The following is a 144,179-nucleotide window of genomic DNA, read 5'->3' as shown; positions in this document are numbered from 1 at the left end:
CTTTATTTTTTTGACCAGTGTATATATGGGTGTTCTTCATTTTGGAAAATTAGATGTGGAGCAAATCACAAAAAGTCTAACTAATCAACATTGAGATTGCAACACCAAGGAAAAAAGGCAATGGAATTATGAAAAAGTCTGGATCAGTAAATATGTTAATGATATGCAAATAATGAAAACATTGAAAAAAAAAATCAAAACATCTCAATTTATTGAGGATTGAATATATATATAAACTAGACTGTGGCCCGATTCTAACGCATCGGGTATTCTAGAATATGCATGTCCCCGTAGTATATGGACAATGATGATTCCAGAATTCGCGGCAGACTGTGCCCGTCGCTGATTGGTCGAGGCAACCTTTATGACATCATCGTCGCCATGGCAACCATTATGACATCTACGTCGATACTGTGCCCATCGCTGACGTGGGATTTCCATTATGACATCATCGTCGCCATGCTGTGCCCGTCTCTGATTGGTCGAGGCCTGGCGGCCTCGACCAATCAGAGAGGCGGGATTTCCAGGCCAGACAGACAGACAGACAGACAGACAGAAAGACAGACAGACAGACAGAAAGACAGACGGAAAAACCCTTAGACAATTATATATATAGATTCTGAAACATATGCACTTACATGACTTAGCTTCTATCAATGTGGTAAACTGGATCCTCTAAATCTTAGGTTCAGGTTGGCACGTGGACCCTGTGCATTGATGCAGAAAGCATGAACAAACATGGGCAGTGAGGATTTGGAACACACAGGAAAGTTATGAGCAGCAGGGTGGATGACGTGGAACCCAGCAGGGATGAATGCAAGCACAAATACAAATACAAAAAGCACAGATGGTAGAGCATGTCAAACATAGGACTAGAGTTTTAATCCAAAGACACAGGTGTGTGTCTTAAGTTTCAAAATCGTACATGGAGCTCAGCATAAGGCAACGGACTCAGAAAAGGAAACAGAACTCAAGATACCCATGGCAGGGGTGTACAGGGCCGGCCTGAACGTATAGGCGAACTAGGCAGCCGCCTAGGCCGCCGACCCTAAGGGGGCGCCAGAGAAGAAATAGAAAAAATGATAAAAAATCTTTTCAAAAGGCAAAAGGTGTATGGAGCGGAGCTGAATGTGTATGAGGCGTATGGAGCGGAGCTGTGTGTGTATGAGGTGTACGGAGCGGAGTCGTGTGTCTATGAGGTGTATGCAGCGGAGCTAAATGTGTACGAGGTATATGGAGCGGAGCGCGTGTGTACGGAGCGCAGCCGCGTGTGTAGGAGTAGTGTGGCCATTATACGGTACAAAGTATCATGTGCGGCCAATATACAGTATGGAGCATCATGTGTGGTCATTATACAGTATGGAGCATCATGTGTGGCCATTATACAGTATGGAGCATCATACTGTATGTGGCCATTATACAGTATGGAGCATCATGTGTGGCCATTATACAGTATGGAGCACTGTGTGGCCATATTTTTTTGTTTATAATTATTCTTTATGAAACGGTGTGATCAGCAGTGCTAAATGGGTGTGGTTGGGACGTGGATATGGGTGTGGCTAGTTATGAATGGGCGTGGTCAGAGGCATAGCCTAAAATTTGCCATGGCGCGCAAAGCACGCTGCAAACTTTGTCCCTCTTTCCCATCTTCAAAAGTTGGGAGGTATGTTAAAAGTAGTAGGGGCGCAACAAAATAGTTTTGCCTAGGGCGCCGTAATCTCTCAGGCCAGCCCTGGGTGTGTAATAGGAACGTTTTCCCCTTCCTTTGTTGTTGATATGCACATGACGTGACGGAGCTGTCAGTCTGACATACTTAAACAGCTAAGCCATCATCTTTCCATAAGAAAAGATAGGAGGCTGACTTAGCTAATAAATTGACACAATGAGGCACTTTCAGTCAATGTCTTTTTTTCTGACAATCTCCTGATGGACCAAGGTCCTGATTCATATTAATTAATCCACTTTAAGTCAGATATTTACATTTGGCAAAATTATTAATAGGGTTCCATAATGCATGAAGAATAAAAAGGCAAACAAATAATGTTTAAGTTGCAGAAACCTACATCTCACGGTAATGCCAATTAGATAATATATGATTAAGAAAGAATTCTATTTAGAAGAGGACAGACATTTAAGCCTAAGTAAATGTGTATGCATTACATAATTATATTTCAGAAGGTTTAAAAATATATACAGTAATTAAAGTGAAGTGTGTGCAGGAGAAAGATATATCTTAAATAAAATAGAGAGTGCTGACTGCTGAGGGTTTCTTTCTGTCATGAGTTTAATGTACAGGATAAATGAGGGGGATTTAGAGCTACGGGCATTTTACATTAATCTGTAATATTAAATTAGTTGGCAAAGTGTTGCTGCCTTAGCAAAAATTCTGAGTACTGCTGGATGGTTGTATGTAGGGATCATAACTTGTGAAGAAGTACTGCTGTGACTTGCCATATGGGAAATAGCCATTAGCAGATATAGTACTGTGCTTGCAAGAGGAAATATAAATGCCAGGTAATTTCCAAATGTCTCAGCACGGCTTGGACTCAACTTCAAAAAATGAAAACACCATTGTATTACTTCTTAGATACATTTAATTTCATTTTTGCACAATAATAATGCCTGCCATTATATGTTTACTATACAAAATATTAGCTAGAAAACAAATATTATATGTATGAAAAATTAGGAGTACAGTGAGCACAAAAATATTGACATTGCTTGATTAATATTTTAAAACGCTGATCACGATCTTGGGTGGGTTTATCGATGAAGTCTATCTGCCCCTTCTTTAAGAATATTTTAAATTGAGTCAATGTTGCCAAGAATTGTAGCTCAGATTCACTTTTATCCTATTTTCATTAGGAATAAGGGCAATCTCACAACTGAGAAGGGCAATGGTAGGCTCGCTAGCATTGTACTTGCAGACCTTTAGCAAAATACAGCCTAATGCAGCCTGTGTATTGCCATCGTTGCACTAGACTAAGGGCAAAGTGAATGGGTCTATGTACCTGAAACAAGAAAAACACATTTTCACCATTCCTGATACCTAAAGTGTTTTGGAATTTCAGCACAGTAAGAACATTTTTTAAAACATGAAGGGTGAAAGAATTAACCCTTAATACTATAGATGAGAAGATCTTTTGAAATTTTAATTCGTCGAATTCGCCAAATTTTTTCACAAAACTTGCTTTAATTTTGCACAGATTTCAGTACAGGATAGCTTGTAATTGCTCAGATAATAAATGTGGGAGAGATGAGTGACAGAAACCTTTACTGAGCATAAGGGCTTACAAACATAGTAACATAGTAACATAGTTAGTAAGGCCGAAAAAAGACATTTGTCCATCCAGTTCAGCCTATATTCCATCATAATAAATCCCCAGATCTACGTCCTTCTACAGAACCTAATAATTGTATGATACAATATTGTTCTGCTCCAGGAAGACATCCAGGCCTCTCTTGAACCCCTCGACTGAGTTCGCCATCACCACCTCCTCAGGCAAGCAATTCCAGATTCTCACTGCCCTAACAGTAAAGAATCCTCTTCTATGTTGGTGGAAAAACCTTCTCTCCTCCAGACGCAAAGAATGCCCCCTTGTGCCCGTCACCTTCCTTGGTATAAACAGATCCTCAGCGAGATATTTGTATTGTCCCCTTATATACTTATACATGGTTATTAGATTGCCCCTCAGTCGTCTTTTTTCTAGACTAAATAATCCTAATTTCGCTAATCTATCTGGGTATTGTAGTTCTCCCATCCCCTTTATTAATTTTGTTGCCCTCCTTTGTACTCTCTCTAGTTCCATTATATCCTTCCTGAGCACCGGTGCCCAAAACTGGACACAGTACTCCATGTGCGGTCTAACTAGGGATTTGTACAAAGGCAGTATAATGCTCTCATCATGTGTATCCAGACCTCTTTTAATGCACCCCATGATCCTGTTTGCCTTGGCAGCTGCTGCCTGGCACTGGCTGCTCCAGGTAAGTTTATCATTAACTAGGATCCCCAAGTCCTTCTCCCTGTCAGATTTACCCAGTGGTTTCCCGTTCAGTGTGTAATGGTGATATTGATTCCTTCTTCCCATGTGTATAACCTTACATTTATCATTGTTAAACCTCATCTGCCACCTTTCAGCCCAAGTTTCCAACTTATCCAGATCCATCTGTAGCAGAATACTATCTTCTCTTGTATTGACTGCTTTACATAGTTTTGTATCATCTGCAAATATCAATATTTTACTGTGTAAACCTTCTACCAGATCATTAATGAATATGTTGAAGAGAACAGGTCCCAATACCGACCCCTGCGGTACCCCACTGGTTACAGCGACCCAGTTAGAGACTATACCATTTATAACCACCCTCTGCTTTCTATCACTAAGCCAGTTACTAACCCATTTACACACATTTTCCCCCAGACCAAGCATTCTCATTTTGTGTACCAACCTCTTGTGCGGCACGGTATCAAACGCTTTGGAAAAATCGAGATATACCACGTCCAATGACTCACCGTGGTCCAGCCTATAGCTTACCTCTTCATAAAAACTGATTAGATTGGTTTGACAGGAGCGATTTCTCATAAACCCATGCTGATATGGAGTTAAACAGTTATTCTCATTGAGATAATCCAGAATAACATCCTTCAGAAACCCTTCAAATATTTTACCAACAGTAGAGGTTAGACTTACTGGCCTATAATTTCCAGGTTCACTTTTAGAGCCCTTTTTGAATATTGGCACCACATTTGCTATGCGCCAGTCCTGCGGAACAGACCCCGTCGCTATAGAGTCCCTAAAAATAAGAAATAATGGTTTATCTATTACATTACTTAGTTCTCTTAGTACTCGTGGGTGTATGCCATCCGGACCCGGAGATTTATCTATTTTAATCTTATTTAGCCGGTTTCGCACCTCTTCTTGTGTTAGATTGGTGACCCTTAATATAGGGTTTTCATTGTTTCTTGGGATTTCACCTAGCATTTCATTTTCCACCATGAATACCGTGGAGAAGAAGGTGTTTAATATGTTAGCCTTTTCCTGGTCATCTACAACCATTCTTTCCTCACTATTTTTTAAGGGGCCTACATTTTCAGTTTTTATTCTTTTACTATTGATATAGTTGAAGAACAGTTTGGGATTAGTTTTACTCTCCTTAGCAATGTGCTTCTCTGTTTCCTTTTTGGCAGCTTTAATTAGTTTTTTGGATAAAGTATTTTTCTCCCTATAGTTTTTTAGAGCTTCAATGGTGCCATCCTGCTTTAGTAGTGCAAATGCTTTCTATGCTTTCTATGCTTTCTATGCTTGCATTCATATGCAACAGAGAGAAAAGACCATAAGAGCTTACACTCTACAGGAGAGAGAAAGATCACGCTGACCATAAGAGCTCAGACTCTACAGGAGAGAGAAGACCCCACTGATCATAATAGTCTACACTCTACAAAAGCGAGAAATATAGAGAAAGAGAGATTTCTGCTGACCACATGAACTTACACTCTACTGAAGAGACTTACCCAGTGATTCTGGAGATGGAAAACGACTTTGTTGTACAAACTGTGCTCTGATGTGAACCACTGATATGTGATGGCCCAGGTACTGACTACCACTATACAAGGTATCATAATTAGTGTTGAGCATTCCGATACCGCAAGTATCGGGTATCGGCCGATATTTGCTGTATCGGAATTCCGATACCGAGATCCGATACTTTTGTGGTATCGGGTATCGGTATCGAAACAACATTAATGTGTAAAATAAAGAATTAAAATAAAAAATATTGCTATACTCACCTCTCCGACGCAGCCTGCACCTTACCGAGGGAACCGGCAGCGTTGTTTGCTTAAAATTCGCGCTTTAACTTCCTTACGCGAAGTCCCGGCTTGTGATTGGTCGCGCGCCGCCCATGTGGCCGGGACGCAACCAATCACAGCAAGCCGTGACGTAATTTCAGGTCCTTCAGGATTTTAAAATTACGTTCCGGCGCATTTTAAAATGCGCGCGTCTCCTGCCTCCCGTGACGTCACGGCTTGTGATTGGTCGCGCCCATGTGACCGCGACGCAACCAATCACAACGCCGGAACGTAATTTTAAAATCCTGAAGGACCTGAAATTACGTCACGGCTTGCTATGATTGGTTGCGTCCTGGCCACATGGGCGGCGCGCGACCAATCACAAGCCGGGACTTCGCGTAAGGAAGTTAAAGCGCGAATTTTAAGCAAACAACGCTGCCGGTTCCCTCGGTAAGGTGCAGGCTGCGTCGGAGAGGTGAGTATAGCAATATTTTTTATTTTAATTCTTTATTTTACACATTAATATGGTTCCTAGGGCCTGAAGGAGAGTTTCCTCTCCTTCAGACCCTGGGAACCATCAGGAATACCGTCCGATACATGAGTCCCATTGACTTGTATTGGTATCGGGTATCGGTATCGGATTAGATCCGATACTTTGCCGGTATCGGCCGATACTTTCCAATACCGATACTTTCAAGTATCGGACGGTATCGCTCAACACTAATCATAATCCATAATATATCACAGCTGCAGGCCTATGCGGCAAAGCAAAATTACACTGTCTGCTCTCTGATGCTTCAGCAATTTGTGAAATAGTTCCTGGCAAGTACTTTTTTTTGCAAAGTGCAAATTAAATCTCAAAATATTCAAATTATAGGTAAACAGTGAATTTCATGAAATTTGACTTAAACTCCATCCTACGCAAATTGATCTGCTCATCTCTGCTTAACAATATTCTATTCAAATTGCCTCTTCAGTGAAAAAGAGGACTTGAACTCTATAGCGCCACCTGTTGGAAGTAGCGATCCTACAAGTCACAATCAACCCTTTAACGAGTCATGCAATATGACTTAGGACAAAAGCCAAATCAGTATCTCAATTTGCAGACACGGTGTTCCGGGCTGTTGGCCCTCGTCAGTGTGAAGCATGAGAACTAATTTGGCTAGGTGTGAGGCTCTGGACTGGGGTCTTAGGGGTAATGTTTCTCCTTGTGGAGAGTGAAATACCAGCTCTGGCTTGTCAAGGTAAGGAGGCTTATTCGCCGTGCAATGCTCCTCTGGGAAATATAATATGCAAATTGCCTCTTCAGAGCATTGCAAAGCGAATAAGCCTCCTTACCTTGACAAGCCAGAGCTGGTATGTCACTCTGCACAAGGAGAAACGTTACCCCTTAGACCCCAGTCCAGAGCCTCTCACCTAGCCAAATCAGTTCTCATGCTTCGCACTGACGAGAGCCAACAGCCTGAAACACCTTGTCTGCGAATTGAGATACTGATTTGGCTTTTATCCTAAGTCATATTGCATGACTCGTTAAAGGGTTGATTGTCACTTGTAGGATCTCTACTTCCAACAGGTGGCGCTATAGAGTTCAAGTCCTCTTTTTCTCTGAAGAGGCAATTTGCATATTATATTTCCCAGAGGAGCATTGCACAGCGAATAAGCCTCCTTACCTTGAAAAGCCAGAGCTGGTATGTCACTCTCCATAATAACAATATTCTACTAATTCTTCTAATTTTTCACAATCAAATTTGAACTGCCTTTCTCTGTATTGAAATTGAGAATGTGGGTGTCATTTTTCTTAAAGGGAATCTGTCACCCCAAAAATCGTATATGAGCTAAGGCCACCGGCATCAGGGGCTTATCTACAGCATTCTGTAATGCTATAGATAAGCCCCAAATGTATCCTGAAAGGTAAGAAAAACAAGTTACTGTATATTATACGCACCCAGGGGCGGTCCCGATTCGTATTGGGTCTTATGGGTGTCGCGGTCTGGGTCCGGCACCTCCTATCTTCATACAATGATGTCCTCTTCTTGTCTTCCTGCCGTGGCTCCAGCGTACTTTGTCTGCCCTGTTGAGGGCAGTGCTCAGGCGCCGGGCCTCTCTGACCTTTCTCGGTGCCTGCGCACTGCAGTACTTTGCTCTGCCCTCAACAGGGCAGACAAAGTACACCTGCGCCGGAGCCGCAGCATGAAGACAAGAAGAGGACGTCATCGTAAGAAGATTGGAGGCCCCGGACTGTGACACCCATCAGACCCGAAACTATCAGGGACCGCCCCTGGGTGAGTATAATCTATCCTGTTTTTCTTACCTTTCAGGGTACATTGGGGGCTTATCTGCAGCATTAAAGAATGCTGTAGGTAAGCCCTGATGCCGGTGGCCTTAGCTCATATACGATTTTTGGGGTGACAGATTCCCTTTAAATTCAATAGGTCACCAAGTCCTTGCTATCTAATCAGAAAGTATTATTTTAGAAGGGTAGATACCTTGATTCCAGTGATAAATAACTTACTGGGCTGCCTGCTGTAGTTTTTATAAAATTATTACTTTATCAGGCAGCATGAAATAATTACTAGAGAACTAGTTACTCTCCTGCCAAGTAGTCCAACCACTCCCCCACCACTGATTGGCAGCTTTCTGCCTATGAAAAGTGTACTAGGGAAGATGCCAATCAGTGGATTTGGAGGGGTTATACATTCAGAGGACTGCTAGATCTGCAGCAGATAAAAAAGTTTTTGACCAAAACTGCAGAAAGCAACCTAGTAAGTTACACACTGCTGGACTCATGGTCTCTTCTCCTACACCATGCTGCAATCAGATTTGGAAGCAATAACCTAGAGGCAGGTTCTCTTAGAGAAATTTGATAACCACTAGGCCTTTTACAGTACATCATGGGTGGCAAACTGCTGGCACTATACATGGATAACTTTTATGCACTGTTTATTGAAAGACCACTTTTCTGGTACTGTTAATATAGTCATACCTTAAAGGGAAACTCAGTAGGATCGCCCCTCCTAAGCTGTCTATATGGGCATATGGGTCAAACTAAGCTGAATAAATTGATACCTTGATATCTGTAATCTGATGTCTTATTCCAGAGAAATCCATGTTTTCCTCAATATGTAAATGAGTTATTAAGGGCAATGGGCCGAACACAGATCTGCATGAGAATTTGCCCCTAACACTTCCTGTAAATAAACTACCGTAGAAAAACATGCGATCAAAAAACTCCCAACGAAGTATGATGAAAGATAATATAAATACTTTATTATAATCACATATAAAACACGGTATTACAGACCAGGGAGGGAAGTATGAAAAAACACACAGAACACAATGTGCACTGGGAAACGGTCAGGGGTACAAACATGTGGACCTAAGGAATGAGATTATAGAAATCTATGGACCCTAGGGACTACTATATCAACATCATGGCAGGAAGCATTACCCAAATATATAATTTTAGCCACAAAATCAGCTAGAGGGTTAATGCTATAAGCAAAATACCATAATTACCTGCACAGGAGAAAGCACACTCCAGGTCCACAGTGTGTACCCACCCCAACGCACGTTTCGGCGAAGTACGCCTTTTTCAAGGGGTACCCCTTGAAAAAGGCGTACTTCGCCGAAACGTGCGTTGGGGTGGGTACACACTGTGGACCTGGAGTGTGCTTTCTCCTGTGCAGGTAATTATGGTATTTTGCTTATAGCATTAACCCTCTAGCTGATTTTGTGGCTAAAATTATATATTTGGGTAATGCTTCCTGCCATGATGTTGATATAGTAGTCCCTAGGGTCCATAGATTTCTATAATCTCATTCCTTAGGTCCACATGTTTGTACCCCTGACCGTTTCCCAGTGCACATTGTGTTCTGTGTGTTTTTTCATACTTCCCTCCCTGGTCTGTAATACCGTGTTTTATATGTGATTATAATAAAGTATTTATATTATCTTTCATCATACTTCGTTGGGAGTTTTTTGATCGCATGTTTTTCTACGGTAGTTTAATAGTTTTCTAGCGATTATCCCACAGACATGTCTGGTTTGGCCCATTTGATATAACTTACCATTTATTCTATATGATTAAATATTGGGCATTTTTCTCATGAAGCTGTGGTTATCACACTTCCTGTAAATAGTACGGTGAGATTCCACTATGATGTATTATGGCTGTTCTGTGTGACTATAAAGGTGAAATCTGAAGGTTATTATCAGCTTCAGCTTCCATCTCAGAGGCAGCCAGTGGTGCAAGACAGCAGAGTTGTGAGAGCTGCAGCAGATGTGTTTGTAACAAAGCTGAGTTCTACCAATCTGTGTTACATAAATGCTTCACACTGGTAACTTGTTATTTTAATAAAAATAAGCAAATTCTTGTGCAGATCTCTGTCCCGCCCATGGCCTGGAACAGCTCATTTACATATAAGAAGAGCATAAATATTTCTGGAATAAGACATCGGATCACAGATATCAAGGTGTCATTTTATTCAGCGTCCAATGACCTACTTAGGCTTAGGAGAGTTGATCCTACTGACAGATTACTTTAAACAGGATTTAATAAAATGATACCTTCAAACCGCTGTCTTATTTCTGAGAAATCCATGTTTTTCTATATGAGCTGTTAAGATCTATGGGCTGGATAAAGATCTCCCTAATAATCCTAATAATAGACCTTATGTTAAATTAAAAGAGGCAGTATGAGACATGTAGATTCTGATAGCAGACTTTCAGTCGTTACATGTCTCACACTGGTGAGCAGACTTTCAGTCGTTACATGTCTCACACTGGTAATGCTCCCTTTTATTTAAAATAAGCTGTAGAGGCAGATTCTCAGGTAGATCTGGGTCCGGCTCATAGATTTTAACAGCTCATTTAAATATCAAGGAAAATACGGATTTCTCTGGAATAAGATATCTGATCGCAAATATGAAAGAATGATTTTGTTCAACCATCTTTGACTTGCATGCTCATACAGACAGCGTAGGAGCGTTGATCTTACTGCTTGGATTGTATGTATAAAATTACTTATTTCAGATAAGTTTCATACAATCAGCAATGCCTTCAGAAAACATGGATACAAAATAGCTAAATACATGAACATTCTAATTCCTAGTGGACCTAATTACAGTATTAATTTTTTGCTTTTGTATTAATTAAAAATAAAGAAGTTACAAACTAATCCAGTTATTAGCCTGGAAAGTCAGGGTAGAAAGATTTTTACTGCGGTCACACCTATTTGAATTCTGTCATGTATTCTGACCCTATAATTTATGAGGCAATTACCCAGCCATGGTCAGAACCTGTACGGTAGCACATAGAGTTACTATCGCTCCATTTTATAGACCTGTGGGCACTTCACGTCCTGAGATATGGCACTATTTTCTTTGTATGGATTTTGACTGTGCAAGAAACCCTCCATGTGAAATCAGAACCACGTGTAAGCAAAGTAAAGGGCCATAGATTCCTATGAGAGCATTTTATAAATTAGCAAAATATGGCTCTATAAAATGGTTAAGTGCATAATGTCTTATAACATAGTTCAAAGTTGTTCAAAAATTATTCAACATTAACATGTAACATTAACATCCCCTGTCTATGCAAGTTATAAGCGTAGTGACAGATGTGGAGCAAAGGAAGTGGCTAGAAAAAATATTTTTCTTAATATTTTTTATATTCTTTCTATTCTGAACATTCTAAATCTGAATTAGTTTCCAATGCTTATTTATTACTTTGTGTCCTTTATTTCACTTTGGAGATGATAGTTTTTCTTTGACATTAATGATATTAATAATTTTATAGAAAATTAAATTGCATAAATTACCAGTAAATATATCATTTTTTTCTTATAAAAATGGTAAATTGTGGAGTATCATAATTGTCTTCACTTTTCTGTTCTCTAATTGCCGAGTCATATTTGACACTCACTTTCTTTAAAAGTCCTAATGGGGTAGTTTTAGCATAGAGACATACACATAAAGACCATCTCTCTAAACTACATCGTTTCCTGTTAGGCATCTCAGGTAATTTGTTAAGCTTTTCAAATGCAATCACTAAGCTGTCTCTATAGGTTTGCAATCTATCTTTTCAATAAAGAAAAATTAGTTAAAATCAGACAGATCAGTTAACAAGCCTTGAGGAGCCATCTTAAACAGGAGTCCTTTAAAGCCGGCTTATTTTCTTACCACTATTTTTTATCCTCCCTTCTGTTGGACAGATGGTCGATTTATCAGAAAACGGATCTACTCTTTGTTTCTTTCACTTAGTTGGAGATTCAACAGGATAGTGAGTTTGTGGCTGAATTAATGAAACAAGAATAATTGTTCTGTTTTGCAATTATATAGAGTACTGTACACACAGTATAAGGTATACTTAATCAGGTGCAAATGAAGAATATGATATCATGACTTGGTTAATCCATGACCATTTAAAGATTTCTTTAAATGTTTTATAATTACTGATTTCAGCTTTTGATTTGTTATGTTGTCAACATCCTGAAATCTGGTTTTAAAAAAAGAAAGCATTTTATGTAAGAATCTAAAGAGCAAAATACTTGCTTTTGTAGTATACTATATTAACAAAAGCAACAAATGTCTTGTAGTGTATCACTTACCATACAGCTAGTCTCTTACTGACTAAATACTGAATGTGACTAAATACTGACTAAATACTGAATGTGTGAACATGGCCTTAGGATAGGTGATTAGTTATTTTCGGCCTCCTTCTTACCAAACTCTCCCCGCTCCAATCTGTCCTGAATGCTGCTGCCAGGATCATATTCCTCACCAACCGTTACACCGATGCCTCTACCTTGTGCCAGTCATTACACTGGCTACCCATCCACTCCAGAATCCAGTACAAAACTACTACCCTCATCCACAAAGCACTCCATGGCTCAGCACCACCCTACATCTCCTCTCTGGTCTCAGTCTACCACCCTACCCGTGCCCTCCGCTCCACTAATAACCTCAGGTTAGCATCCTCAATAATCAGAACCTCCCACTCCCGTCTCCAAGACTTTACACGTGCTGCGCCGATTCTTTGGAATGCACTACCTAGGTTAATACGATTAATCCCCAATCCCCACAGTTTTAAGCGTGCCCTAAAAACGCATTTGTTCAGACTGGCCTACCGACTCAACGCATTAAACTAACTATCCCTGTGTGGCCTATTAAAAATAGAAAAAAAAAACAAAACACATAATTAGGTTCCTTGCATCGTGTTCTCATACACTTTATGCAGTTAATAGCCCTCTGTGTCTGTACTGCTACATACTTAGGCTGTTAACTGGTTCATGCAGCTTTACATGAACACCCGAGCCTTACACTATGGCTGGTCCAAATAACTAAAGCAATTGTCACCATCCACCTCTCGTGTCTCCCCTTTTCCTCATAGTTTGTAAGCTTGCGAGCAGGGCCCTCATTCCTACTGGTATCTGTTTTGAACTGTGATTTCTGTTATGCTGTAATGTCTATTGTCTGTACAAGTCCCCTCTATAAGTTGTAAAACGCTGCGGAATATGTTGGAGCTATATAAATAAAAATTATTATTATTATTATTTCACCGTAGAACCCCTGTATAGTGCATATTTGCTACTATGCAATAGTCACCGGACAGGGAGGGGTTAGACATCCAAGAATTTAATCTTCATTGAAAATCAAGATTCATCCCCTTATTGATATCAGAGAAAACAAGTGACCTCCATACACAACACAATCCACTATAAGACTAGTAATACCAAATACAAGGAGCAAATACTGCCACACCATGACCAGACTACATATGATCACCACACAGTGACCAAATAATATTATAAACAAAGGATAAATGTCATCACACCATGATCAGATCACATGTTACCATCACATAGTAACGGAAAAATACCACATACAGGGGTAAATACAGTCACATCATAACCAGACCACATATTACCACCTCACAGTGACCGAATAATACCATAAACAAGAAAGAAATACCCCCACACCAAGCCCAGATCACTAATTAACACCACATAGTGACTGGATATTCATCATTAATAAAAACCACAATACTAACAACACTGAGTCAGATATAAAACACATTGGAAGTACCACGGGGCATTTCTTTACTTGATCCCTGGGAGAATACTGTAGAGAAATCTTTGACTTTTCTATGATGATGCCCCCTATTTGTATCCTGCATATAGAATCTGACCTTGATCTTTCCAGTACAAGGAATCCTACCTGGATCAACTCGGTTAGGACACCACCTGAAGATATAGTGAGATTGTTCCTTATCAATCTCATATACAGTTCTGCTTTTAATTACCAGGATAGGTACCTCATTGCTTATAAAGATGCTTTTGGCTTAACCCATTCCAGACAAATGATAGTCATAAATGAGGTTATATGTGTGTCTATATGTCATATATGTCTATTAGCTTGTCAGCTATTTTAATTTTTCTAAATTAAAAGTTATACTTGAATTGTACATTCTACCTTGCTGATATTGTACTGCTAGTCTGATTGGTAGTCCACTACCTGATTAATTTTTCCTGGTAAAAAAATACAACATTGAGATCTTTAAAAGTCTGCACAGAATCTTTGCAGGGATCAAGGATGCATAGCCAGGGGGGTAACACAGATCCAGTCCACTATTATCACTTTTTCACTGATGACAGCTAAGAGATCACACAGATCCCACCACTGGGAACGCAACTCCGCTGCCTCGAATCGTCAAGACAATTGCGCAATTGGCTGAAAAGTGATGGATGAGACCGCGGTTGTTTCTACTACTTTTCTGGTTATTGGAGAACTAACTGTGAACATATGGTATATACACATCCGATTCCAATGCATGGATTATATATACACTGGTGCAGTCACTGCTAGCTCAGCAGTAAGAAAATAACTACAAGCTGCCACCACCAATCGTTTATACAGGATGATTGGACAGTCTTTATAGGTATCATATCGCTTCAGAGGGGCGGTTTAAAGAGCAAGAGGAAGAGAGCTATTAAATTTATATATTTAATCCAGAAAAATAGGAAGTGTTTATAAAAAATATACAAGATGGTACAAAATGGGAGCAAACAATACGATATAAACAATATGACAGTGGAGGTAGAAATGGAGGGGCCAGAGAGGTAATTATAAGTTTTTTTTTAACATATTGCTGAATCCGTGTGGAAGAGAATTACAATGAGTCTGCATTTCGTAAACCACACAGATTACAGTTACTCTTTAATTTATTTGCTCACCTTTAGTCAGCAATTTAGAACAGAAGTGAAATCTGTCCGAAACATAGTTTTAAAGTTTTGGTAGCGATGGTGTGTGACCATCTCGCGTGCATAAGCAATTTATTGCAGAATGCAGGCTCTACAAGCACAAAATAAACTGTGCATATACCAGCAATAAAATCAACTAGGAACTACATTTCTCCATAAGCACATGAATCTGCATCAACCGCTAATTGCCAGAAATTTGAACAAACTTCCAGCTGTCTTTCACTCTTTTTCCTGTTGTTGCACTGGATTGCTCCCAATTAACTACACTACACTTTGACAACATAGTAAGTGACAATTCAACAATTCAACAAACACAATTCAGAATTTAGAAAGTGATACATGCTTCCTGTATTGTGCTTGCCTTCAATTAAGTTATGCAAAATTTTAGACAAACCCATTTTAAGCAAGATGATGATGATGCTCATGGCTAGTGGAGTATATGGACATTTCAAACTTTCTTAAATGGCAAAGAACAGCATCCAGGATTTTTAGTAACAGAGCAGTATGACTGAGCACCACCTGCTTTGCGTTATTGCAGTGCAATGAAAATTAATACTCCATATGTTGGCGCATTTGTAAGACCAATCTAAGGCAATGATTGATTGTAACATGCAGCTGAGAAACTGGAGCTTGTGTTATTTTGAGATCCACCGCTGGCAGGTAAATAAGCATGTGTATAGCTTTCTGAGGTTCTACAAAGATGTTAGAAACATTTTTCGTAGGTCCTGTCCATCTTCCAATGGGCAATGTCTGCATTGATCCTCTGTGCAAGCGTGGTGAGTCATTGTGCAGTTGCAGGGACTCACCAGCTCATAAGATCAATACAGATACTGCCCATTGGAAGGAGGTCAGGGTTTTCGTAACCGCAATCGTGAACAGTGAATGGATGGGATTATAGCGCCGAACAGGTCAGTGTGACACTGGTGGGAGGGGATAACATTATAAGGAAGTCAGGATGCAGTGATTTCTTTCAGGCACCACACACCCTGGAACATGGAAGAAATCAATAGCATATAGCATTATAAATTAATTTCTCAAGATCTACACCACATCTATGAGGCATATAGGTAAGACTGGTTTAACCATTAACTGTATGTCCATAGTAATAGATCAAAATCATCCAAGGGGTGACAGATTCCCTTTAAATCTAACTTAAGTAACAATTATAAGAAATCTGAACCCTGATGGTCTTAAATTCTCAATTCGGTATTTGGGGAGGGCAAAACAGTTGTTTCCCCCTTTTCCAACTAGTTTAAATACAAGTGCATCTGACTAAATTAGAATATAATCAAAAAGTTCATTTATTTCAGTTCTTCAATACAAAAAGTGAAACTCATATATTATATAGAGTCATTATAAATAGAGTGATCTATTTCAAGTTTTTATTTCTGTTAATGTTGATGATTATGTCTTACAGCCAATGAAAACCCAAAAGTCATTATCTCAGTAAATTAGAATGCTTTATAACACCAGCTTGAAAAATTATTTTAAAATCGGAAACGTTAGTCTACTGAAATGTATGTTCAGTAAATGCACTCAATACTTGGTCGGGGCTCCTTTTGCATAATCTACTGAACAATGTGGCGTAGCATGGAGGCGATCAACCTGTGGCACTGCTCAGAGCTTATGGAAGCCCAGGTTACTTTGATAGCAGCCTTCAGGTCATCTGCATTGTTGGGTCTGGTGTCTCTCATCTTCCTCATGACAATACCCCATAGATTCTCTATGGAGCTAAGGTAAGGCGAGTTTGCTGACCAATCAAGCACAGTGATACTGTTGTTTTTAAACCAGGTATCGTTACTTTGGGCAATGTGGACAAGTGCAAAGTCCTGCTGGAGAATGAAATTTCCATCTCCAAAAGGCTTGTCGGCAGAGCAAAGCATGAAGTGCTCTAAAATTTCTTGGTAGACCGCTGCGCTTACTTTGGTCAAGATAAAACACAGTGGACCTACACCAGCAGATGATATGGCTCCCCAAACCATCACTGATTGTGGAAACTTAACACTAGACTTAAAGCAGCTTGGATTGTGTGCCTCTCCACTCTTCCTCCAGACTCTGGGACCCTGATTTCCAAATGAAATGCAAAATTTACTTTAATCCAAAAACAACACATTGGACCACTGAGCAACAGTCCAGTTCTGTTTTCTCCTTGGCACAGGTAAGATGCTTCCTGGTGTTGTCTATTGGTAATGAGTTTGACACAAGGAATGCGATGCTTGCAGTCCATGTCCTGGATACGTCTGTGTGTGGTGGCTCTTGAAGCAATGACTCCAACAACAGTCCATTCCTTGTGACTCTCCCCCAAATTTTGAATGGCCTTTTTTAACAATCTTTTCCAGTCTGCAGTTATCCCTGTTGCTTCTGCACGTTTACTACCACACTTTTTCCTTCCACTCAACTTTCCATTAATATGCTTGGATACAGCACTCTGTGAACAGCCAGCATCTTTAGAAATGACCTTTTGTGGCTTACTTTCCTTGTGGAGTGTGTCAATGACTGCCTTCAGGACATCTGTCAAGTCAGCAGTCTTCCCCATGATTGTGGAGCCTACTGAAACAGACTAAGGAACCTTTTTAAACACTCAGGAATCCTTTGCAGGTGTTTTTTGTTATTTATTCTAATTTACTGAGGTTATGACTTTTGGGTTTTCATTGGCTGTAAGTAGTGTTGAGCATTCCGATACCGCAAGTATCGGGTATCGGCCGATACTTGCGGGTATCGGAATTCCGATACCGAGATCCGATACTTTTGTGGTATCGGGTATCGGTATCGAAACAACATTAATGTGTAAAATAAAGAATTAAAATAAAAAATATTGCTATACTCACCTCTCCGACGCAGCCTGGACCTCACCGAGGGAACCGGCAGCGTTGTTTGCTTAAAATGTGCGCTTTTACTTCCTTCCGTGACGTCACGGCTTGTGATTGGTCGCGTGCCGCCCATGTGGCCGCGACGCGACCAATCACAGCAAGCCGTGACGTAATTTTCAGGTCCTCAATGCCTAATTCTAGGCATTCATGATTTTAAAATTACGTTCCGGCTTGTGATTGGTCGCGTCGCGGTCACATGGGCGACGCGACCAATCACAAGCCGTGACGTCACGGGAGGCAGGAGACGCGCGCATTTTTTAAATTACGTCACGGCTTGTGATTGGTTGCGTGCCGCCCATGTGACCGCGACGCGACCAATCACAGCAAGCCGTGACGTAATTTCAGGTCCTGATGCCTATTTCTGCATTCAGGACCTGAAATTACGTCACGGCTTGCTGTGATTGGTCACGTCGCGGTCACATGGGCGGCACGCAACCAATCACAAGCCGTGACGTAATTTAAAAAATGCGCGCGTCTCCTGCCTCCCGTGACGTCACGGCTTGTGATTGGTCGCGTCGCCCATGTGACCGCGACGCGACCAATCACAAGCCGGAACGTAATTTTAAAATCATGAATGCCTAGAATTAGGCATTGAGGACCTGAAAATTACGTCACGGCTTGCTGTGATTGGTCGCGTCGCGGCCACATGGGCGGCACGCGACCAATCACAAGCCGTGACGTCACGGAAGGAAGTAAAAGCGCGCATTTTAAGCAAACAACGCCGCCGGTTCCCTCGGTGAGGTCCAGGCTGCGTCGGAGAGGTGAGTATAGCAATATTTTTTATTTTAATTCTTTATTTTACACATTAATATGGATCCCAGGGCCTGAAGGAGGGTTTCCTCTCCTTCAGACCCTGGGAACCATCAGGAATACCGTCCGATACTTGAGTCCCATTGACTTGTATTGGTATCGGGTATCGGTATCGGATTAGATCCGATACTTTGCCGGTATCGGCCGATACTTTCCGATACCGATACTTTCAAGTATCGGACGGTATTGCTCAACACTAGCTGTAAGCCATGATCATCAACATTAGTAGAAATAAACACTTGATATAGATCACTGTGTTTGTAACGACTAATATATGAGTTTCACTTTTTGTATTGAAGAATGGAAATAAATTAACGTTTTGATGATAATCTAATTTAGTGAGAAGCACTTCATAACTTTCTTCAACTGACTCGATTTCTTCAAACGTTTTCCAGTGCTCTTACTTTAAAATGAGCATTCAAATGCATATTAATATCACATATTAGATTCCCTAAAGATTTCAACACTAAATCACGCTTTCACTGCACTATTTCTACAGGCCAACTTTCACTTAATCCTCTACTATAAAATCTCTTTTATTCTTCAAAGCTAGCTAAAATAACAGAATCAGTTGTTTCCTCACAAAAATGTGTCTGCTGGGAAAACAATTTAGGGACGGCCTTGTTCTGCTCTAGCATGACTGTGTTCCAATGTACAAAGCAAAATCCATAAAATCAGGCTTGAGTGTGGAAAAACGTGAGTGAATAAAACAGAGATTTGACCTCTACCCCATAGTTGGGATGAATTAGAGTGCTTATTGCAAGCCACGCCCTGTTGTCCAACATCAGTTTTTTACTTTAAAAAAGCTTATCAGGATAAGTGAACAAAAATACTCACAAAGACAATCAAACATCTTGTAGAACGCTTTCCCAACATGTTGTAAAACTGTCTGTCTGCAGTCTCTAACATCATGTCTGCTCTCTATCTGAAACTCAACCTCTCCAAAACTGAACTTCTTCTGCTCCCGCCTTCTACTAGCCTCCCTAAATCTGACATTTCCCTCTCCGTGGGTGGCACCATAATAACGCCTAGGCAGCAGGCACGCTGTCTGGGTGTTATGTTTGACTCCGATCTCTCCTTCACCTCCCACATACAATCTCTTGCCCGCTCGTGCCGCTTACACCTAAAGAGCATCTCTAGAATACGCCCTTTTCTCACCATGGAGACAACAAAAACTCTCACTGTCACCCTAATCCACTCCCGTCTGGACTACTGCAACTCTCTATTAATTGGCCTCCCCCTCACGCGACTTTCCCCTCTCCAGTCTATCCTTAATGCAGCAGCCAGGGTTGTCCATCTGGCTAATCATTACTCGGACGCGTCCGCTCTTCGCCAGTCATTACACTGGCTGCCCATTCATTACAGGATACAATTCAAAGTACTTGTTCTCACCCACAAAGCTCTCTACAGTGCGGCACCCCCTCACATCTCCTCCCTCATTTCTGTCTATCGGCCTAGCCGACCGCTGCGCTCTGCAAACGACTTTCGACTAACCTCTGCACTAATCCGTACCTCCCACTCCCGACTCCAAGACTTCTCCCGTGCTGCGCCAATCCTCTGGAATGCTCTACCCCAAGATATTAGGACCATCCACAACTTGCATAGTTTTAGGCGCTCGCTCAAAACTCATTTGTTCAGAGCGGCCTATCACGTTCCCTAATCAGTCATTTTATGTTTGTGTGTGTGTGTAGCCCATTCACTATCTCCATCTACCCCCCACCCCCTGAAGATGGCTGGACCATCATTGTAAATACATCATTGTAAATACACACCTGTACTTTGTATCTCCTCCCCTCATTGTAGATTGTAAGCTCTCACGAGCAGGGTCATCTTATTTTGTCTTATTTTGCTTTATTACTGTATTGTTAACATTGTTACCTATGACTGTTGTGTTTGAAACTGTTAAACTGTAAAGCGCTGCGGAATATGTTGGTGCTATATAAATAAAGATTATTATTATTATTATTTCCCAAAAGAGTGCAAGTTTTTTAGCTGCAAAGGGGACATCAACTCCATATTTATGTCTTTAGATTTAGAATGGGATGTTATACAATTTTTTAGATGCAATGCATTGGTGTCTTGAGTATATAAATATAAATAAATAAATACTAATATTCTATATCATAAATGCAATCATAAGAAACAACATTTCTGTATTTACTTTCCATCAAATAAGTTGCATGAGAGCGATTTATCCTTTCTCATTATTTTTACTTCAAAAGTAGATCAATTATTAAAAATATAAAATAATAAAATATCAGTGCATAATGCTACACCTATTCTGTAACAATTCATTAAACATTGATTTTTAATGCTGCAAAATACTCTATAAAAAATTAATTAAGATCACATACTTCAATTAAATTACAGAACAAGTTATATCTGAGATAATATTAAAAGCCAAAAATTGTTGTATCGAGGGAAATTTTATTAACTTTCCAAAACTTCAATTTCCTTCTAGTTTAATAAAGATTTTTTTTTTTCTACTGAAGATTTCTCTACCTTGTAAAAGTTAAAATACAAATTAGTAAAAAAGACAATTGATTTTGATTGAAAAAAAATGTCATGTCATTTTCATAGTTTTAGAGTTTTTAAGGTTGAAGGAAGTACATCAAGTTGCTTAACATGTTGATTCAACGGAAGGCAAAAAACAAATGGGGCAGACACTAATGTCTTCATATTAGGCTATTGGCACACACACTATCAACATTTGGTCAGTATTTTACTACTGTATTTGTAAGTCAAAACCAGGAGCCGGTGAAAAATGCAGAAGTGGTGATGTATTTCTATTATTCTCTTTTCTGATTGTTCCTCACCTGGTTTTGACTTACAAAAATACTGATGTAAAATACTGACCAAATACTGAACATGTGACCATAGCCTAAGGGTATGTTTCCACGACCAGTATTGCATCAGGATTTGATCAGGATTTGACGCAGGTAAAATCTGCACCAAATCTGCACCTGAGGTCACTGGCAGCTCACCTGCGCTTTTTGACACATTTTTCATGTGTTTTTTTCATGCGGATTTGTGTGTGTTTTTGTAAGCACAATAAAGATATACAAAAAAAAGGGTGATGTCATTTTTTGTCCAACCTCTTCATTTACATACTCCATTGAAGAATAATGTTTAGACACATAGACAGATAGATGATAGATAACAGATAGATCGATAGATTATAGATATGGGATAGATAATAGATAGATAAAAGTTAGATCTATCGTATCTATCGTTTCTATCTATCGTATCTATCGTATCTATTATCTATCTATAAATATATCTATCGATATATATATATCTATCGATAGATATATCGATAGATACATAATAGATAAATAGATAGATGATAGATAGATAATAGATAGATGCGATAGATAGGTAATACCAAGCCCGATGTTTAGTATATCTATGTATCTATCGATATATCTATCTATAAATATATCTATAGATAGATTATCCATCTATCTATATAATTATCTAAGGGGTACTTCCGTCTGTATGTCTGTCTTTCTGTCTGTAATGGAAATCGAGCCACGAGCAATCAGCGACAGGCTTAGTCCAGCCGTGAATTGGCCCCTCCCTACTCTCCTCCAGTCAGTGCCCCCCTCCCTACTCCCCTCCAGTCAGTTTGAGTGTGTCGCCCCATCCCGGACCAACTTTTTACTATTGATGCTGGCAATGCACCATGCATTGCAAAATTGCCCAGATGACTTAGCGGTCTCGCGAGAACGCTAAGTCATCTGGGTAATTTCGCAATGCATCTCTGGGAACGAAAGCTGCCGGACACTTCGCGAGGAGCGGGACAGCTTCAGTGGACGACAGAAGGTGAGTATATAACTTTTTTTTTAAAAAAAAAATTTTCACAGGGATATGGTGCCAACGCTGCTGTATACTACGTGGGCTGTGTTATATACTACGTGGCTGCTATATACTACGTGGCTGCTATATACTACGTGGCTGTGCTATCTACTGCATGGGCTGTGTTATATACTAAGTGGGCAATGTTATATACTACATCGTTGTGCTATATACTACGTGGCTGCTATATACTACGTGGGCTGAGCTATATACTACGTGGCTGTGTTATATACTATGTGGGCTGTGCTATATACTACGTGGCTGTGCTATATACTATGTGACTGGGCTATCTACTGAGTGGGTTCTGCTATATACTAGGCGGCTGTGTTATATACTACGTGGGCTGTGCTATATACTACATCGCTGTGCTATATTCTACGTGGCTGTGCTGTATACTGCTTGGGCTGTACCATATACTACGTGGCTGTGTTATATACTGCATGGGCTGTGTTATATACTACATCATTGTGCTATATACTACGTGGCTGTGCTATATACTGTGTGGGTTGTGTTATATACTACATAGCTGTGCTATATACTATGTGACTGTGCTATATACTATGCGGCTGGCAGCGAACCAATTAGTGTTATTGGCTTGGAATTTAACCCCCACTCACAGCGTGACATACATACATACATACATACATATTCTAGAATACTCAATGCGTTAGAATCGAGCCACCATCTAGTATATATAATCGTCTAAGGGTCTGTTTGTCTGTAACGGAAATCCCACGTCGCTGATTGGTCACGGGCAGGTGGCGCAACCAATCAGCGACAGGTGCAGTCCTGCCGTGAATTGGCGCAGGATTTAAACCACGCTTCGCTGATTGCTCGCACCCGGCCGGCCACGACAAATCAGCGATATTGCAGCAGGATTTAAGCACCACTTCGTAAATAAGCTACATACATATTCTAAAATACCCGATGCATTAGAATCGGGCCTCCATCTAGTAGATATGTAATGGCAAGGCCGATGTTTATTTATGAATATTTAATTTAAAAAAGAAACGGGAAAAAAATGGCGTGGGCTCCCGTGCAATTTCCTGCACCAGAGGGGGAAAGCCGATGACCGGGGGCCAATATTTGTAGCCTGAGAAGGGGGTAATACCCATGGCCCCTCTCTAGGCTATGAATATCAGCCCGTAGCTGTCTGTGTAGCCTTTACTGGCTATTAAATTAAGGGGACCCCTCAAAAAAATGATGTGGGGTCCCCTTATATGTTGTAGATAGAAAGGCTATGCAGACAGCTGCAGGCTTATATTCATAGCCTAGAGAGGAGCCATGGTTATTGGCCCCCCCAGCTACAAATACCAGCCCCAGCCGCCCCAGAAATGGTGCATCTGTAAGATGCACCAATTCCAGCACTTAGCCCCTGTCTTCCCACTCCCCTGTAGCGGTGGGATATGGGGTAATAAGGGGTTAATGTCACCTTGCTATTGTAAGGTGACATTAAGCCTGGTTAATAATGGAGAGGCATCAATAAGACGCCTATCCATTATTAATCCTAGAGTAGTGAAAGGGTTAAAAAAATAAAGACACAGCCAGAAAAAAGTATTTTAATATTCTTAATTTAACCATACTTACCATACTCGATCGCCTGCAAAAAAAAATAAAATAATAAACCAACCGTAAACTACCTGTTTGCCATAGTCCAATTAATAACGAATGTCCCACGACAATCTCCCCTATAGAACAGTGACATCGAGTGATGTCACTGCTCTATAGGCCCTCCAGTGACAGACTGACAGAAGACAGTGGCTCCTGCTGTGCATCACTAAGGTTACATTAGTTCCGGGTCTCACTTTATGGCAAAAGCTCAATGGGAATTTTCCCACACAGAAGTGCCACAAGTGAGACTAGGGACTGTTTCTCACAGGGGCGTAGGAATACATTGCTGAAGGATACCTTCTGTCATTGTAGTCCTGGAGCCCCTGGAGAGCGGTCACATTGGCTGATGTGGCTGCTCTCCATGGGAGATCGTCATGGGACACTCGTTTTAATTGGATATCTGTGGACTCAGGGAGTATAGTGTTTGTTTATTATTTTAATATTTTTACAGGTGACAATGGCTTCGGGGATCAAGGTGACAAGGTAATGATGAGTATGTATGTTTAATGTACTGTATGTCTATATGTATGTAGTGTATGTATGTGTTGTATGGTGTATGTTGCATGTTGTATGGTGCATGGTGCATGTCACATGGTGCATGTTACATGTTGCATGTCGTATGTCGCATAGTGCATGTCATATGTTGCATGATGCATGTTGTATGTTACATGTTGCATTGTCGCATGGTGCATGTTGTATGTTGCACATTGTATGTCACATGGCGCAAGTCACATGTTGTATGTCGCATGTTGCATGTCGCATGGTGCATGTTGTATTTCAAATGTTGCATGGCGTATGTTGCATGTCGTATGTTGCATTGTACATGTTGTATTTCACATGGTGCATGTTATATGTCGCATGGTGCATGTTGTATGTCGCATGTTGCATGTCGCATGGTGCATGTCGCACGGTACATGTTGCATGTCGCATGGTGCATGTGGTATGGCGCATGGTGCATGTGGTATGGTGCATGTCATATGTCACATGCTGCATGTCACATGGTGCATGTTGTATATCGCATGTTGTATGTTGCATGGTGCATGTTGTATGTCGCATAGTGCATGTAGCATGGTGCATGTTGTATGTCACATGTTGCATGGTGCATGGTACATGTTGTATGTAGCATGTTGCATGTCACATGGTGCATGTTGTATGTCACATGGTACATGTATGTTGCATGTCACATGTGGTATGGTGCATGTCATATGTCACATGCTGCATGTCACATGGTGCATGTTGTATATCGCATGTTGTATGTTGCATGGTGCATGTTGTATGTCGCATAGTGCATGTAGCATGGTGCATGTTGTATGTCACATGTTGCATGGTGCATGGTACATGTTGAATGTAGCATGTTGCATGTCACATGGTGCATGTTGTATGTCGCATGGTGCATGTCATATGTTGTATGGTGCATGTCGCATGTTGCATGTCGCATGGCGCATGTTGCTTGTTGTATGGTGTATGGTGCATGTTGTATGTTGTATGTTGTATGTGCACACAGTCTAGATGAGTCCAGCTCTGCCACATCTGGATGCCTGACATCCAGATGTAGCAGAGCCTGTACATGATCGCCGGAGATAACTCTTCAGCAATCACCTACACTGCAGCTTTCTCACAATCAGCTGATCAGCTGTTTGTGAGAACTAGACTAGTAACCGGAGATAACTTCCGGTCACGTGCACGGCAGTTCTCGCGATAAGATAAGTTTTTGCGAGAACTGCAGTGGACGAGGGACTTTCGGCGGCGGGACAGGTAAGCCGGCAGACATGAGCAGTAAGATGCATTTATGCAGTTACTACGCATGTGACTAATCATTAGATGTGGTTTTACTGTATCTAATGATAGTCTATGGTAAATCTACGGCACGGCGATGGAACGTCACCGCATTGTAAACAGACATGCTGCCTTCTGAAAAGACGCGCCGCATGTCCATTTACGTGGGTCTGCCGCCTGCGTATTTTACCGTATAGTGGAGATGGGATTTCATGAAATCCCCTCCACTATGCTGTAACATCTGGATGCTGCGTGCTTGTCGCTGCGGCTCTAAGCAGCGTCAAATACACAGTGTTTCATGAAACTGGAAACATACCCTTAGGGGAAAAATTCCTTCCTGACACCATACAGCAATCAGACTAGTTCCATGGATCAACGTCCCAGCACAGAATCTAGTACCCATAGCCTGGTGAATCAACTATTACAACATAATGTGACAGAGGGTTCCATGGTCTCAAGAACTGCCCTCTGTGATTATGATTAAACCTTCTTTTCTCTAGAAGTAGAGGATGCCTCCATGACCCTTTTGCAGGCCTGAGTTTTAAAAGATCATTAAAAAGATCTCTGTACTATCCCATCATATATTTGCACATTGTAATGAGATCGCTGCTAAGCATTTATTTTTCCAAACTGAATAACCCCACGTGTCTTCATATTTTAGTCCACCCATTCCCTTAATAATCTTAGCTTCTCTTCTATGCACCCACTGCAGCTGGAGTCCCAAACTTTACACAGAATTCTAAGTATGGTCATAATACTCACTTTTAGAGATGCAAAACTGTGTTCTCGTCATGAACATCTATGTCTCTTTTAATGCGTCCCATTAATGTATTTACCTTGACAGCAGCTCACTGACACAGATCGCTAAAGTTGAGTTTGCTATCCATTCATACATCTGGAGCGCCCGCCTGGGCTGTGGGGATACTCGGTACAGGGTCAGTTCTTAAAGGGGATGTGTCAAGGCAGCTGTGACCCGGTCCATGGCCCTGGGCGTCCAATGAAAGGGGAGTAAAGTTTATGGGATTAAATGTTTGTGACGCCACCTGTGGTATTCGGCAAATGTGAGATGTTAGCCGACGCTGCTTGAAGAGACCGCTGGGGCTGATAGTGATGCAGGAGAGTTGGTACAGCTCTTCACAGGTAGAGCTTTAGTCCCAGGGTTAGTGATCAGCGATACCTTCCGATATCGGAAAGTATCGGTATTGGATTGCATTGGCTGATATTCCAAAAATATCGGATATCGCCGATACCAATACCCGATACCAATGCAAGTCAATGGGATGAAAATATCGGAATTAAAATAAACCCTTTCTTTCTTTGTAGGTTAATTCTACATGAAGGAAAACAACTAACAATAATGTAGGATGTATTGGGGGAGGTGGCAGAGACATTAAAGGCATAGAGGTTTAGCCCAATCACATAGAATAGCAGGATTTTTTTTTTTTTAAGACGTTCGGATTTACCAAGATATTGACTATGTTAAGATTTTTTTTATTTTGTCAGATATTGATGTTTCACTACTTCCACGCCCTTCACCTTCTTTTTTACTTCTCCCACACTTTCTTCTTCATCATCCTCAGCAGCAGCATCTTTGACATCAACTTCTTCTTCACCTTATTCTAGGGTTGAGCGAAACAGATCGGCCAATTTCAAAAGTCGCCGACTTTTGGGAAAGTCGGGTTTCGTGAAACCCGACCCGATCTCACTGTGGGATCAAGTCGGCCGTCGGCGATCTTCGCTCCAAAGTCGGGTTTTGTTTTTTATATATATATATATATATATATATATATATATATATATATGTCATTGAGACACATATATATATATATTTATATTTACTTCAGCGCGATATATGTGAAAAGCCGGTAATTCAATTGCCGGCTTTTCATTTGCCTAAACCCAACATACAGTAAACCATGTCATAGCCCCCTTTTTTTGCATATTCCACACTACTAATGTTAGTAGTGTGTATGTGCAAAATTTTGGCGCTGTAGTTATTAAATTTAAGGGTTAAATTGCAGAAAAAATTGGCTTGGGCTCCCGCGCAATTTTCTCCGCCAGAGTGGTAAAGCCAGTTACTGAGGGCAGATATTAATAGCCTAGAGAGGGTCCATGGTTATTGGCCCCCCTGGCTACAAACATCTGCCCCAGCCACCCCAGAAAAGGCACATCTGGAAGATGTGCCTATTCTGGCACTTGGCCACTCTCTTCCCACTCCCGTGTAGCGGTGGGATATGGGGTAATGAAGGGTTAATGCCACCTTGCTATTGTAAGGTGACATTAAGCCAGATTAATAATGGAGAGGCATCAATTATGACACCTATCCATTATTAATCCAATTGTATGAAATGGTTAAAAAAAACACACACACAATATTGCAAAGTATTTTAATGAAATAAACACACAGGTTGTTGTAATATTTTATTGTTCTCTCAATCCACCTGAAGACCCTCGCTCTGTAACAAAGGAAACATAATAAACCAACAATATACATACCCTCCGATGATCTGTAACGTCCCACGATGTAAATCCATCTGAAAGGGTTAAAATATTTTACAGGCAGGAGCTCTGCTAATGCAGCTGTGCTCGTGCCTGTAAACCCCGGGGAATGAAGGAAATGTAGGTCAATGACCTATAGTTACCTTCAGTCGCGGTGATGCGCCCTCTGCTGGATGTCCTCATGAACTGCAGCCTGGGAACTTTTTCCCACGCTCGACGTCATATGAGGACATCCAGCAGAGGGCGCATCACCGCGACTGAAGGTAACTATAGGTCATTGACCTACATTTCCTTCATTCCCCGGGGTTTACAGGCACGAGCACAGCTGCACGTGGGACGTTACAGATCATCGGAGGGTATGTATATTGTTGGTATATTATGTTTCCTTTGTTACAGAGCGAGGGTCTTCAGGTGGATTGAGAGAACAATAAAATATTACAACAACCTGTGTGTTTATTTCATTAAAATACTTTGCAATATTGTGTGTGTGTGTTTTTTTAACCATTTCATACAATTGGATTAATAATGGATAGGTGTCACAATTGACGCCTCTCCATTATTAATCTGGCTTAATGTCACCTTACAATAGCAAGGTGGCCTTAACCTTTCATTACCCCATATCCCACCGCTACATGGGAGTGGGAAGAAAGTGGCCAGGTGCCAGAATAGGCGCATCATCCAGATGTGCCTTTTCTGGGGTGGCTGGGGGCAGATGTTTGTAGCCAGGGGGGCCAATAACCATGGACCCTCTCTAGGCTATTAATATCTGCCCTCAGTCACTGGCTTTACCACTCTGGTGGAGAAAATTGCGAGGGAGCCCACGCCAATTTTTTCCGCGATTTAACCCTTAAATTTAATAGCTACAGCGCCGAAATTTTGCACATACACACTACTAACATTAGTAGTGTGGAATATGCAAAAAAAAAGGAGAATATGACATGGTTTACTGTATGTAAATCATGTCTCATATCATGTCGGGTTTAGGCAGGAGAAATGAAAAGCCGGCAATTGAATTACCGGCTTTTCACATATATCGCGCTGAAGTAAATATAAAAATATATAGATTTTCCATTACCTTGCATTGGGTTTCATGTTTTGGCCAATCCCGGCCCCCGACTTTTCATGAAGATCGGCCAATTTCACTCGACTCGACTTTTGAGAAAGTCGGGTTTCATGAAACCCGACTCGACCTCAAAAAAGGAAAAGTCGCTCAACCCTACCTTATTAATCTTCTTCTTCATCTTCTACCTATTATTTTTTTGTTACATTCTTCATATTCTTTTTATTCAACTATTATTCTTCTTCATATTCTACTTCTTCATCATATTCTTATTTGTGACAAGCATTCCTGTAGTTGTTATCTATAACCGTTTGAAGATTACACCTTCCGTTCTGCCTGTCACAAAAGAGTTACAACAGGATTTGTCCGCGTTCAGTTTGGCCTGCAGCAGCAGGCTTTATCCATGGGCTAGTGTTGAGCATTCCGATACCGCAAGTATCGGGTATCGGCCGATACTTGCGGTATCGGAATTCCGATACCGAGATCCGATACTTACCGCATATCGGATACCGGAATCGGAAGTTCCCATAATTCAAACAGCACAAATTCAGCCAATGAGGAATGATTACAAGTGTGGGTACATCCTGTTCAGCATTTGTGCATGTAACTACTGGCAAGGCTGTAATTGGCTGCTGAAATTATGTCATGATGCCCTATAAAAAACGCGCCACCCTTTCTGGCTCACTCTGCTGTGAATTCAGTTAGGCATAGGATGCTGTGTTCTGACTGAGGGCCAGTTGAGATAGCGATTTGCTTCTTTGTGTTTTCCCAGGCTAATTTAGCAACCGCTGTGTGTTCACCTTGCTTTTGCCTTGCAGCACTGTTTTCACAGCGATCTGCAATGTCTCTATGTGTGTGTGTGAGTGCAGCCCACTCTCTAGTCTGTGTGCAGCCATAGCCGGTAGTATTCAGCTCAGGGTGGTTCACTGTCTCATACTGTTCTATCCATTCCATTGTCCTTTTTTGCAAATAGTGCAGCCCGCTGCACATTTTTTCAAATCATTCCTATTAGTGGCTTTCCACCTGTATCCAGCTAAATTGTGGAAAAACACTACATAGGATAACGTAGAGGAGGTTTTTTGGGCCTTGCAGCGCCGTTTACGGCTGTCTGCACGGTCTGCGTGTGAGTGCAGCTCGCCCTGTAGTCTGTGTGCAGCCACAGCCGGTTGTATCCAGCTCAGGGTGCGTCACTGCCTCATAGCGTAAAATACATTGTCCTTTTTTGCAAATAGTGCAGCCCGCTGCACATTTTTTGAAGTAATTCCTATTAGTGGCTTTCCACCTGTATCCAGCTAAATTGTGGAAAAACACTACATAGGATAACGTAGAGGAGGTTTTTTGGGCCTTGCAGCGCCGTTTACGGCTGTCTGCACGGTCTCCGTGTGAGTGCAGTTCGCCCTGTAGTCAGTTCAGCCCCCAAAAAATAAATAACTAATAAAGTTCACCAAACACCACTTTACAGTTGTGTAGGCCACATTAGCCAATATTAAAGTCTAGTCCACACTTTAGAAAATTAGTGTTTCTTATACCTGTTAGGAGCTGTTCAGGAATAAGCACACTAAGCCGTTAGTACTTTTCTGCTTATCTTTATCAGTCAACCAAGATGGAGAAGGCAGGGAGTAAGGCACGTGGGCGTGAGCGCAGAGCAGGGAGAGGACGTGGGGATTCTGTGCCTGCTGCGGGCACCGGTGACTCATCATCACCCAGTTTCAGCAGGGAACAGTCCTTCATGCGCAGCTTTGTCAGAGAGCGCCGTACACCGCTGCTGCGTGAAGACCAAATTGAAGCCGTTGTCGGATGGATGGCAGCTAACGCATCGACTTCAATTAGTGCCACATCCTCTCAGACACAGAGCACTGGAGAGCTCCCATCTGTCTCTTCACCACCTGCCAAATTGCCCAGGCAGTCAGAGAGCCCAGGACAGGAGCCGTCTCTACTTCTGTTCTCTGAATCTCTTGGCTTGGAAACAGGGGGCCAGCCAAGCAGCATTGGAGAAATGGAAGAAGAGGCAGTGTGCAGTGATGCCCAACAGCTTTTTCTCTCTGAGTCTGAAGAGGCGGGTGGGCCAGTGCCTCTGGACACCACACCGCAGTACGCATCTGCTGATGATGACACTCAGGTGCCACTTTCTGGGGCGTGCTGTGCTGCTGAGACTACCCAAGAGGAGCAGTTGGTGGCAGAGGGTAGTGTAGATGATGAGGTCCTTGACCCATCGTGGTGTGAGGGACAGGAAGGTGGTGGGAGCAGCTCTGAGGAAGAGATTCCCCGAACGGGCCAAAGAGGGAGAGGGAGGGGGAAGACTGCGGATCCTGTAGCCTCCACTTCGGCACCCGTTAGGAGCATGCCTCTTCCAACAGCCAAAAAGGGCACTCCCAAGACTTGCAGTGCCTGGGCCTTTTTTGACACAGTTGCAGATGACATTTGCTTTGTCAAATGCAAGGTGTGTCATCAGAAAATCAAAAGAGGGAGAAATGTCAGCAGCCTCAATACCTCAAATATGTGGAAACATGTGCGGATCAGGCATGCAGCGGAGTTACAAAAACACACTGAAGAGCTAGGCCAACCAACAGCGGCAGCTACCACCTCTTCAGCTCGTGTTGCCTCTTCCTCCAGCTCACACACAGCTGGTTCGGCTTCCTCCCAGGATCGCCATGGAAGAACCTCTGGCACTGTTGTCCAGAGACCCACTGTAATTCCACCTGCAGCACCACGTTCCCAGTCATCCTCACACTCCCAGGCCAGTCTACAGCCATCGGTAGTACAGGCATGGGAAAAAAGGCGGCCATTCTTGTCAAACCACCCACGAGCACAGGCTCTGAATGCAGGCATTGCCAAACTTCTGTCACTGGAAATGCTGTCATTCAGGCTGGTGGAGACTGACAGCTTCTGTGACTTGATGGCATTGGCAGTCCCACAGTACAATGTGCCCAGCCGCTTTTTTTCAGCAGGCAAGCCGTCCCTGCCCTGCACAAGCATGTGGAGGGACACATAAAACACACGCTACTGAACGCCGTCAGTAGCAAGGTCCACCTCACCACAGATGCATGGACCAGTCACCATGGACAGGGGCGATACCTTTCCCTCACTGCCCATTGGGTTAATGTTGTTGACCCGGGTACAGATCGTGCGAGTGGCGCAGGACATGTCCTGCCCACTCCAAGGATTGCAGGAATCCAGTCTGTATGCATTGACTCCTCCTCATACACAAGTTCCTCAGAAACATCGCTGCAGGAGCCATCATAGTCCACCTCCACATGGACCCGTGAACGTTTACCTGTTACGACCGACATGAGCACAGCCATGGCCAAACGCCAACAGGCCGTCTTGAAATTAATTTCTTTGGGGAATCAAAGCCACACAGTGCAGGAGCTCTGGAATGCCATCAAGCAGGAGAGCAATGTGTGGTTTGTGGCAGCGAATCTCCAGCCAGGCATGGTAGTGTGTGACAATGGCCGAAATCTGGTGGCAGCTCTGGGCCTCGGCAACCTCACTCACATCCCATGTCTGGCACATGTGCTCAACTTGGCCGTGCAGAGTTTTTTGAGGGACTATCCGGATCTTGATGCACTGCTGCACAAGGTCCGCCTAGAGTGTGCTCACTTGCGGCGTTCCAGCACGGCAAGATCGCGCATTGCAGCTCTGCAGTGCCGATTCCGCCTTCCGGAACATTGCATCATATGTGACCTACCTACCAGGTGGAATTCCACGTTACATATGTTGGAGCGGTTGTGTGAGCAGCAGCAAGCAGTAATGGAGTACCAGCTGCATCAGGCGCAAAGAAGTTGCACTCCGCGCCATTCAGACTTCACAACCACAGAGGGGGCCACTATGAAGGATGTCTGCCAGGTTTTGCGTCCCTTCGATTATTCCACGCGGATGGCGAGTGCAGATGATGCACTAGTCAGCATGACTGTCCCCCTTATCAGCTTGCTTCAACAAACACTGCAAGCGCTAAGGGATGATGTTGTAGAAGAGGCGGAGGATGAGGACTCACCATTTCCATTAGCTTCTGGACAGTCAGCGCCACGTGGTTCCTCACAAATGCATGGGCAGGGGACACTTTGTGAGGAGGATGAGGAGGAGTCAATGGAGGAGGAAGACATCTGTCCAGAGGAGGGAGTTACACAATTGTCCAGTAGTCAGTGTGTACAGCGAGAGTGGGGTGATGAAGAGCGGGCAGAGCTCACGCCTCAAGCAGGGGACAGCGTTTCTTGGCCAGTTGGCAGTCTGCAGCACATGGTTGATTACATGCTGCAGTGCCTGAGAAACGACCGGCGCATCGCCCACATTCTCAACATGGCTGATTATTGGGTGTACACCCTCCTCGATCCTCCCTACCGGGACAACGTACAAAGCCTCATCACACCGTTGAACCGGGATCATAAAATGCGGGAGTACCAAGACACACTGGTGAATTCCATCATCTTCTCCAGTCCAACTGAGAGAAGTGCTGCTAGTCCTTTACAAAGCAGCTCAGTGAGTCCAGGCAGTAGAGGAGGCTCTGCACAAAGAGGGAGCAGAAGCAGTGCCTCTGCCCAAGGCAAGACCAGTATGGCCCAACTGTGGCACAGTTTTGTGTGCCTGCCACAAATGCCTACACCATCACAGGTGGCTCCAGTCAGCAGGAGCAACGGTTCCGACAGATGGTGACAGACTACATGTCTTGGCCTCTTACTGTACTCCCAGACGGCTCTTCCCCTTTCAAGTTTTGGGTCTCTAAGCTGGATATATGGCCAGAGCTAAGCCTGTATGCATTGGAGGTGCTGGCTTGCCCTGCGGCTAGTGTATTATCGGAACGCGTCTTTAGTGCTGCTGGTGGTGTACTAACAGACCGTCGCATGCGACTATCCTCCGATAACGTTGACCGGCTTTCTTTTCTGAAAATGAACCATGCCTGGATCTCGCGGGAATTTGCCACTCCTCTTCCTGATTAAATAATTGGGTGACTGTCTACAGTATCCAGGTCTCCTGTTGTGTTCATCTTTCTACCACCTGAACTGTAATTCCTGGGCTCCAACACCACCAGTTATGGCTCAGAAGTGCCGTCTGCACAGTCAAAACATACGACCCAGTGTTATTGGGTTTCAGTAACGTCAGCTGATCCCCAGCTGTGTAGCCGGCAATGTGTCCTGCGACCGCCACGCTGACACAACAACTGAAATTAAAGGGAACCTGTCCCCTCCCCCAGGCGTTTGTTACTGAAAGAGCCACCTTGTGCAGCAGTAATGCTGCACAAGGAAAACGTAGCTATTTTAGTTTAGCTCCTTGCACACGCAGAACTTAACACTTATAAAATGTGTCCACTGATACCGTATAACCGTCGCGGAGGTGGGACTTTCCTTCGTAATGTGACGCAGCACAGCCGTCATTCCTACCTCCTTGGTGCCGTGCGCCGCCTCCTCAGCGTTGATGTATTCTGTCCCGGAGCCTGCGCTGTTATGTTATCCCTTGGCCAGGCACACTTAGCGCTGCCCGTCTTCTGACATCATTTGGTGTCAGGCTGACTGCGCCTGTGCGGCCGCGCTGGCCGAGATCCTGCCTCGCAGTGTCTTCTGATTTAATCACACTGCGGGCCTGGGATCCATGGGCATGCGCAGTGCATATCTTCACCTCAGGCTCTCACTCATCTCCCTCAGCCTTCTTCAGACTGTGCGCCGTCAGCTGATCCCTAATAGCATGCCACGGCCGTGACGGCGCACAGTCTGAAGAAGCCAGAGGGAGGGGAGTGAGAGGCGAGGATAAGCCCTGCGCATGGCCACGGATCCCAGGCCCGCAGTGGGATTACATTAGACGACACTGCGAGGCGGGATCTTGGCCAGCGCGGCCGCACAGGCGCAGCCAGCCTGACACCAAATGATGTCAGAAGACGGGCAGCGCTAAGTGCGCCTGGCCAAGGGATAACATAACAGCGCAGGCTCCGGGACAGAATCAAACAACACTGAGGAGGCGGCGCACGCCACCAAGGGGGTAGGAATGACGGCTGTGCTGCGTCCCATTATGAAGGAAAGTCCCACCTCCGGGACGGTCTCACGGTATCAGGGGACACATTTTATAAGTGTTTAGTTCTGTGTTTGCAAGGAGCATAATTAAAAGAACTACCTTTTCCTTTTGCATCCTTTGTGCTGCACAAGCTGGCTCTTTCAGCTACAAACACCTTGGGGGGGTTAAAGGTTAACTTTCGACTTGCTCTAATCAGGCTTCGGCCTACACGGTGTTCCTCTGCTCCTCCTGCTGTCCCTGGGCTCTAACACCGCTAGTTGGTGCCTGGAAGTGCTGTCCGCACAGTCAACAGTCGCTCCTCCGTTATTGGGGTTCAGTAACGTCAGCTGTTCCCCAGCTGTGTGTGCGGCAATACCTCCAATCTGCTCCTCCTGCTGTCCCTGGGCTCTAACACCGCTAGTTGGTGCCTGAAAGTGCTGTCCGCACAGGCAACAGTCGCTCCACTGTTATTGGGGTTCAGTAACGTCAGCTGCTCCCCAGCTGTGTGTGCGGCAATACCTCCAATCTGCTCCTCCTGCTGTCCCTGGGCTCTAACACCGCTAGTTGGTGCCTGGAAGTGCTGTCCGCACAGTCAACAGTCGCTCCTCTGTTATTGGGGTTCAGTAACGTCAGCTGCTCCCCAACTGTGTGTGCGGCAATACCTCCAATCTGCTCCTCCTGCTGTCCCTGGGCTCTAACACCGCTAGTTGGTGCCTGGAAGTGCAGTCCGCACAGTCAACAGTCGCTCCTCTGTTATTGGGGTTCAGTAATGTCAGCTTCTCCCCAGCTGTGTGTGTGGCAATACCTCCAATCTGCTCCTCCTGCTGTCCCTGGGCTCTAACACCACTAGATGGTGCCTGGAAGTGCTGTCCGCACAGTCAACAGTCGCTCCTCTGTTATTGGGGTTCAGTAAGGTCAGCTGCTCCCCAGCTGTGTGTGCGGCAACGTGTCATGTGACCACCATGCTGGCACACTAACAGACATTTACATGCCTCCACTGCAGGCTTCGGCCTACACTCTGCTCCTCCTGCTGTCCCTGGGCTCCAACACTGCTGGTTGTTGCCCGTAAGTGCTGTTTGCACAGAGCCAAACACCTCACCAATGTGTTAGTGGGGTTCAGTAACGTCAGCTGCTCCCCTGCTGTGTATCCGGCAACATGTCATGCGACCGCCATGCCGGCACAACAAAAATTTAAGGGAACCTGTCCCCCCCAGGCGTTTGTTACTGAAAGAGCCACCTTGTGCAGCAGTAATGCTGCACAAGGAAAAGGTAGCTCTTTTAGTTTAGCTCCTTGCACATGCAGAACTTAACACTTATAAAATGTGTCCACTGATACCGTAAAACCGTCCCGAAGGTGGGACTTTCCTTCGTAATGTGACGCAGCACAGCCGTCATTCCTACCCCCTTGGTGCCGTGCGCCGCCTCCTCAGCGTTGTTTGATTCTGTCCCGGAGCCTGTGCTGTTATGTTGTCCCTTGGCCATGCACACCTAGCGCTGCACATCTTCTGACATCATTTGGTGTCAGGCTGACTGCGGATGTGTGGCCGCGCAGGCCGAGATCCCGCCTCGCAGTGTCTTATGATTTAATCACACTGCAGGCCTGGGATCCATGGGCATGCGCAGTGCATATCTTCACCTCAGGCTCTCACTCATCTCCCTCCGCCTTCTTCAGACTCTGCACCGTCAGCTGATCCCTAATAGCATGCCACGGCCGTGATGCTGCACAGTCTGAAGAAGCCGGAGGGAGGGGAGTGAGAGGTGAGGATATGCACTGCGCATGCCCATGGATCCCAGGCCCGCAGTGGGATTACATTAGACAACACTGCGAGGTGGGATCTCGTTTGGCGTGGCCGCACAGGTGCTGCCAGCCTGACACCTAAATAATGTCAGAAGACGGGCAGCGCTAAGTGTGCCTGGCCAAGGGATAACATAACAGCGCAGGCTCCGGGACAGATTCAAACAATGCTGAGGAGGCGGCGCACGCCACCAAGGGGGTAGGAATGACGGCTGTGCTGCGTCCCATTATGAAGGAAAGTCCCACCTCCGGGACGGTCTCACGGTATCAGGGGACACATTTTATAAGTGTTAAGTTCTGTGTTTGCAAGGAGCATAATTAAAAGAGCTACCTTTTCCTTTTGCATCCTTAGTGCTGCACAAGATGGCTCTTTCAGCTACAAACGCCTTGGTTCCCTTTCGACTTGCTCCAATCAGGCTTTGGCCTACACTGTGTTCCTCTGCTCCTCCTGCTGTCCCTGGGCTCTAACACCGCCAGTTGGTGCCTGGAAGTGCTGGCTGCACAGTTAACACTTGCTGCCGTGTTATTGGGTTTCAGTAACGTCAGCTGATTCCCAGCTGTGTATCTGGAAAAACAAATCTGCTTCTCCTGCTGTCCCTGGGCATCAACACCGCCAGTTGCTGCACAGAAGTGCTGTCTGCACAGTCAACAGTCGCTCCTCTGTTATTGGGGTTCAGTAACGCCAGCTGCTCCCTTGCTGTGTTGCGGCAATACCTCCAGCCTGCTCCTCCTACTGTCCCTGGGCTCTAACACCGCCAGTTGGTGCCCGGAAGTGCTGGCTGCACAGAGAAAAACACCCGCCAATGTGTCAGTGGGGTTCAGCAATGCCAGCTGTGCCACTGCTGTGTAACCGGCAACGTGTCCTGCAAACGCCACGCAGACACAAAGCTGCCTCCAGTGCAGGCTTCGGCCTACACTCTGCTCCTCTGCTCCTCCTGCTGACCCTGGGCTCTAACACCACCAGTTGGTGCTCGGAAGTGCTGGCTGCACAGAGAAAAACACCCGTCAATGTGTCAGTGGGGTTCAGTAACGCCAGCTGTTCCCCTGCGGTGTAGCCAGCAAAGTGTCCTGCAAATGCCACGCGGACACAACTGAAATTGAAGGTAACCTGTCCCCCCCAGGTGTTTGTATGTATAACAGCCACCTTGTACAGCAGTAATGCTGCATTTCTACAAGGTGGCTCATTCAGTTATTGTCCTTGCACACGTCGAACTCAACACGTAATAAATGAGTCCCCTGAGACCATTAAACCGTCCCTGAGGTGTGACTTTCCTTTGCAATGACACGAAGCAACCCCCTTGGTAGCGCTGCCCGTCTTCTGACATCATTGGTTGGCTGGCTGCGCCTCTGCGGCCGCCCTGGCCGACACAACGCCTCTCGGTGTCTTATTTATTTTGACTGCGAGGGTGTGATTGACCTTCATGAGCAGTGCATATCTTCGCCTGTCACTCATCTCCTTCTGCCTTCTTCAGACTGTACGGCTTCATGGCCGTGGCATGCGATAAGGGATCAGCTGATGCCGCATAGTCTGAAGCAGGTGTAAGGACACGAGTGAGAGGCGAACATATTGACTGCACAAGGCCATGAATCCCAGCCCCGCAGTGTGAATTAATGAAAAGACACTGTGGGGCTGGGATTCATGGGCATCGCGAACCGCACCGGCCGCCATTAAATGATGTCAGAAGACGGGTAGCGCTAACAGCGCAGGGCCAAGGGATAACACAACAGCGCAGACTCCTGTACAGCAAAATGCGACGCTCAGGAGGCCGTGCCCAGCACCAAGGTGGTATTTTTGACAGCTGTGCTGCATCTCATTACAAAAGGAACTCCCGCCTCCAAGACAGTTTGACTGTATAAGGGGCTAAATGTTATACGTGTTTCATTCAGCGTGTGCAAGGAACAAATTTAAAAAAGCAACCTTTGACTTGTGCAGCACTACTGCTGCCCAAGGTGTGGCTCTTCTAGTTTGTAACACCTGAGGGGGGTTAAAGGTTACCTTTAAAATTGGTTCAATTAGGCTTCGGCCTACACTCTGCTCCTCCTGCAGACCCTGGGCTCTAACACCGCCAGTTGGTTCCCGGAAGTGCTGGCTGCACAGAGAAAAACACCCGCCAATGTGTCAGTGGGGTTCAGCAACGCCAGCTGTTCCCTTGCTGTGAAGCCGGCAACGCGTCCTGCAAACGCCACACAGACACAAAGCTGCCGCCAGTGCAGGCTTCGGCCTACACTCTGCTCCCTCTGCTCCTCCTGCTGACCCTGGGCTCTAGCACCGCCAGTTGGTGCTTGGAAGTGCTGGCTGCACAGAGAAAAACACCCGTCAATGTGTCAGTGGGGTTCAGTAACGCCAGCTGTTCCCCTGCTGTGTAGCCGGCAACGTGTCCTGCAAATGCCACGCAGACACAACTGAAATTGAAGGGAACCTGTCCCCCCCAGGCGTTTGTATGTATAACAGCCACCTTGTACAGCAGTAATGCTGCATTTCTACAAGGTGGCTCATTCAGTTATTGTCCTTGCACACGTCGAACTCAACACGTATTAAATGAGTCCCCTGAGACCATTAAACCGTCCCTGAGGTGTGACTTTCCTTTATAATGACACGCAGCAACCCCCTTGGTAGCGCTGCCCGTCTTCTGACATCATTGGTTGGCTGGCTGCGCCTCTGCGGCCGCCCTGGCCGACACAACGCCTCTCGGTGTCTTATTTATTTTGACTGCGAGGGTGTGATTGACGGGCATGAGCAGTGCATATATTCGCCTGTCACTCATCTCCTTCCGCTTTCTTCAGACTGTACGGCTTCATGGCCGTGGCATGCGATAAGGGATCAGCTGACGCCGCATAGTCTGAAGCAGGTGTAAGGACACGAGGGAGAGGCGAACATATTGACTGCGCAAGGCCATGAATCCCAGCCCCGCAGTGTGAATTAATGAAAAGACACTGCGGGGCTGGGATTCATGGGCATCGCGAACCGCACCGGCCGACATTAAGTGATGTCAGAAGACGGGCAGCTCTAACAGCGCAGGGCCAAGGGATAACACGACAGTGCAGACTCCTGTACAGCAAAATGCGACGCTCAGGAGGCCGCGCCCAGCACCAAGGTGGTATTTTTGACAGCTGTGCTGCGTCTCATTACGAAGGTAACACCCACCTCCAAGACAGTTTGACTGTATAAGGGGCTAAATGTTATACGTGTTTCATTTAGCGTGTGCAAGGAACAAAATTAAAAAAGCAACCTTTGACTTGTGCAGCACTACTGCTGCCCAAGGTGTGGCTCTTCTAGTTTGTAACACCTGAGGGGGGTTAAAGGTTATCTTTAAAATTGGTTCAATTAGGCTTCGGCCTACACTCTGCTCCTCCTGCAGACCCTGGGCTCTAACACCGCCAGTTGGTTCCCGGAAGTGCTGGCTGCACAGAGAAAAACACCCGCCAATGTGTAAGTGGGGTTCAGCAACGCCAGCTGTTCCCTTGCTGTGTAGCCGGCAACGTGTCCTGCAAACACCACACAGACACAAAGCTGCCGCCAGTGCAGGCTTCGGCCTACACTCTGCTCCCTCTGCTCCTCCTGCTGACCCTGGGCTCTAACAACGCTAGTTGGTGCCCGGAAGTGCTGGCTGCACAGAGAAAACACTCGCCACTGTGTTAGTGGGGTTCAGTAACGCCAGCTGTTCCCCTGCTGTGTAGCCGGCAAAGTGTCCTGCAAACGCCACGCAGACACAAAGCTGCCTCCAGTGCAGGCTTCGACCTTCACTCTGCTCCTCTGCTCCTCCTGCTGACCCTGGGCTCTAGCACCGCCAGTTGATGCTCGGAAGTGCTGGCTGCACAGAGAAAAACACCCGTCAATGTGTCAGTGGGGTTCAGTAACGCCAGCTGTTCCCCTGCTGTGTAGCCGGCAACGTGTCCTACAAACGCCACGCAGACACAACAGACCTAAAACTGCCTCCAGTGCAGGGTTCGGCCTACACTCTGCTCCCTCTCCTCCTGCTGTCCCAGGGCTCTAACACCGCCAGTTGGTGCCCGGAACTGCTGGCTGCTCAGAGAAAAACACCAGCCAATGTGTCAGTTGGGTTCAGCAACGCCAGCTGTTCCCCTGCTGTGTAGCCAGCAACGTGTCCTGCAAATGCCACGCAGACACAACAGACCCAAAAAATGCTGCCAGTGCAGGCTTCAGCCTACACTCTGCTCCCTCTGCTCCTCCTGCTGTCCCTGGGCTCTAACACCGCCAGTTGGTGCCTGGAAGTGCTGGCTTCACAGAGAAAAACACCCGCCAATGTGTCAGTGGGGTTCAGCAACGCCAGCTGTGCCCCTGCTGTGTAGCCGGCAACGTGTCCTGCAAACGACACGCAGACACAAAGCTGCCGCCAGTGCAGGCTTCGGCCTACACTCTGCTCCCTCTCCTCCTGCTGTCCCTGGGCTCTAACACCGACAGTTGGTGCCCGGAAGTGCTGGCTGCACAGAGAAAAACACCAGCCAATGTGTCAGTGGGGTTCAGTAACGCCAGCTGTTGCCCTGCTGTGTAGCCAGCATCGTGTCCTGCAAACACCACACAGACACAAGAACTGAAATTGAAGGGAACCTGTCCCCCCCAGGCGTTGGCATGTATAACAGCCACCTTGTACAGCAGTAATGCTGCATTTGTACAAGGTGGCTCATTAAGTTATTCTCCTTGCACACGCCGAACGCAACACGTTTAAAATGTGTCCCCTGATACCATTAAGCCGTCTCTGAGGTGTGACTTTCCTTTGTAATGACACGCTGCAACCCCCTTGGTAGCGCTGCCCGTCTTCTGAAATCATTGGTTGGCTGGCTGCGCCTCTGCGGCCGCCCTGGCTGACACAACGCCCCACGGTGTCTTATGTATTTTGACTGCGAGGGTGTGATTGATGGGCATGAGCAGTGCATATCTTCGCCTGTCACTCATCTCCTTCCGCCTTCTTCAGACTGTACGGCTTCATGGCTGTGGCATGCGATAAGGGATCAGCTGACGCCGCACAGTCTGTAGCAGGTGTAAGGACACGAGGGAGAGGCGAACATATTGACTGCGCAAGGCCATGAATCCCAGCCCCGCAGAGTGAATTAATGAAAAGATACTGCGGGGCTGGGATTCATGGGCATCGCGAACCGCACCGGCCGACATGAAATGATGTCAGAAGACGGGCAGCGCTAACAGCGCAATGCCAAGGGATAACACAACAGCGCAGACTCCTGTACAGCTAATAACGACGCTCAGGAGGCTGCGCCCAGCACCAAGGTGGGATTTTTGACAGCTGTGCTGCGTCTCATTAAGAATGAAAGTCAAGCCTCCAAGACAGTTTGACTGTATAAGGGGCTAAATTTTATACGTGTTTCGTTCAGCGTCTTCAAGTTTCAAAACTTAAAGAGCAACCATTCACTTGTGCAGCATTACAGCTGCACAAGGTGTGGCTCTTCTAGTTTGTAACACCTGAGGGGGGGGTTAAAGGTTACCTTTAAAATTGGTTCAATTGGCTTCGGCATACACTCTGCTCCCTCTGCTCCTCCTGCTGTCCCTAGGCTCTAACACCACCAGTTGGTGCCCGGAAGTGCTGGCTGCACAGAGAAAAACACCCGCCAATGTGTAAGTGGGGTTCAGCAACGCCAGCTGTTCCCTTGCTGTGTAGCCGGCAACGTGTCCTGCAAACACCACACAGACACAAAGCTGCCGCCAGTGCAGGCTTCGGCCTACACTCTGCTCCCTCTGCTCCTCCTGCTGACCCTGGGCTCTAACAACGCTAGTTGGTGCCCGGAAGTGCTGGCTGCACAGAGAAAACACTCGCCACTGTGTTAGTGGGGTTCAGTAACGCCAGCTGTTCACCTGCTGTGTAGCCGGCAATGTGTCCTGCAAACACCACGCAGACACAACAGACTTAAAACTGCCGCCAGTGCAGGCTTAGGCCTACACTCTGATCCCTCTGCTCCTCCTGCTGACCCTGGGCTCTAACACCGCCAGTTGGTGCCCGGAAGTGCTGGCTGCACAGAGAAAAACACCCGCCAATGTGTCAGTGGGGTTCAGCAACGCCAGCTGTTCCCCTGCTGTGTAGCCGGCATCATGTCCTGCAAATGCCACGCAGACACAACAGACCTCCAAATGCCTCCAGTGAAGGCTTCGGCCTACACTCTGCTCCCCCTGCTGACCCTTTGCTCCAACACCACTAGTTGGGGCTCTAGGAAGACAAGCTTGAATAGGTCCCCATCCTGGTTCCAGTACCGTCAGTTGGTTCCGGGTAGAGCCTTTGGCTTAGGTGCCTCCTTCTGGGTATCCGAGTTCCACCATCGTCAGGTGGTCCTTGGTAGTGCTTTTAGGCACGGGTACCTCCTGCTTAGTAACCGGGTTCCAGTAATGTCAGCTGGTCCTCGGTAGTTCCATTGGCTCTTGGACCTTCGGCTACCCATCCGGGTTCCAGTACCGTCAGCTGGTTCTCGGCAGTGTCTTTTGCTCTTGTACCTTCTGCTCCCCATCCTAGTTCCAGTACCATCAGCTGGTTCCGGGCAGAGCCTTTGGCTTAGGTGCCTCCTTCTGGGTATCCGAGTTCCACCAACGTCAGGTGGTCCTTGGTAGTGCATTTAGGCAGGGGTACTTCCTGCTTAGTAACCGGGTTCCAGTAACGTCAGCTGGTCCTCAGTAGTTCCATTGGCTCTTGGACCTTTGGCTACCCATCCGGGTTCCAGTACCGTCAGCTGGTTCTCGGCAGTGTCTTTTGCTCTTGTACCTTCTGCTCCCCATCCTGGTTCCAGTACCGTCAGCTGGTTCCGGGCAGAGCTTTTGGCTTAGGTGCCTCCTTCTGGGTATCCGAGTTCCACCATCGTCAGGTGGTCCTTGGTAGTGCTTTCAGGCACGGGTACCTCCTGCTTAGTAACCGGGTTCCAGTAACGTCAGCTGGTCCTCGGTAGTTCCATTGGCTCTTGGACCTTCGGCTACCCATCCGGGTTCCAGTACCGTCAGCTGGTTCTCGGCAGTGTCTTTTGCTCTTGTACCTTCTGCTCCCCATCCTGGTTCCAGTACCGTCAGCTGGTTCCGGGCAGAGCCTTTGGCTTAGGTGCCTGTTGTGGACCTGGTGGTTAGGAGCACCCAAAATGACCTGATGGTTAAAATGGAAAACCTGGGACAAGCTCTGAGGAAGTGGTAACTCTACTGACCGCAATCCCTAATCCTATCACACACACTAGAAATAGCCGTGGAGCGTACCTAACTCTCCCTAGACGCCTTTTCACAGCCTAAGAGCTAACTACCCCTAAAGATAGAAATAGCAGCCTAACTTGCCTCAGAGAAATTCCCCAAAGTAAAGGCAGCCCCCCACAAATATTGACTGTGAGTTAAGAGGGAAGTAACAAACACAGGAATGAAACAGATTTTAGCAAAGGAGGCCGAATCTTCTCTAAATAGACAGAGGATAGGAAAGGGAACTATGCGGTCAGTATAAAAAACTACAAAAACCACGCAGAGTGTGCAAAAAGACCTCCACACCGACTCACGGTGTGGAGGTGCAGCTCTGCACCCCCAGAGCTTCCAGCTAGCAAGGAAATATCATAATAGCAGGCTGGACTGATACATAGCATGTACTGAAAAATTTATTCAAAAACCGATTCACAGCAAATGACTAGCAAGGACTTAGCTTCTGCTGGAGTAGACAGGTCATCTGAGAAATCCAAGAGAGATCTGAACCAGTACTGAGACATTGACAGCTGGCATGTACTAACGACCTGGGCAGAGTTAAATAGGGAAGCAAGCAGAAGCAATAAACGAGGGCAGCTGAGAAGCCAACATGAAAGATCAGCAGTTCCACTCAAAGCCACCAGAGGGTGTCCAAGGACAGAACTCGCCACAGTACCATTCACGACCACAGGAGGTAGCCCGAGAACGGAATTCACAACAATACCCCCCCCTTGAGGAGGGGTCACCGAACCCTCACCAGAACCCCCAGGCCGATCAGGACGAGCCAAATGAAAGGCACGAACCAAATCGGTAGCATGGACATCGGAGGCAACAACCCAGGAATTATCCTCCTGACCATAGCCCTTCCATTTAACCAGGTACTGAAGCTTCCGTCTCGAAATACGAGAATCCAAAATCTTCTCCACCACATACTCCAACTCCCCCTCAACCAACACCGGAGCAGGAGGATCAACGGAAGGATCAATAGGCGCCACATATCTCCGCAACAACGACCCATGGAACACATTATTGATGGCAAAAGAAGTTGGAAGGGCCAAACGAAACGACACAGGATTGATAATTTCAGAAATCTTATAAGGACCAATGAAACGAGGCTTGAACTTAGGAGAAGAAACCTTCATAGGAACATAACGAGAAGACAACCAAACCAAATCCCCAACACGAAGTCGGGGACCAACACAGCGACGGCGGTAAGCAAAACGTTGCGCCTTCTCCTGAGACAACGTCAAATTGTCCACCACGTGAGTCCAAATTTGTTGCAACCTGTCCACCACAGAATCCACACCAGGACAGTCAGAAGGCTCAACCTGCCCTGAAGAAAAACGAGGATGAAAACCAGAATTACAAAAAAAAGGCGAAAGCAAAGTAGCAGAACTAGCCCGATTATTAAGGGTGAACTCGGCCAATGGCAAGAAGGTCACCCAATCATCCTGATCAGCAGAAACAAAGCATCTCAGATAGGTTTCCAAGGTCTGATTGGTTCATTCGGTTTGGCCATTTGTCTGAGGATGGAACACTGAAGAAAAAGACAAATCAATGCCCATCTTAGCACAAAAGGACCGCCAAAACCTAGAAACAAATTGGGAACCTCTGTCCGACACAATGTTCTCCGGAATGCCATGCAAACGAACCACATGCTGAAAAAATAATAGAACCAAATCAGAGGAGGAAGGCAATTTAGGCAAGGGTACCAAATGGACCATCTTAGAAAACCGATCACAAACCACCCAGATGACAGACATCCTTTGAGAGACAGGAAGATCAGAAATAAAATCCATGGAAATATGTGTCCAGGGCCTCTTCGGGACAGGCAAAGGCAAAAGCAACCCACTGGCACGAGAACAGCAAGGTTTGGCCCGAGCACAAATCCCACAAGACTGCACAAACGAACGCACATCCCGTGACAAGGAAGGCCACCAAAAGGACTTGGCAACCAAATCTCTGGTACCAAAAATCCCAGGATGACCAGCCAACACAGAACAATGAACCTCAGAAATAACCCTACTAGTCCATCTATCAGGGACAAACAGTCTCTCCACTGGGCAGCGGTCAGGTCTATCAGCCTGAAACTCCTGCAGCACCCGCCACAAATCAGGGGAGATGGCAGAAAGAATCACCCCCTCTTTAAGAATACCAGTCGGCTCAGGGACTGCCGGAGAATCAGGCAAAAAACTCCTAGAAAGGGCATCAGCCTTCACATTCTTAGATCCCGGAAGGTATGAGACCACAAAATCGAAACGGGAGAAAAACAGTGACCATCGAGCCTGTCTAGGGTTCAACCGCTTGGTGGACTCGAGGTAAGTCAGATTCTTGTGATCAGTCAGGACCACCACGCGATGTTTGGCTCCCTCAAGCCAATGTTGCCACTCCTCAAATGCCCACTTCATAGCCAACAACTCCCGATTGCCGACATCATAATTACGCTCGGCAGGCGAAAACTTTCTAGAAAAGAAAGCACACGGCTTCATCAAGGAGTCATCCGAACTTCTCTGAGACAAAACAGCCCCTGCCCCAATCTCAGAAGCATCAACCTCGACCTGAAAAGGGAGCAAAACATCTGGCTGACGCAACACAGGGGCCAAAGTAAAACGACATTTAAGCTCCTGAAAGGCCTCAACGGCCGCAGGGGACCAATTCACCACATCAGCGCCTTTCTTCGTCAAATCAGTCAAAGGCTTAACCACACTAGAAAAATTAGCGATGAAGCGACGGTAAAAATTAGCAAAGCCCAGGAACTTCTGAAGACTCTTCACAGATGTAGGTTGAGTCCAATCATAAGTGGCCTGAACTTTAACAGGATCCATCTCGATAGTAGAAGGGGAAAAAATGAAGCCCAAAAAGGAAACCTTCTGAACTCCAAAGAGGCATTTAGAGCCGTTCACAAACAACGCATTAGCACGAAGGACCTGGAACACCATCCTGACCTGCCTTACATGAGACTCCCAATCATCCGAAAAGACCAAAATATCATCCAAATATACGATCATGAACCTATCCAGATACTTCCGGAAGATGTCGTGCATAAAGGACTGAAACACAGATGGAGCATTAGAAAGACCGAATGGCATCACCAGGTACTCAAAATGGCCCTCGGGCGTATTAAATGCTGTTTTCCATTCATCGCCCTGTTTAATACGCACAAGATTATACGCCCCTCGAAGGTCAATTTTGGTAAACCAACTAGCCCCCTTAATCCGAGCAAACAAATCAGACAACAGAGGCAAAGGGTACTGAAATTTGACCGAGATTTTATTGAGAAGGCGATAATCTATACAGGGTCTCAGAGAGCCATCCTTCTTGGCCACAAAAAAGAACCCTGCTCCCAATGGCGACAAAGACGGGCGAATATGCCCTTTCTCCAAGGACTCCTTTACATAACTCCGCATAGCGGCATGTTCTGGCACAGATAAATTGAACAGTCGGCCCTTAGGGAACTTACTACCAGGAATCAAATGAATAGCGCAATCACAGTCCCTATGAGGAGGTAGGGCACTGGACTTGGGCTCATCAAATACATCCTGGTAATCCGACAAAAACTCAGGGACTTCAGAAGGAGTGGAAGAAGAAATTGACATCAAAGGAACATCACCATGTATCCCTTGACAACCCCAACTAGACACAGACATTGATTTCCAATCCAGTACTGGATTATGAACCTGTAACCATGGCAACCCCAACACGACAACATCATGCAAATTATGCAACACCAAAAAGCGAATATTTTCCTGATGTGCGGGAGCCATGTACATGGTCAGCTGAGTCCAGTACTGAGGTTTATTCTTGGCCAATGGCGTAGCATCAATTCCCCTTAAGGGAATAGGATTCTGCAAAGGCTCCAAGGAAAAACCACAGCGCCTGACAAACTCCAAGTCCATCAAGTTCAGGGCAGCGCCCGAATCCACAAATGCCATAACAGAGTAGGACGACAGTGAGCAAATCAGAGTAACAGATAAGAGAAATTTAGGCTGCAAGGTACCAATGGTGACAGACCTAGCGAACCTCTTAGTGCGCTTAGGACAATCAGAGATAGCATGAGAGGAGTCACCACAGTAAAAACACAGCCCATTCTGACGTCTGTGTTCTTGCCGTTCAGCTCTGGTCAAAGTCCTATCACATTGCATAGGCTCAGGCCTCCGCTCAGAGGACACCGCCAAATGGTGCACAACTTTGCGCTCGTGCAAACGCCGATCAATCTGAATGGCCAAAGACATTGACTCATTCAGACCAGCAGGCGTGGGAAACCCCACCATAACATCCTTAAGGGCTTCAGAAAGACCCTTTCTGAAAATTGCTGCCAGGGCACACTCATTCCATTGAGTAAGCACAGACCACTTTCTAAACTTCTGGCAATATACTTCTGCCTCATCCTGACCCTGACATAGAGTCAGCAAGATCTTTTCTGCCTGATCCACAGAATTAGGTTCGTCATAAAGCAATCCAAGCGCTAGAAAAAATGCATCCACATTAAGCAATGCAGGATTTCCTGGCTCAAGGGAGAATGCCCAGTCTTGCGGGTCACCACGCAACAAAGAAATAATAATCTTTACTTGCTGAATGGGATCACCAGAGGAGCGGGGTTTCAGAGCAAAAAACAGTCTACAATTATTTTTGAAATTCAAAAATTTAGATCTATCCCCAGAAAACAAATCAGGAATTGGAATTCTAGGCTCTAACATCGGATTCTGAACTACATAATCTTGAATACTCTGTACCCTAGCAGTGAGTTGATCCACACAAGAGGACAAACCTTGAATATCCATATCTACACCTGAGTCCTGAACCACCCAGGGGTTAAGGGGAAAAGAAAGACAAAACAAGCTGCAAAGAAAAAAAAATTGACTCAGAACTTCTCTTTTCCCTCTTTTGAGATGCATTAACACTTTGTAGGCCAGCTGTACTGTTGTGGACCTGGTGGTTAGGAGCACCCGAAATGACCTGATGGTTAAAATGGAAAACCTGGGACAAGCTCTGAGGAAGTGGTAACTCTACTGACCGCAATCCCTAATCCTATCACACACACTAGAAATAGCCGTGGAGCGTAACAAACTCTCCTTAGACGCCTCTTCACAGCCTAAGAGCTAACTACCCTAAAGATAGAAATAGCAGCCTAACTTGCCTCAGAGAAATTCCCCAAAGTAAAGGCAGCCCCCCACAAATATTGACTGTGAGTTAAGAGGGAAGTAACAAACACAGGAATGAAACAGATTTTAGCAAAGGAGGCCGAATCTTCTCTAAATAGACAGAGGATAGGAAAGGGAACTATGCGGTCAGTATAAAAAACTACAAAAACCATGCAGAGTGTGCAAAAAGACCTCCACACCGACTCACGGTGTGGAGGTGCAGCTCTGCACCCCCAGAGCTTCCAGCTAGCAAGGAAATATCATAATAGCAGGCTGGACTGAAACATAGCATGTACTGAAAAATATATTCAAAAACCGATTAACAGCAAATGACTAGCAAGGACTTAGCTTCTGCTGGAGTAGACAGGTCATCTGAGAAATCCAAGAGAGATCTGAACCAGTACTGAGACATTGACAGCTGGCATGTACTAACGACCTGGGCAGAGTTAAATAGGGAAGCAAGCAGAAGCAATAAATGAGGGCAGCTGAGAAGCCAACCTCAAAGATCAGCAGTTCCACTCAAAGCCACCAGAGGGTGTCCAAGGACAGAACTCACCAAAGTACCATTCACGACCACAGGAGGGAGCCAGAGAACGGAATTCACAACAGGTGCCTCCTTCTGGGTATCCGAGTTCCACCAACGTCAGGTGGTCCTTGGTAGTGCTTTCAGGCAGGGGTACCTCCTGCTTAGTAACCGGGTTCCAGTAACGTCAGCTGGTCCTCGGTAGTTCCATTGGCTCTTGGACCTTCGGGTAGCCATCCGAGTTCCAGTTCCATCAGCTGTTTCTCGGCATTTTCTCAGCCTTCTTGTACCTTCTGCTACATTTCCAAGTTCAAGACCCTAAAGACGACGACCCGGAAGACCACCCCTAAGATGACGACGACACCAGAGACGACAACCACTGAGATGACGATGACCCTGAAGACCACCCCGATGACGACAACCCCAGGGACGACGACCCTGGAGACGATGACGACATGGGAGACCGAGAAGCAGAAGAACAAGAGGCTGCAGAACAAAGAGCAGAAGAACATTAAGCATAACAGTAAATATCAGAGCAAAATATATTATCTAAATTATAAGCAGAAGAAGACTAAGCAGTGTATGGGGGTGAGTCCGTTCCTCCTCGTGGTGCCCCTGGATAAAGCCTGATGCTGCAGGCCAAACTGAACACGGACAAATGTAACTCTTTTGTGACAGGCAGAACGGAAGGTGTAATCTTCAAACTTTTATAGATAACAACTACGGGAATGCCTGTCACAAATAAGAATATGATGAAGAAGTTGAATATGAAGAAATGTTCATTATTCCAGGAAGGAGACCAGAATGGTGGACATTATGCCAGGATGTGGGACATTATCCCAGGAAAGTAACCAGGATAGGGCCCATTATATCAGGATTAGGCACATTGTACAAGAAACTGGACATTATCCAAAGGTTTCTAGAATGGGTGCTATTATACCAGAAAGCGGGCAAGTATGAGGGCCATTATAGCAAGAAAGAGGCAATGTTGGGAGACATTATCCCAGGAATGAGCCCAGTATCAGGGACATTAATACTGGAAGAGGTGTCTCCTATTATGTATCATTCTCCCTAATTATGTGTTGGGCAGTCCCTTATTTTATAGCATCCTCTGTTATGTACAGTGCTGTTGTATTATTACATAATACTACATCTTGTTATATATAGCACAATCCCTTACACAGTGTATTCTCATTACTTTTCCTATTCGCCAGTCTTGTGGTACCTACCTTGTTAACAGGGAATCTGTGAATATTAAAAATAATGGTGTATCGTGGTGCTTAATTCCTGCAGTACTTAAGGATGTATGCCATCTGGACTGAGTGATTTGTCTACTTTACTAAGTAGGATTACCATAATTATTAATATTTGCCAAATGCCAGAATAATGAGAGAGAGAATGTTATAAGGCATTTTATTATATACTGCAAAGTCAAATGTTTACATACATTTCATTAGTGTTTGGTACGATTGCACGTAAACTGAATGACTTTTTTCAAACGTTTGGGATATCCTTCCACAAGCTTCACACAATAGTTGGTCAGAATTTGTGCCCATTTCTCCTGATAAAACTGTTGAATTGATCCAGGTTTGTAGGTCGCCTTGCTTGCACCTGCCTTTTCAGCTTTGCTCATAAATTTTCAATAGGATTGAGATCAGGACTTTGTGATGGCCACTCCAAAACATTAACTTTGTTATCCTTAAGACACTTTGCTACCATTTTGGCAGTATGCTTTGGGTCATTGATAATTTGGAGATGTTCCTTCAGTATTGCCACATAGTTTTCTTTTGTCATGATGCCATCTATTTTGTGAAGTGCACCAGTGTTGTGAATTCCGCTCTTGGGCTCCCTCCGGTGGTTGTAAGTAGCACTTTTGTGAATTCTGCTCTTGGGCTCCCTCCTGTGGTTTTGAGTGGTATAGCTGCTTCTTGGATTTAGCATCAGCAGCTGCTTCCACTGATCGTCTTTCTGCTCCGTTATTTTAGTCTGGCTTTATCCCTCAATCAATGCCAGTTGTCAATTGTTCCTGCTTGGAGTCATGGCTCTTTTGGATTTCCCTGACACTCTGACCCGTTCAGCAAAGATAAGTCCTTGCTTGTCCTTTTGTAGTCCACTTGTTGTGGACTTTATTGTTCAGCACATTCTATGTTTTGCTCATTTGTCCAGCTTATCAGTATGGATCTATTCAGCTAAGCTGGAAGCTCTGGGCTGCAGATTTTGCCCTCCACACCTTTAGTCAGGTGTGGAGATTTTTGCATATCTCTGCGGTGGACTTTTTCTAGTTTTTATTACTGACCGCACAGTGTTCTTTCCTGTACTATCTATCTAGCTAGAAGTGGCCTCCTTTGCTAAATCTTGTTTCATACTACGTATGTAATTTCCTTCTCCCCTCACAGTCATTATTTGTGGGGGGCTGTCCTATCCTTTGGGGATTTTCTCTGAGGCAAGATAGCTTTCCTATTTCTACCTTTAGGGGTAGCTAGTTCTCCGGCTGTGACGAGGTGTCCAGGGAGTGACAGGAACATCCCACGGCTACTTCTAGTGTTGTGTTGAGATCAGGAACTGCAGTCTGTATAGTTACCACCTGCTCAGAACTAGTCGCATGTCGCTCCTAAATTACCAGTCCATAACAGTACAACTGGCCAAAAATGAGTTGAATGCATCTCAAAAGAAGGAAAAGAAAAAGAGTTCTGAGACATTTTTTTTTTCTTTAGTCTGTTTTGTCTTTTTCCTTCCTCTTAATCTCTGGGTGGATTTGGACGCGGACATGGATGTTCAGGGTTTGTTTTCTCATGTGGATCAGCTTGCTGCAAGAGTTCAGAGTATCCAAGATTATGTTGTTCAGACTCCAGCCTTAGAGCCTAGAATTCCTACTCCAGATTTGTTTTACGGGGATAGATCTAAGTTTTTGAACTTTAAAAATAACTGAAAATTGTTTTTTGCTCTGAAACCCCGTTCCTCTGGTGACCCCACTCAGCAAGTTAAAACAGTTATTTCTCTGCTGCTTGGTGACCCTCAGGACTGGGCATTCTCCCGTGAGTCAGGGGATCCGGCATTGCTTAATGTAGATGCATTTTTTCAATCACTCGGATTATTGTATGACGAACCTAACTCTGTGGATCATGCGGAAAAAACCTTGTTGGCCCTGTGTCAGGGTAAGGAAGCGGCAGAATTGTACTGCCAGAAATTTAGAAAATGGTCTGTGCTCACTAAATGGAATGAGGATGCTCTGGCAGCAATTTTCAGAAAGGGTCTTTCAGAAGCCCTTAAAGATGTTATGGTGGGGTTCCCCACGCCTGCTGGTTTGAGCGAATCTATGTCTCTGGCCATTCAGATTGATCGGTGCCTGCGCGAGCGCAAAGTGGTGCACCATATGGCAGCGTCCTCTGAACAGAGTCCTGATCTATGCAATGTGATAGGATTCTGACTAGAGCAGAACAGAGGGGATACAGACGTCAGAATGGGCTGTGTTTTTACTGTGGTGATTCTGCTCATACTATTTCTGATTGCCCTAAGCGTATTAAGAGGGTCGATAGATCTGTTACCATTAGTACTGTACAGCCTAAGTTTCTCCTGTCTGTGACCCTGATTTGCTCATTGTCATCTTTCTCTGTCATGGCATTTGTGGATTCAGGCACTGCCCTGAACTTAATGGACTTAGACTTCGCCAGGCGCTGTGGTTTTTCTTTGCAGCCTTTGCAGAGCCCTATTCCTTTGAGGGGTACTGATGCTACACCGTTGGCCAAGAATAAACCTCAGTATTGGACTCAGCTGACTATGTGCATGGCTCCAGCACATCAGGAAGATCGTCATTTTCTGGTGTTGCATAATTTACATGATGTTGTTGTACTGGGTTTTCCATGGTTACAAGTACACAATCCAGTGTTGGATTGGAAATCGATGTCTGTGACTAGTTGGGGTTGTCAAGGGGTACATAGTGACGTTCCTTTAATGTCAATTTCCTCTTCCCTCTCTTCTGATGTTCCTGAATTTTTGTCAGATTTCCAGGATGTATTCGATGAGCCCAAGTCCAGTTCCCTTCCTCCTCATAGGGACTGTGATTGTGCTATCGACTTGGTTCCTGGCTGTAAGTTCCCTAAGGGCCGCCTCTTCAATCTGTCTGTGCCAGAGCATGCCGCTATGCGGAGCTATGTTAAGGAATCTTTAGAGAAGGGGCATATTCAGCTGTCTTCGTCACCATTGGGAGCAGGATTCTTTTTTGTTGCCAAGAAGGATGGCTCCTTGAGACCCTGTATTGATTATCACCTTCTTAATAAGATCACGGTCAAATTCCAATACCCTTTACCTTTACTCTCTGATTTGTTTGCTCGGATTAAGGGGGCTAGTTGGTTTACCAAGATTGACCTTCGAGGGGCGTATAATTTTGTTCGTATTAAACAGGGTGACGAATGGAAAACTGCATTTAATACGCCCAAAGGCCACTTTGAATACCTGGTGAAGCCTTTCGGGCTTTCTAATGCTCCTTCTGTATTTCGGTCCTTCATGCATGATATTTTCCGCAATTATCTTGATAAATTCTTGATTGTGTATTTGGATGATATTTTGATTTTCTCCAATGATTGGGAGTCTCACGTGAAGCAGGTCAGGATGGTATTCCAGATCCTTCGTGATAATGCTCTATTTGTGAAGGGGTCTAAGTGCCTATTTGAGGTCCAGAAGGTCTCTTTTTGGGGGTTTATTTTTTCTCCTTCGTCTATAGAAATGGATCCTGTTAAGGTCCAAACCATTCATGACTGGGTTCAACCCACATCTGTGAAGAGCCTTCAGAAATTTTTGGGCTTTGCTAATTTTTAATCGCCGTTTCATTGCCAACTTCTCTAGTGTGGTTAAGCCCCTGACCGATTTGACGAAGAAAGGCACTGATGTGGCAAATTGGTCCTCTGAGGCTGTGGAGGCCTTTCAGGAGCTTAAGCGCCGATTTACTTCTGCCCCGGTCTTGCGTCAGCCTGATGTGTCTCTTCCTTTTCAGGTTGAGGTTGATGCTTCTGAGATTGGGGCAGGGGCAATTTTGTCACAGAGGAACTCTGATGGTTCCTTGATGAAACCATGTGCCTTCTTTTCCCGAAAGTTTTCGCCTGCGGAACGCAATTATGATGTCGGCAATCGGGAGTTGTTGGCTATGAAGTGGGCATTTGAGGAGTGGCGACATTGGCTTGAGGGAGCCAAGCACCGCGTTGTGGTCTTGACCGATCATAAGAATCTGATTTACCTCGAGTCGGCCAAGCGGTTGAACCCTAGAAAGGCTCGATGGTCCCTGTTTTTCTCCCATTTCGATTTTGTGGTCTCATATCTTCCAGGATCTAAGAATGTTAAGGCGGATGCCCTCTCTAGGAGTTTTTTGCCTGATTCTCCTGGAGTTCTTGAGCCGGTTGGCATTCTTAGGGAAGGGGTGATTCTTTCTGCTATCTCCCCTGATTTACGGTGGGTGCTTTAGGAATTTCAGGCTGATAAACCAGACCGCTTTCCTGTGGGGAAGCTGTTTGTTCCTGATAGATGGACAAGTAAGGTAATTTCTGAGGTCCATTGTTCTGTGTTGGCCGGTCATCCTGGGATTTTTGGTACCAGAGATTTGGTGGCTAGGTCCTTTTGGTGGCCTTCCTTGTCGCGGGATGTGCATTCTTTTGTGCAGTCCTGTGGGACCTGTGCCCGGGCTAAGCCTTGCTGTTCCCGCGCTAGTGGGTTGCTTTTGCCTTTGCCTGTCCCTGAGAGGCCCTGGACGCATATTTCCATGGATTTTATTTCGGATCTTCCTGTGTCTCAGAGGATGTCTGTTATCTGGGTGGTTTGTGACTGGTTCTCTAAAATGATCCATTTGGTACCTTTGCCTAAATTGCCTTCCTCCTCTGATTTGGTTCCATTGTTTTTTCAGCATGTGGTTCATTTGCATGGCATTCCAGAGAATATTGTGTCTGACAGAGGTTCCCAGTTTGTTTCCAGGTTTTGGCGGTCCTTTTGTGCTAGGATTGGCATTAATTTGTCTTTTTCTTCGGCGTTCCATCCTCAGACAAATGGCCAAACTGAGCGAACTAATCAAACCTTGGAAACCTATTTGAGATGCTTTGTGTCTGCTGATCAGGATGATTGGGTGGCTTTCTTGCCGTTGGCCGAGTTTGCCCTTAATAAACGGGCCAGTTCGGCTACTTTGGTTTCGCCTTTTTTTGTAATTTTGGTTTCCATCCTCGTTTTTCTTCAGGGCAGGTTGAGCCTTCTGATTGTCCTGGTGTTGATTCCGTGATGGACAGGTTACAGCAGATTTGGACTCATGTGGTAGACAATTTGACGTTGTCTCAGGAAAAGGCTCAGCGTTTTGCTAACCACCATCGGTGTGTTGGGCCTCGGCTTCGTGTGGGGGATTTAGTCTGGTTATCTTCTCGTCATGGTCCTATGAAGGTTTCTTCCCCTAAGTTCAAGCCTCGGTTTATTGGTCCTTATAAGATTTTTGAGATTATCAATCCAGTGTCTTTTCGTTTGGCCCTTCCAGCCTCTTTTGAAATCCACAATGTTTTCCATAGATCGTTGTTGCGGAGATATGTGGTACCCGTGGTTCCCTCTGTTGATTCTCCTGCCCCGGTGTTGGTTGAGGGGGAGTTGGAATATGTGGTTGAAAAAATTTTGGATTCTCGTTTTTTGAGGCGGAGGCTTCAGTATCTTGTCAAGTGGAAGGGTTATGGCCAGGAGGATAATTCTTGGGTGGTTGCCTCCGATGTCCATGCCGCCGATTTGGTTTGTGCTTTTCACTTGGCTTGTCCTGATCGGTCTGGGGGCTCTGGTGAGGGTTCAGTGTCCCCTCCTCAAGGGGGGGGGAACTGTTGTGAATTCCGCTCTTGGGCTCCCTCCGGTGGTTGTAAGTAGAACTTTTGTGAATTCTGTGGTTTTGAGTGGTATAGCTGCTTCTTGGATTTAGCATCAGCAGCTGCTTCCACTGATCGTCTTTCTGCTCCGCTATTTTAGTCTGGCTTTATCCCTCAATCAATGCCAGTTGTCAATTGTTCCTGCTTGGAGTCACGGCTCTTTTGGATTTCCCTGACACTCTGACCCGTTCAGCAAAGATAAGTCCTTGCTTGTCTTTTTGTAGTCCACTTGTTGTGGACTTTATTGTTCAGCACATTCTATGTTTTGCTCATTTGTCCAGCTTATCAGTATGGATCTATTCAGCTAAGCTGGAAGCTCTGGGCTGCAGATTTTGCCCTCCACACCTTTAGTCAGGTGTGGAGATTTTTGCATATCTCTGCGATGGACTTTTTCTAGTTTTTATTACTGACCGCACAGTGTTCTTTCCTGTACTATCTATCTAGCTAGAAGTGGCCTCCTTTGCTAAATCTTGTTTCATACTACGTATGTAATTTCCTTCTCCTCTCACAGTCATTATTTGTGGGGGGCTGTCCTATCCTTTGGGGATTTTCTCTGAGGCAAGATAGCTTTCCTATTTCTACCTTTAGGGGTAGCTAGTTCTCCGGCTGTGACGAGGTGTCCAGGGAGTGACAGGAACATCCCACGGCTACTTCTAGTGTTGTGTTGAGATCAGGAACTGCGGTCTGTATAGTTACCACCTGCTCAGAGCTAGTCGCATGTCGCTCCTAAATTACCAGTCCATAACACACCAGTCCTTCTAGAAGCAAAACAAACCCATGACATGATGCTGCCACCCCGTGTTTAACAGTTGGGATGGTGTTCTTAGGCTTCCATTTTTCTCCCTTTTACCTACAAATGTAACGATGGTCATTATGCCAAAAAAAAGTTCAATTTTACTTTAATCAGACCACAAGATATGTCTACAAAAATTAAGGTCTTTGTTCCTGTGTGCATTTGCAAAAATTAATGAGGCTGTTTATGTTTCTTTTGCAGTAATGGATCTTCCTGGCAGAGTGGCCTTTTCAGCCCATGATGATACAGTACTCGTTGCACTGTGGATATTGACACAATCTTACCAGCTTCCACCATCATCTTCACAAGGTTTTTTGCTTTTGTTGTTGGGTTGATATGCAGATGTTGGTTTAAAGCACGTTTATCTCTGGGACACAGAACTCGTCTCCTTCCTGAGCAGTATGTGTTGTGAGTTCTGCTCTTGGGCTCCCTCCGGTGGTTGTTAGTGGTAGTGCAGTGGTCTCTGGATTATAGGCCAGGGCAGGTGTTTCTGCTTATTGCAGCTCTATTAGGTATTTAGGTTTGTAGGATCCATCAATCCCTGCCAGTTGTCCATTGTATCTTGGAGGGATTGCATCTCTGTCTGGCTCCACTGCCCTGCTGTCATTTCAGCTAAGAAAAGTGCCTTGTTTTGGTTCTCTGTAGCACGCATGCAGTGTGCTTTTATGTGCAGTGCAATCTATTGTGTTTTTGTCCAGCTTGACTTGTTTGGATTTTTCTGTCATGCTGGTTTCTCTGGAGATGCAGATATACATCCTATGTCTTTAGTTAGATGTAGTATATAGTATTTTATGCTGTGGAATTTTCTAGTGTTTTAATACTAACCGCTTAGAATTCTGTCCTATCCTTTCTATCTAGCTAGAAGGGCCTCTTTTGCTAAACTCTGTTTTTTCTGCCTGTGTACGTATTTCCTCTTAAACTCACAGTCAATATTTGTGGGGGGCTGCCTATCCTTTGGGTCTCTGCTCTGAGGCAAGATAGGATTTCCCATTTCCATCTTTAGGGGTATTTAGTCCTCCGGCTGTGTCGAGGTGTCTAGGCCTGGTTAGGTACATCAAACGGCTACTTCTAGTTGCGGTATCAGTATTAGGATTGCGGTCAGTACAGGTACCACCTACTCCAGAGATAGTCTCATGCGGCTCCAGGGTCACCGGATCATAACAGTACAACTGGCCAACAATGAGTTAAATGCATCTCAGAAGAAGGGAAGAAAAGTCCTGAGCCATTTTTTTTTCTGCAGTCTGTTTTGTCTTTCCTTTCCTCTTTTCCTCTGGGTGACTGAGGAGCTGTGTGCTAGCATGGATGTTCAGGGATTAGCTTCTCGTGTAGACCAACTAGCTGCTAGGGTACAGGGAATTTCCGATTATATTGTTCAGACTCCGGTTTTAGAGCCTAAGATTCCTACTCCTGAGTTATTTTTTGGGGACAGGTCTAAATTTTTGAGTTTTAAAAATAACTGTAAACTGTTTTTTGCTCTGAAACCTCGTTCTTCTGGTGATCCCATTCAGCAGGTTAAAATAGTCATCTCCCTGCTGCGTGGCGATCCTCAGGAGTGGGCATTTTCCCTGGAATCTGGGAATCCTGCCTTGCTTAATGTAGAAGCCTTCTTTCAGGCTCTAGGGTTATTATATGATGAACCAAATTCTGTGGATTATGCTGAGAAGACCTTGTTGACCCTGTTTCAGGGTCAAGAAGCGGCAGAATTGTATTGTCAGAAATTTAGAAAATGGTCTGTGCTGACTAAATGGAATGAGGATGCTTTGGCGGCAATTTTCAGAAAGGGTCTTTCTGAATCTGTTAAAGATGTTATGGTGGGGTTTCCCACGCCTATTGGTCTGAGCGATTCTATGTCTCTGGCCATTCAGATTGATTGGCGCCTGTGTGAGCGCAGAGTTGTGCACGCTGTGGCGTTGTCCTCAGAGCAGATACCTGAGCCTATGCAGTGCGATAGGATTCTGTCTGGAGCTGAACGATGGGGATTCAGACGTCAGAATGGGTTGTGTTTTTACTGTGGCATTGCTTCTCATGTCATTTCGGTCTGCCCTAAGCGTATTAAGCGAATCACTAGTTCAGTTACCATTGGTACCGTACAACCTAAATTTCTGTTATCTGCGACATTGATCTGCTCATTGTCGTCATTTTCTGTCATGGCGTTTGTAGATTCTGGCGCCGCTTTGAATTTAATGGACTTTGAATTCGCTAGACGTTGTGGTTTCCCCTTGCAGTCTTTGGAGAACCCTATTCCTTTAAGGGGCATTGATGCTACACCTTTGGCTAAAAATAAACCCCAGTTTTGGACACAGGTGACCATGTGCATGGCGCCAGCCCATCGGGAGGATTGTCGCTTTTTGGTGTTGCATAATTTGCATGATGCTATTGTGCTGGGTTTTCCAAGGTTGCAGGTACATAACCCGGTGTTGGATTGGAAATCTATGTCTGTGACTAGTTGGGGTTGTCAGGGAGTTCATGGTGACGTTCCTTTGATGTCAATCTCCTCTTCCCCCCCTTCTGAAATTCCAGAGTTCTTGTCTGATTTTCAGGATGTGTTTGGTGAGCCCAAGTCCAGTTCCCTTCCACCGCATAGGGACTGTGATTGTGCTATTGACTTGATTCCAGGTTGTAAGTTTCCTAAGGGCCGACTTTTCAACCTGTCGGTGCCTGAACATTCCGCTATGCGGAGTTATATTAAGGAGTCTTTGGAGAAAGGGCATATTCGGCCATCTTCTTCACCATTGGGAGCGGGATTTTTTTTTGTTGCCAAGAAGGATGGCTCCTTGGAACCTTGTATTGATTATCGCCTCTTGAATAAGATCACGGTCAAATTTCAATACCCTTTGCCTTTGCTTTCTGATTTGTTTGCTAGGATAAAGGGGGCTAGTTGGTTTACCAACATTGACCTTCGAGGGGCATATAATCTTATTCGTATTAAGCAGGGTAACGAATGGAAAACTGCGTTTAATACGCCCGAGGGCCATTTTGAATACCTTGTGATGCCCTTCGGGCTCTCTAATGCTCCATCTGTTTTTCAGTCCTTCATGCATGATATCTTCCGGAATTATCTTGATAAATTCATGATTGTATATTTGGATGACATTTTGATTTTTTCCGATGATTGGGAGTCTCATGTGAAACAGGTCAGGATGGTTTTTCAGATCCTTCGTGACAATGCTTTGTTTGTGAAGGGGTCTAAGTGTCTTTTTGGAGTGCAGAAGGTTTCTTTTTTGGGCTTTATTTTTTCTCCCTCATCTATAGAGATGGATCCGGTTAAGGTTCAAGCCATTCATGATTGGATTCAGCCCACGTCCGTGAAGAGTCTTCAGAAATTTTTGGGCTTTGCTAATTTTTATCGCCGTTTCATTGCTAACTTCTCCAGTGTGGTTAAACCCCTGAGCGATTTGACGAAAAAGGGCGCTGATGTGACGAATTGGTCCTCTGTGGCTGTCTCTGCCTATCAGGAGCTTAAACGCCGATTTACTTCCGCTCCGGTGTTGCGTCAGCCAGATGTTTCTCTTCCATTTCAGGTTGAGGTTGACGCTTCTGAGATTGGGGCAGGGGCCGTTTTGTCTCAGAGGAATTCTGATGGTTCCTTGATGAAACCATGTGCCTTCTTTTCCCGAAAGTTTTCGCCTGCTGAACATAATTATGATGTCGGCAATCGGGAATTGTTGGCTATGAAGTGGGCATTCGAGGAATGGCGACATTGGCTTGAGGGAGCCAAGCATCGCATTGTGGTTTTGACCGATCATAAAAATCTGATTTACCTCGAGTCTGCCAAGCGGCTGAATCCTAGACAGGCTCGATGGCCTTTGTTTTTCTCCTGTTTTGATTTTGTGGTCTCGTATCTTCCGGGTTCTAAGAATATTAAAGCTGATGCCCTCTCTAGGAGCTTTTTGGCTGATTCTCCGGAGGTCCTTGAACCGGTTGGCATTCTAAAGGAAGGGGTGGTTCTTTCTGCCATCTCCCCTGATCTACGACGGGTCCTTCAGGAATTTCAAGCTGACAAACCTGACCGCTATCCAGTGGGGAAACTGTTCGTTCCTGATAAATGGACTAGTAGGGTGATTTCGGAGGTTCATTGTTCTGTGTTGGCTGGTCATCCTGGTATTTTTGGTACCAGAGATTTGGTTGGTAGGTCTTTTTGGTGGCCTTCTTTGTCACGGGATGTGCGTTCTTTTGTGCAGTCCTGTGGGACTTGTGCGCGGGCTAAGCCTTGTTGTTCCCGCACTAGTGGGTTTGCTTTTGCCTTTGCCGGTCCCTGAGAGGCCTTGGACGCATATTTCTATGGCTTTTATTTCAGACCTTCCGGTTTCCCAGAGGATGTCAGTTATCTGGGTGGTTTTTGACTGGTTTTCTAAGATGGTTCATTTGGTGCCTTTGCCTAAGTTGCCTTCCTCTTCTGATTTGGTTCCATTGTTTTTTCAGCATGTGGTTCGTTTGCTGTTGTGAATCCTGCTCTTGGGCTCCCTCCGGTGGTTGTAAGTGGTAGCGCTGCTGTCTCTGAGTCGCAGCATTTGTCAGGTGTGTTCACTTTTTGCAAATCTGACTGGGCTATTTAGTCTTGGAAAAAACACATACCAAGTGATGAAGCCTTCCTAATACCCTGTCTGATGACAAATGCACACTTAGCAGGATGCAGCAGGCCTCCACTGATAAAGGCTAGGTGCGGCACGAGTGCAAACTAATTGATAAAAACAACCACCCCTATCCTCCAAACATTGCAGGGGTTGGCTGCCTAGTAGAAAAAATGCACATTGATATGACTCACATAGGACGCCAGTCACACTGATAGGTGTGGTGCACAGTGTCTGGTATGCAACCTATTAATGACGCCCCTTGTATTAACAGGCGGGCTGCCCAGCACTATAATATGCAGCACACGGTGACAGACGCCCCCCAAAAAAAAAAAAACCTAACCAACATAAAAAGGCCTGGCCACATCCTGCAAAAAAGGATATGATATAGTGCAAAAAAATGTATGCATATGATAAACACATACACTATATGAGGTATTGGTTTATTATTTTGGCCAAAACAACGTAAGCCCGCAACCCAACGTCAAGGGTCCCCATAATAATGCGGGTCCTACCACTAATATCATAAAACAGCTAACATAGAAAAAAACTCAGAAAAAACACATACCAAGTGATGAAGCCTTCCTAATACCCTGTCTGATGACAAATGCACACTTAGCAGGATGCAGCAGGCCTCCACTGATAAAGGCTAGGTGCGGCACGAGTGCAAACTAATTGATAAAAACAACCACCCCTATCCTCCAAACATTGCAGGGGTTGGCTGCCTAGTAGAAAAAATGCACATTGATATGACTCACATAGGACGCCAGTCACACTGATAGGTGTGGTGCACAGTGTCTGGTATGCAACCTATTAATGACGCCCCTTGTATTAACAGGCGGGCTGCCCAGCACTATAATATGCAGCACACGGTGACAGACGCCCCCCCAAAAAAAAAAAAAACCTAACCAACATAAAAAGGCCTGGCCACATCCTGCAAAAAAGGATATGATATAGTGCAAAAAAATGTATGCATATGATAAACACATACACTATATGAGGTATTGGTTTATTATTTTGGCCAAAACAACGTAAGCCCGCAACCCAACGTCAAGGGTCCCCATAATAATGCGGGTCCTACCACTAATATCATAAAACAGCTAACATAGAAAAAAACTCAGAAAAAACACATACCAAGTGATGAAGCCTTCCTAATACCCTGTCTGATGACAAATGCACACTTAGCAGGATGCAGCAGGCCTCCACTGATAAAGGCTAGGTGCGGCACGAGTGCAAACTAATTGATAAAAACAACCACCCCTATCCTCCAAACATTGCAGGGGTTGGCTGCCTAGTAGAAAAAATGCACATTGATATGACTCACATAGGACGCCAGTCACACTGATAGGTGTGGTGCACAGTGTCTGGTATGCAACCTATTAATGACGCCCCTTGTATTAACAGGCGGGCTGCCCAGCACTATAATATGCAGCACACGGTGACAGACGCCCCCCCAAAAAAAAAAAAACCTAACCAACATAAAAAGGCCTGGCCACATCCTGCAAAAAAGGATATGATATAGTGCAAAAAAATGTATGCATATGATAAACACATACACTATATGAGGTATTGGTTTATTATTTTGGCCAAAACAACGTAAGCCCGCAACCCAACGTCAAGGGTCCCCATAATAATGCGGGTCCTACCACTAATATCATAAAACAGCTAACATAGAAAAAAACTCAGAAAAAACACATACCAAGTGATGAAGCCTTCCTAATACCCTGTCTGATGACAAATGCACACTTAGCAGGATGCAGCAGGCCTCCACTGATAAAGGCTAGGTGCGGCACGAGTGCAAACTAATTGATAAAAACAACCACCCCTATCCTCCAAACATTGCAGGGGTTGGCTGCCTAGTAGAAAAAATGCACATTGATATGACTCACATAGGACGCCAGTCACACTGATAGGTGTGGTGCACAGTGTCTGGTATGCAACCTATTAATGACGCCCCTTGTATTAACAGGCGGGCTGCCCAGCACTATAATATGCAGCACACGGTGACAGACGCCCCCCCCCAAAAAAAAAAAAAAAAAACCTAACCAACATAAAAAGGCCTGGCCACATCCTGCAAAAAAGGATATGATATAGTGCAAAAAAATGTATGCATATGATAAACACATACACTATATGAGGTATTGGTTTATTATTTTGGCCAAAACAACGTAAGCCCGCAACCCAACGTCAAGGGTCCCCATAATAATGCGGGTCCTACCACTAATATCATAAAACAGCTAACATAGAAAAAAACTCAGAAAAAACACATACCAAGTGATGAAGCCTTCCTAATACCCTGTCTGATGACAAATGCACACTTAGCAGGATGCAGCAGGCCTCCACTGATAAAGGCTAGGTGCGGCACGAGTGCAAACTAATTGATAAAAACAACCACCCCTATCCTCCAAACATTGCAGGGGTTGGCTGCCTAGTAGAAAAAATGCACATTGATATGACTCACATAGGACGCCAGTCACACTGATAGGTGTGGTGCACAGTGTCTGGTATGCAACCTATTAATGACGCCCCTTGTATTAACAGGCGGGCTGCCCAGCACTATAATATGCAGCAAACGGTGACAGACGCCCCCCCCAAAAAAAAAAAAAACCTAACCAACATAAAAAGGCCTGGCCACATCCTGCAAAAAAGGATATGATATAGTGCAAAAAAATGTATGCATATGATAAACACATACACTATATGAGGTATTGGTTTATTATTTTGGCCAAAACAACGTAAGCCCGCAACCCAACGTCAAGGGTCCCCATAATAATGCGGGTCCTACCACTAATATCATAAAACAGCTAACATAGAAAAAAACTCAGAAAAAACACATACCAAGTGATGAAGCCTTCCTAATACCCTGTCTGATGACAAATGCACACTTAGCAGGATGCAGCAGGCCTCCACTGATAAAGGCTAGGTGCGGCACGAGTGCAAACTAATTGATAAAAACAACCACCCTTATCCTCCAAACATTGCAGGGGTTGGCTGCCTAGTAGAAAAAATGCACATTGATATGACTCACATAGGACGCCAGTCACACTGATAGGTGTGGTGCACAGTGTCTGGTATGCAACCTATTAATGACGCCCCTTGTATTAACAGGCGGGCTGCCCAGCACTATAATATGCAGCACACGGTGACAGACGCCCCCCCCAAAAAAAAAAAAAAAAAAAAAAAAACCTAACCAACATAAAAAGGCCTGGCCACATCCTGCAAAAAAGGATATGATATAGTGCAAAAAAATGTATGCATATGATAAACACATACACTATATGAGGTATTGGTTTATTATTTTGGCCAAAACAACGTAAGCCCGCAACCCAACGTCAAGGGTCCCCATAATAATGCGGGTCCTACCACTAATATCATAAAACAGCTAACATAGAAAAAAACTCAGAAAAAACACATACCAAGTGATGAAGCCTTCCTAATACCCTGTCTGATGACAAATGCACACTTAGCAGGATGCAGCAGGCCTCCACTGATAAAGGCTAGGTGCGGCACGAGTGCAAACTAATTGATAAAAACAACCACCCCTATCCTCCAAACATTGCAGGGGTTGGCTGCCTAGTAGAAAAAATGCACATTGATATGACTCACATAGGACGCCAGTCACACTGATAGGTGTGGTGCACAGTGTCTGGTATGCAACCTATTAATGACGCCCCTTGTATTAACAGGCGGGCTGCCCAGCACTATATTATAGTGCATATTATAGTGCTGGGCAGCCCGCCTGTTAATACAAGGGGCGTCATTAATAGGTTGCATACCAGACACTGTGCACCACATCTATCAGTGTGACTGGCGTCCTATGTGAGTCATATCAATGTGCATTTTTTCTACTAGGCAGCCAACCCCTGCAATGTTTGGAGGATAGGGGTGGTTGTTTTTATCAATTAGTTTGCACTCGTGCCGCACCTAGCCTTTATCAGTGGAGGCCTGCTGCATCCTGCTAAGTGTGCATTTGTCATCAGACAGGGTATTAGGAAGGCTTCATCACTTGGTATGTGTTTTTTCTGAGTTTTTTTCTATGTTAGCTGTTTTATGATATTAGTGGTAGGACCCGCATTATTATGGGGACCCTTGACGTTGGGTTGCGGGCTTACGTTGTTTTGGCCAAAATAATAAACCAATACCTCATATAGTGTATGTGTTTATCATATGCATACATTTTTTTGCACTATATCATATCCTTTTTTGCAGGATGTGGCCAGGCCTTTTTATGTTGGTTAGGTTTTTTTTTTTTTTTTTTTTTTTTTGGGGGGGGCGTCTGTCACCGTGTGCTGCATATTATAGTGCTGGGCAGCCCGCCTGTTAATACAAGGGGCGTCATTAATAGGTTGCATACCAGACACTGTGCACCACACCTATCAGTGTGACTGGCGTCCTATGTGAGTCATATCAATGTGCATTTTTTCTACTAGGCAGCCAACCCCTGCAATGTTTGGAGGATAAGGGTGGTTGTTTTTATCAATTAGTTTGCACTCGTGCCGCACCTAGCCTTTATCAGTGGAGGCCTGCTGCATCCTGCTAAGTGTGCATTTGTCATCAGACAGGGTATTAGGAAGGCTTCATCACTTGGTATGTGTTTTTTCTGAGTTTTTTTCTATGTTAGCTGTTTTATGATATTAGTGGTAGGACCCGCATTATTATGGGGACCCTTGACGTTGGGTTGCGGGCTTACGTTGTTTTGGCCAAAATAATAAACCAATACCTCATATAGTGTATGTGTTTATCATATGCATACATTTTTTTGCACTATATCATATCCTTTTTTGCAGGATGTGGCCAGGCCTTTTTATGTTGGTTAGGTTTTTTTTTTTTTTGGGGGGGGCGTCTGTCACCGTTTGCTGCATATTATAGTGCTGGGCAGCCCGCCTGTTAATACAAGGGGCGTCATTAATAGGTTGCATACCAGACACTGTGCACCACACCTATCAGTGTGACTGGCGTCCTATGTGAGTCATATCAATGTGCATTTTTTCTACTAGGCAGCCAACCCCTGCAATGTTTGGAGGATAGGGGTGGTTGTTTTTATCAATTAGTTTGCACTCGTGCCGCACCTAGCCTTTATCAGTGGAGGCCTGCTGCATCCTGCTAAGTGTGCATTTGTCATCAGACAGGGTATTAGGAAGGCTTCATCACTTGGTATGTGTTTTTTCTGAGTTTTTTTCTATGTTAGCTGTTTTATGATATTAGTGGTAGGACCCGCATTATTATGGGGACCCTTGACGTTGGGTTGCGGGCTTACGTTGTTTTGGCCAAAATAATAAACCAATACCTCATATAGTGTATGTGTTTATCATATGCATACATTTTTTTGCACTATATCATATCCTTTTTTGCAGGATGTGGCCAGGCCTTTTTATGTTGGTTAGGTTTTTTTTTTTTTTTTGGGGGGGGCGTCTGTCACCGTGTGCTGCATATTATAGTGCTGGGCAGCCCGCCTGTTAATACAAGGGGCGTCATTAATAGGTTGCATACCAGACACTGTGCACCACACCTATCAGTGTGACTGGCGTCCTATGTGAGTCATATCAATGTGCATTTTTTCTACTAGGCAGCCAACCCCTGCAATGTTTGGAGGATAGGGGTGGTTGTTTTTATCAATTAGTTTGCACTCGTGCCGCACCTAGCCTTTATCAGTGGAGGCCTGCTGCATCCTGCTAAGTGTGCATTTGTCATCAGACAGGGTATTAGGAAGGCTTCATCACTTAGTATGTGTTTTTTCTGAGTTTTTTTCTATGTTAGCTGCTATTTAGTCTTGCTTCACCCTTTAGTCAGTGCCAGTTGTCCATTGTTCCTGGAGGATTCACATCTCTGCCTGGTCTCTCCTGCTTTGCAGTTCTTTTCAACAAAGATAAGTTCTGGCCTTGATTTTTTGCTGTCTACATGCTGTGGCCTTATTGTTCAGTTCTTTTCCATGTTTTTTTTGTCTTGTCCAGCTTGGTCTGTATAAGGAGTTGTTTAGCCAAGCTGGTATCTCTGGAGATGCAGATATACCCTCCATATCTTTAGTTAGCTGTGGAGTTTTTGTATTTTCTGTGGTGGATATTTTCTAGTGTTTTAATACTGACCACATAGTACTCTGTCCTATCCTTTCTATTTAGCTAGAAGTGGCCTCCTTTGCTAAATTCTGATTTCAGTCTGTGTATGTTTTTTCCCTCTCCTCTCACAGTCAATATTTGTGGGGGGCTGCCTATCCTTTGGGAATTTTCTCTGAGGCAAGATAGTTTTCCCTTTTCTATCTTTAGGGGTAATTAGTCCTCCAGCTGTGTCGAGATGTCCAGGGAGCGCTAGGTACATTCCACGGCTACTTCTAGTTGCGGTGTTAGGTTCAGGGTCTGCGGTCAGTACAGGTACCACCTTCTCCAGAGTACGTCTCATGCTGCTCTTAGGCCACCAGATCATAACAGTTTGCATGGTATTCCGGAGAATATTGTGTCCGACAGAGGTTTCCAGTTTGTTTCTAGGTTTTGGCGAGCCTTTTGTGCTAGGCTGGGCATTGATTTGTCTTTTTCTTCCGCATTTCATCCTCAGACAAATGGCCAAACCGAGCGAACCAACCAGACTTTGGAAACTTAATTGAGATGCTTCGTGTCTGCTGATCAGGATGATTTGGTTGCTTTCTTGCCATTGGCCGAGTTTGCCCTTAATAATCTGGCTAGTTCGGCTACCTTGGTTTCGCCTTTTTTTTGTAATTTTGGTTTTCATCCTCGATTTTCTTCAGGGCAGGTTGAGCCTCCTGATTGTCCTGGTGTGGATTCTGTGGTGGACAGGTTGCAGCAAATTTGGGCTCATGTGGTGGACAATTTGGTGTTGTCTCAGGAGGAGGCGCAACATTTTGCTAATCGTCGTCGGTGTGTTGGTTCCCGGCTTCGGGTTGGGGATTTGGTCTTGTTGTCTTCTCGTCATGTTCCTATGAAGGTTTCTTCCCCTAAGTTTAAGCCTCGGTTTATTGGTCCTTATAGGATTTCTGAGATTATCAATTCGGTGTCTTTTCGTTTGGCCCTTCCGGCATCTTTTGCTATCCATAATGTTTTCCATAGATCTTTATTGCGGAAATATGTGGTGCCCGTTCTTCCCTCTGTTGATCCTCCGGCTCCTGTGTTGGTTGATGGGAAGTTGGAGTATGTGGTTGAGAAGATTTTGGATTCTCGTTTTTTGAGATGGAAGCTTCAGTACCTTGTCAAATGGAAAGGTTACGGCCAGGAGGATAATTCTTGGGTTTTTGCCTCTGATGTCCATGCTGCTGATTTGGTTTGGGCTTTTCATCTGGCTCGTCCTGATCGGCCTGGGGGCTCTGGTGAGGGTTCGGTGACCCCTCTTCAAGGGGGGGTACTGTTGTGAATTCTGCTCTTGGGCTCCCTCCAGTGGTTGTTAGTGGTAGTGCAGTGGTCTCTGGATTATAGGCCAGGGCAGGTGTTTCTGCTTATTGCAGCTCTATTAGGTATTTAGGTTTGTAGGATCCATCAATCCCTGCCAGTTGTCCATTGTATCTTGGAGGGATTGCATCTCTGTCTGGCTCCACTGCCCTGCTGTCATTTCAGCTAAGATAAGTGCCTTGTTTTGGATCTCTGTAGCACGCATGCAGTTTGCTTTTATGTGCAGTGCAATCTATTGTGTTTTTGTCCAGCTTGAATTGTTTGGATTTTTCTGTCATGCTGGTTTCTCTGGAGATGCAGATATACATCCTATGTCTTTAGTTAGATGTAGTATATAGTATTTTCTGCTGTGTAATTTTCTAGTGTTTTAATACTGACCGCTTAGAATTCTGTCCTATCCTTTCTATCTAGCTAGAAGGGCCTCTTTTGCTAAACTCTGTTTTTTCTGCCTGTGTACGTATTTCCTCTTAAACTCACAGTCAATATTTGTGGGGGGCTGCCTATCCTTTGGGTCTCTGCTCTGAGGCAAGATAGGATTTCCCATTTCCATCTTTAGGGGTATTTAGTCCTCCGGCTGTGTCGAGGTGTCTAGGCCTGGTTAGGTACATCCCACGGCTACCTCTAGTTGCAGTGTCAGTATTAGGATTGCGGTCAGTACAGGTACCACCTACTCCAGAGATAGTCTCATGCGGCTCCAGGGTCACCGGATCAAAACAGGTATGATGGCTGGACATTCCCATCTTGTTTCCCTCTCCGTGGGTGGCACCATAATAACACCCCGGCAGCAGGCGCGCTGTCTGGGTGTTTTGTTTGACCCCGATCTCTCCTTCACATCCCATATACAATCTCTTGCCCGCTCGTGCCGCTTACACCTAAAGAACATCTCTAGAATCCACCCTTTTCTCACCATGGAGACAACAAAACCCCTCACTGTCGCCCTGATCCACTCCCGCCTTGACTACTGCAGTGCTCTTTTAATTGGCCTCCCCCTTACTCGACTTTCCCCTCTCCAGTCTATCCTTAATGCAGCAGCCAGGGTTGTCCATCTGGCTAATCGTTACACAGATGCATCCGCTCTTCACCAGTCATTACACTGGCTGCCCATTCATTACAGGATACAATTCAAAGTACTTGTTCTCACCCACAAAGCTCTCCACAGTGCGGCACCCCATACATCTCCTCCCTCATTTCGGTCTATCGGCCTAGCTGACCGCTGCGCTCTGCAAATGACTTTCGACTAACCTCTGCACTAATCCGTACATCCCACTCCCGGCTCCAAGACTTATCCCGTGCTGCGCCAATCCTCTGGATTCTCTACCCCAAGATATTAAGTCCATCCACAACTTGCATAGTTTTTGGCGCTCGCTCAAAACACATTTTTTCAGAGCGGCCTACCACATTAACTAATCAAACTAATCAAAGTCATTTTATGTTTGTGTGTAGCCCATTCACTATCTCCATCTATCCCCCACCCCCTGAAGATGGCTGGACCATCATTGTAAATACATCATTGTAAATACACACCTGTACTTTGTATCTCCCCCACCTCATTGTAGTTTATAAGCTCTCACGAGCAGGGCTGTCTTATTTTGCTTTATTATTGTATTGTTAACATTGTTACCTATGACTAGTGTTGAGCGATACCGTCCGATACTTGAAAGTATCGGTATCGGATAGTATCGGCCGATACCCGAAAAGTATCGGATATCGCCGATACCGATACCCGATACCAATACAAGTCAATGGGACACCAAGTATCGGAAGGTATCCTGATGGTTCCCAGGGTCTGAAGGAGAGGAAACTCTCCTTCAGGCCCTGGGATCCATATTAATGTGTAAAATAAAGAATTAAAATAAAAAATATTGATATACTCACCTCTCCGGAGGCCCCTGCACCTCACTGCTGTTAACCGGCAGCCTTCTTTGCTTAAAATGAGCGTGTTTAGGGCCTTCCATGACGTCACAGCTTCTGATTGGTCGCGTGCCGCTCATGTGACCGCCAGGCGACCAATCACAAGCCGTGACGTCATTCTCAGGTCCTAAATTCCTAATTCTAGGAATTTAGGACCTGAGAATGACGTCATGGCTTGTGATTGGTCGCGTGGCGGTCACATGAGCGGCACCCGACCAATCAGAAGCCGTGACGTCATGGAAGGTGCTGAACGCGCTCATTTTAAGCAAAGCAGGCCGCCGGTTACTACCAGGGCACGTCAGAGGGTGAGTATATCAATATTTTTTATTTTAATTCTTTATTTTTTACATGGATATGGATCCCAGGGCCTGAAGGAGAGTTTCCTCTCCTTCAGACCCTGGGAACCATACACTGGGAACTTCCGATTCCGATTCCCGATACCACAAAAGTATCGGATCTCGGTATCGGAATTCCGATACCGCAAGTATCGGCCGATACCCGATACTTGCGGTATCGGAATGCTCAACACTACCTATGACTGTTGTGTTTGAAACTGTTAAACTGTAAAGTGCTGTGGAATATGTTGGCGCTATATAAATAAAGATTATTATTATTATTATTATCTTGTTTGTACTTGCGCATAATTGCGCATGAAAGAGGCACGTTCAGGTATCTTGAAATTATACCCAAAGATGAGCGAGAGTTATGCAAGTCCACAAATCTTTCCCTGATATCTTGGCTGATTTATTTAGACTTTCCCATGTTGCTACACAAAGAAGCAGTGTGTTTCAGGTGTACAATAAAATACATCTACAATCATGTGTGTCTCTAATTAACTTAGAAGTTGTCAAAAACCTATTAGAAGCTTCCAAACATATGACATCATCATATGGGCAGTCCAGAATTGTTTAAAGGCATAGTAATCTTAGTGTATATAAACTTTTGACTTTGCAGTAAGTAATAAAAATGCCTTAAAACACTCACCCTCTTATTATTCTGGCATTTGGCAAATAATAATTATGGTAATCCTAACTGACCTAAAACGGGAATGGTTTATTTTGATTTCATGTCAGATATTGATAAAAATATGCATATGTGTCTTTTTATATAGTGTATGCAAACTTCTGTTTTCAACTGTATGTATAGATCATCACATGTATTCATATATAGATTTCATAATCACAAGATTTTCAACCAAATATAACACAAGCGCAATGTAACAGGCATCAACAGGTAAAATACCCAAAATTAGGACTGCTCCCATTGCTGCCAAGAAAAGGTTCAGGACCCGCAAACTGTGCAAGAATATATCGAGAAAATATGCATAAATTGCTCAACACAAAATATAGCATATGCAACACTAGCTTATGCCACACTTGATGTCTTTCTCCTTATCTCCTTAACGACCGCCAATACGCCTTTTTACGGCAGCAGTTAAGAGTACTTAAACCACAGCGCCGTTAATTAACGGTGCTGTGGAAAAAGTGAATAGCGCCCCCCAGAGTCGGATTTTCTCTGGGGTCTCGGTTACCGGGGGTAGCCGAGACCCAAGAGAACATGATTTGGGTTTTTTCTTACCCACCCCCGGGTTGCGATCGCCGGTAATTAACCGTTTACCGGCGGTCACAAAAAAATCAAAAACGCGATTTCCCATTTAACCCCTTTCTGACCTTGGACGGGATAGTATGTCTGAGGTCAGATCCCCTGCTTTGATGCAGGGCTCCGCGGTGAGCCCGCATCAAAGCCGGGACATGTCAGCTGTTTTGAACAACTGACATGTGCCCGCAATAGCGGCGGGTGAAATCGCGATTCACCCGCCGCTATTAACTAGTTAAATGCCGCTGTCAAACGCAGACAGCGGCATTTAACCGGCGCTTCCGGCCATGCGGCCGGAAATGAGCGCATCGCCGACCCCCGTCACATGATCGGAGGTCGGCGATGCTTCAGAATAGTAACCATAGAGGTCCTTGAGACCTCTATGGTTACTGATCCCCGGCAGCTGTGAGCGCCACCCTGTGGTCGGCGCTCACAGCACACCTGCATTTCTGCTACATAGCAGCGAACATCAGATCGCTGCTATGTAGCAGAGGCGATTGTGTTGTGCCTGCTTCAAGCCTCCCATGGAGGCTATTGAAGCATGGCAAAAGATAAAAAAAAAGTAAAAAAAATGTGAAAAAAAATATATAAAAGTTTAAATCACCCCCCTTTCGCCCCATTCAAAATAAATCAATAAATCAAACATACACATATTTGGTATCGCTGCGTTCAGAATCGGCCAATCAATAAAAAAAAGCATTATCGCTAAACGGCGTAACGAGAAAAAAATTCGAAACGCCAGAATTACGTTTTTTTTGTCGCCGCGACATTGCATTAAAATGCAATAACGGGCGATCAAAAGAACGTATCTGCACCAAAATGGTATCATTAAAAACGCCGGCTCGGCACGCAAAAAATAGGCCCTCAACCGACCCCAGATCATGAAAAATGGAGACGCTATGGGTATCGGAAAATGGCGCAATTTTTTTTTTTTCAGCAAAGTTTGGAATTTCTTTTCACCACTTAGATAAAAAATAACCTAGTCATGTTAGGTGTCTATGAACTTGTAATGTCCTGGAGAATCATAATGGCAGGTCAGTTTTAGCATTTAGTGAACCTAGCAAAAAAGCCAAACAAAAAACAAGTGTGGGACGGCACTTTGTTTGCAATTTCACCGCACTTGGATTTTTTTTCCCGTTTTCTAGTGCACAACATGGTAAAACCAATGATTTCTTTCAAAAGTAAAACTCGTCCCACAAAAAATAAGCCCTCACATGGCCAAATTGACAGAAGATAAAAAAGTTATGGCTCTGGGAAGGAGGGGAGCAAAAAATGAATATGGAAAAACGGAAAATCCCAAGGTCATGAAGGGGTTAATTTCTCTGTCCTCCGATGTGATCGCACATCAGAGGACAGAGAAATGGGGTCCCTGATAGCCCCCCAATACTCACCTGTCTCCCCCGGTGCTCCTCCTGGCTCCTGATGGGCGCCGCCATCTTGTTCCGGCCAAAAAATGGCAGGTGCATGCGCAGTGCGCCTGCCGGCTGGAACCCGGAGGATCTTTGTTTTGCGATCGCAGGTAATTAACTGTTTACCGGCGACCGCAAAAAAAAAAAGATGTGTAATTCTCTGTCCTCTGATGTGATCGCACATCAGAGGACAGAGAAATAGGGGGATTCGGGGACCCTGTTATACTTACCGGTGTCCCTGGGTCCTCCTGCATCCATTCCTGCCCGCTGGCTTCTTCATCCAGGAAGAAAATGGTGGGCGCATGCGCAGTGCGCCCGCCATGATCTGCTGGCTAGAGGAGTTGGGGCTAAAATTAGGGTTAGGGTTAGGGTTGGAGCTAAATTTAGGGTTAGGGTTAGGGTTGGGGCTAAATTTAGGGTTAGGGTTGGGGCTAAATTCAGGGTTAGGGTTAGGGTTGAGCCTAAATTTAGGGTTAGAGTTGGGGCTAAAGTTAGGGCTAGGGTTAGGGTTAGGGTTGGGGCCAAATTTAGGTTTAGGGTTGGGGCTAAAGTTAGGTCTAGGGTTGGGGCTAAAGTTAGGGCTAGGGTTGCGGCTAAAGTTAGGGTTAGAGTTGGGATTAGGGTTAGGGTTTGGATTAGGGTTGGCTTTAGGGTTATGTTTGGGATTAGAGTTAGGTTTGGGATTAGGCTTAAGGTTAGGGTTGGGATTAGGGTTAGGGGTGTATTGGGATTAGGGTTAGGTTTGAGGTTAGGGTTGAGATTAGGATTAGGGGTGTGTTGGACTTAGGGTTCTGATTAGGGTTATGGTTAGGGTTGGCATTAGGGTTGTTTTGGGGTTAGGGTTGTGATTATCGTTGGGGTTGTGATTAGGATTATGGATCGGGTTGGGATTAGGGTTAGGGGTGTGTTGGGGTTAGGGTTGGAGTTAGAATTGGGGGGTTTCCACTGTTTAGGTACATCAGGGGGTCTCCAAACACCACAGCCAATTTTGCGCTCAAAAAGTGAAATGGTGCTCCCTCCCTTCTGAGCTCTGCCGTGCGCTCAAACAGTGGTTTACCCCAGCATCTGGGGCATCGGCGTACTCGGGATAAATTGGACAACAACATTTGGGGTCCAATTTCTACTGTTACCCTTGTTAAAATAAAAACTTGGGGGCTAAAAATATTTTTTGTGGAAAAAAAATATTTTTTATTTTCACAACTCTGCATTATAAACTTATGTGAAACACTTGGGCATTCAAAGTTCTCATCACACATGTAGATAAGTTCCTTGGGTGGTCTAGTTTCCAAAATGGGGTCACATGTGGAAGGTTTCTACTGTTTAGGTACATCAGGGGCTCTGCAAACGCAACATAACGCCCGCAGACCATTCTATCAAAGTATGCATTCCAAAACGGCGCTCCTTCCCTTCCGAGCTCTGACGTGCACCCAAACAGTGGTTTACCCCCACACATGGGGTATCAGTGTACTTAGGACAATTTGGACAACAACTTTTGTGGTCCAATTTCTCTTGTTACCCTTGTGAAAATTAAAATTTGAGGGCTAAAATATAATTTTTGTGGAAAATATTTTTTTATTATTTTCACGACTCTGCATTATAAACTTCTGTGAAGCACTTGGGCATTCAAAGTTCTCACCACACATCTAGATAAGTTCCTAGGGTGATCTAGTTTCCAAAATGGAGTCACTTATGGGGGGTTTATACTGTTTAGGTACCTCAGGGGCTCTGCAAACGCTACATAACGCACGCAGACCATTCTATCAAAGTCTGCATTCCAAAACGGCGCTCCTTCCATTCTGTGCTCTGCCATGCGCCCAAACAGTGGTTTACCCCCACATATGGAGTATCAGCCTACTCATCATAAATTGCACAATACATTTTGGGGTCCAATTTCTCCTTTTACCTTTGTGAAAGTAAAAATTTTGGGGTGAAAAAAATCATTTTTGTGGAAAAAATATGATTTTTTTTATTTTCATGGCTCTACATTATAAACTTCTGTGAAGCAGTTGGGGGTTCATATTGCTCACCACACATCTAGATAAGCTCTTTGCGAGGTCTAGTTTCCAAAATGGGGTCACTTGTCAGGGGTTTCTACTGTTTAGGTACATCAGGAGCTCTGCAAATGCAACATGACGCCCGCAGACCATCCCATCAAAGTCTGCATTCCAAGCGGAGCTCCTTCCCTTCTGAGCACCGATGGGTGCTCAAACAGTGCCCCCCACATATGGGGTATCAGCGTACTCAGGACAAACTGGTCAACAGATTTGGTGGTCCAATGTCTCCTGTTACCCTTGAGAAAATAAAAAATTGCAGGCTAAAAAAATCATTTTTGAGGAAAAAAAAAGGATTTTTTATTTTCACGGCTCTACTTTATAAATTTCTGTGAAGCACTTGGGGATTTAAAGTGCTCACCACACATCTAGATAAGTTCCATAAGGGGTCTAGTTTCCAAAATGGGGTCACTTGTGGGGCACATCAGGGGCTCTCCAAACGTGACATGGTGTCCGATCTCAATTCCAGCCAATTCTACATTGAAAACGTAAAACGGCACTCCTTCTCTTCCAAGCTCTGCGGTGCGCCCAAACAGTGGTTTACCCCCACATATGAGGTATCGACGTACTCAGGAGAAATTGCACAACAACTTTTGTGGTCTAATTTCTCCTGTTACCCTTGTCAAAATAAAAATTTGGGGGCAAAAGTTCATTTTTGTAGAAAAAATGTGATTTTTTATTTTCACGGCTCTACGTTATAAACTTCCGTGAAGCACCTGGGGGTTTAAAGTGCTCACCACACATCTAGATAAGTTCCGTAAGGGGTCTAGTTTCCAAAATGGTGTCACTTGTGGAGCGTTTCCACTGTTTAGGCACATCAGGGGGTTTCCAAACGCAACATGGCGTCTGATCTCAATTCCAGCCAATTCTACATTGAAAAAGTAAAATGGCACTCCTTCTCTTCCAAGCTCTGCGGTGCGCGCAAACAGTGGTTTACCCCCACTTTTGGGGTATCAACGTATTCAGGAGAAATTGCACAACAAAATTTATGGTTAAATTTCTGTTTTTACACTTGTGAAAATAAAAAAAATGGTTCTGAAGTAAAATGTTTGCAATAAAAAGTTAAATGTTCATTTTTTCCTTCCACATTGTTTCAGTTCCTGTGAAGCACGTAAAGGGTTAATAAACTTCTTGAATGTGGTTTTGAGCACCTTGAGGGGTGCAGTTTTTAAAATGGTGTCACACTTGGTTATTTTCTATCATATAGACCCCTCAAAGTGACTTCAAATGTGATGTGGTCCCTAAAAATAATGGTGTTGTAAAAATGAGAAATTGCTGGTCAATTTTTAACCCTTATAACTCCCTAACAAAAAAAAAAATTGTTTCCAAAATTGTGCTGATGTAAAGCAGACATGTGGGAAATGTTATTTATTTACTATTTTTTGTGACATATCTCTCTGATTTAAGGGCATAAAAATACAAATTTTGAAAATTGAAAAATTTTAAAATTTTTTGCCATGTTTCCATTTTTTTTAGAAATAATCGCAAGTAATATCGAAGAATTGTTACCACTAACATGACGTACAATATGTCACGAAAAAAACAATCTCAGAATCAGCAGGATCCGTTAAAGCGTTCCAGAGTTATAACCTCATAAAGTGACAGTGGTCAGAATTGTAAAAATTGGCTCGGTCATTAAGTACCAAATTGGCTCTGTCACTAAGGGGTTAAATAGGCTAAACAGGAGTACATACTGTGCATCTCATCAATAAATACCAACATTTAAAAAAAAATCACTTAGCTAATAAAAAAGTAGATAGCCGTCTAATAAAGTGCGTTGCTTATGCTCTAGTGTGGATGGGAGTTGTGCCCAATGGCAGCAAAAAGGTCTGGCCTCCATCTTGTATCATGCCATGTATAGGACTGCGTAGTCCCATTAAATACACAATGTAGATTAGTTAATGGTTCCCACCTGCATTATTTGAAGAAGTTGGATCCCTTCATCCTTCGGCCGGCATCAAATAGTTGTTCCGCCCCCAGAAAAACCCTCAATCAATGTATTAAGTAAAGCCTGGAACGCAATATGCATATTAGTGCCTAACTGTTAGAAGCAGAACATGTGATTCTCATGTCACATTCGATAAGGAGGGCTGGAACGCATCTGCGTCCCAGACCAGAGAGATAGTGTCGGCAATGAATACCGCCCACCAGTAGGCGGGCAATGCCAGTCCCACAATGCTCACGCCCACTGCAGGACCGAAGCCAGAGATGCAAAAGCATCTCAGTTTCACTCCACTATGATGGCAATAATGAGAGGAGTCACCAAGCCTGCATATTGAGGACAAATGCACCACCCATATGCTAATAAGGCCAAAGGGGATTTGATGGGCTGTAAATACCCCATTCTAGATATCATATTAATAGATAAGTGACCTAGAGCAGCAAAAATACTGTATCTATGTGCCATGTACGTGTGTGTGCCTTGTGCATGTACTGTATGTATGTGCGTGCATGCACGTGTGTGTACCATGTATGTGTGTGCCATGTACATGTATGTGTGTGTGCCATATATGTGTTTGCCATGTACATGTGTGCACCATGTATGTCTGTGTGCCATTTACATGTACTGTATGTGTGCCATGTACATGTACTGTATGTATGTGTGTGTGCCATGTACATGTATAGAATGTGTGTGTGCCATGTATGTGTGTGTGCCATGTACGTGTGTGGGCCATGTACGTGTGCGCACCATGTACTGTATGTATATATATGTGTGTGCCATGTATGTGTGTGCGCCATGTACTGTATGTATGTATATAGTGTTTTGCATTATTCTAACTTGTTTATATGTTAAAGCATATGTAGATGGCTGGTTATAGACACAGTGTGATGGTATGTGGCATCATTTTTAAGTACTGGCTGCACAGACAATAGGTCACATATATAAACATGTTGGCAATCGTCTAGCGAGCGAGCAAAATGCTGCTCATTCATCAGGTGATTGGATTGTTTATGGCTGAACATAAATCATTGCTCTCGTCAGCACATCACCAGTGTAAGCTGCAGATATGCTGCTAATCAGAGCTGTGAAGTCAGTAAGCCAAACCTCCAACTCCGACTCCTCAACTTCCCTGACTCCCAACTCCACAGCACTGGTCACTACTTAGCATATGCATAATGTGTAGCACAGATTTATCTCAGCTAAAAGCAGATATCCTGAGATCAGGAACAGATCATTCATTTACAGGACATTTCATAACTTTCTCAAATTACTACGAAAAAATGTAATCACGTCCTGCACCCAATGTATTATATATAGAGATGGGCGAACCCGAACAGCACCGGAGCACGGACACGGACTTCACCAGGAAGTCGTGTTACTGTCCAGTCTGGGAACCACTGGTGACTAAGCTGCTGTGAGTACAGTGTCAGTGACCGGTGGTGACGTCATTGAGGAAAATTATTCATCCCCCCCAGACATGGATTACGGCGTGGGACAAAACAGCTGACAGGGAGGGATATTGTAGTTTTTTTTATTTTAGTTTTATTACAGGAGAATGAGGGCTTCAGTGGAATTAGGAGTTAGGTGAGTATAACTGTGTTTGTTATTTTTAAATGAAAATGTAAAACTGTGTTTACTCTTCTTTCTAATAAAGGACTTTATTCTGGCTGTGTCTTTATTTACTATACAACTATAGGATTAGTAATGGATGAGTGTCTTATAGGCACCTCTCCATTATTAAGCCATGGGCTTAATATCACCTGACAATACAAAGATGACATCAACCCCACAAATATGAACCCTACTTGCCACCACTACAGGGCAAGTGGGAAGAACCAGGCAAACCGCCAGAATTGACGAATCTAATAGATGTGCCTTTTCTGGGCAGCTGTGGGCTGCTATTTTTAGGCTGCGGGGGCTAATATCTGCACCTTATGAGCCTGAGAATACCAGCCCCAGCTGGTCTGCTTTAGCAAGGCTGGCTGTCAAAAATAAGGGGGACCCCATGCCGTTTTTTAAAATTATTTAAATAATTAAAAAAAACAGCGTGGGGACCCCTCTATTCTTGATAACCAGCCTTGTTGACAGCTGAGGGTTCCAGCCCCCAGCTGTGAGTTTTGCCTGGCTGGTTATCAAAAAAAAGGGGGACCCAGGCTGCTTTTTTATTATTTATTTACAGGAGCCATCTAATGAATACACCCCTCAGCCACTCCTGCTCTCGCTGTTATTAGCGGCAGCTTTTGTTGGATGATGGGAGCAGTAGTCCCATCCACTGACACCAATGACTGGAGGTAAACTTTATACCTCCGATCACAGCTGAGTGCTCGCGCTAACTTTTGACAGCGTGGGAACCGCGGCTCTCTGACTGGTGGGGATGATTTCACCGCCAATCAAAAGCAGTGTTTGCTGAACCCAAACAGTTAACAAGGGCTTCCTGATACTGGGACTGAAGCTGAGCCATCAAACTACCAGCCCTTCCAAGGGCTTTTCATTTGCAGCACATACAATCTGCACAAAGCCTTGGGAGAGCGAGAGAGTCGCAGGAGCAGGAAAAGTAACAGAATCCAGTCTGTAGACAGGGACTAGGGGTCTGCAGTCCATTGGCAAATATGTAGCTGCAGTTTTTTGTGTGGGTGCTGGAAAAATGGAATGTCTTTTGATCCATCAAGAATTATCTGCTTTGAGGTCCTTTTTTGTGTTTTATATCCCATCCAAAAATGTTGGAACATTTTTCTGGGCCATACACTATTCTGCAGTGTAGAATACATTTCTGTGATCTCTACAATATTTCGAAGTGTGAAGTGCATTTCTGTGATCTCAGTGAATAAAAGCTTTTAAATATTTTGTAGGCCTCCACTTCTCTGTGATCTGAAAAACTGCAAAAAAGCTTTGAACATTTTTATAGTCCTCCATTTCTCAGATAAACATTATTATTTTCTCTGTCAATATTTCTGTGATCTCTAAAAGTGAGCAAAAGCTTTTAAAAATTTTGTAGGCTTTCATTTCTCAGACATGCAGTGATACTTTGTGAATATTTCTGTAATCATTAAAAGTGAAGAAAAGCTTTAAAAAATTTGAAGGCTTCAATTTCTCAGACATACAGTGTTACGTGGTGTGTGAGCATTTCTGTGATCTGTAGGTGGAGGTGGAGGGGGGCCCTTGCAGGGCATCTAATAATGAGGGCAAACTGACCTGTTTATCCAGCCCCGAGGGGACCCTGGCCAGATTGCCCTCATGTGCGGCAGGTAGGGAGCGATCCCTGCAGCTCGGTTGCCTACAAGAGAAAATGGCAGTGGAACGGAGCTGCAGTGGTCCATCCTGCTTCATGCCCACACTTCATATCTCATACAGCAGCATAGCTGGATGAAGTCACTATTCTGAGCATGGCTGTGCCAGACAGAGAAAGATGCCTGTGATGGTGATGCTTCAGCTGCGGGAGATCATGCACAAAGGTTAGTACTGCTGTGAGTTTATGTGTGTAGAGATGAGTGGTGGTTTGTGTGTGTTTCTGTGTGTGTGTATTCGTGCTTTCCTCCCCTGCAGGGGCACATGCAGAGAGGTGAATGGTGCTGTGTGTGTCTGTGTGTGTGTTGGTGGAGGAGAGGCAATAATGGAGGAGAAGGCAAAGATGGGGGTGGTGGGGAAGAAAGCAATGATGTGGTGGTGGTGGAGAATGATTGTGGTGGTGGAAAGGGCAATAATGGGGGTGGTGTGGAGGAGGAAATGATGGAAGAGGTGCAATTGGCAATGATGGGGGTTGTGGGGAAAAGGCATTGATGGTGGTAGTGGAAAGGACAATGATGGTCGTGGTGGAAAGGACAATAATGGGGATGGCGGGGGAGGAGGAAATGATGGAGGTGTTGGAATGGACAATGATGGGGTGGTGGGAGAAAATGCAATGATGGCTGTGGAAAGAGCAATGATGTGGGTGGTGGGGAAGTAGGAAATGATGGAGGTGTTGGAATGAACAATGATGGGGTGGTGGGGGAAAAGGCAATGATGGTGGTGGAAAGAGCAATGATGTGAGTGGTGGGGGAGTAGGAAATGATGGAGGTGGTGGAATGGGTAATGATTGGGTGGTGGGGGAGAAAGCAATGATATAGGTGGTGGAAAGGGCAATGATGGCAGTGGGGGAGAGGGCAATAATGGGATGCGGGGGGAGGAGGACAATGAGGAGTGTGGGGGATTGGGATGGGAGGAAGGGAGATTTATAATGGAACAAGTTGAGGTGGAAGAAGTCGTTATCGCTTATTACGTCTAACATAGTCCCTTAGTATATAGTGTACTCGCTTATTACATATAGCACAGTCCTTTAGTCTATAGTGTACTCAATTATTATGTATAGCATAGTCCCTTAGTATATAGAGTTCTCGCTTATTATGTATAGCGCCAACCCTCAATATATAGTGTAGTCACTTTTTATGTATAACACAGTCCCTTAGTATATAGTGAAAAAAGTGAAAATATATTCCCTTTAAAAAACTTTTAATTAAATCTTTTAAAAAAACACACCTACCCAGTAAATGAAGGGTTATTTACAGTGGGGAAAAAAAGTATTTAGTTAGCCACCAATTTTGCAAGTTCTCCCACTTAAAAAGATGAGGCCTGTAATTGACATCGTAGGTAGACCACAACTATGAGAGTCAAAATTGAGAAAACAAATCCAGAAAATCACCTTGTCTTATTTTGCATGTTATGGTGGAAAATAAGTATTTGGTCAGTAACAAAAGTTCAACTCAATATTTTGTTATATATCCTTTGTTGGCAGTGACAGAGGTCAAATGTTTTCTGTAAGTCTTCACAATATTGGCACACATTGTTGGTGGAATGTTGGCCCATTCCTCCATGCAGATCTCCTCTAGAGCAGTGATGTTTTGAACCTATCACTGGGTAACACGGACTTTCAACTCTCTCCAAAGGTTTTCTAGGGGGTTGACATCTGGACACTGGCTAGGCCACCATCAGTGTGTGCCAACCTTATGAAGACTTACAGAAAACTTTTGACCTTTGTCATTGCCAACAAAGGATATGTAGCAAAATATTGAAATGAACTTTTGTTAATGACCAAATACTTATTTTCCACCATAATTTGCAAAATAAATCTTGCCAAATCAGACAAGGTGATTTTCTGGATTTGTTTTCTCAATTTTGACTTCCATAACTGTGGTTTTAAGTGGAGAACTTGCAGAATTGGTGGCTGACTACATACTTTTTCCCCCCACTGTATATATTTTTATATACAGTACATATATATATATATATATATATATATATATATATATATATATATATTTGTAGCTTTGTCACCATAAAAGGAGGGGGGCAAGACACATTTCTTGAACAGGGTCCCCAAGCTAAATGGGACGGCAGTGAAGTCACAGGACACATGCACAGATCGGTGGCCATCTTTGAGAAGTCCCATGAAGTCAGCCATTTTACGTGTGATCAGTGAAATAGACTGAATTAGTTCATTATTACATGAACAAGCAGCAGCAAAAGGGTAAGAAAAGAAAAGGAAAAAAAAGTGAAGTGAAATAACAACCCACTCTATACAGAGATGGGAAATACATTTCATCAATTATGAATAAAGTGCATAAGACCAAAGCTGTGAGCAGTCACATAAAAGTGAATACATTAAATCCCCAAAACACGGAATATACAGTATTTCGTTGAAGCAAGAAAAGGGACATATCTAAATCACTAAATTAAAAAAGAAAAAGGAAGGAGGAAACAGTTTACACCAATACGCAATGTTGTATGAACAACATGGTAAATCTTGCATGATGGTTGTAAAATCTGAAGGTCCCGTAGTCCTTCGCTGATTCATGAACAGCCAACAGCAGATGGAACTTCAATTATGCACAAACTAAAAGTAAACAGACAAAGGCACACATTCATTAGAATAGAAAAACAGAGATAACAGGAATCTTAACGATTACTGGTGGTGAGTAGTGTTGAGCGATACCGTCCGATACTTGAAAGTATCGGTATCGGAAAGTATCGGCCGATACCGGCAAAGTATCGGATCCAATCCGATACCGATACCCGATACCAATACAAGTCAATGGGACTCAAGTATCGGACGGTATTCCTGATGGTTCCCAGGGTCTGAAGGAGAGGAAACTCTCCTTCAGGCCCTGGGATCCATATAAATGTGTAAAAGAAAGAATTAAAATAAAAAATATCGCTATACTCACCCTCCGACGCAGCCTGGACCTCAGCGAGGGAACCGGCAGCGTTGTTTGTTTAAAATTCGCGCTTTTACTTGGTTACGTGAAGTCCCGGCTTGTGATTGGTCAGGGCGGCCATGTTGCCGGGACGCGGACCAATCACAGCAAGCCGTGACGAAATTACGTCACGGCTTGCTGTGATTGGTCCGCGTCCCGGCAACATGGCCGCCATTAACCAATCACAAGCCGGGACGTCACGGGAGGCTGGACACGCGCCCATTTTAAAAAGCGCGCGTGTCCAGCCTCCAGTGACGTCCCGGCTTATGATTGGTCACGGCGCCATATTGCCGGGACGCGGACCAATCACAGCAAGCCGTGACGAAATTACGTCACGGCTTGCTGTGATTGGTCCGCGTCCCGGCAACATGGCCGCCATTAACCAATCACAAGCCGTGACGTCACGGGAGGCTGGACACGCGCGCTTTTTAAAATGGGCGCGTGTCCAGCCTCCCGTGACGTCCCGGCTTGTGATTGGTTGCGCCGCGGTCAACCAATCACAAGCCGGGAGGCTGGACACGCGCGCATTTTAAAATTTTAAAATGGGCGCGTGTCCAGCCTCCCGGCTTGTGATTGGTTGACCGCGGCGCAACCAATCACAAGCCGGGACGTCACGGGAGGCTGGACACGCGCCCATTTTAAAATGCGCGCGTGTCCAGCCTCCCGTGACGTCACGGCTTGTGATTGGTTGCGTCTCCCATGTGACTGCGACGCAACCAATCACAAAGCCGGGACGTAATTTTAAAATCCTTAAGGACCTGAAATTACGTCACGGCTTGCTGTGATTGGTTGCGTCTCCCATGTGACTGCGACGCAACCAATCACAACGCCGGAACGTAATTTTAAAATCCTGAAGGACCTGAAATTACGTCACGGCTTGCTGTGATTGGTTGCGTGCCGGTCACATGGGCGGCACGCAACCAATCACAAGCCGGGACTCACGTAAAGGAAAGAAAAGCGCGAATTTTAAACAAAGAACGCTGCCGCTTCCCTCGGTAAGGTGCAGGCTGCGTCGGAGAGGTGAGTATAGCAATATTTTTTATTTTAATTCTCTCTTTTACACATTTTTACATTAATGTTGTTTCGATACCGATACCCGATATCACAAAAATATCGGATCTCGGTATCGGAATTCCGATACAGCAAGTATCGGCCGATACCCGATACTTGCAGTATCGGAATGCTCAACACTAGTGGTGAGGTAAATTGTTAGTTCTAGAGAAATGGAAAAAACTCAAATTTTCATTGAGACCTTTGAGGTCATGGTTAGATATAAGCGAATATTTCAATGTTCGATTCGAATTACGATCGGCGAGTTTGCAATATTCGCCAATTAATTTGTCAAATATTCTGTGAACATAACCAAACATCATTCATGTCAATGGGAGGCAAAAACAAACTCATGTACCACACCTTATTACCGCCTCAAATGCTGCCAAAACACATCAAATGAGGGACAGGCACACTGAAAGGGGCCTCAATTCACCCACAGTATGAATTGTAGCATGGCACTTCAGCAATCAGCCAGGCATGAAGTTTTGAGGTCCAGGACAGCATTAACAGATTTCAATTGAACATCTTAATAAAATGAAGTGGGTGAGGGATCAGTGTAGGCCTCCTATGCTGGGAGCCCTGATACCACATGCAACAGCTCAACCTGCTTTTATACTCAGCCACAATCAGGTGGCACAAATATTGTATAAATTTCGTAGACTACTTTTGTCAGAAAAATCTAAGGATAGTAACTCTAAGGAAGTGGAGGCCTGACAGTCTTGGAAGTCTACTGCTACAAAGCACATACATGAGGAGACCCAACCAGGAGTCTACACATTTACAAAAATTAGTAGCAGACACCAATAAAGTGGCATCAATTGCAATAAAGTAGAACTAGCATAGTTGGGACCAACACCTCTCCCACTACAGCCAGTCCAGCAGGTGGAGATTGCAACAGGCAAGGTGGTGGAACCACTGTTCCGTATCCCTCTGAAAGCCTGTAGGGGGCATAGCTGGGTGGCCTACCAAATCCCAACTCGAACAAGTGACAGCAGGTGAAAACTGCAAACCAAGAAGGGACAAAGAGGTGGCACCATGTGCTACTCCATGGCTGACCTGCAGAAGGTGGCAGCTGACACTCTACAGTAGGTAAGCTGCTACGGCCTGAAGGCACTGTAGGGACTGTGGAACCACAGGTGCAGATTGGACTTGCTGAGGAACAGAAAAGCACTGGCAGGTGTGGGTTGGACCGGCTGATGGACAGAAGCACACAGACAGGTACAAGCAGACAGGCAGAGACAGATAAGAGCAGAAGGATACAGGGTAGACAAGCAGATGGGCGGACCTGGGGAACCTGACAACTACCAAGCATGCAAGGCAAACTAACAACATAGCTCAGGCACCTCCATATTGGAGGAGAAGCCTTAAATATAAGTAGAATTCCTTAGGTTGATGCGGGTGGTCGCTTTAAGAGGGAGGGAGCATGCACGTGCCCCCCTAAGCATAGTTCCGGGTCCTACAACTGAACCTTGGTGAACACCAACACATAGGGGGCGAGATGAGGAGGTGGTATGTGAGTGGAAGACACTGAATGTCCTATCTGTTAGGTATGAGGAGATCCAACAAAGGGCCAAGTCTGTAATTACATAGTTACATAGTTACATAGTTATTAAGGTTGAAGGAAGACTGTAAGTCCATCTAGTTCAACCCATAGCCTAACCTAACATGCCCTAACATGTTGATCCAGGGGAAGGCAAAAAAAACCCCATGTGGCAAAGAGTAACTCCACCATGGGGAAAAAAATTCCTTCCCGACTCCACATACGGCAATCAGACTAGTTCCCTGGATCAAAAGATCAGAAAGTCTGCAGTAAGAGGGAACAGTCCACTGTGTCAAAGGCAGTTGCCAGGTCCTGGAGAAGGAGGAGGACAAACTCGAGTCACTTTCATTTGGCAGTTAGTAGGTCGTTGGTGACTTTTGTCAGGGTAGTTTTAGTGGAATGGTGCGGTTTGAAGACAGATTGTTAGCTGTCAAAGAGGGAGCAAGAGGAGAGGTGGGATGACAGTTCCAAAATTGATATGTTGTTCCAGTAGTTTGGAGGCAAAGGGGAGAAATGATATAGGGCAATAGCTAGACACAGAGGATGGGTCAACGGTGGGCGTTTTGAGGATGGGTGTGATCGAGGTATGTTTTAATCAGGATGGAAGACACTAGGGGAACAGATAGGGCAATCTGTCACAAAGAAAGGGATCGTCATATGGTGTGTTGCCTACCTGGCGATCAAGTCTGACACATCGCTGATTGGGTTGACAGATTACTGGGATGGGAGGGGCTGGTGAGGACCCAGCGGTCATGGTGCACATTGGCACAAATGACAAAGTTAGAGGTAGGTGGAAGGTCCTTTAAAATTTTAAAATTACGTCACGGCTTGTGATTGGTTGCGTGCCGCCCATGTGACCACGACACGACCAATCACAGCAAGCCGTGACGTAATTTTCAGGTCCTGAATGCAGAATTAGGCATTCAGGACCTGAAATTACGTCACGGCTTGCTGTGATTGGTCGCGTCGCGGTCACATGGGCTGCACGCAACCAATCATAAGCCGTGACTAGGGTTGAGCGAAACGGGTCGATCATTTTCAAAAGTCGCCGACTTTTGGCTAAGTCGGCGTCTCATGAAACCCGATCCGACCCCTGTGCTTGTCGGCCATGCGGTACGCGACTTTCGCGCCAAAGTCGCGTTTCAATGACGCGAAAAGCGCCATTTCTCAGCCAATGAAGGTGAACGCAGAGTGTGGGCAGCGTGATGACATAGATCCTGGTCCCCACCATCTTAGAGAAGGGCATTGCAGTGATTGGCTTGCTGTCTGCGGCGTCACAGGGGCTATAAAGGGGCGTTCCCGCCGACCGCCATCTTACTGCTGCTGATCTGAGCTTAGGGACAGGTTGCTGCCGCTTCGTCAGAAGCAGGGAGAGCGTTAGGCAGGGTCCATTAACCACCAAACCGCTTGTGCTGCAGCGATTTCCACTGTCCAACACCACCTTCGGTGTGCAGGGACTGTGGAAGCTATTTTTTTTTTTTTTTCCCCTCAGCGCTGTAGCTCATTGGGCTGCCCTAGAAGGCTCCGTGATAGCTGTATTGCTGTGTGTACGCCACTGTGGAAACCAACTGCTTTTTTCAAAGCACATATCCTCTTGTTCCTTCCTTTCTGCACAGCTATCTTTTTTGTTTGTCCACACTTTTTATTTAATTTGTGCATCAGTCCACTCCTATTGCTGCCTGCCATACCTGGCTTAGATTACTGCAGGGAGATAGTAATTGTAGGACAGTCCCTGTTTTTTTTTTGTTTTTTTTGTGGGAGATTAAGATTGGCATTTCTGCTACAGTGCCATCCCTGTGTGTGCCATCTCTCACTGAGTGGGCCATAGAAAGCCTATTTATTTTTTCCGTGATTTGTGTTCTAAATTCTACCTCAACACAAAAACACTACATCAATCAGTGGGAGAAAAATATTGGCCTCAGTCAGGGCTTGTGTGCCACTGCTGTGTGTGCTATCTCTCATTCAGTGGGCTATAGCAAGCCTATTTTTTTTTTTTTTTTTTTAATATTATTTGGTTTCTAAAGTCTCCCTGAAAAAAAAAAAAAAACCTAAAAAAACAGTGGGAGAGTAATATTGCCCTTTCAGCTTGTGTGCAAGTCTTGACTCCTGGGTGTGCCACCTCTCTCCCTCTCATTCAGTGGGCCATAGAAAGCCTATTTATTTTTTTTTTTAAATATTATTGGGTTTCTAAAGTCTCCCTTAAAAAACAAAAAATACATAAAAAAACAGTGGGAGAGTAATATTGCCCTTTCAGCTTGTGTGCCAGGCTTGACTCCTGGGTGTGCCACCTCTCTCCCTCTCATTCAGTGGGCCATAGAAAGCCTATTTATTTTTTTTTAAAATATTATTGGGTTTCTAAAGTCTCCCTTAAAAAACAAAAAATACATAAAAAAACAGTGGGAGAGTAATATTGCCCTTTCAGCTTGTGTGCCAGTCTTGACTCCTGGGTGTGCCACCTCTCTCTCATTCAGTGGGCCATAGAAAGCATTTTTTTTTTTTTTTCCTTGATTTGTGTTCTAAAATCTACCTCAACACAAAAACACTACATCAATCAGTGGGAGAAAAATATTGGCCTCAGTCAGGGCTTGTGTGCCACTGCTGTGTGTGCTATCTCTCATTCAGTGGGCTATAGAAAGCCTATTTTTTTTTTTTTTTTTTTTAATATTATTTGGTTTCTAAAGTCTCCCTGAAAAAAAAAAAATACCTAAAAAAAAAAAAACAGTGGGAGAGTAATATTGCCCTTTCAGCTTGTGTGCCAGTCTTGACTCCTGGGTGTGCCACCTCTCTCCCTCTCATTCAGTGGGCCATAGAAAGCCTATTTATTTATTTTTTTAAATATTATTGGGTTTCTAAAGTCTCCCTGAAAAAAAAAAAATACATAAAAAAACAGTGGGAGAGTAATATTGCCCTTTCAGCTTGTGTGCCAGTCTTGACTCCTGGGTGTGCCACCTCTCTCCCTCTCATTCAGTGGGCCATAGAAAGCCTATTTATTTATTTTTTTTAATATTATTGGGTTTCTAAAGTCTCCCTGAAAAAAAAAAAAATACATAAAAAAACAGTGGGAGAGTAATATTGCCCTTTCAGCTTGTGTGCCAGTCTTGACTCCTGGGTGTGCCACCTCTCTCCCTCTCATTCAGTGGGCCATAGAAAGCCTATTTATTTTTTTTTTTAAATATTATTGGGTTTCTAAAGTCTCCCTTAAAAAACAAAAAATACATAAAAAAACAGTGGGAGAGTAATATTGCCCTTTCAGCTTGTGTGCCAGTCTTGACTCCTGGGTGTGCCACCTCTCTCTCATTCAGTGGGCCATAGAAAGCATTTTTTTTTTTTTCCTTGATTTGTGTTCTAAAATCTACCTCAACACAAAAACACTACATCAATCAGTGGGAGAAAAATATTGGCCTCAGTCAGGGCTTGTGTGCCACTGCTGTGTGTGCTATCTCTCATTCAGTGGGCTATAGAAAGCCTATTTTTTTTTTTTTTTTTTTAATATTATTTGGTTTCTAAAGTCTCCCTGAAAAAAAAAAAAATACCTAAAAAAAAAAAACAGTGGGAGAGTAATATTGCCCTTTCAGCTTGTGTGCCAGTCTTGACTCCTGGGTGTGCCACCTCTCTCCCTCTCATTCAGTGGGCCATAGAAAGCCTATTTATTTATTTTTTTAAATATTATTGGGTTTCTAAAGTCTCCCTTAAAAAACAAAAAATACATAAAAAAACAGTGGGAGAGTAATATTGCCCTTTCAGCTTGTGTGCCAGGCTTGACTCCTGGGTGTGCCACCTCTCTCCCTCTCATTCAGTGGGCCATAGAAAGCCTATTTATTTTTTTTTTAAAATATTATTGGGTTTCTAAAGTCTCCCTGAAAAAAAAAAAAAAACATAAAAAAACAGTGGGAGAGTAATATTGCCCTTTCAGCTTGTGTGCCAGTCTTGACTCCTGGGTGTGCCACCTCTCTCCCTCTCATTCAGTGGGCCATAGAAAGCCTATTTATTTTTTTTTTTAAATATTATTGGGTTTCTAAAGTCTCCCTTAAAAAACAAAAAATACATAAAAAAACAGTGGGAGAGTAATATTGCCCTTTCAGCTTGTGTGCCAGGCTTGACTCCTGGGTGTGCCACCTCTCTCCCTCTCATTCAGTGGGCCATAGAAAGCCTATTTATTTTTTTTTTAAATATTATTGGGTTTCTAAAGTCTCCCTTAAAAAACAAAAAATACATAAAAAAACAGTGGGAGAGTAATATTGCCCTTTCAGCTTGTGTGCCAGTCTTGACTCCTGGGTGTGCCACCTCTCTCTCATTCAGTGGGCCATAGAAAGCATTTTTTTTTTTTTTCCTTGATTTGTGTTCTAAAATCTACCTCAACACAAAAACACTACATCAATCAGTGGGAGAAAAATATTGGCCTCAGTCAGGGCTTGTGTGCCACTGCTGTGTGTGCTATCTCTCATTCAGTGGGCTATAGAAAGCCTATTTTTTTTTCTTTTTTTTTAATATTATTTGGTTTCTAAAGTCTCCCTGAAAAAAAAAAATACCTAAAAAAAAAAACAGTGGGAGAGTAATATTGCCCTTTCAGCTTGTGTGCCAGTCTTGACTCCTGGGTGTGCCACCTCTCTCCCTCTCATTCAGTGGGCCATAGAAAGCCTATTTATTTTTTTTTTTAAATATTATTGGGTTTCTAAAGTCTCCCTTAAAAAACAAAAAATACATAAAAAAACAGTGGGAGAGTAATATTGCCCTTTCAGCTTGTGTGCCAGGCTTGACTCCTGGGTGTGCCACCTCTCTCCCTCTCATTCAGTGGGCCATAGAAAGCCTATTTATTTTTTTTTTTAAATATTATTGGGTTTCTAAAGTCTCCCTGAAAAAAAAAAAAATACATAAAAAAACAGTGGGAGAGTAATATTGCCCTTTCAGCTTGTGTGCCAGTCTTGACTCCTGGGTGTGCCACCTCTCTCCCTCTCATTCAGTGGGCCATAGAAAGCCTATTTATTTTTTTTTTTAAATATTATTGGGTTTCTAAAGTCTCCCTGAAAAAAAAAAAAATACATAAAAAAACAGTGGGAGAGTAATATTGCCCTTTCAGCTTGTGTGCCAGTCTTGACTCCTGGGTGTGCCACCTCTCTCTCATTCAGTGGGCCATAGAAAGCATTTTTTTTTTTTTCCTTGATTTGTGTTCTAAAATCTACCTCAACACAAAAACACTACATCAATCAGTGGGAGAAAAATATTGGCCTCAGTCAGGGCTTGTGTGCCACTGCTGTGTGTGCTATCTCTCATTCAGTGGGCTATAGAAAGCCTATTTATTTATTTATTTTTTTTCTTATTATTTGGTTTCTAAAGTCTCCCTGAAAAAAAAAAAAAAAACATAAAAAAACAGTGGGAGAGTAATATTGCCCTTTCAGCTTGTGTGCCAGTCTTGACTCCTGGGTGTGCCACCTCTCTCTCTCATTCAGTGGGCTATAGAAAGCCTATTTTTTTTTTTTTTTTTTTAATATTATTTGGTTTCTAAAGTCTCCCTGAAATAAAAAAAAAACTTAAAAAAACAGTGGGAGAGTAATATTGCCCTTTCAGCTTGTGCGCCAGTCTTGACTCCTGGGTGTGCCACCTCTCTCTCTCTAATTGTGGGCCATAGAAAGCCTTTTTTTTTTTTTTTTTTTTTTAATATTATTTGGTTTCTAAAGTCTCCCTGAGAAAAAAAAAAAAATAAATTAGGTGGGAGATTAATATTGACATTAGTGCTTGAGTGACAGTCCTGCGTGTGTGTCATCTCTGTGATTTTGTGCCACAGAAAACAGAGTGTGTAACATTGTGCCTGATTTTCCTTGTGGTCTCACCAACCTGTTAAGGGATATTGAAATCATACTGAAGTTATAGCTCACCGTGTAAGTTGTTTGACAGCAACAAATAAAGTTACTTTGGTTAAGATTTTAAAACAATGAGGAAGTCTGGTGCAAGAGGTCGTCGTGGGCGTTCATTGTCAGCTGGTAATGATGGTAGTGGTAGTGGAGCATCAGGTGGTCGTGGGGATAAAAATATTCCACCTAAGTCTGGAGCTGTGGAGCCAGTTTCGTCGTCAGGCTACACAAGGCCTCGAACGCTCTCTTTTCTGGGAGTAGGAAAACCGCTTTTAAAGGCGGAGCAGCAACAGCAAGTTTTGGCTTACATTGCAGACTCAGCCTCTAGCTCTTTTGCCTCCTCTTCCGAAACTGGTAAATGTAAAAGCAGCGCGTCGCTTGTGGATGTTCACGGTCAGGGACAAGTCGCTTCCTTGTCCTCCTCAGCAAAAACTACAACAAGAGAGAAGGATGCAGCAGGCGACACAACGGGTCACTCCATGGAGCTCTTTACACATACCGTCCCTGGCTTAGAAAGTGAAACATTTAACAGGCCATGCCCATTACAAGTATATTCTGACATGGAGTGCACTGATGCACAGCCACAGCCAGAGTACTATGCTGCTCCTTTGACTCAGACCACCACATTGCCCTCTCAGGGTACAGATCCACAATCAGACCCTGATGAGACTATGTTGCCCCGCCACGAACGCTATACCACCGACCGACACAGTGACACAGACGAAGTTGCACACGAGCTCGAAGAGGAGGTAATAGATGACCCAGTTATTGACCCCGATTGGCAGCCATTGGGGGAACAGGGTGCAGGCGGCAGTAGTTCAGAAGCGGAGGTGGAGGAGGGGCCGCAGCAGGCATCAACATCGCAACAGGTTCCATCTGCCGGGCCCGTATCTGGCCCAAAACGCGTGTCAAAGCCAAAACCTGTTGGAGCACAGCGTTGCCATCCGGTTAAAGCTCAGTCTGCAATCCCTGAAAAGGGATCCGAGTCTAGGAAGAGTGCAGTCTGGCATTTTTTTAAACAACATCCAACTGATCAGCGCAAAGTCATCTGTCAAAAATGTTCAACTAGCTTAAGCAGAGGTCAGAATCTGAAAAGTCTAAATACTAGTTGCATGCATAGACACTTAACCACCATGCATTTTCAAGCCTGGACTAACTACCAAACGTCCCTCAAGGTTGTAGCACCCTCGGCCAATGAAGCTAGTCAGCAACGCAACATCCCTTCCGTCACTGTAAGGCCACCATTTTCCGCACCACCGGCAGTATCTGTGCAGGTTTCTTTGCCAGCCAAAAGCAGTCAGGGTCAGGGAATCACCAGTTTTGTAGGAGGAAATATTGCATCTAGGGCACCGGCGGAAACAATACCGTCTCCAACCGTCTCTCAGTCTGCCATGTACACCGGCACACCCGAAAGTTCCACGATCTCCAGCTCTCCAGTCCAGCTCACCCTACATGAGACTCTGGTTAGAAAAAGGAAGTACTTATCCTCGCATCCGCGTACACAGTGTTTTAACGCCCACATAGCTAGACTAATCTCGTTAGAGATGATGCCCTACCGGTTAGTTGAAAGCGAAGCTTTCAAAGCCCTGATGGAGTACGCTGAACCACGATACGAGCTACCCAGTCGACACTTTTTTTCCAGAAAAGCCATCCCAGCCCTGCACCAGCATGTTAAACAGCGCATCGTCCATGCACTCAGGCAATCTGTGAGTACAAAGGTGCACCTGACTACAGATGCATGGACCAGTAGGCATGGCCAGGGACGTTATGTGTCCATCACGGCACACTGGGTGAATGTGGTGGATGCAGGGTCCACAGGCGACATCAATTTAGGGACAGTTGTGCCTAGCCCACGGTCTAGGAAACAGTTGGCTGTAGGCGTTCGCACCCCCTCCTCCTCCTCCTCCTCGTCCTCCTGCAGAAGCTACAGCTCTTCCACAGAACGCAGTCTGCCAACCACTCCATCGGCAGATGACACTGTTGCACACCAGTTGTCCCATTATGGGCCAGCTACTGCCAAGCGTCAGCAGGCTGTATTGGCTATGAAGTGCTTGGGCGACAACAGACACACCGCGGAAGTTCTGTCCGAGTTCTTGCAACAAGAAACGCAGTCGTGGCTGGGCACAGTAGATCTTGAGGCAGGCAAGGTAGTGAGTGATAACGGAAGGAATTTCATGGCTGCCATCTCCCTTTCCCAACTGAAACACATTCCTTGCCTGGCTCACACCTTAAACCTGGTGGTGCAGTGCTTATTGAAAACTTATCCTGGGTTCTCCGACCTGCTCCTCAAAGTGCGTGCACTTTGCTCACATATCCGACGTTCGCCTGTACACGCCAGCCGTATGCAGACCTATCAGCGGTCTTTGAACCTTCCCCAGCATTGCCTAATCATAGACGTTGCAACAAGGTGGAACTCAACACTGCACATGCTTCAGAGACTGTGCGAACAGAGGCGTGCTGTTATTTATTTGTGGGAGGATACACGGGCAGGCAGTAGGATGGCAGACATGGAGTTGTCAGGTGTGCAGTGGTCTAAGATACAAGACATGTGTCAAGTCCTTCAGTGTTTTGAGGAATGCACACGGCTGGTTAGTGCAGACAACGCCGTAATAAGCATGAGCATCCCCCTAATGCGTCTGCTGATGCAAAGTTTGACGCACATAAAGGAGCAGGCGTCTGCACCAGAGGAAGAGGAAAGCCTTGATGACAGTCAGCCATTGTCTGGTCAGGGCAGTGTACAGGACGAGGTAGCGGGCGAAGAGGAGGTGGAGGACGAGGAGGATGATGGGGATGAGTATATTTTTAATGCCGAACCTTTCCCGGGGGCACAGGAAATTGGTTGCGTGTCACGGCCGGGTTCTGGTTTTTTGAGGGACACAAGTGACGTAGATTTGCCTGCAACTGCCCCTCAACCAATCACAACCGGAGATTTGACAACTGGAACTTTGGCCCACATGGCGGATTATGCCTTACGTATCCTAAAAAGGGACACACGCATTACGAAAATGATGAACGATGACGATTACTGGTTGGCCTGCCTCCTTGATCCACGCTATAAAGGCAAATTGCAAAATATTATGCCACATGAGAACTTGGAACTAATATTAGCAACCAAACAATCAACTCTTGTTGACCGTTTGCTTCAGGCATTCCCAGCACACAGCGCACGTGATCGTTCTCACACGAGCTCCAGGGGGCAGCAGACTAGGAGTGTTAGGGGTGCACACATCAGAAGTGGCGTTGGACAGAGGGGTTTTCTGACCAGGTTGTGGAGTGATTTTGCTATGACCGCAGACAGGACAGGTACTGCTGCATCAATTGAAAGTGACAGGAGACAACATTTGTCCAGTATGGTTACTAACTATTTTTCATCCCTTATCGATGTTCTCCCTCAACCGTCATTCCCATTTGATTACTGGGCCTCCAAATTAGACACCTGGCCAGAATTGGCAGAATATGCATTGCAGGAGCTTGCTTGCCCGGCAGCAAGTGTCCTATCAGAAAGAGTATTCAGTGCTGCAGGTTCAATATTAACCGAAAAAAGGACTCGTCTGGCTACCCAAAATGTTGACGATCTAACATTCATTAAAATGAACCACAACTGGATTTCGAAATCTTTTGCCCCACCTTGCCCAGCCGACACCTAGCTTTCCTATGAAAGGCTCTTGCCTGTGAATTACTTTTCTAATGTCTAATTTGCTGCAGCTGATTGTACAGCATACGACATGTTTACACCTCCCTAAATGGCCAAACTCCCCACACGGGGCCGTGGTACCCCTGGAACCAATTATAAAGTGCCTACAGCCAGCCCATTTTTTTATGTTAGGCCTTTGAAGCCTGTCTGCGGTCCCTCCTTCCACTAGTCCTCCACTGACCAGACCACTGCTGCCCGTGTACCCCTGGAACCAATTATAAAGTACCTACAGCCAGCCCATTTTCTTATGTTAGGCCTTTGAAGCCTGTCTGCGGTCCCTACTTTAAATACTCCTCCACTGACCACCAAGCTGCCTGCCCGTGTATCCATGTAACCGCTGTAAAACTGCCATGAGCCTATTGTTTGTTATTTTAGGCCTTTGAAGCCTGTCTGCGGTCCCTCCTTCCACTAGTCCTCCACTGACCAGACCACTGCTGCCCGTGTACCCCTGGAACCAATTATAAAGTGCCTACAGCCAGCCCATTTTTTTATGTTAGGCCTTTGAAGCCTGTCTGCGGTCCCTCCTTCCACTAGTCCTCCACTGGCCAGACCACTGCTGCCCGTGTACCCCTGGAACCAATTATAAAGTGCCTACAGCCAGCCCATTTTCTTATGTTAGGCCTTTGAAGCCTGTCTGCGGTCCCTACTTTAAATACTCCTCCACTGACCACCAAGCTGCCTGCCCGTGTATCCATGTAACCGCTGTAAAACTGCCATGAGCCTATTGTTTGTTATTTTAGGCCTTTGAAGCCTGTCTGCGGTCCCTCCTTCCACTAGTCCTCCACTGACCAGACCACTGCTGCCCGTGTACCCCTGGAACCAATTATAAAGTGCCTACAGCCAGCCCATTTTCTTATGTTAGGCCTTTGAAGCCTGTCTGCGGTCCCTACTTTAAATACTCCTCCACTGACCACCAAGCTGCCTGCCTGTGTATCCATGTAACCGCTGTAAAACTGCCATGAGCCTATTGTTTGTTATTTTAGGCCTTTGAAGCCTGTCTGCGGTCCCTCCTTCCACTAGTCCTCCACTGACCAGACCACTGCTGCCCGTTTACCCCTGGAACCAATTATAAAGTGCCTACAGCCAGCCCATTTTTTTATGTTAGGCCTTTGAAGCCTGTCTGCGGTCCCTCCTTCCACTAGTCCTCCACTGGCCAGACCACTGCTGCCCGTGTACCCCTGGAACCAATTATAAAGTGCCTACAGCCAGCCCATTTTCTTATGTTAGGCCTTTGAAGCCTGTCTGCGGTCCCTACTTTAAATACTCCTCCACTGACCACCAAGCTGCCTGCCCGTGTATCCATGTAACCGCTGTAAAACTGCCATGAGCCTATTGTTTGTTATTTTAGGCCTTTGAAGCCTGTCTGCGGTCCCTCCTTCCACTAGTCCTCCACTGACCAGACCACTGCTGCCCGTGTACCCCTGGAACCAATTATAAAGTGCCTACAGCCAGCCCATTTTTTTATGTTAGGCCTTTGAAGCCTGTCTGCGGTCCCTCCTTCCACTAGTCCTCCACTGGCCAGACCACTGCTGCCCGTGTACCCCTGGAACCAATTATAAAGTGCCTACAGCCAGCCCATTTTCTTATGTTAGGCCTTTGAAGCCTGTCTGCGGTCCCTACTTTAAATACTCCTCCACTGACCACCAAGCTGCCTGCCCGTGTATCCATGTAACCGCTGTAAAACTGCCATGAGCCTATTGTTTGTTATTTTAGGCCTTTGAAGCCTGTCTGCGGTCCCTCCTTCCACTAGTCCTCCACTGACCAGACCACTGCTGCCCGTGTACCCCTGGAACCAATTATAAAGTGCCTACAGCCAGCCCATTTTTTTATGTTAGGCCTTTGAAGCCTGTCTGCGGTCCCTCCTTCCACTAGTCCTCCACTGACCAGACCACTGCTGCCCGTGTACCCCTGGAACCAATTATAAAGTGCCTACAGCCAGCCCATTTTCTTATGTTAGGCCTTTGAAGCCTGTCTGCGGTCCCTACTTTAAATACTCCTCCACTGACCACCAAGCTGCCTGCCCGTGTATCCATGTAACCGCTGTAAAACTGCCATGAGCCTATTGTTTGTTATTTTAGGCCTTTGAAGCCTGTCTGCGGTCCCTCCTTCCACTAGTCCTCCACTGACCAGACCACTGCTGCCCGTGTACCCCTGGAACCAATTATAAAGTGCCTACAGCCAGCCCATTTTCTTATGTTAGGCCTTTGAAGCCTGTCTGCGGTCCCTACTTTAAATACTCCTCCACTGACCACCAAGCTGCCTGCCCGTGTATCCATGTAACCGCTGTAAAACTGCCATGAGCCTATTGTTTGTTATGTTAGGCCTTTGATAGCCTGTCTGCGGTCCCTACTTTAAATACTCCTCCACTCACCACCAAGCTGCCTGCCCGTCTATCCATGTAACCGCTGTAAAACTGCAATGAGCCTATTGTTTGTTATTTTAGGCCTTTGATAGCCTGTCTGCGGCCCCTACTTGCAATACTCCTCCACTGACCACAATGCTGCCTGGAGTGCCTGCCTGTGTATCCATGTAACCGATGTAAAACTGCCATGACTGCCTACTGTTTGTTATTTTAGGCCTTTGATAGCCTGTCTGCAGCCCCTACTTGCAATACTCCTCCACTGACCACACCAATGCTGCCCGTGTACCCCTGGAACCTATTTAAAAGTTCATAGAGCCTAGTTATATATTTTATTTACTATTAATAAGGCCATGATGGACTACGCTGTACCACGCTACAAGCTAACCAGTCGACACTTCTTTTGCGAGAAAAGCCATCCCAACCCTCCACCAGCATGTAGAAGACCGCATTGTCCATGCACTCTGGCAATCTGTGAGTACAAAGGTGCACCTGACAACAGACGCATGGACCTGTAGGCATGGCCACGGAAGATTACGTGTCCATTACGGCGCAATGGGTTAATGTGGTGGATGCATGGTCCACAGGGGACAGCCTACTAAGTCTGTCTGCAGTCCCTAATTCAAATTGTCCTCCACTGTCTAAATCGGAGCTTCCACCTTCTGGCTTTCGGCCTATAGTATCAGAAATTAAACTGCATTTGGCCTTCAACTTTGGTTAGGGCCTACTAACGGCTTCTGCCCCTCCCTGGTGTTGCCCTCAACTAAATAAAGCTGAGCTTCAACCTTCTGCTCCAAATTACCATTTTAAAAAATGCAATAGGCTTTTCCGGCCTACTAAAGGTGTCTGTCTGTGTGCCCCTGCCTGGTGTTGTCCTCAACTAAATAAAGCTGAGCTTCAACCTTCCGGCTCTCATTAAGTGGTTTTAAAAAAAAAAAATGGTGGTTAGGGCCTACTAACGGCTTCTGCCCCTCCCTGGTGTTGCCCTCAACTAAATAAAGCTGAGCTTCAACCTTCTGCTCCAAATTACCATTTTAAAAAATGCAATAGGCTTTTCCGGCCTACTAAAGGTGTCTGTCTGTGTGCCCCTGCCTGGTGTTGTCCTCAACTAAATAAAGCTGAGCTTCAACCTTCCGGCTCTCATTAAGTGGTTTTAAAAAAAAAAAATGGTGGTTAGGGCCTACTAACGGCTTCTGCCCCTCCCTGGTGTTGTCCTCAACTAAATAAAGCTGAGCTTCAACCTTCTGCTCCAAATTACCATTTTAAAAAATGCAATAGGCTTTTCCGGCCTACTAAAGGTGTCTGTCTGTGTGCCCCTGCCTGGTGTTGTCCTCAACTAAATAAAGCTGAGCTTCAACCTTCTGCTCCAAATTACCATTTTAAAAAATGCAATAGGCTTTTCCGGCCTACTAAAGGTGTCTGTCTGTGTGCCCCTGCCTGGTGTTGTCCTCAACTAAATAAAGCTGAGCTTCAACCTTCCGGCTCTCATTAAGTGGTTTTAAAAAAAAAAAATGGTGGTTAGGGCCTACTAACGGCTTCTGCCCCTCCCTGGTGTTGTCCTCAACTAAATAAAGCTGAGCTTCAACCTTCTGCTCCAAATTACCATTTTAAAAAATGCAATAGGCTTTTCCGGCCTACTAAAGGTGTCTGTCTGTGTGCCCCTGCCTGGTGTTGTCCTCAACTAAATAAAGCTGAGCTTCAACCTTCTGCTCCAAATTACCATTTTAAAAAATGCAATAGGCTTTTCCGGCCTACTAAAGGTGTCTGTCTGTGTGCCCCTGCCTGGTGTTGTCCTCAACTAAATAAAGCTGAGCTTCAACCTTCCGGCTCTCATTAAGTGGTTTTAAAAAAAAAAAAATGGTGGTTAGGGCCTACTAACGGCTTCTGCCCCTCCCTGGTGTTGTCCTCAACTAAATAAAGCTGAGCTTCAACCTTCTGCTCCAAATTACCATTTTAAAAAATGCAATAGGCTTTTCCGGCCTACTAAAGGTGTCTGTCTGTGTGCCCCTGCCTGGTGTTGTCCTCAACTAAATAAAGCTGAGCTTCAACCTTCTGCTCCAAATTACCATTTTAAAAAATGCAATAGGCTTTTCCGGCCTACTAAAGGTGTCTGTCTGTGTGCCCCTGCCTGGTGTTGTCCTCAACTAAATAAAGCTGAGCTTCAACCTTCTGCTCCAAATTACCATTTTAAAAAATGCAATAGGCTTTTCCGGCCTACTAAAGGTGTCTGTCTGTGTGCCCCTGCCTGGTGTTGTCCTCAACTAAATAAAGCTGAGCTTCAACCTTCTGCTCCAAATTACCATTTTAAAAAATGCAATAGGCTTTTCCGGCCTACTAAAGGTGTCTGCCCCTCCCTGGTGTTGTCCTCAACTGAACAAAGCTGAGCTTCCACATTCTGGCTTTCGCCCTATACTATCAGATATTAAACTGCATTTGGCCTACTAGTGTGGTTAGGCCCTTGAAACAGTGTCTGCTGCTCTTGGGTTTGCTACTCCACTGAACAAAGCAATGCCGCCTGTTTAGTCCTGTTACCAATTTTGAACTGCATGTAGCCTACTTTATTCTTTGGCCCTATATCTGTTTCCTCCTCATCCTGCCCATTGCCCAGCCACTGCTAAATGAGTCTGCTGGTACATTGACCTAGACCACTACATTCCCCTTGTACTCTACACAGCGAGAATCTGACCCTGCTGAAAGTAAGGTTCCCCTTCCCGCATGTTATACCACCTTACACAGGGACAAAGAGGAAGGTGCAGATGAAAGTGCAGGTTCCTTCATCAGGTGGGGGGGCATACTCGTTGGCGACGTCACTGGCACAGGGCCCCTCAGAGTACGCAAAAGTGTCGCTGCTGGTGGGAGGCGCCCCCGCCATGCAAACACACCGCCGTACTTTGAGGGGCCCTGTGCCAGTGGCAATGCGAACGAGTGGGCCCCCCCCTGCTTGCTCAGGATCACAGCACTTGCAACTTTTAAATACTTACCTTTCCCTGCAACACCGCCGTGACGTAGTCCGCATTTCCTGGGCCCACGAAAAACTTGAGCCAGCCCTACTCCCCCCACAACTTTCCCCCAATTCCCTATGCCCAACTATTATTATACAGTTAATTAAGATTGGCAAGCTTCAGAAACAAGAATGGATGTTTTTGGCATTAAAATGGGCACTGTAGGTGTTTTCCTGGCCTCCACTCACTGCCGACTATGCTTCCCCATTGACTTGCATTGGGTTTCGTGTTTCGGTCGATCCCCGACTTTTAGCGATAATCGGCCGACTGCACTCGACTCGACTCTGGACAAAATCGGGTTTCCCAAAACCCTACTCGATCTTAAAAAAATGAAAGTCGCTCAACCCTAGCCGGAACGTAATTTTAAAATCCTGAATGCCTAGAATTATGCATTGAGGACCTGAAAATTACGTCACGGCTTGCTGTGATTGGTCGCGTCGCGGCCACATGGGCGGCACGCGACCAATCACAAGCCGTGACGTCACGGAAGGAAGTAAACGCGCGCATTTTAAGCAAAGAACGCTGCCGGTTCCCTCGGTGAGGTCCAGGCTGCGTCGGAGAGGTGAGTATAGCAATATTTTTTATTTTAATTCTTTATTTTACACATTAATGTTGTTTCGATACCGATACCCGATACCACAAAAGTATCGGATCTCGGTATCAGAATTCCGATACCCGATACTTGCGGTATCGGAATGCTCAACACTAGTAAGAAACTAAACAATGATAGTGTTGGCCCCCTTAAAAATAGTCTGAGTGAAATGGTGGATGAGGAAAAAGCCAATATGCTAAATGACTTTTTTTCATCAGTATTTACACAAGAAAATCCCAAGGCAGACAATATGATAAGTAATAACAAAAATTCCCCATTAAATGTCATCTGCTTAAGCCAGCAGGAAGTACGGCGGCGTCTAAAAATCACTAAAATTGACAAATCTCTGGCCCGGATGGGATACACCCCCGAGTACTGCAGGAATTAAGTACAGTCATTGATAGACCATTATTTTTAATCTTTAAAGACTCCATAATAACAGGGTCTGTACCACAGGACCACAGCAAATGTGGTGCCAATATTCAAAAAGGGGACAAAAACTGAATTCGGAAATTATAGGCCAGTAAGCTTAACCTCTACTGTGGGTAAACTGATGGAGGGTATTCTAAGAGATGCTATACTGGGGTATGTGAAGAGGAAGATTCTCATGACCCAATATCAGCATGGGTTTACTAGGGACCGTTCCTGTCAGACTAATCTGATCAATTTCTATGAAGAGGTAAGTTCCGGACTGGACCAAAGGAACCCAGTGGATGTAGTGTATATGGACTTTTCAAAAGCTTTGGATACGGAGCCACACAAATGGTTGATACATAAAATGAGAATAATGGGGATAGGGGAAAATATGTGTAATTGGGTTAAGAGCTGGCTCAGGGATAGGAAACAAAGAGTGGTTATTAATGGAGCACACTCAGACTGGGTCACAGTTAACAGTGGGGTACCACAGGGGTCAGTATTGGGCCCTCTTCTTTTTAAAATACTTATTAATGACCTTGTAGGGGCATACAGTGTAGAATTTCAATATTTGCAGATGACACTAAACTCTGCAGGGTAATCAATACAGAGGAGGACAATTTTATATTACAGGATGATTTATGTAAACTAGAAGCTTGGGCTGATTAATAGCAAATGAGCTTTAATGGGGATAAATGTAAGGTTATGTACTTGAGTAGAAGTAATAAGATGTATAACTATGTGCTTAATTGTAAAACACTGGGCAAAACCATCAATGAAAAAGATCTAGGTGTATGTGTGGATGACAAACTCACATTTAGTGGCCAGTGTCAGGGAGCTGCTACAAAGACAAATAAAATAATGGGATGCATTAAAAGAGGCATAGATGCTCATGAGGAGAACATAATTTTACCTCTATACAAGTCACTAGTTCGACCACACTTAGAATACTGTGTACAGTTCTAGTCTCCGGTGTATAAGAAAGACATAGCTGAACTAGAGTGGGTGCAGAGAAGAGTGACCAAGGTTATTAGAGGACTGGGGGTCTGCAATACCAAGATAGGTTATTACACTTGGGGCTATTTAGTTTGGAAAAACAAACGCTAAGGGGTGATCTTATTTTAATGTATAAATATATGAGGGGACAGTACAAAGACCTTTCTGATGATCTTTTTAATCATAGACCTGAGACAAGGACAAGGGGGCATCCTCTACGTCTGGAGAAAAGAAGGTGTTAGGGTTTGCGGAACGTACCAAATATATTTATTGATGTGATTGGTGCGTTCGCAACCCGGGATCCACCGTGCAGGAAATATCCTGCCGCTAAGTAAATGGCGGCACAATATGGCGGTATTAACCAGCTCTGTTAGCTTCAGAGAGCGGCCGAGAAAGCAAAGCTCTGTGTCCTGTTAACTCTCACAGAGACACAGGCTAACTACCCAGAAGAGAGCAGTCAGTGGTCATGCATGCACACTACACTTCACGCCGGAGGTGCCAGCATTCTAGCGGATTATTTCAGCCAGGTCCCTGAATACTCTCATACACAATCTCCTCGCCGGAGGTGCCAGCATTCTAGGGGCTTATTTCAGCCAGATCCCTGAACACATTCACGCATATGACCACAGTGGCGCAAAGCATGTAACTTTAGAAGATACTAGCGCATGGCCGTGCGGCCATGCGAGCCTTAAATAGCTGCAGCACATACAGGACCTTAAAAAAGAGGACCAATGAGAGACTGCTACTGAGTCTGCGTACCTACAGGACCTTCCTAGAAAGACCAATAGACTTGGCTGCAGTACCTGCACATGTGACCCTTGATCTCCACTGAGAGATCTTACCCTGGGCATGCTCAGTGTGTGCAAAGCAGGACTTAGTCCCAGAAAAGCCTGTTCACCGTAGATCAGTGCAGGGTACAATAGCTGAGCCTGGAGAGGCAGAAAAAACCCTTTGCACTAAATCAGACTCAGTGAGACGCTGGGACCGACGTCTCCGCTGAGCAGGCTCCACTACGGCCGATGGAGAATGGGACACCGCAGCAGAGACGGATCAATATTCCCCCTGTGCAGCAGAGGAAACTTGACTCCTAACATTACCCCCGCTCCTAGGGGGCTGCGCTCAAAAGCTGCAATGAGCAGTGGAGCCCGAATGTGCTCTACAGGCTCCCAGGTTCTATCCTCTGGACCGTGACCCTTCCAATCCACCAGATAAAATTTTTTGCCACGTACCACCTTGCACCCCACGATAGCATTCACCTCAAACTCATCCGTGGATGAACCCGATGTCCCGGCAGATGACTCAGAAAACCGCGACAAATGAACGGGCTTTAAGAGGGAAACGTGAAAGGTATCGGTGATACCAAAGCGTGGAGGAATAGCCAAACGGTAGACCACAGGGTTCACCTGTTCCAGAACCTTGAACGGACCAATGTAGCGAGGCGCAAACTTTGTGGACTCAACTCGCAGCCTGATGTTACGGGCGGAGAGCCACACTAAGACGCCAGGAGCAAAGGTCGGAGCGAGGCGCCGGTGTGTATCAGCCGAGACCCTCATTCTCTCCTTGGAGGCCCGGATGGCATCCTGTGTGTGGTCCCAGATGTCACGTGCCTCCACCGCCCAGTCTGCCACCCTAGAATTGGTGGATGACACGGGCATGGGCACAGGGACACGCGGATGCTTGCCGTAATTAAGGAGAAAAGGAGTCTGACCAGTGGAATCGGCTATGGCGTTGTTCAAGGCAAATTCCGCCCAAGGTAGCAAAGATGCCCAGTCATCCTGCCTAGCAGAGACAAAATGTCGCAAGTATGTCACCAGAGTCTGATTAGTTCTCTCTACCAACCCATTCGTCTCGGGATGATATGCAGAGGAGAGATTCAGCTCTATGCTGAGTAAACGGCAAAGCTCTCTCCAAAACCGAGATGCAAACTGGGGACCCTGGTCACTGACAACTTTATCAGGCATTCCATGTAAGCGGAAAATATGTTTAATGAACAACGCCACCAAGGCCCGTGCAGAAGGTAACCGTGGTAGCAGCACCAAATGCACCATTTTTGAGAAATGATCGGTGATGACCCAAATGATGGTACAGCCGCGAGACTTGGGTAAACCCACCACAAAGTCCATCCCGACCATCTCCCAGGGTCTGTCTGCCACCGGCATGGGGTAAAGTATCCCAGTAGGCCGTTGCCGTGAAGACCGATTCTGGGCGCAGGAGACACACGCCCGAATATAGTCCCCGATGTCGCGGGCCATATGTGGCCACCAGTATGTCCTCACCAAAAGCTCAGATGTATTCTTGGTTCCAAAATGTCCACCCACTCTGGACGAGTGAGCCCAAGAGAGAACCTCCAGTCGCAAATTCGCTGGCACGAAAGTCTTGCCCCGGGGCACGGACTCTAGCGAAACCGGAGCTACAGTTCTCAGGCTCTCAAAGGGGACAATAAGCCGAGGCTCCTCATCCTCCTCCTCAGATGACACTACAGAGTGGGAGAGAGCGTCAGCATGAATGTTCTTCTCCTCAGAGATAAAATGGAGAGTAAAATGGAACCAGAAGAAGAACAGGGACCATGTGGCCTGGCGAGAAGTTTTTGTGGTCGGTGAATACTTGGAAGGGAAAACGAGCTCCCTCCAAGAGGTGTCTCCACTCAGAAAAAACTAACTTCATTGCTAGCAACTCCCTGTCCCCAATGGAATAATTCCTCTCTGCTGGTGTGAAGGTCTTGGAGAAGAAGAAGCAAGGATGCTTCCGACCTTGAGCATCCTTTTGGAAAAGGACAGCTCCAGCACCAACAGATGAGGCCTCCACCTCCATTACAAATGGCTTATCTACATCGGGGCGATGTAGAACAGGAGCGCTAGCGAAGTGTGACTTAATCGAAAGGAATGCCTTGGAGACATCCTCCGACCACAACTTGGGATTTGCTCCCTTCTTGGTGATAGCAACCAAGGGAGCTACCATAGTTGAAAAGTGTGGAACGAACTGGCAATTGTAATTAATGAACCCCATAAAGCGCTGCACCGCTTTAAGTGAATGGGGTTCCTGCCAGTCCATCACAGCCTGTAGTTTGGCAGGATCCATAGCCAAACCCTGGGCAGAGATGATATAACCAAGGAATGGCAAGGACTCCTGCTCAAACACACACTTCTCCAACTTGGCGTAGAGGGAGATTGCCCGTAGGAGGTCAAAGACTTTGCGAATATCTCTCCAGTGGGAGTCAATATCTGGAGAGTAGATGAGAATATCATCCAGATAGACTATGACCAAGGTGGTGAGCATCTCCTGGAAGATGTCGTTCACAAAGTCCTGGAAAACGGCTGGGGCATTACAGAGCCCGAAGGGCATCACCAGATATTCATAGTGCCCATCCCTGGTGTTAAAAGCCGTCTTCCACTCGTCCCCCTCACAGATGCGAATCAGGTTATAAGCACCCCGCAAAATCTAATTTAGTAAATACCCTTGCACCCCGTAGCCTATCAAAAAGCTCAGATATCAGGGGCAGTGGGTACTTGTTTTTAACGGTGATGGCGGTAAGACCCCTGTAGTCAATGCATGGACGTAATTCTCTACTCTTCTTCTGCACAAAGAAGAACCCAGCCCCTGCAGGTGACACTGACTTCCTAATAAAACCTCTTGCCAGATTCTCTTGGATATACTGAGACATTGCCTCCGTCACCGGGAGAGATAACGGATAGACTCGACCCTGGGGAGGCTCAGCACCAGGCAAGAGATCTATAGGACAGTCATAGGGGCGGTGAGGCGGAAGGGTCTCCGCAGCCCTTTTGGAGAACATGTCCGCATAAGGCCAATAGTGCTTGGGGAGAGAGGAAAGATCTGCGGGTACCTCAGTTGTAGCAACCTGAACGCACTCCCTCTGACATCAACCCTCACAGGATTTACTCCATCCCAAAATTTTCCCTGAGGACCACTCTATATGAGGAGAATGAAAAGAAGCCAGGGTATCCCCAACAGGATCTCATCAGCTCCCTCAGGAAGGACCAAAAGAAAAATAATCTCCTGATGTGATGCAGATACAGAAAGAGTGAAAGGGATGGTTTGGTGTGTAATCTGTGAAGGTAGTGTCGACCCATTTACCACTCGAATGGTTATTTGTCATGATTCCCCAATGGCATGGGAACATCAGAAACACAAAATAACAGACTAGCCCTCGGGTGATGGAAACTCAAGCTGACCGTGACCTAAATCTACCACACAACTAACAGTAGCCAGGAAGCATTCCTACGGCTGCCTAGATGCCATGCGCCAGCCGGAGAACTAACTACGCCTGGAAGAGGAAGGAACAGACCTGGCTTACCTCTAGTGAAATTCCCCAAAGATGATAGTAGCCCCCACATATATTAACGGTGAGTTCAGAGGAAAAGACATACACAGTATGAAAATAGATTTAGCAAAGCGAGGTCCACTTACTAGATAGAGGAAGGATACAAAAGAGGACTTCACGGTCAGCTGAAAAACCCTTTCAAAAACCCATCCTGAAATTACTTTAAGACTCCTGTGTCAACTCATGACACAGGAGTGGCAATTTCAGTCCACAAGAGCTTCCAGTAACAGGAAATGACAAACTGTAAACTGGACAAAAAATACAAAACAAAAGGACAAGAGTCCACTTAGCTGATCAGCAGACTGTTAGCAGGAACATGCAACTGAAAGACTCAGGTTACAATGATGACTGGCAAGGAAGTGACTGGAGAGCAAGGCTAAATAGGGAACTCCCAAAACTGATGGAAGCAGGTGAGCTGAGGCAGAAAAGAACACACAAGTCTCCAGTACCACCAGCCACCACTAGGGGAGCCCAAAAAGTGGATCACAACAGTACCCCCCCCTTAAGGAGGGGGCACCGAACCCTCACAAGAACCGCCAGGGCGACCTGGATGAGCCCTATGAAAGGCACGAACCAAATCCGAGGCATGAACATCAGAGGCAGTTACCCAAGAATTATCTTCCTGACCATAGCCCTTCCATTTAACCAGATACTGGAGTCTCCGCCTGGAAATACGGGAGTCCAAGATCTTCTCTATAACGTACTCCAATTCACCCTCAACCAGCACAGGAGCAGGAGGCTCAGCAGAAGGAACCACCGGCACCTCGTATCTCCGCAACAACGACCGATGGAACACATTATGGATAGCGAAAGATGCCGGGAGGTCCAAACGAAAGGAAACAGGGTTAATAATCTCCAAAATCCTATAGGGACCGATAAACCGAGGCTTAAATTTAGGAGAAGAAACCCTCATTGGGACAAAACGGGAAGACAACCACACCAAGTCCCCAACACGAAGGCGAGGACCAACCCGACACTGGCGGTTAGCAAACCGCTGAGTCCTCTCCTGGGACAAATTCAAATTGTCCACCACTTGTTCCCAAATCCGATACAACCGATCCACCACAGCATCTACTCCAGGACAATCCGAAGACTCCGCCTGACCAGAAGAAAAACGGGGATGAAACCCCGAATTGCAAAAGAAAGGGGAAACCAAAGTGGCCGAACTAGCCCGATTATTAAGAGCAAACTCCGACAACGGCAAAAAGGCAACCCAATCATCCTGATCCGCAGACACAAAACACCTCAAATACGTCTCCAAAGTCTGATTAGTTCGCTCCGTCTGGCCATTAGTCTGAGGATGGAAGGCAGACGAAAAAGACAAATCAATGCCCAACCTGGCACAGAATGCCCGCCAAAATCTAGAAACGAACTGGGTACCCCTATCAGAAACGATATTTTCAGGAATACCATGCAAGCGAACCACATTTTGAAAAAACAAAGGAACCAACTCAGACGAGGAAGGCAACTTCGGCAATGGCACCAAATGAACCATCTTAGAAAAACGGTCACACACCACCCAGATAACAGACATCCTCTGAGAGACAGGAAGATCAGAAATAAAGTCCATCAAGATGTGCGTCCAAGGCCTCTTCGGAATAGGCAAGGGCAACAACAACCCGCTAGCCCTAGAACAACAAGGCTTGGCCCGAGCACACACATCACAAGACTGCACAAAAACACGCACATCTCGAGACAGAGATGGCCACCAGAAGGATCTAGCCACCAAATCCCTGGTACCAAAAATTCCAGGATGACCCGCCAGCGTAGAAGAATGAACCTCCGAGATGACTCTACTGGTCCAATCATCAGGAACAAACAGTCTACCAGGTGGACAGCGATCAGGTCTATCCGCCTGAAACTCTTGCAAAGCACGTCGCAGATCTGGGGAAATAGCGGATAATATCACCCCATACTTAAGGATACCTGTAGGTTCCGAATCACCAGGGGAATCAGGCTCAAAACTCCTAGAAAGGGCATCTGCCTTCACATTCTTAGAACCTGGTAGATATGAGACCACAAAATTAAACCGAGAGAAAAACAACGACCAGCGCGCCTGTCTAGGATTCAGGCGCCTGGCAGACTCAAGATAAATCAGATTCTTGTGATCAGTCAAAACCACCACCTGATGTCTAGCACCCTCAAGCCAATGACGCCACTCCTCAAATGCCCACTTCATGGCCAAAAGCTCCCGATTACCGACATCATAATTTCTTTCGGCGGCAGAAAATTTTCGAGAAAAGAACGCACAAGGTCTCATCACTGAGCAATCGGAACTTTTCTGCGACAAAACCGCCCCCGCTCCGATCTCGGAAGCATCGACCTCAACCTGAAAGGGGAGAGAGACATCAGGCTGGCGCAACACAGGGGCAGACGAAAAGCGGCGCTTAAGTTCCTGAAAGGCCTCCACAGCGGCAGAGGACCAATTGGCAACATCAGCACCCTTCTTAGTCAAATCCGTAAGAGGCTTAGCAACACCAGAAAAAACAGTTATAAATCGACGATAAAAATTAGCAAAGCCCAAGAACTTCTGAAGACCCTTTAGAGAAGTAGGCTGCGTCCAGTCACAAATAGCCTGAACCTTGACAGGGTCCATCTCAACAGAAGAAGGGGAAAAAATGTACCCCAAAAAGGAAATCTTTTGACCCCCAAAAACACACTTAGAACCCTTTACACACAGAGAATTCTCCCGCAAGACCTGAAAAACCCTCCTGACCTGCTGAACATGAGACTCCCAGTCCTCAGAAAAAATCAAAATATCGTCCAAATACACAATCATAAATTTATCCAGATATTCACGGAAAATATCATGCATAAAGGACTGAAAAACTGAAGGTGCATTAGAAAGGCCGAAAGGCATTACTAAATACTCAAAGTGGCCCTCAGGCGTATTAAATGCGGTTTTCCACTCATCCCCTTGCTTAATTCGCACCAAATTATACGCCCCACGGAGATCAATCTTGGAGAACCACTTAGCCCCCCTTATGCGAGCAAACAAATCAGTAAGCAGCGGCAACGGATACTGATATTTGACAGTAATTTTATTCAGGAGTCGATAATCAATACAAGGCCTCAGCGAGCCATCCTTTTTAGAGACAAAGAAAAACCCAGCTCCTAAAGGTGATGAAGAAGGACGAATATGTCCCTTTTCCAGGGACTCCTTAACATACTCTCGCATGGCAGCATGCTCAGGTACAGATAGGTTAAACAAACGACCCTTTGGAAATTTACTGCCTGGAATCAGATCTATGGCGCAATCACACTCTCTGTGGGGAGGGAGAGAACCAATTTTAGGCTCTTCAAAAATATCCCCAAAATCCGACAAAAATGCCGGAACCTCAGAGGGAATAGATGACGAGATAGAAACCAAAGGTATGTCCCCATGAGCCCCCCGACATCCCCAGCTTAACACAGACATAGTTTTCCAGTCCAGTACTGGGTTATGAGATTGCAACCATGGTAATCCAAGCACTCACACATCATGTAAATTATGCAACACGAGGAAGCGAATCATCTCCTGATGGTCTGGAGTCATACGCATAGTCACTTGCGTCCAGAACTGTGGTCTATTACAAGCCAGAGGTGTAGAATCAATACCCTTCAGAGGTATAGGAACTTCCAGAGGCTCCAAATCAAACCCACAGCGCCTGGCGAAGGACCAATCCATGAGACTCAGAGCGGCGCCAGAGTCCACATAGGCATCCACGGTAATAACTGATAATGAACAAATCAGAGTTACAGAAAGAAGAAATTTAGACTGTAAAGTGCCAATAGAAACAGACTTGTCAACCTTCCTAGTACGTTTAGAGCATGCTGATATAACATGCGCGGAATCACCACAGTAGAAGCACAAGCCATTTTTGCGCCTATAATTCTGCCGCTCGCTTCTTGACAGAATTCTGTCACATTGCATTTTCTCTGGCGTCCCTTCAGAAGATACCGCCAAATGGTGCACGGGTTTGCGCTCCCGCAAACGCCGATCAATCTGAATCGCCATTGTGATGGACTCATTCAGACCTGTGGGCGTAGGAAACCCCACCATGACATCCTTAACGGCATCAGAAAGGCCTTCTCTGAAAATTGCCGCTAGGGCACACTCATTCCACTGAGTAAGCACAGACCATTTACGAAATTTTTGGCAGTATATCTCAGCTTCATCTTGCCCTTGAGACAGGGCTATTAAAGCTTTTTCAGCTTGAATCTCCAAATTAGGTTCCTCATACAGCAACCCTAAAGCCAGAAAAAACGCATCCACATTGAGCAACGCAGGATCCCCTGGTGTCAATGAAAATGCCCAATTTTGAGGGTCACCTCGCAGCAAAGAAATCACAATCTTAACCTGCTGAACAGGATCTCCAGAGGAGTGAGGTCTGAGAGAAAGGAATAATTTACAATTACATTTGAAATTCAGAAACCGAGATCTATCTCCGGAAAATACCTCTGGTGTAGGAATCTTAGGTTCAGAAATAGGAGTACGTATAACATAATCTTGTAAATTCTGAACCTTCGTAGCAAGATTATTTAAACCTGCAGCCAAACTCTGAGAGTCCATCCTTAAACCGGAGAGATCAGAGCCATTCAAGGATTAGAAGGAGAGAAAGGCAAGGCTGTAAATAGAGCAGAAATACAACTGAGCCAACTAAGTAGCAAACATGTGAGGAAAAAAAAAAAAAAAAAAATCTACAGACTTCTTTTACTCTCCTTTCTTCTGCCGATTACTTTAACAGTGTCCGGTCATACTGTCATGATTCCCCAATGGCATGGGAACATCAGAAACACAAAATAACAGACTAGCCCTCGGGTGATGGAAACTCAAGCTGACCGTGACCTAAATCTACCACACAACTAACAGTAGCCAGGAAGCATTCCTACGGCTGCCTAGATGCCATGCGCCAGCCGGAGAACTAACTACACCTGGAAGAGGAAGGAACAGACCTGGCTTACCTATAGTGAAATTCCCCAAAGATGATAGTGTCAAGGTGAAAATATATATCTTTATACTCTTTTTGTACTTTTATACTTTTATACTGTGAAACAATAAGTTTTTCCTATCTGCTAGCTAATGCATATGTAATTGTATTTAAAGATGGTCGCCAGAGTTCAGTTTCGTTTCAGGTTAGTGACCGAAGGGTTAAGCCATTTCCTCAGAAACGAAACTTAAGGAACGTGAAGAAAAGGAGGAATCCACCAGAAGACGTCAGAACAAATCAGAAAGACTGGATGCTAGCTTAAACCCCGCCTAATGCACGCCTTTCCCTAACACTCAATATAGTATTGTGTATTTTAGAATAAAGCCAGTTGTTGTGACCGTTGCAGACATGAGTAGATGCACGGGCATTCAATTGAGATTGAATCAGCACCTTGTCTGAGTCATTCTTACCCGGTACCAAATGCTCGGCTCATACTTTAATTTGGAATGACTGGTGAAGGAAGGGTAATTGTCGTTTTACGACCCCGACAATTTTAGCCCCCACATATATTAACGGTGAGTTCAGAGGAAAAGACATACACAGTATGAAGGTAGATTTAGCAAAGCGAGGTCCACTTACTAGATAGAGGAAGGATACAAAAGAGGACTTCACGGTCAGCTGAAAAACCCTTTCAAAAACCCATCCTGAAATTACTTTAAGACTCCTGTGTCAACTCATGACACAGGAGTGGCAATTTCAGTCCACAAGAGCTTCCAGTAACAGGAAATGACAAACTGTAAACTGGACAAAAAATACAAAACAAAAGGACAAGAGTCCACTTAGCTGATCAGCAGACTGGTAGCAGGAACATGCAACTGAAAGACTCAGGTTACAATGATGACCGGCAAGGAAGTGACTGGAGAGCAAGGCTAAATAGGGAACTCCCAAAACTGATGGAAGCAGGTGAGCTGAGGCAGAAAAGAACACACAAGTCTCCAGTACCACCAGCCACCACTAGGGGAGCCCAAAAAGCGGATCACAACAGTTATTGGCTTGGCGAGCATCACCAGGGGTATTGCATGTCACTGAGCAAAAGCGGATGAAATAAAATTACCCTCCGCCCCAGAGTCCATGCAAAGCTCTACCATAAGAGTGGATGGGCCTATGGTAATTGTCCCCTTGAAGGACAATTTTGAGGTAAACGTCACTGTGTCTAATGTACCTTCTCCAACTGCCACTAGACCCTGACGTTTCCTTGACCGCTGCGGACACTTAAAGGCAAGATGTCCGGAATGCCGGCAAACATGACAGACCTTAAGGGCACGAGCGGCCTGGGACTTAGACCCCGCTCGCGACCCCTCTATGCCCTCATGTGACTCGGGCGCCTGGACCGGAGATTCCAAAGGTCTGGCGAAGGTGGGAGCCAGCCAAAACCTCTGCTTACACTGGGCTCGCTCCAACCCTCGCTTGTGAAAACGAAGGTCTATGCGAGTTGATATAGATATGAGCTCCTCCAGTGTAGCGGGAATCTCCCTAGTGGCCAAAGCATCCTTCACATGGTCAGCCAGCCCCCTCCAAAATACTGGGATGAGGGTTTTATCTGACCACTCCAACTCAGACGCTAAAGTCCGGAAGAGAATGGCAAATTGGCTGACCATGGTCGAACCCTGAGTCAATGCCAGCAGTTGGAGTGCCATATCATGGGTGACTTGAGGTCCTACGAAGACCTGCTTCAGAGTGCCCAGAAACCGAGGAACACTCTGCACCACATGATCATTGCGCTCCCACAGCAGCGTAGCCCACTCCAAAGCTCTGTCCGACAGGAGAGAAATTACAAATCCCACCTTTGCCCGCTCTGTGGGAAAATGTGCAGCTAGGAGCTCGAGATGTATACCGCACTGGCTCACGAATCCCCTACAGGACTTACTGTCCCCAGAGAATTTTTCAGGCAACGGAAGGTGGGATAAGGTCGGAACAGAGGTGGCAGTGGGTAAAGCTGCTGCAGCCACGCTAGCAGCCTGAATAGCAATTGCGGTAATATCCACCGCCGAGGTTGCACGCTCGAGAGACGCCAACCGGCCCTCCAGCAGCTGGATGTACCCCTGCAATCGCTGTTCGTCCGCCATTACTTAGCCAGATCCTGGCGCTAGTATACTGTTAGGATTTGCGGAACGCACCGAATATATTTATTGATGTGATTGGTGCGTTCGCAACTCGGGATCCACCGTGCAGGAAATATCCTGCCACTAAGTAAATTGAGGCACAACATGGCGGTATTAACCAGCTCTGTTAGCTTCACAGAGCGGCCAAGAAAGCAAAGCTCTGTGCCCTATTAACTCTCACAGAGACACAAGCTAACTACCCAGAAGAGAGCAGTCAGTGGTCATGCATGCACACTACACTCCTTGCCGGAGGTGCCATCATTCTAGGGGCTTATTTCAGCCGGGTCCCTGAACACATTCACGCATATGACCACAGTGGCGCAAAGCATGTAACTGTAGAAGATACTAGCACATGGCCGTGCGGCCATGCGAGCCTTAAATAGCTGCAGCACATACAGGACCTTAAAAAAGAGGACCAATGAGAGACTGCTACTGAGTCTGTGTACCTACAGGACCTTCCTAGAAAGACCAATAGACTTGGCTGCAGTACCTGAACATGTGACCCTTGATCTCCACTGAGAGATCTTACCCTGGGCATGCTCAGTGTGTGCAAAGCAGGACTTAGTCCCAGAAAAGCCTGTTCGCCGTAGATCAGTGCAGGGCACAATAGCAGACGTCACCGCTGTGCTCTGCTTTACGGCCAGCCGGCGCTGACACATTCAGTGCAGGGAAGCCGCCGGCGGGGGACGTGACAGACATCAGAAGGTGAGTATGTAGTGTTTTTTTTTTACTTTTACAATGGTAACCAGGGTAAATATCGGGTTACTAAGCGCGGCCCTGCGCTTAGTAACCCGATATTTACCCTGGTTACAAGTGAACACATCGCTGGATCGGTGTCACACACACCGATCCAGCGATGACAGCGGGTGATCAGCGACGAAATAAAGTTCTGGACTTCTAGCTCCGACCAGCGATATCACAGCGGGATCCAGATTGCTGCTGCGTGTCAAACACAACGAGATCGCTATCCAGGACGGTGCAACGTCACGGATCGTCGTCGTTCTCGCTGCAAAGTCACTTAGTGTGAAGGTACCTTAAGGGTATGTTCAAACTTTCAATTAGACATTCCATTTGTGTCTATCTTTTCTATCTTGAAGAGCAGAGCACCAAACTTAATGTCCAAAATGGATACATTGCATTGATGCTAAGCATATGGAAACACTTTTTTTCCATACTAAACATGGAAATGCAACAGAATCAAAACAAGCCCAATAAACATGGTTCCTCTGCTTCTCTTGGCATCAGTAATGCAACGGATGTATTTTGTACATTATGGAATGTTAAAACAGAAGTGTGACCATAGGGTTTGTCTCAGCTTACTAAATAAAACAAATAATATAGAGTGTACATGTTTATGGCAATCATTGATAAACATTTGCATCTGTGAAGGCTTACCATTACATGTATCCATCTATACATCTGATCAGACAATTTGCAGTTGGTTTAAACCTTAAACACAAATACTCTGTACATTTAGCAATAATTCTTTTGCTATATAATGCAGTATAATAATATTGAAGCAAGCATATTCAATAAATGGATTAGAGATATACCACAATCAAGCTCATAAATAGAAAATATGCATCAAGGACATATAGGGGCCAGCTGCCAACAACAATAGTCAAAAAGGAAAAAAGCACAAACCAAGCAGCCATGTAGTCCCATAAAAAAATAATTTTTATTAAACAACATTAAAACCACCAGATAAGATACAGTAATGCAAGACAGGGGAACAGACGTGTATTCCTAATAGCCATAAGAAACGGACCAGGACACCAAACCAGAGCCTGCAAGAGTATAATTGTGAACCTCATTGCAATGAATACCCATGATTATAAAATCGGATCAGTGCCATAATATGGGAAAATAGTAGATATCAATCAATCGGTATCAGTACATACCCAGTAAAGGCAGGATGGATTGGTGACCGGTATTATGGCACTGATCCGATTTTATAATCATGGGTATTCATTGCAATGAGGTTCACAATTATACTCTTGCAGGCTCTGGTTTGGTGTCCTGGTCCGTTTCTTATGGCTATTAGGAATACACGTCTGTTCCCCTGTCTTGCATTACTGTATCTTATCTGGTGGTTTTAATGTTGTTTAATAAAAATTATTTTTTTATGGGACTACATGGCTGTTTGGTTTGTGCTTTTTTCCTTTTTGACTATATAACGCAGTAGTAGTAGTTTCTTTTGCATTGCATAAGGTTACTATACAATGCTTGATAGACCACTATGCCTGAATTAAAAATCAACAGAACAGATCATGCTGAGAAATGTAGGCTCAATGTATGGATAAATCAATTTACACAAGCTCACTAAATATATTTAATGTTTTAACATTAAGGAAACGATGGTGATAATAGCAATCCTACATTTTCATTTCAGGGAGATAGTGATCTATATTCTACCAAAATTCTGAATTCCAGGGAAAATAGATTGGTTATAAAATATTGTATTTCCTCTGGCAATATTTGGAAATGTGTTGGGTAAACTAAGACGCATGGGACCTTATGCTCAACATAATTGATGAATCAATTTGAGAGCCTTTAGCTAGTTGTTAAGGCAGATAAACCACATCCAAGTGCAATTAAAATAATGTGTAAACCATGGATCCTTCTCCAAGAAACAATGGCACCATAATCCAGCATAATATTGTCCATGTATGGTAATTTCAGTTGGGGGGGAGCACTTTTGTTCATCTTGTTCATATATTAAGCAGAAAATGAAAACGATTATTTCCCCTCTGAGAAATACATAGGAAATCAATACTTTCATTAACTGTAACTCTCAATTTATAGTCTATGTTCTACAACATCCCAGCTATAAATTACACATGTGAAGCACCAAGAGGAAACTTAGCACTCAATTTTTAGAGTATGCTTTGAATATAGACAGCACTATCAGACGTTTCTATTCCATTTTAACTATACCTGTAGAATTACAGTTTTAGATAGAATATCATCATATGTTTATAAAAATCAAATCTCACTAACATTTTTCTAATCAATCTAGCAATTTAGAAATACATTTTTTAATTATTTAAATACATTAATATAATGTTGCCTTATTTATTTTATTTAACACTTAATTTTTTATAAAGTATTTTACACTTAACTTTTATTCCAATTTCAGATACAGCCGTTATTTAAAAAGGACTTTAAAAAAAGTGTCACAAGAAATGAATATAGCTAGAATTATTAGTGTTCTTTTAAAAGATTTGGCCTCTTTTTGAATATGTTAGGGAGATGACTTTGAAACACTTGCTAATGTATTTGCTGCAATGTAATTGCTGCTGTTTGTCTATGAAGTGCACATAGTACATCACCTAGCTTTGCACACAGACTTTCCTCTGCTCCTAGCATTCTCAAGGTATGCCTTTCAGCTAACCCCAGCTCTACCCTAGTGTTATTTATGACCTTGTTTACTCAGGTTTGATTGTGTGCATCTGGTCCACCCTTATTTCTCTGACCAAGATGAACAGAGACCACTCCTCTCTGCTTCACACCTGAATGCACTTAGTTATACATATATTGCAAAGCTCAAGTCTGCAATGACTTCAGTCTGCAGTGTGTTTCCTATAAGTGTGTCCTAGAAGTGTGAGGATTACAGTAGAATTAAAACCTGAATTGAACCTGAAGGTAACTGGCCAGTCACTGTAAACAATGTTTCTGTTTAATTTCACTCTCACCCCTATAATCCTTCACTTTATGCTACCTCCCCTAATCCCTACACCAAGTAAAGAACTGTTTATCTCTGTTTCAATCCTCCCCATCCATCTCACCTCCTCCTCAGAACTCTTCCTTAACCTACAATCCTCTGCCTCCAAACACACACAGCCCCCTCATGCCCTCTCCTGCTTCCACCTGCTAACACTTTCTCTGCTCCTTCTCACTGCTGGTGATTTCTCTCCAAATCCTGGTCCTCCTCACCACATTCCCACAGTCATTTCTACCTCCCATCCACGCTCTATCACAAACTTCCATAACCTCTCTAACCTTATACCCATTCACCCAGCCCCCGCTTCCCCAGTCCCACTAACAGGAGCTCTGTGGAACGCTCACTCTGTCTGTAACAAGCTTTCCTACATCCATGATCTTTTTGTTACTACCAAACTTTCCTTCCTCGCCATCACCAAAACCTGGCTCACCCCTTCTGACACAGCCTCCCCTGCTGCACTCTCTTATGGTGGCTTCCACCTTTCTCACATACCCCGCCCCAGCAGCAAACATGGCGGAGGAGTTGGTTTTCTCCTTCACCCCAATCCCACTGCCACCCTCTGTTACCCTCCCTTCCTTTGAGGTGCACTCTGTGTGCATCTACTCCCTCTCCAACCTCCAACTGGCTGTCATCTACCGCCCCCCAGGGCCAGCCACCACCTTCTTTGACCATTTCACCACCTGGCTACTTCATTTCCTTTCCGCGAACATCCCCACTATCATCATGGGCGACTTCAACATCCCCATTTACACTTCCCTCTCAGCTGCCACTAAACTTCTATCTCTCACTTCCTCCTTCGGCCTCACTCAATGGTCTTCTACAGCCACCCACAAAGATGGTCACACACTGGACCTCATCTTCACCCGCCTCTGCTCCCTATCTAACTTCTCTAACTCACCTCTTCCTCTCTCTGACCACAACCTTCTCACATTCTCTTCCCTCTCCACTCCATGTCTACAATCCCCACCCCACAAACTTTCACACCCTTGCAGAAATCTTAAACATCTTGACCTACATTTATTCTCTGAATCCCTCCTCCCTCTCACAGATATAAGTTCCTTACACAATGCGGATGATGCTGCCGCTTTATATAACACCCCAATAGCTGTATCTTTGGAATCTGCTGCCCCACTTACACATACCAAAGCTCACAAAATCAACAGACAACCCTGGCACACCAGCCTGACCAAAGAACTGAGGCGAGCTTCCAGGGCTGCTGAGCGCAGATGGAAAAGATCCCACTCCAATGAGCACTTCATCGTATTCAAACAGTCCCTCACTACTTTCAAGACCACACTCGCCACAGCTAAACAAACCTACTTCTCATCTCTAATATCCTCCCTGTCTCACAACCCTAAACAGTTATTCAACACCTTCAACTCTCTCCTCCATCCCCCAGCACCTCCTCCCTCCCCACTCATCTCAGCTGAAGACTTTGCCTCATTTTTCAATTTTTCAAGCAGAAGATTGATAACATCAGAGACAGTTTTGGTCAACACCCCCCAGAGCCCTTCCTTCCGACTTCCCAGCCCTCCACCTCCAAAACCAACTTCTCCACCATTACAGAAGATCAACTCTCCACTCTACTCTCAAGATCGCATCTCACCACCTGTGCACTTGACCCGCTCCCATCCCACTTCATCCCAAACCTCACCACAGTTATCATCCCAACCCTAACCCATATCTTCAACCTACCAACTGGTGTTTTCCCCTCAAGCTTTAAACATGCCTCCATCACACCTATCCTCAAAAAGCCCTCTCTTGACCCATCCTCTGTATCTAGCTATCGCCCTATATCACTTCTCCCCTATGCCTCCAAACTACTGGAACAACACATCTACCTTGAACTGTCCTCCCATCTCTCTTCTTTCTCCCTCTTTGACCGCTGACAAACTGGCTTCCGGTCACACCATTCCACTGAAACTGCCCTAACTAAGGTCACCAATGACCTCTTAACTGCCAAGAGCAAGCGACACTACTCTGTCCTCCTCCTCCTCGACCTGTCGGCTGCCTTTGACACAGTGGACCATTCTCTATTATTACAGACTCTCTCATCCCTTGGCATCACAGACTTGGCCCTATCCTGGATCTCATCATACCTTACAGACCGAACATTCAGCGTCTCCCACTCACACACCACCTCCTCACCTTGCCCCCTATCTGTTGGAGTCCCACATGGTTCAGTCCTAGGGCCCCTGCTCTTCTCTATTTCCACCTTTGGCCTGGGACAGCTCATAGATTCTCATGGCTTTCAGTATCACCTCTATGCTGATGACACACAGATCTACATCTCTGGACCAGATATTACCTCCCTACTAACCAGAATCCCTCAATACCTGTCCACTATTTCATCCTTCTTCTCTGCTAGATTTCTGAAACTTAACATGGACAAAACAGAATTCATCATCTTTCCCCCATCTCACGCGACCCCCTTAACAAACCTATCCATTACAGTAAATGGCTGCCCACTCTCCCCAGTCCCACAAGTTCGCTGCCTCGGGGTAATCCTTGACGCTGATCTCTCCTTCAAACCACATATCCAAGCCCTTTCCACTTCCTGCCGACTTCAACTCAAAAATATTTCACGAATCCGTACATTCCTCAACCAAGAATCTGCAAAAACCCTAGTCCATGCCCTCATCATCTCTCGCCTTGACTACTGCAACCTCCTGCTCTGTGGCCTCCCCTCTAACACTCTCGCACCCCTCCAATCTATTCTAAACTCAGCTGCCTGACTAATCTATCTGTCCTCCCGCTATTCCCCAGCCTCTCCCCTCTGTCAATCCCTTCACTGGCTCCCCATTGTTCAGAGACTCCAGTACAAAACCCTAAACATGACGTACAAAGCCATCCACAACCTGTCTCCTCCATACATCTGTGACCTCGTCTACCGGTACTTTCCTACACGCAACCTCCGATCTTCACAAGATCTCCTTCTTTACTCCCCTCTAATCTCCTCTTCCCACAATCGTATACAAGATTTCTCTCGCGTATCACCCCTACTCTGGAACCCTCTACCACAACACATCAGACTCTCGCCTACCATCGAAACCTTCAAAAAGAGCCTGAAGACCCACTTCTTCTGACAAGCCTACAACCTGCAGTAACCAACGATCGACCAAACCGCTGCATGACCAGCTCTATCCTCGCCTACTGTATTCTCACCCATCCCTTGTAGATTGTGAGCCTTCGCGGGCAGGGTCCTCTCTCCTCCTGTACCAGTTATGACTTGTATTGTTTAAGACTATTGTACTTGTTTTTATTATGTATACCCCTCCTCACATGTAAAGTGCCATGGAATAAATGGTGCTATAACAATAAATAATAATAATAATAATAATGTACAGTACAGACCAAAAGTTTGGACACACTTTCTCATTTAAAGATTTTTCTGTATTTTCATGACTATGAAAATTGTACATTCACACTGAAGGCATCAAAACTATGAATTAACACATGTGAAATTATATATTTAACAAAAAAGTCTGAAACAACAGAAAATATGTCTTATATTCTAGGTTCTTCAAAGTAGCCATCTTTTGCTTTGATGACTGCTTTGCACACTCTTGGCATTCTCTTGATGAGCTTCAAGAGGTAGTCACCGGAAATGGTTTTCACTTCACAGGTGTGCCCTTCAGGTTTAATAAGTGGGATTTCTTGCCTTATAAATGGGGTTGGGACCATCAGTTGTGTTGTGAAGAAGTCTGGTGGATACATAGCTGATAGTCCTACTGAACAGACTGTTAGAATTTGTATTATGGCAAGAAAAAAGCAGCTAAGTAAATAAAAACGAGTGGCCATCATTACTTTAAGAAATGAAGATCAGTCAGTCCGAAAAATTGGAAAAATTTTGAAAGTGTCCCCAAGTGCAGTGGCAAAAACCATCAAGCGCTACAAAGAAACTGGCTCACATGAGGACCGCCAAAGGAAAGGAAGACCAAGAGTCACCTCTGCTTCTAAGGATAAGGCTATCTGAGTCACCAGCCTCAGAAATCGCAGGTTAACAGCAGCTCAGATTAGAGACCAGGTCAATGCCACACAGAGTTCTAGCAGCAGACACATCTCTTCAACCACTGTTAAGAGGAGACTTTGTGCAGCAGGCCTTCATGGTAAAACAGCTGCTAGGAAACCAATGCTAAGGACAGGCAACAAGCAGAAGAGACTTGTTTGGGCTAAAGAACACAAAGAATGGACATTAGGCCAGTGGAAATCTGTGCTTTGGTCTGATGAGTCCAAATTTGAGATCTTTGGTTCCAACCACCGTGTCTTTGTGCGACACAGAAAAGGTGAACAGATAGACTCTACATGCCTGGTTCCTACCGCGAAGCATGGAGGAGGTGTGGCGGTGTGGGGGTGCTTTGCTGGTGACACTGTTGTGGATTTATTCAAAATTGAAGGCATACTGAACCAGCATGGCTACTACAGCATCTTGCAGCAGCATGCTATTCCATTCAGTTTGCGTTTAGTTGGATCATCATTTATTTTTCAATAGGACAATGACCCCAAACACACCTCCTGGCTGTGTAGGGGCTATTTGACCAAGAAGTAGAGTGATCGGGTGCTACGTCAGATGACCTGGCCTCCACAGTCACCAGACCTGAACCCAATCGAGCTGGTTTGGGGTGAGCTGGACCGCAGAGTGAAGGCAAAAGGACCAACAAGTGCTAAACATCTCTGGGAACTCCTTCAAGATTGTTGGAAGACCATTTCCGGTGACTACCTCTTGAAGCTCATCAAGAGAATGCCAAGAATGTGCAAAGCAGTTATCAAAGCAAAAGGTGGCTACTTTGAAGAACCTAGAATATAAGACATAATTTCAGTTGTTTCACACTTTTTTGTTAACTATATAATTCCACATGTGTTAATTCATAGTTTTGATGCCTTCATTGTGAATGTACAATTTTCTTAGTCATGAAAATACAGAAAAATCTTTAAATGAGAAGGTGTGTCCAAACTTCTAATTTGAAAATTAGACTTCTATGTGCAGTAGACTTATTTTGGAAAATACTAATACACAGATCTGGTTCAAAGTAAGCGATGGGCTTTCTCCAAAAATAATGCCATCATAATCCAGCTTAAGGTTGATTGTAATATCTACACTGTCACAGGCATGATTTAGTCATCCCATCACACTGACTGATGTCCCATGCATGGTTATGCCTTCTCAAAGATCACAAGCTGAAAGCTGCCTGTGGCCTTTCTGAATAAATGGCAGAGAAGAAAGTATTTGACTCTTTGCTCCTCTATAATCTTTAAAAGTATCAGTGTCCAAAGGATGCCAATATTGTTGAAAGTGTTGTAGGTCGATGCAACCCAGTGAAAGACTGGCCCATCAGGATTTTGACAGAATTACCAAGTGGCTTGCTTGTCCAGCTAAGTAGCATAAAATCATGTCAAAAGCATATTTAAGATGTAATTGACAACTCCATTAATTTTTTAATATTGTGTAGAAGGCATAACACTATATAAAAGTTCTTATAGAATGTTTGCTTAACATACAAAGCTTTGTTCACCACATTTTTATAAAAGGCAAATAATTTAATAATTGTATTAAAGTGTCTCCATTATTCTCTAAGCCTTTCATTGTTGTTCTTTGGCACTACAATGTTAAAAGCCAGTCAAAGCTGTTCCTTTAAGACTGGACAAATTTACTCAAGTTGGGCAAATATACTCAAGTGGAATTGAAATCTATTCAAACCTTACAAAACTCTGAATTTTGGAGAAAACAGATTGTTTTGTAATTCGTTACATGCAAAGTCAGCAAGATGGGGGCAAACTGCGGCCGTCACCTTGATGAACAGTAAAAGGTAAAAGGCTAAATAGTAAAAAAGAAAATATACTCACCTCACTGCCCACCTTTCATAGCACCCTCAATGCTCCATATCTGCTGTCTAGTTCTTCATGCCTTTCTTGCATTGCATCTCTGGGCTGGCCCATAATGTCCATGTGATTTAATAATATATTATTAATAATAATAATAATAATAATAATAATAGTAATAATAATAATATATTAAAATAATGTTAAACAGTTTTATAACCCAAATAGGTTTTTCTTACTACCTAAAATCAGTGTATCAAAAATGTTAGTTACCAATCCAACACATAAGTGATTTGAAAATGGCAGTGTAAAAATTTGTTAAAGAGAACAGATATATAAAATCAGTAAAACATCAATAAAATTTGGTGGATGTAAAAAGTCTACACACCCTGTTAAAATGCCAGATTTGAAAAATAAAATCATACAAACTGGAATCATTTCAAAACATTTTCCACCTTAATGTCATCAATAATCTATGCAAATCCATTGACAAACAGACTAAAATATTTTTTAGGGCAAAATAAAAATATTAAAGATAAAATAATGTGGTTGCATAAGGGTGAATTCCCTCTTAATTTTTGGGGTTGAGGTTGTGTTCTGAATTAGCCAATCACATTTATACTCATGTTACATAGTAGTCAGTGCACTGCTGTGATCATTTAAATGATTCTGATTAACTCCATACAAAGTTTAGCTGTTCTAGTAGTAGGTTTGTTCTGACATTTTGTTAGTTGCATTTTACAACATAAATCATGGTCTGTAAACAGCTTATAATACAGCAAAGAGATAGCTTTCAGCAATTATATGAGTCATGAGAAGGGATAAAAAAAATTCCAATGCCCTAGATATACTATAGAACACTGTGAAAATGATCATCAGGAAGAGGCTTAAATTTGGCATAGCAGTGATATTACCTAAAACTGGATGTCCCTCAAATATTTATGAACAGACAAGAATACATTTTTTTGAAAGCTTAAAAGAGGCCTACAGCAACATTAATGGAGCAGGAATTTTTGACCAGTACTGATTATGTACTATATGCAACATCATTATCCCATATGTTTCATATGTGTGGGGTAAGGTGGCAAAATGGAAGCCTTTTCTTTACAAAGGAAAACACCTTAGCAAGGTTATATTTTGGCAAAACTTTTTGGTAAAAATTCCCCAAGGCATATTTTGTGCAAAACAACACTTCAAATCACCAAAAAAGCACCATGCCAACAGTGAAGCATGCTGAAGACAGCATTATGTTTTGGCTCTGTTTTTCGACAACTGAAACTGGGGCTTTAGTCAATATGGATGGAATTATGAACAGTGCTAAACATCAGTCAATATCAGGTCTATGCTAAAATCATGAAGACAAATATAATGCTTGGTTTGACAACAAACCTTAGCATACCTCCAAATCAAACAAATTACTTTGCTAGACGAAGATCAAAGTTTTGAAATGGCCCAGCCAGAGCCAAGACATGAATCCAATTGAAAATCTGTAAGTTGACCTAAAGAGGGCAGTACACAAGAGAATACTTCATAATCTTACAGACTTGGAGTAATACTGCAAGGAAGAGTATGCAAAGATTGCCAATTCTAAATGTTGCATGCAGAGAGCTTTATATCTAGAAGACTACATGCTGCCATGAATTCAAAGAGTACTTCAACAAAGTATTAGTTTAAGGGTTGGCACATTTGTGCTATCACATTATTTAATTTCTCTATTTTTCAGTTTCCACACAAAAAGATATAATTTTATTTTTCATTTGAATTTTTCAGATTATAAGAGACATTAAAGTTGGAAAAAGCTCTGAAATTATTCTCCTTGGAATGATATTTTTACATTTCAAAAACCTGATATTTTATCTGACTTTTTATTTATCCACTGTATATACTGATAGAGATAATTTTAATAAGTTGTTTTTTGTCTTCTGACTGTATACAGTGCCTTGCAAAATTATTCGGCTCCATGGAACTTTTCAACCTTTTCCCACATATCATGCTTCAAACATAAAGATACCAAATGTAAATTTTTGGTGAAGAATCAACAAGTGGAACACAATTGTGAAGTTGAACGAAATTTATAGGTTATTTTAAATTTTTGTGGAAAATCAAAACTGAAAAGTGGGGCGTACAATATTATTCGGCCCCTTTAACTTAATACTTTGCTGTGCCAACTTTTGCTGCGATTACAGCTGCAAGTGGCTTGGAGTATGTCTCTATAAGTTTTGTACATCGAGAGACTGAAATTCTTGCCCATTCTTCCTTGGCAAGCTCAGTGAGGTTTGATGGAGATCGTTTGTGAACAGCAGTTTTCATCTCTTTCCACAGATTCTCGATTGGATTGAGGTCTGGACTTTGACTTGGCCATTCTAACACCTGTAAACATTTATTTGTGAACCATTCCATTGTAGATTTTGCTTTATATTTGGGATCATTGTCTTGTTGGAAGACAAATCTCCGTCCCAGTCTGAGGTCTTTTGCAGACTCCAACAGGTTTTCTTCAAGAATGGTCCTGTATTTGGCTCTATCCATCTTCCCATCAATATTAACCATCTTCCCTGTCCCTGCTGAAGAAAAGCAGGCCCAAACCATGATGCTGCCACCACCATGTTTGACAGTGGGGATGGTGTGTTCAGGATGATGAGCTGTGTTGCCTTTATGCCAAACATATCGTTTGGCATTGTTGCCAAAAAGTTTGATTTTGGTTTCATCTGACCAGAGCACCTTCTTCCACATGTTTGGTGTGTCTCCCATGTGGCTTGTTGCAAACTGTAAACAACACTTTTTATGGATATCTTTGAGAAATGGCTTTCTTCTTTGCCACTCTTCCATAAAGGCCAGATTTGTGCAGTGTACGACCGATTGTTGTCCTATGGACAGACTGTCCCATCTCAGCTGTAGATCTCTGCAGTTCATCCAGAGTGATCATGGGCCTCTTGGCTGCATCTCTGATCAATCTTCTCCATGTTTAAGTTGATGAAAGTTTAGAGGGACGGCCAGGTCTTGGTAGATTTGCAGTGGTATGATACTCCTTCCATTTCAATATGATCGCTTGCACAGTGCTCCTTGAGATGTTTAAAATGTGGAAATCATTTTGTATCCAAATCCAGATTTAAACTTCTCCACAACAGTATCATGGACCTGCCTGTTGTGTTCCTTGGTCTTTATGATGCTCTCTGTGCTTCATACAGAACCCTGAGACTATCACAGAGCAGTTGCATTTATACGGAGACTTGATTACAAACAGGTGGATTATATTTATCATCATTAGGCATTTAGGACAACATTGCATCATTCAGAGATCCACAATGAACTTCTGGAGTGAGTTTGGCATCTTTATGTTTGAAGCATGATATGCGGGAAAAGGTTGAAAAGTTCCAGGGAGCCGAATACTTTCGCAAGGCACAGTATTTTCTATTTTATTGCTGTTGAGAGGATTAATGAATATTAGGATCGTGGAGATGAGTTGTCAGGCTTCATTCCAATTCGCCTATTTGCACGGATTTTGCCAAGAAATTTGATTTTCAGCGAAGTTATTCTTCACAAATATTTCTCTAATTATGGTCTTGGGTCTATCCAAAACCCAGTGGATATTAAGAGTAAAATTAAATAAATGTATAAATAAAAAAATCCTTATATTCACCTACCACTCACCTCTCCAGCTCCACCACTCCTCACCAGCACCCATTCGGTTCAAACTGCATCTTCTGATCTCTGCTGCCCACGCTGAGATCCCTGAGTGTCTCAGTAAGAGTAAGGGATTTCTAGCTCTGATTAGGCCCGCAACAGTTGTGTGCATGCAAGTCATAGCATCATGTCCTTATACCGCAAATGTGAGCAGTTAAACAAACATGAGATGTTTTTTGATGGCCATTTACAGTTTAGAAAAATGGCGTGGTAGCGAAATACAAAAAAATTGTCTTCGAGTAGAACTCAATTCCACTTGAATTTATTTGCTTATTTCTAGAGAACAGCCACCTTGCTGGAGGCAATAAGCGGCAATTGCTGATACCTTTGATAGGCTGCTGAAATTACTTGACGGAAACTGAAAACAATCTGAGTTGTAAAGCTTACACAAGATAGGACTCATCATTTGCTTGAGCAGTCAGCACTGGATTCATTGGTGTAAGAACCATTATGTTATTATATTATGTTAATTACTTTCCCTGCCATTTAGATCATTTTTTCTAGATGTCAGACAATCAGGTTGCTCTCTACTGTGATTAAGTATTTTTGAAAAGGTAAATTTAAGTTCCATATTTTCCGGCGTATAAGACGACTTTTTAACCCCTCAAAATCTTCTTAAAAGTCGGGGGTCGTCTTATACGCCGGGTACAGATAAAATGTGCATATGGTGGGTGGAGGGGAGTGGTCCCGATGACGAAGAGAGGGGGCGTCTCACAGTAAAGTGTGAGTGGAGTATATCCCCCTATTACCTCATTGCGGTAGCGTGGGGGGTCTCTGTGCTGGGAACGGCAGCTCCTCTTCGTGCCATGGGTGCTCTGCGCTGTGGGGCGGCGGCGCATCTTCGTGCCGTGGGTGCTGTGGGGCAGCTGCGGTGCATCTTCTTGCAGCGTCAGGGCTCCTCCGGCATCTCCTCCAGGCCCGGAGGCACCGGCAGCCCCAGTGCTGTGATGCGGTGACCTCTGGGAAAATGGCCGCTGCTCAGATTCAGATCTGAATCTGAGCATGCGCCGCCCCAGCGGCCATTTTCCTGGAGGCCACCGCATCGCAGCCTCCGGGAAAATGGCCGCTGCTCAGATTCAGATCTTGTCTCCCGAGATCTCGGGAGATGAGATCTGAATCTGAGCAGTGGCCATTTTCCCGGAGGCCACCGCATCAGAGCAATGGGGCTGCCGGTGCCTCCGGGCCTGGAGGAGATGCCGGAGAAGCCCGACTCTGCAAGAAGATGCGCCGCCGCCGCCCCACAGCACCCACGGCATGAAGATGTGCCGCCGCCCCACAGCACAGAGCACCCACGGCATGAAGAGGAGCTGCCGCTCCCAGCACAGAGACCCCCCACGCTGCCGCAATGAGGTAATGGGTGATATACTCCACTCACACTTTACTGTGAGACGCCCCCTCTCTACGTCATCGGGACCACTCCCCACGCCAAAAGGCACATATTCACCGGCCCTATAAGATGACATACGGCAAATAAGAAGACCCCTGACTTTAAAGAAGATTTTATATTTTAACTGGAAAAGTTGGGGGGTCGTCTTATACGCCCAGTCGTCTTATATGCCGGAAAATACGGTATTAAAGTATTTTAGTATTGATACATTTTTGTGAAAAACTAAGTGTTGGTAATCACAATGGCTGTTATGCAACCAAGCAGACTGTTGCCCATCTAAACAATTATTCAAACCACCAATTATATAGTGCTTTCAATATCTTGAGCAAAACATGAGTACCTAATGCTTATTAAAAATTCTTACATTATTAAAGTTATTATTAGAATGCCTATTAAATTTTATTAAAATATGAATGAGCTATATATTTCCCTCAACTGCACAAACATGCCTGTAATAAGCGGACATTAATTACCACATTTTAATATATGTATCAATATTATCACATATGCATGTAATAGATAGCAGCCTAGAAGAATAAGCTCATAAGAGTAAAGATGTCATGCCACAAATGGTAGAATTAACAATTCACAGTACAAAAGACAATTATCATAACAAATGAGTATACCCCTTTTAAAACTAAGATTTTAATAAGTATTTCACTACACACATGAACAATTTCCAAAATTTTTACAAGACTGAGTTTCATAAAAATTTTCTTAACCTAAAACATGAAACTAAACATGAAGCTAAAATTAATAATAAAGCTTTAATTACAAAATCATCTTATTTACTCCAATTAAATGATGGACAAAGTAATACACCCCACATCAAAAACAACTACATCTACTATTTTGTATGACCTCCATGATTTTTAAGGACTGAACAAAGTCTTTCAAGCATTGAATAAACAAATTGGTGACATATTGCAACATCTATCTTTTTCAATTCTTGAGGCATGATCTTTTTTAGAGTCTGATGGTGGATGGAGAGTGATACTCAATGTTACGATCAGCATTCTGCTGCTTTCAATAGTCATAACTGTAGGACCTTCACCTATCACAATAAAAAACAGTATTCATATCTGATGTACGGCTCCATCCTGTCTCTTTGTAGTTCTTTTGAAGGCAGAAAATGTATTTACACAGGAGAGTAAAGTATCCCCACACAGTCAGTTGTTTACTCTGTGTACAGATTCCATGTCTGCTCTCCATCAGATAACCTACTTTAATTACCAGTTAACAGGTCATAGAGCAAAGGGGTCAATGGAGCGTTATCTCTTTTTTCATTTACAATTTATAATGAAGCCTTGCTTCTATGTGCACTATAAGGCCATGTGCACACGTTCAGTATTTTTCGCGTTTTTTTCGCGTTTTTTCGCTATAAAAACGTGATAAAAACGCGAAAAAAACGCTTACATATGCCTCCTATTATTTTAAGTGTATTCCGCATTTTTTGTGCAAATGTAGCCTTTTTTTCCGCGAAAAAATCGCATTGCGGGAAAAAAAGCAACATGTTCATTAAAATGCGGAATTGCAGGGGATTCCGCACACCTAGGGGTCCATTGATCTGCTTACTTCCCGCACGGGGCTGTGCACACCATGCGGGAAGTAAGCAGATTATGTGCGGTTGGTACCCAGGGTGGAGGAGAGGAGACTCTCCTCCACGCACTGGGCACCATATAAGTGGTCAAAAAATAAGAATTAAAATAAAAAACAGTCCTATACTCACCCTCGATGTCTTCCCGCCTCCACTGCACGCTGCCGTTCGGTTCCTGTAGCTGGTGTGCGGCGAAAGACCTGCCGATGACGTCACTGTCCTGTGATTGGTCGTGAGCGGTCATGTGACTGCTCACGTGACCGTGACGTCACGGAAGGTCCTGTGCGCACAGACCAGCTATAGGAAGAGGAGCCGGACGCCGGTGAGGAGATGTCTGGGTGAGTATAAGCATTTTTTTATTTTTTTTATTATTTTTAAACATTCTATCTTTTACTATAGATGCGGCATAAGCTGCATCTATAGTAAAAAGTTGGTCACACTTGTCAAACGCTATGTTTGACAAGTGTGACCAACCTGTCAGTCAGTTTTCCAAGCGATGCTACAGATCGCTTGGAAAACTTTAGCATTCTGCAAGCTAATTACGCTTGCAGAATGCTAAAAAAACGCGAAAAAAACGGAAAAAAAACGCAAAAAAAAAAAATGCGGATTTCTTGCAGAAAATTTCCGGTTTTCTTCAGGAAATTTCTGCAAGAAATCCTGAACGTGTGCACATACCCTAAGGGTGATGCTCAACTTCTCTCTTCTGAATTTCCCAAAGGTATTTTATTGTTTTCAGATCAGGATACATACCGTACTAGGCCTCTGAATCACTTTCACCCTGTTCTTCTTCTGAAATGCTACAGTGGCCATAGCTGTGTGTTTTGGATCATTATCGTGTTAGAAAAGAGTACTTCTACCAAGGGCAGGGAGTGATGGTAGCACACTCTCTATGAATATAAAGAAGTACATCTGTGAGTTTATGATACCATCTTTAAAATGGTATCATGAATGCTAAAAAAAAAGCCTGGATTAAATAAAACTCAGTTGCTTAACCAGTAAAGCAATGACATACATTAAGATAATGGTGCTGACAATGGGAAAGAGTCAAGTGCTAGTTAGCTCTATCATTGCAATTGGAAGGACTGAAGTTTTTGTGCAGAAAGCCAAGGTTCTAATAAAATCCCCAGGGCTGTCACTTTTGCTATGCATTAATATGTGCTGGTGCATTTGACATGCACATGCATTACTCTACTGTCTGACAGACATGGCACATTCTAATTAAAATCAAGATGCTTCAAAGTCCCCTAGATATTGAAACAAATTGGTGCCCTGTAAAAAAATAAATATAAAAAACAACAATACCCTTCAACTATCCGACATACTGATACATTTATTACAGTGAACTGCTGCGAACTCACTAAGCTCAGATTTTTTCTCACTTTGCTAGCGATGATCTCACTGAGGTCACCACAGTTCATCAGCCCAGTTCACACTGAAGTGAGCTGAGAATGCAGCCTCAGTGACCTGCGGTAACCTCAAATATGTCATTAGACTGCAGAGGGCGAATATCCATGGCATCTTACCAGTCTGAGAATACCAGCCCCCCAGTTGTCTGCTTTAGCTTAGCTGGTTGTCAAAAATGGGGGGACCCTACTTGGTTTTTTTAATTATTTATTAAATTTTAAAAATCGGTGTGGGACCCCTTTTTTCTTGATAACCAGCCATGAAAAAGCTGACAGCTGAGGGTTGCAGCCGGCAGCTGACAATTTTGCCGTGCTGGTTATCAAAAATAGAAAAAACACACATAATTTTTTTTATTTATTTATATCGCTGGTTCCGGTTGATGAATAGACTCATCAAATAGTAGAAGTAGTCAAAAGCTTTTGCACTCAATTAATTGAGTGTAGGTGCTCAGAAGGAAAAACTATACACAGTAGTAGAAAACACCTCCGGCACTCAAAAAAAAAGATATGTCTTATATATATTCCGTGTAGCAAAATAATCTTTATTTACAGCTGATATAAGACAAAATTGTCAACTTTTCAGCTCTCAGGCCTTTATCAAGGATGTCTATAAACAAATCAATATAAAAGAAAAGAAATAAACGCAAATAAAGTGAAGCATATCATTTCTATGCGAAAACTCCAGATTATGTTACAAGATCTGTATATCATATATCACAAAATATTAAAGGATGTAACCACCTTTACATCAAAATGTATTATTGAAGAGTACAAAATGTAAATATTCTTTTTTTTTTTTTTTTTATTTTGAATTTTCAAAATACAGAGCATAGAAAAAGATACATAAACATAAAGTTCAGGAGGACAAATAAAATAACAATGACGAAGCTGAGTATATCAAGTACGTAAATCCGTACCGGAAGCGTCCAGGAATCCTGAGAGCAAGATTACCAATATCTATAGTATAGGAATTATCTAATGTCAGATGAAAGTCCCTGTATCATTAGAAAAAATCGGCAGGCAAAATAAAACATATACCTAAAGCAGTAAAGATAAAACAATATAACAAAACATAACAAATGAGTAAACTTGGGGAGTATATCACAATATCCCCTAAATATAACAGACAGGGTTGAGACATTAGAACTATTGAATTCTAGGGAGGCATGAGAAAATGATTTTAGTCAGGATTATTATGAAGGCAAGAATGAATAATATATAGAGTGTTTATTTTATTTTATATGAGCTCGAGTCCATCACAGTGTAGTATAGATGATATATTAGGTCAAATTAAAATATAAATATTCTTAAACCAAGGGTTATTAGATATAATGAACACATTTTTTTTTAAAGCCAATGATGTCCATATCCAAACTCACATTGCTAAAGTGAATATCTGCCAAGAAAACACTTACAATCCCTGAAAGATTATAGTATATGGAAAATCCACAAAGACCCAGGAAGGGAAGATCAGAACAAAGGCACAAGATAAGAAAGAAGTAAAGCTACCAAAGCAGATCATGTAAGTAAGTGAAAGATAGCAGGAAAGGCTGTTAGAAACCACAGTGAATCACAGACAGACATCAGGAAGATATTACCTGTCACAAGATGAATAGACTTGCCTGGCGTGTTTGCAGCCAGTAGCAGGATAACAAGTGTGAGGAAACCAGTGCAGAGAATAGTCCTATCAGCCATGCCTGACTCTTTCTATTATTAACGGCAGCAGGTGTAGGCTGATGGGAGTAGTACTCTCTCACCACCAATGCCTATCTGACACGAGGTAAACTTTTTACCTTAGGTCACAGCTGCTGACTGTCAGATGAACCGCAGCTCAATGTGATTTTGTTCCTTTCACTATATCTCAAATTTAGATTGAGAACCCATTAGTACAGTTTAACTTTGTTTTCCAGTATTTTGTTAACATAAGTACAGTTTACATAAAATTCCTTAGATAGATGCATTTTTAAAGTTTCTTTAAAGCAACAAAAGTAGTACAATCTTCAAATATTTCATTCATATATATTTTGGTGCAATGAAGAATACTTCTCACTTTTTCCTCTGAGTCAGAGAATTTGATTAAGACAGGCAGCCCATTATGACTGTCAACAACATTGAAATGGCAATTAGTTTGGCCATTACTGACTTGGGAAAAATTTAAACTGATGAGCTATAAAGTCCCAGTGCCAAACGCAAAGATTACAATACACTTGTGTTTAGTTATCTGAGGTTCACTGAAAGGAAAAATAAATTCAAGGGCAAGACACATTGTAATCAGAGACTTGTATTAACTTTGAAAAGCAAAATTTTAACATTTTAAGAACATTTGAAAAATGTTTTACATTTGCTACAATAAGTAGAACCTTAAATTTATGGCAAAAAAATGAAAACTATGTAGCATAATTACAGTTTGACTTGGAGTAAAGAGTAGATCCCCTTTTTATCAAACTCTTACTACCTCCCTTAGAGGTTCCCATTGTAGTCTATCTAAGTTGTTGTCTATCTAAGAAAAACTCAGAGAGAAAACCACAATAAAAATTGAATGTGTGAACAGTTCTACTGTCTCTAGGAACTGAACTTTTTAATTTTGGTTACATTATAATACTAGTTTCTGTGGATTGTTTAGAAACATTCTCGTAAAGTCTGATACTAAGTTGATAGAATATTTATTATGAGGAAGCAATTTACAAAGATAGTTACCTAGACAGGGAAACTAATTACTGTAAAGTTGCCTTGGGGTAACTCTCAACTCTGCCCTGTCCTTAAAAACCACAAGTCCAAATTCTTGCCACTTCCTGTCGCCTCCAACTCAAAAATATTGCCAGAATCCGTCTCTTCATCAGCCCTCAATCTACCAAAACGCTTGTGCCTGCCCTCATCATCACTGATCTACAAAGCCATCCACAACCTGTCCCCTCCCTATATCTCTGCACTAATCTCCCAATGTCTTCCCTCAAGTAATCTCCGATCCTCCCAAGACCTCCTACTCTCTTCCACACTTATTCATTCCTCACACAACCGCCTCCAAGATTTCTCCCAAATATCCCCCATCCTCTGAAAATCCTCGCCTCAACACGTTCGATTATCCACCACCCTCGGATCCTTCAGACAGAACCTGAAAGTCCATCTCTTCAGGAAAGCCTACAGCCTGCAATAACCATTCTGCTGCCTCACCACCACCCGAGCTGCCGCCTCACCACCACCCAAGCTGCTGCCTCACCACCACCAGAGCTGCCACCTCATCACCACCAGAGCTGCCACCTCACCACCACCAGAGCTGCAGCACCCCCAACCTTCTATCTATTCCCCATTATCCCATAGAATGTAAGTACACAAGGACAGGGTCCTCTCCCCTCTGTACCAGTCTGTCATTGTAAATTTGTTTTCTGTAAACATTACCTTCTACAAGTCTGTATGTAACCCCTTTTTCATGTACAGCACCATGGAGTTAATGGTACTATATAAATAATAATAATAATAATGTTTTTTTTGTCTTGTGACAAGGCTCAATAAACGGTCAACATTGACTTTTAGCATTGCTACTTCCTTTAGGTGGCACTAGAGTTCTAATCCTCTTCCTCTCTGAAGAAACAATTTGCATATTTTCCAGAGGAGCATTCTGGCTTAAAAGTCTCCTCATCTTGGCATGCTTAATTTTTTTCTCTCCGTAAGGAGAAATGTTACCCCTTGGGTCCAGGTTAGAAGCCTCTCACACCACCAAACCAGATTTCATACTTTGCACTGATAAGGGGCAGTACCCCGAAAAACAGTGTCTGCAAATTGAGATTCTGGTTTTGGCTTTTATCCTAAGTCATGAGACAAGGCATGTTAACCCCTTTACCCCCAGGGGTGGTTTGCACGTTAATGACCAGGCCAATTTTTACAATTCTGACCACTGTCCCTTTATGAGGTTATAACTCTGGAACACTTCAACAGATCCCAGTGATTCTGACAATATTTTCTCATAAAATAATAGTCATAAAATTTATTTGATAATACCTGCGTTTATTTTTCAAATTTGAATTTTTATGCCCTTAAATCACAGAGATATGTCACACAAAATACTTAATAAGTAACATTTCCCACATGACTACTTTACAGGAGCACAATTTTGGAGCCAAATTTTTTTTTGTTAGGGAGTTATAAAGGTTAAAAGTTGACCAGCAATTTCTCATTTTTACAACACCATTTTTTTTAGGGACCACATCACATTTGAAGTCATTTTGAGGGGTCTATATGATAGAAAATAACCAAGTGTGACACCATTCTAAAAACTGCACCCCTTAAGGTGCTCAAAACCACATTCAAGAAGTTTATTAACTCTTCAGGTGTTTCACAGGAATTTTTGGAATGTTTAAAAAAAATTTACATTTTACTTTTTTTCACAAAAAAATTTAATTCAGCTCCAATTTGTTTATTTTACTAAGAGTAACAGGAGAAATTGGACCCCAAAAGTTGTTGTTCAATTTGTCTTCAGTACACCGATACCCCATATGTTGGGGTGAACCACTGTTTGGGTGCATTGCAGAGCTCAGAAGGGAAGGAGCACCATTTGACTTTTTCAATGCAAAATTTACTGGAATTGAGATGGGGCGCCATGTTGCGTTTGGAAAGTCCCTGATGTGCCTAAATATTGAAACCCCCCACAAGTGGCACCATTTTGGAAACTAGACCCCCTAAGGAACTTATCTAGATGTGTGGTGAGCACTTTGACCCACCAATGCTTCACAGAAGTTTATAATGCAGAGCCGTAAAAATAAAAAATCATATTTTTTCACAAAAATGAACTTTTCGCCCCCAATTTTTTATTTTCCCAAGGGTAAGAGAATAAATTGGACCCCAAAAGTTGAGCAATTTGTCCTGAGTACGCTGATACCCTATATGTGGGGGTAAACCACTGTTTGGCCGCATGGCAGAGCTCGGAAGGGAAGGAGCGCCGTTTGACTTTTCAATGCAAAATTGACTGGAATTGAGATGGGACACCATGTTACGTTTGGAGAGCCCCTGATTTGCCTAAACAGTGGAAACCCCCAATTCTAACTGAAACCCTAACCCAAACACACCCCTAACCCTATTCCCAAACACACCCTTAACCCCAACCACACCCTTAACCCCAACACACCCCTAACCCTAATCCCAACCATAACCACACCCCTAACCCTAATCCCAACCATAACCCTAACCACACCCCTAACCCTGACACCCCCCCAATCCAAACTATAAATGTAATCCAAACCCTAACCCTAGCCCCAACCCTAACCCTAGCCGCAACCCTAACCCTAGCTCTACCCCTAACCCTAACCCTAGCCCTAGCCCTAACCCTAACCCTAGCCCTAACCCTAGCTCTAATCCTAGCCCTAACCCTAACGGGAAAATGGAAATAAATACATTTTTTTAATTTTTGTATTTTTCCCTAACTAAGGAGGTGATGAACGGGTTTTTTATTTACTTTTATAGTGGGTTTTCTAGTGGATTTTTATGATTGGCAGCCATCACACACTAAAAGACTTTTTATTCCAAAAAAAATATTTTTTGCATTACTGTATTTTAAAAGCTATAATTTTTCCATATTTTGGTCCACAGGGTCATGTGAGATCTTGTTTTTTGCGGGACGAGTTGCCGTTTTTATTGGTAAAATTTTTGGGCATGTGACATTTTTGATCGCTTTTTATTCCAATTTTTGTGAGGCAGAATGACCAAAAACACGGCTATTCATGAATTTCTTTTGGGGGGGGGGTGTTTATACCATTCAGCGTTTGGTAAAATGGATAAAGCACTTTTATTCTTCAGGTCAGTACGAATACAGCGACACCTCATTTATTTTTTTTATGTTTTGGCGCTTTTATACGATAAAAACTATTTTATAGAAAGAATAATTGTTTTTGCATCACTTTATTCTAAGGACTACAACCTTTTTATTTTTTCGCTGATGAAGCTGTGTGGTGGCTCTTTTTTTGTGGGACAAGATGATATTTTCAGTGGTACCATGGTTATTTATATCCGTCTTTTTGATCGCGTGCTATTCCACTTTTTGTTCGGCGGTATGATAATAAAGCGTTGTTTTTTGCCTGCTTTTTTTTTTTTTACTTTGTTCACTGAAGGGGTTAACTAGTGGGACAGTTTTATAGGTCAGGTCGTTATGGACGCGGCGATACTAAATATGTGTACTTTTATTTATATGTTTTCATTATTTAGATAAAGAAAGGTATCTATGGGAACAATATATACATATATATATATATATATATATATATATATATATATATATATTTAGGATTTTTTTTTTTTTTTTTTACACATCTGAATATTTTTTTTACTATAACATTGCCCCAGGGGGGGCATCATGTTATAGTGTAAGATCACTGATCTAACACTTTGCTGTGCACTGTGTCAGATCAGCGATCTGATGTGCACTCCTAGAGGCTTCCCGGCGCCTGCTCTGAGCAGGCTCTGGTAAGCCGCCTCCCTGCAGGACCCGCATGCAGCCCTGCGGCCATTTTGGATTGGAGCCTGCAGGGAGAAGAAGGAGCCCCTCCATGCGTGATGCTTCCCTATACCGCCGGAACACTGCGATCATGTTTGATCACAGTGTGCCAGGGGTTAATGTGCCGGGGCGGTCCGTGACCGCTTCTGGCACATAGTGCCGTATGTCAGCTGCGATAGTCAGCTGACACCCGGCCGCAATCGGCCGCACTCCCCCCGTGAGCGCAGCCGATCTCTATGACGTACTATGCCGTCGGTGGGCATACGGGCCCACCCCACCTCGACGGGATAGTGCGTCAAATGTCAGAAAGGGGTTAAAGAGTTGACATTGACTTTTAGGATTGCTACTTCATATAGCTGGCAATAGAGTTTTAGTCCTCTTCCTCGCTGAAGAAATAATTTGCATAAAAAATGTATGCAACGTAACCTATAAAACAATGTTAAGAGAGAAAGATTTATTTCAGTTACAGGGTCCTATTGTAAGATATCTCGGAGAGTTGTAATCAGGGCATGTGGGTATTTTAGCCCCATTGATGTATATTAATGAGTGTATAGGTCTACTAGTCTTCAGTATTCATGATTACAGTAAAAGGAAGGCTTACGTTTTAATCACACAGATTTCAGGCACCACTTTTTCATAGTTAATTTGTAATGGTGAAATGTGCAAGGGTGTCAAAATTAAGATAGATAAATATTCAAAATCTGCCCCAAACTTGTTTTTTTTATTGTAAACTTACCTCATTTATCTATTTTAAAAGAGTAGTGGTTTGAATTCTTAGTACGGAAATCTGAGAGTTCTATTAGTGTCACCTTCGACAAACACAAGATTTTAGTGGAATATGTAATGTAAATTAAAATTTTAAATGATCAATATTTACCTTTACTTATACCATTTACAATGTAATGAATTTTATATATGGGGGAAAATGTGGTATAGCAAGAAAAGTCACTTATATTTTTCATTGTTAATCTTTCTTTGAATGTATATGAAAAAAATAATAATGCAAAAAAGGCTTTTGTAGTATTAGCACTAATTCATAAACAATTTCTACCTTAACATTTTAAAATACTTCTACAAATATGCGTGCCTAATTGATGCTTATGTAATTTACGTTAGATGTTCACACCTTATAGCCTAAAAGTTATTGGAGTATATTATATTTACAGGCTTGTAACCAACAAAATTCCTCATTTCTAATAATATAGTGATCCCTTCCGAATTTCAGAAATACAGCCTAAAAACAAGTAAGAAGGAGCATATGAACAAATAGATACAGGTCCTTCTCAAAAAATTAGCATATAGTGTTAAATTTCATTATTTACCATAATGTAATGATTACAATTAAACTTTCATATATTATAGATTCATTATCCACCAACTGAAATTTGTCAGGTCTTTTATTGTTTTAATACTGATGATTTTGGCATACAACTCCTGAAAACCCAAAAAACCTGTCTCAATAAATTAGCATATTTCACCCGTCCAATCAAATAAAAGTGTTTTTTAATAACAAACAAACAAACCATCAAATAATAATGTTCAGTTATGCACTCAATACTTGGTCGGGAATCCTTTGGCAGAAATAACTGCTTCAATGCGGCGTGGCATGGAGGCAATCAGCCTGTGACACTGCTGAGATGTTATGGAGGCCCAGGATGCTTCAATAGCGGCCTTAAGCTCATCCAGAGTGTTGGGTCTTGCGTCTCTCAACTTTCTCTTCACAATATCCCACAGATTCTCTATGGGGTTCAGGTCAGGAGAGTTGGCAGGCCAATTGAGCACAGTAATACCATGGTCAGTAAACCATTTACCAGTGGTTTTGGCGCTGTGAGCAGGTGCCAGGTCGTGCTGGAAAATGAAATCTTCATCTCCATAAAGCATTTCAGCCGATGGAAGCATGAAGTGCTCCAAAATCTCCTGATAGCTAGCTGCATTGACCCTGCCCTTGATGAAACACAGTGGACCAACACCAGCAGCTGACATGGCACCCCACACCATCACTGACTGTGGGTACTTGACACTGGACTTCAGGCATTTTGGCATTTCCTTCTCCCCAGTCTTCCTCCAGACTCTGGCACCTTGATTTCCGAATGACATGCAAAATTTGCTTTCATCAGAAAAAAGAACTTGGGACCACTTAGCAACAGTCCAGTGCTGCTTCTCTGTAGCCCAGGTCAGGCGCTTCTGCCGCTGTTTATGGTTCAAAAGTGGCTTTACCTGGGGAATGCGGCACCTGTAGCCCATTTCCTGCACACGCCTGTGCACGGTGGCTCTGGATGTTTCCACACCAGACTCAGTCCACAATCTTCCTCAGGGTCCGGTCACCTCTTCTCGTTGTACAGCGTTTTCTGCCACATTGTTTCCTTCCAACAGACTTACCATTGAGGTGCCTTGATACAGCACTCTGGGAACAGCCTATTTGTTGAGAAATTTCTTTCTGGGTCTTACCCTCTTGCTTGAGGGTGTCAATGATGGCCTTCTTGACATCTGTCAGGTCGCTAGTCTTACCCATGATGGGGGTTTTGAGTAATGAACCAGGCAGGGAGTTTTTAAAAGCCTCAGGTATCTTTTGCATGTGTTTAGAGTTAATTAGTTGATTCAGAAGATTAGGGTAATAGGTCGATTAGAGAACCTTTTCTTGATATGCTAATTTATTGAGACAGGTTTTTTGGGTTTTCAGGAGTTGTATGCCAAAATCATCAGTATTAAAACAATAAAAGACCTGACAAATTTCAGTTGGTGGATAATGAATCTATAATATATGAAAGTTTAATTGTAATCATTACATTATGGTAAATAATGAAATTTAACACTATATGCTAATTTTTTGAGAAGGACCTGTATTATAGAATAGTACATTTTATTATAAGTTTAAAGCCATATAATAAAATATTGTACTGTAATATATATAAACAATTTAGCTAGCAAATAGCATGTTTCAAAGTCATTACTGGCCTCAGTATACAGCTCTGGCAAAAATTAAGAGACCACTGCAAAATGTTCAGTATGCCTGATTTTTCTCTTTATAGGTATATTTTTTTATTCTTTAAACTTCTGACAACATATCTCCGAATTTCTAAGCAATAAATTTTGTATGTATTTTTTTTCTGAAAATGCAAAATGGTGAAAATTTAAAAAAAAGGGCTTTTCAGACCTCAAATAATGAAAAGAAAACAAGTTCATAATCATTTAGAAACAACAGAACTAATGTTTTAACTCAGGAAGAGTTCAGAAATCAATATTTTGTGGAATAACCATGATTTACAATCACAGCTTTCATGCGTCTTGGCATGCTTTCCACCAGTCTTTCGCACTGCTTCTGGAGCAAAAATTTAAGCAGTTCTCTGTTTGATGGCTTCTGATTGTTCATCATCCTCTTGATTACATTCCAGAGGTTTTCAATGGGATTCAGGTCTGGAGATTGGGCGGCTCATGACAGGGCTTTCATGTGGTGGTCTCTTAATTTTTGCCAGAGTTGTATAGGCTTGTAACCAACAAAATTCCTCATTTCTAATAATATAGTGATCCCTTCCGAATTTCAGAAAAACAACCTAAAAACGAGCAAGAAGGAGCATATGATCAAATAGATAGTACAGAATTATACATTTTATTATAATTTTAAAGGCATATAATAAAATATTGTACTGTAAAGTATGGTACTGCAAAAACAATTCAGCAGGCAAATAGCATTCTCATGTATCAAAGTTCTTACTGGCCTCAATAAATATAGGTAACTCTATTAAACCATAATGTTGAGTAATATGATTTACACATATGTTCCTACTGGCTCATAGTCAATAGTATGAAAATAGAATGCACATTTACATCATTAGATATAGGGAATAGACAGTCATGGGTGTTGGTATGCGAGGTCAGAAGGATAATCTGTTACCTGTGGCCATAATGGAGAGGAACTCTTCACTGCTGCAGTGTTGCAGAAGTGCTTTGACAAATTTTTCAGTATTACAAAAGAAATGTCTTGTTCAATGCAAATATTTGAATAGAAGCAGCCACAGGTCCAAATTTCTTTTGTAATATATTTAGTAATGAGTCAGTTAATGCTAATATATTCAGAGGCAAGCTGATTTGTTAACCTCTATTATGTTTTATTAATTCTGATGTTTCGTATACTTTAATGACTGTCTTTGCTAGCGAAGAGAAAAGACAAGTCATATTCTTTAACAAATCCTTACGATAATTCATATTCTTTAGCAAATCCTTCCAACAATTCATATTCTTTAACAAATCCTTCCATGTATAATTTAACAATTTAACTTCT

This window comes from Ranitomeya variabilis, chromosome 7 (assembly GCF_051348905.1).
Source record: "Ranitomeya variabilis isolate aRanVar5 chromosome 7, aRanVar5.hap1, whole genome shotgun sequence".
Lineage (NCBI taxonomy): Eukaryota > Metazoa > Chordata > Amphibia > Anura > Dendrobatidae > Ranitomeya > Ranitomeya variabilis.
Note: the sequence above shows the minus strand (reverse complement) of the source record.